The sequence below is a fragment of the Salvelinus fontinalis genome, chromosome 26 (assembly GCF_029448725.1).
Source record: "Salvelinus fontinalis isolate EN_2023a chromosome 26, ASM2944872v1, whole genome shotgun sequence".
Lineage (NCBI taxonomy): Eukaryota > Metazoa > Chordata > Actinopteri > Salmoniformes > Salmonidae > Salvelinus > Salvelinus fontinalis.
This window is the reverse complement of record NC_074690.1, coordinates 13,229,924-13,374,102: the sequence shown is the minus strand read 5'-3', so window position 1 is coordinate 13,374,102 and position 144,179 is coordinate 13,229,924. Positions and strand designations below refer to the sequence as shown.

The following is a 144,179-nucleotide window of genomic DNA, read 5'->3' as shown; positions in this document are numbered from 1 at the left end:
ACAGCATGGTAGCAACACAAGGTGACAACAACATGGTAGCAACACAACATGACAACAAAATGATAGCAACACAACATGGCAGCAGCACAATACAGGGTACAAACATTATTGGGCACAGACAACAGCACAAAGGGCAAGAAGGTAGAGACAACAACATATCACGCAAAGCAGCCACAACTGTCATTAAGAGTGTCCATGATTTGAGTCTTTGAATGAAGAGATAAAACTGTTCAGTTTGAGTGTTTGTTGCAGCTTGTTCCAGTCGCTAGCCGTCTAAATAAGTAATTTACTTAAGTTAAAATACAGCAGGGCTATGAGACGTCGCTGCTCTTAAGGAGTGGAATTGTGTGCCCCCTATATTATTAAACAGTAGGTGAAAAACATGATCAAATGGGACATAGTAACCCACGGCTAAGACTTGTGAGTGATAAGTGGCGTATCCAGGTCTTCAGAAAGCAGCAGCCATTTTAAGCAGCCTGTAGCTGTATGCAAATAGGGGTTATGCTTGACGTACAAATGTTATTCATCAAGCTTCCTCCATATCTGACCTTTAACCTTTGACCTGTAACCCCTTCTCATTTAATCCAGATTCAAATCAAATCAAATGTTATTGGTCACATACACGTGTTAAGCAGATGTTATTGCGGGTGTAGCGAAAATGCTTTGTGTTATTAGCTCCGACAGTGCAGTAATATCTAACAAGTAATATCTAACAATTTCACAATATATACCCAATACACACAAATCTAAGTAAAGGAATGTAATTAAGAATATATAAATAATTGGACGAGCAATGTCAGAGCGGCATAGACTAATATACAGTAGAATAGTATAGAATACAGTATATGACGAGTAATGAGATGTAAGATGAGTAAGATGAGTAATAAAAGATATGTAAACATTAAAGTGACTAGTGTTCCGTTTGTTAATTAAATTAGCCAGTGATTTCAAGTCTATGTATATTTAGGCAGCCTCTCTGTGCTAGTGAATGCTATTTAATTAACAGTCTGATGGCCTTGAGATAGAAGCTGTTTTTCAGTCTCTCGGTCCCAGCTTTGATGCACCTGTACTGACCTCGACCTTCTGGATGATAGCGTGGTAACAGGCAGTGGCTCGGGTGGTTGTTGTCCTTGATGATCTTTTTGGCCTTCTTGTGACATCGGGTGCCGTAGGTACCCGATGTCACGCTCCACCACATCAAGTTCTCGATAGCACCTTTGATGATGGGATGGTTCCTACAAGATTTATATGAAGTAGACGTTTGAATGACTAATTATGAAATGTACGTTGTTCCTGTTTATGTCACGAATGTGTGTCATTCTGTCATTCTGTCAGCAGTAATTGGGGAACAATAGCAGCTGTTATGTAGTTGCTAGACATGGTCTCAGGTATATGTCTAAATACATGGCTCTGGTTTCAGTGTAACTCTGGCATTAATTTTCTCATCTTGTCTCATTTGTTCACATTCTGTCTAGCTTGATAACTGATTGCAACACGGCCGGAGGTGGATACAGGCTTGATGACTGATTGCAACAAGGCGGGGGCTGGCAGAGGCCAAAGGATATTATCGCTGGCTACAATTGTTAAGACGGTTACTATGGGAACTCTTTGTCAGGCCCACTCATTAAGATTATTTTTCTTGGGGGGGGGGGGGGGGGTTAGCCCTTATTTTACCAGGTAAGTTGATTGAGAACACATTCTCATTTACAGCAACAACCTGGGGAATAGTTACAGGGGCGAGGAGATGAATGAGCCAATTGAAAGCTGGGGATGATTAGGTGACCGTGATGATATGTGGGCCGGAATGGGAATTTAGCCAGGACACCAGGGTTAACACCCTTACTCTTACGATAAGTGACATGGGATCTTTAGTGACCACAGAGAGTCAGGACAGCCGTTTAATGTCCCATCCGAAAGACAGAACCCTACACAGGGCAATGTCCCCAATCACTGCCCTGGGGCAGTGGGATATTTTTTTAGACCAGATGAAAGAGTGCCTCCTACTGGCCCTCCAACACAACTTCCAGCAGCATCTGGTCTCCCATCCAGGGACTGACCAGGACCAACCCTGCTTAGTTTCAGACAGAAGCCAGCAGTGGGATGCAGGATGGTATGCTGCAGGAATTTTAACGTCAGTGCCACTCATTCAGAAAACTCCCACTTACCCAAAAGTATCATTCAGAAACTCAGCATAACAGAGGCACACCATTCATAGACTCCCAGACATAACACTGTCAGACATCCACAAAGTAGACACTATGGAACAGTAATGTAACTTTGCCATTGACCCCAGGAAACACAAATGTACTATTCCGATGAATAGCCAAACTATCAGTATCACCTATTCATGGGCTCCTATTAAAGGTATTCAAGTTTCTTCACAAACTTCGCTTAACTAGACCTTTTCACTTCTTATTGGCTGTTATACCCTTATGTATCAGACCATGATAAGTAGACGAGCTGTTGCGTTAACGTCTGCTGTCTGCCATAAGAGAATTCAGCTCACGCTCAAAGAAGGAAGCAAAATGAACCGGGTCTTACTCTTTTCCATTCCTTTCCTTAGGAGACGGAGGCGTAATGTAGATGTCAACAAGGTCGACAGAAGAGGTCACGCCCACTCTCAATCACAAGCCTCCACCGCACCTTCCGGACTCCTCAAATCAAATCAAACTTTATTTGTTCCATGCTCCGAATACAACAGGTGTAGACCTTACAGTGAAATGCTTACTTACGAGCCCCTAACTCACAGTGCAGTTTTTAAAAATCCGGATAAGAATAAGAGATAAAAGTAACAAGTAATTAAAGAGGAGCAGTAAAAAAAATAACAATATATACAGGAGGGTGCCGGTACAGAGGCACCGGTTAGTTGAGGTAGGTTTTTTTTTACCTGGGAGGGTAGTGCGAACGGCCCAGTACACCACTGGGGCCAAGCTTCCTGCCATCCAGGACCTCTATACCAGTCGGTGTCAGAAGAAGGCCCTAAATATTGTCAAAGACTCCAGCCACCCTAGTCATAGACTGTTCTCTCTGCTACCACACGGCAAGCGGTACTGGAGAGCCAAGTCTAGGTCCAAGAGGCTTCTAAACCGCTTCTACCTCCAAGCCATAAGACACCCGAACATCTCGTCAAATGGCTACCCAGACTATTCACCTTTCCCCCCTCCCCTCTCCACACTACTCTGCCATCACGCAGCTGATAGGGCGAGTTTGTGTCTTTCCTTCATTGATCACGGCGAAAAAGACAACGTCATGCCCCGTAACTGGCAAAGGTTGTGCCAACGTATCGTCAAGAACTCATTTGGCCTTGAATGCTAGGGCTCGTTCAGCGCTGGAAGAGAAGCTGTCTTTATGTAGCTTCTACACTGTGTAGGATAGTAGACCCTTTGATAGCAACAAGCTGTCTTTATGTAGCTTCTACACTGTGTAGGATAGTAGACCCTTTGATAGCAACAAGCTGTCTTTATGTAGCTTCTACACTGTGTAGGATAGTAGACCCTTTGATAGCAACAAGCTGTCTTTATGTAGCTTCTACACTGTGTAGGATAGTAGACCCTTTGATAGCAACAAGCTGTCTTGAGAACAGAATACCTTTTTATCAGAAAGGGACCTTCAGGGTATATGCTTTGATCTAACTCAAACATTAGTGTAAATCATGCATTTGTTGTGGAGGTAATTCATAGACAGCTAAATAGGGTAAGGTAATAAATAACAGCTAATAAATAACAGCTAAATATAAACAGAACTGTCACGTTCCTGACCTGTTTTCCTTGTTTTTGTATTTGTTTAGTATGGTCAGGGCGTGAGTTGGGGTGGGCATTCTATGTTATGTGTTTCTATGTTTAGGTTTATTGTCTATTAGCCTGATATGGTTCTCAATCAGGGACAGGTGTTTTACGTTTCCTCTGATTGAGAACCATATTAAGGTAGGTTGTTCACACTGTTTGTTTGTGGGTGATTGTCTTCCGTGTCTGTATGTATGTTCGTACCACACGGGACTGTAGCGTTTGTTTGTAGTCTGTACCTGTTCGTGCGTTCTTCGTGTATTTGTAAGTTCTCATGTTTTAGGTCAGTCTACGTTCGTTTTGTTGTTTTGTAATTTTCAATAGTGTTTTTCGTGTTCGTCTTCGTCTGTAAATAAATCATCATGTATTCATCACCCGCTGCGCCTTGGTCCGCTCATTCACCACAAGACGACCTTACAAGAACAAGTTTTACTTGTCATGTTTTTGTCATTTTTAAATTGATTTTACATGGTGCCAAAGTCAAGGGACAGCATTTACCACTGCAATTCAAGAAGGACTCGGAGGTCCTTTATATAAAGAGTGGACTTGTGCAGTGGCATCCCATGAGCAAATTCCTAGTTTTTCAGTGAAAGTGTATTCATGGTTGAGTGCAGAGTGCAAGTAGATGAATATGGTTGAAACCCTTTCTTGGTTTGGGCTTTTACTGACAATAGAAGACTTTCACAAAAGTGTATGTAAGGTGCTTATTTTTCAAGTCAGAATTTGGCCTCAAAGTGTACTTGATTGACCTTGTTGAGTATAAAACTGGATGCTGCTACCATACTGTATTTTGTCCAAAGTTAGGTGACAATCAGAAACCCTTAGAACCAGTCAAACACTCCAGCTTGTGAAAATCACATTCTAAAGGTTTACAAAAGCTGTGATGCATACAGTACGTCCTGTTACCCTAGCTAACAAAATTACGTCCACTTACCCTAGCTAACAAAATGACGTCCACTTACCCTAGCTAATATAATTAATTAACCGGAATGTTCTATTGCTGTTGAGGTTTGTCACTGACTGTTGACCTAATAGGGTGGTTCCCTCTCTCTGTTTTACTATCTGTCTGTTATTCCCTTTATTTTTGTCTCCCTCATTCCCTCCCTCTGTCCCTGAGGACATGATTAAAAGTGTCAGTGGTCCCAGGTGGGAAATCACCCATGCCACTGCATGGTGCATCGGTGGTGGACAGTTTCTCCGGCTCACTGCGGGCTAAATTACTGTTCAGAATGGGGTGGAGGTGGAGGACGGATGCTAATTTAAAGAGCTCAAAATATAGAACTGCACTAAATGCTTAACATTTCTCCGTTCCATCTCTCCACCATGTCCCCCTCCAAGGAGATTTTGTATGCTGGAAATCCTTTTAACAGTGTTTCTAAATTTGAATTCCGTGAGGTCTTTGAGTGCATGTCTGTGAGCGCTGTAATACGTCGTGCCATAAGGGAAGTTGTGAAGCATATAAAGTGGGCCTGTTTATTAAGACCGATTAAAATGTTGCTCTTATCGCCAAATGCCTAAGAAACTGTAAAGACTAAGGCCGGGATTCAATCCAAACTGTGTTATAGCGCATACAGACACTTAAAGGTGATTTTAATTGAGCCGACAACTGCAGCATTCATCCTTGAATGTGATTTTCGACTGAGAATACGAGAACATCCCTGAGGAATGAATCCCTGCGTTAATGTTGTTACTAGCTCACTCACTAGCTCACTAACTCACAAGCAAGATATAGGGGGTGTCTAAAGCGCTCAAGGGAAATGATCAGCTTTAAGTACATTGTAATAAGCATAACGTCACTCATTCAGTTTAGGGTGTATAGTGCAGCAACAAAGCATGCACATTTGGCACAGAGTTAAGGGGAAAATACCAACTTGGGAAAGATTTCTTTGCTTTTACTCTGGCCTTTAATAAATCCTCTTAAGGATCCGCCCCTTTTTTTCAATTTTCGCCTAAAATGACAAACCCAAATCTAACTCCCTGTAGCTCAGGACCTGAGGCAAGGATATGCATATTCTTGGTACCATTTGAAAGGAAACAATTTGAAGTTTGTTGGCCTTGAAAAGGCCCAGTGTAGTTCCAAAAAATATGTTAATGTGTTGTATATATATTTCGACACTATAAGGTTGGAATAATACTGTGAAATTGTGAAAATGATGATAATTCCATTTTAGTGTGAAAGCTGTTGGAAAAGAGAGCCTGGAATTCCAGCCTGTTTTGGTGGGATGGAGTTTTGGCCTTTGATAGTGACATCATCATGCGATAAATTAGGTAATAGACCAATAATAAATTAAATCATCAAATCAAGCTTTATTTTTTCTGCACATTTCAGACATGGAATGCAACGCAATGTGCTTTACAGGAAAACATAAATTCAAATCAATGAAAAGAAAAAGCTGAAATATTTACTACACAACAAACATTAGATAAAAAACTCAATAATGACACAAACTGAACGACTAAAAAGCACCCTAAGGAAAAGCAAAGCTAAAGAGATGTGTTTAAACATCTCTTTTATAAATGTCCACAGTTTCAGCCCCCCTCAGGTTCTCTGGCAGGCTATTCCAGAGAGCAGGGGAGCATAGTAACTAAACGCTGCCTCTCCATGCCTTTTGGTCCTGGGCTTTGGGAAAGTTAAAAGGCCAGTGAGAGAGGACCTGAGGGACCTACTGTCTACATAACTTAAAAGCATGTCTGACATGAATTGGGGTGCACAATCATGGATTGATTTAAAAACCAATCAATATCAAAGAGACTTCCAAATCTCCCTGCCAATAACAGCTGGTTTTCAGTTTTCCCCTCCCGACTCAGACCACTCCCAGACAGTCCTATCAAAATTCTTGCTTGAGAAATAGTTTTTTTGCTAAGAATATTGTTTTGCCCATTTTAATGGAAATCTATTACAGTAAGGTACTTAATTGTTACCCAAAAATTATTTGATATTGATATAAAAATGGCTGCATTGGGCCTTTAATAATCAGGGTGTTTTGATGCTGGTGTTTATTTGTGTCCAGAACTCCCTTGAACTAACACACTTTACTTAAACATGATTTACTAGCTCTGACTTTGCTACTTTATTGAGGAAAAATGTACTTACTATGACTTTGATATGTGTTTGTGCCACCTAGCTATCTTAAGATGAATGCACTAACTGTAAGTCACTCTCGATAAGAGCGTCTGCTAAATGACTAAAATGTCAAATGTAATACATCACACCAGACCAGACTGCCACCCAACACAAAACAAAACTCCTCTTCCAAAGATTTATTCTCAGCGCCGGCCCTAGGCATAAGCAACCAAAACAAGTAGCATACAGTGACCTGACCGACCAGGTACAACTGTAAATCCATAACCACGGGAACCCTCCTAGATATCATCCTGACCAACTTGCCCTCTAAATACACCTCTGTTGTCTTCAACTAGGAAGTCAGCAATCACTACCTCATCTCCCCTCATCACTGTCAAACGCTCCCTAAAACACTTCAGTGATTAGGGCTTTCTAATCGACGTGGCCCGGGTATCCTGGAAAGATATTGACCTCATCCCGTCAGTAGAGGACGCCTGGTTGCTCTTTAAAAGTGCTTTCCTCACCATCTTAAAAAAGCATGCCCCATTCAAAAAAGGTTGAACTAAGAACAGGTATAGCCCTTGGTTCACCCCAGAGTTGACTGCCCTTGACTAGCACAAAAACATCCTGTGGCGTTCGTCATTAGCATCAACATCGAATAGTCCCCGCGATATGCAACTTTTCAGGGAAGTCAAGAACCAATATACTCAGTCAGTTAGGAAAGCTAAGGCTAGCTTCTTCAAACAGAAATTTGCATCCTGTAGCACTAATTTCAAAACGTTTTGGGACACTGTAAAGTCCATGGAGAATAAGAGCACCTCCTCCCAGCTGCCCACTGCACTGAGGATAGGAAACACTGTCACCACCGAAAAATCGACGATAATCGATCATTTCAATAAGCATTTTTTTACAGCTGGCCATGCTTTCCACCTGACTACCCCTACCCCGACCAACATCTCAGCACCCCCAGCAGCAACTTGCCCAAGCCCCCCCTGCTTCTCCTTAACCCAAATCCAGACAGCTGATGTTCTGAAAGAGCTGCAAAATCTGGATCCCTACAAATCAGCTGGGCTAGACAATCTGGACCCTTTCTTTCTAAAATGATCACCCGAAATTGTTGCAACCTCTGTTACTAGCCTATTCAACCCCTCTTTTGTATCGTCTGAGATCCCCAAAGATTGGAAAGCTGCCGCGGTCATGCCCCTCTTCAAAGTGGGTGACACTCTAGACCCAAACTGTTATAGATCTATATCTATCCTGCCCTGTCTTTCTAAAATCTTTGAAAGCCAAGTTAACAAACAGATCACTGACCATTTCGAATCCCACTGTACCTTCTCCACTATGCAATCTGGTTTCCGAGCTGGTTATGGGTGCACCTCAGCCACGCTCAAGGTCCTAAACGATATCATAACCGCCATTGATAAAAGACAGTACTGTGCAGCCGTCTTCATCGACCTGGCCAAGGCTTTCGACTCTGTCAATCACCGCGTTCTTATCGGCAGACTCAATAGCCTTGGCTTCTCAAATGACTGCCTCACCTGGTTCACCAACTACTTCTCAGATAGAGTTCAGTGTGCCAAATTGGAGGGCCTGTTTTCCGGACCTCTGGCAGTCTCTATGGGGGTGCCACAGGGTTCAATTCTCGGGCCGACTCTTTTCTCTGTATATATCAATGATGTCGCTCTTGCTGCTGGTGATTCTCTGATCCACCTCTACGCAGACGACACCATTCTGTATACATCTGGCCCTTCTTTGGACACTGTGCTAACAAACCTCCAAACAAGCTTCAATGCCATACAACACTCCTTCAGTGACCTCCAACTGCTTTTAAATGCTAGTAAAACTAAGTGCATGCTCTTCAACCGATTGCTGCCCGCACCCGCCCGCCCGACTAGCATCACTACTCTGGACGGTTCTGACATAGAATATGTGGACAACTACAAATACCTAGGTGTCTGGTTAGACTGTAAACTCTCCTTCCAGACTCACATTAAGCATCTCCAATCCAAAATTAAATTAGAATCGGCTTCCTATTTCGCAAAAAAAGCCTCCTTCACTCTTGCTGCCAAACATACCCTCGTAAAACTGACTATCATACTGATCTTTGACTTCGGCGATGTCATTTACAAAATAGACTCCAATCCTCTACTCAGCAAACTGGATGTAGTCTATCACAGTGCCATCCATTTTGTCACCAAAGCTCCATATACTACCCCACATACTACATATTCGTTGCCAAACCCACTGGCTCCAGGTCATCTATAAGTTTATGCTAGGTAAAGCCCCGCCTTATCTCAGCTCACTGGTCACCATAGCAACACCCACCCGTAGCACGCGCTCCAGCAGGTATATTTCACTGGTGATCCCCAAATCCAACACTTTCTTTGTCCGCCGTTCCTTCCAGTTCTCTGCAGCCAATGACTGGAACGAATTGCAAAAATCACTGAAGCTGGAGTAATATATCTCCCTCTCTAACTTATATCTCCCTCTCAGCTGTCAGAGCAGCTTATTGTACTGTACCTGTACACAGCCAATCTGTAAATAGCACACCCAACTACCTCATCCCCATATTGTTACTTATCCTCTTGCTCTTTTGCATCCCTGAAACTCTACTTGAACATCATCACCTGCACACCTATCACTCCAGTGTTAATGCTGAATTGTAATTATTGTGCCTCTATGGCCTATTTATTGCCTTACCTCCCTACTCTTCTACATTTGCACACACTGTACATAGATTTTTCTATTGTGTTATTGACTGTACGTTTGTTTATGTGTAACTCTGTGTTGTTGTTTTCGTCGCACTGCTTTGCTTTATCTTGGCCAGGTCGCAGTTGTAAATGAGAACTTGTTCTCAACTGGCCTACCTGGTTAAATAAAGGGGAAATAAAATTAAATAAAAACAGTAAAATACACAAAGTACAATTTTCGAAATGTGGTTGTGCATCATCAGTTTTTATTATGTCAGTTACAGACAGTCACTGATTTAGCCATGCAAGCGGGAAAAAAACGGATTGGTAATATAGTCTAGCCAGCTATCTAAACTCATAGTAATCATGGTTGAATTATCGATTGGGCAAGCAGGGCATGTGCTCAGGGGCCCTGACTTCCAGGGGGGCCCCATTCATTTTGTTAGTCACTCTCACTCAGATATTATATTAAGTCATGGTAAAATTTGTAGAATTGCATGAAATCAGTTATAAAATTGCCATTTGGGGGGGGGGGGGGCAGGAAAATATATCTTAGGGCCCCCAAAAGGCTAGGGCCGGCCCTGCTTCTTCTTGTTTATGTGCTTCTGAAATGGCATTGGCTCCCTGAGGGTAAAGTCAGAGCAGTTCCGTTAATTGCTACATATTGTTTTGCCTTCTCCGCTGTGGCTTTAACGCTGCATTGTTTCTAACTCCTCATTTTCCATTTTCTTTGACGAAGAGTAATGACTAACCGTTGGGAGGATGATGCTCGCCACTCACCGCTCATTTCAAACGGGCTCATATCGTATGACACATTTCAGGTGAAATGACCAAGTAAATAATTCTATGTCTATAGGTGACTCTTATGGGCTGTTACACACAGGACAGACTTGATCGTATACTCTGTATCGTGAAATTCTTGTTTTTACCAAATATCTGCTGGTACAGCAAAGGCACACACACACACACACACACACACACACACACACACACACACACACACACACACACACACACACACACACACACACACACACACACACACACACACACACACACACACACACACACACACACACACACACACACACACACACACAGTAATACAACAATGATAATAAATCTGTTTTTGTTGGACGCTTTGATGAGATGACACCATCAACAGAATAAATGTATCAGGACTTGAGACAATGCTGTACTTGGGTTTACAGTAGTATCCCACCATAATTTGATTATTAGTGTGATACGCAATAGTGACCTTGTTGAAAACCCTGGCAAAGTGATTCTTTGCAGTGGTACCCAATATATATTTCTGCTTGCTCAGCTTTGACAAGAGAAGCAATGACTATGGGTATTGAGCCTTGATTGCACATTGATTCCAATAACCTTAACTTCAGTTTCACTGGTGATGAGTGATGGCTTTAGTAGTTTACTTCCATAACAGAAGTATCCTTTGAGACATAAAATGGCTATCAATGCAGTGACCTTGTTGTAACAGACAGGTTTGTGTTCCTGGGCGGAATTCTGACTTGAGATTCATGTGCAGGGACAGAAATTGTTCTGTCAATCATGAATTGACACCCATGAATTACACCCGTTGTCACGTTCCTGACCTATTTTCCCTTGTATTTTGTCTTTGTTTAGTATGGTCAGGACGTGAGCTGGGTGGGCATTCTATGTTATTTGTTTCTTTGTTGGGTTCTTTTCAATTTGCCTGATATGGTTCTCAATCAGGGGCAGGTGTTTTACGTTTCCTCTGATTGAGAACCATATTAAGGTAGGCTGTTCACACCGTTTGTTTGTGGGTGATTGTTCCTGTGTTAGTGTTTATGCCACGCGGGACTGTTTCGTTTGTGAGTTTGTTCCTGTTCGTGCGTTCTTCGTTGTCTGTAAGTTCTCATGTTCAGGTCTGTTTACGTCGTTTGTTGTTTTGTAGTTTATTAAGTGTTTTTCGTCTTCGTTATTATTATTTAAATAAATCATTATGGATTCAACCTACGCTGCATATTGGTCCGATCCATGCTCCTCCTCAGACGAGGAGGAGAACGAACGTTACACACGTGTATTTGAAATCAGGAGTTTCGGCACATTTTTGTCAACACAGAGAAGACACACTGTCATTACCTCTTAGATATAAAGTCCTCTGTTTTAGGGACCTGCATGGTTCTTGTACCGGTTCCGACTGACATTTTGCGCTTATAAATTGATCTGTGGACATTATAGATCAAAAAGGCTTGCATTGAGCGGTAGCCCTGATTCTCACAGACCCAGGAGTGTGTCTCTTTTTGTAGCGCAGCAAGAGAGAGTGGTTTCATCACTGTAGCACATTCAGATCAATTTATAGCCATTAATCTAAAATAATTAATAGATTATTAACTAATTTGTTTATCATAGACGGACAAGATTAATATGAGATGAAAGGGGAGTTCCTAACGAGTTCAGGAAGCCAAGCTAGAGCTCTGTGAGACGTTCACAGATTAAAATGAGATGAAAGGTGAGTTCTTAACGAGTTCAGGAAGCCAAGCTAGAGCTCTGTGAGACGTTCACAGATTAAAATGAGATGAAAGGCGAGTTCCTAACGAGTTCAGGAAGCCATGCTAGAGCTCTGTGAGACGTTCACAGATTAAAATGAGATGAAAGGTGAGTTCTTAACGAGTTCAGGAAGCCAAGCTACAGCTCTGCGAGACGTTCACAGTGATGGAGTTAGACGTTTTGATCAAGAGAGACCGTTGGAAAATAAGCAAATGTTCTCTAACACTAAACACACAAATATGTATTTTGCAGTTATAAGGTAGACCAATATCTTATTTTAAGCCTTATTCATACAGTTTTATTGAATAGGAAGTACATCATAAAATATTGAATATTTTCATATTTGTATCATATTTGTACTGTGTATTTGAGCTTGTGTCCTCAAAAGTGACTGCATCTCAGCAATGTATAACTATTATTACCATGAAGGTGAGATTTTAATCTTTCTTGGAGAATGTAGCATTATTAGTTATTGTTTATGGCCCCTCTGATAAATAATAACTTTTGGTAATGACGTAGATTACATTTTCTATTACATTTAGATGACATATCATATTACATTTAGATTACATTTAGATTACATTTTCTATTACATTTAGATTACATTTCGTATTACATTTAGATTACAATCATCTGAAGCGATCTATCCCACATTTGTCGAAATGTTGGAACATCACAGGTTCAATCACAGACTTGAGACTAAGTTGAGCCTGGTGTTTCAAAATGTCGTACCTTCCAAATCCACTTTATTTCTGCCTTCACACTGCGGACTGAAAATGGGTTTCTAAATGACTGGTGAGACAGATGTTTAGATAATGACAAGTCATATATATATATATACTATTTTGATAGCAATGCCACTTGTTTTTGTTGTTAAAATGTCTGCCTCTGAGCTATGCCTAAGAGGCTATTTGTCCCAGGTACTGTATGACTATGCCAGGTACAGGGCCTATAGAAAGTCTACAGCCCCTTGAACTTCGTTACAAAGTTGAAATGAAATAGATTTAATTGTAATTTTTTGTCATTTAACTACTTCAAAAAATCCATAATGTCAAAGTGAAAATATATATATATATTTTTTTACAAATGAATAGAAATTAAATAACAAAAATATAGTTGTTGCATAAGTATTCACCCCCTTTGTTTAGGCAATCCTAAATTAGTTCAGGAGTAAAATTTGGCTTAACAAATAACATAAGTTCTATGGACTATGTCTGTGTGAAATAATAGGGGTTGGAATGACTAAACCTTCCTCTGTCCCCAATACATACAACATCTGTAAGGTCCCTCAGTCAAGTATTGAATTTCAAACACAGATTCAAATACAAAGACCAGGGGGCTTTTTCAAAACCTCATGAAGTTGGGCAGTGATTGGTAGATGGGTAACAATAACAAATTATACATGGGATATATCTTTAAGCATGGTCAAGTTAATAATAATTATGCTGTGGATGATGTATTAAACCACCAAGACACACCATAGATACAGTCGTCCTTCTGAACTGAGCTGCAAGACAGGAAGGAAACTGCTTAGTGATGTCACCATGAGGCCATTGGTGATTTTAAAACAGCTACAGAGTTCAATGGCTGTGATCGGAGAAAACTGAGGATGGATCAACAATATTGTATTGACTCCACAATAATTACCTAAATGACAGAAGAATAAAAATAAACAGAATATTCCAAAACATGCAACTTGTATGCAACAAGGCACTAAAGTAATACTGAAGAGAAAAAAAACACGGCAAAGGAATACACTGTTTTGGCCTAAATGCAAAGCCTTATGTTTGGTGCAAACGAAACACAACACATCACTGAGTAACTAACTGCCTCCTTATTTTCAATCATGGTGGTGGCTGCATCATGGTATGAGTATTCTTGACATCGGCAAAGACTGGGGAGTTTTTCAGGATGAAAATAAATGGGAGGGAGCTAAGCACAGGCAAAATCCTAGAGGAAAGTTTGCTTTCCACCAGACACTGGGAGATTAATTCACCTTTCAGCAGGACAATAACCTAAAACACAAGGCTAAATCTGCACTGGAGTTGCTTACCAAGAAGACAGTGAATGTTCATGAGTAAACGAGTTACAGTTTTTACTTAAATCAACTTGAAAATCTATGGCAACACCTGAGAATGGTTGTCTAGCAATGATCAACAACCAATTTGACAGATCTTGAAGAATTAAAAAAATATATATATCGGAAAATATTGCACAATCAAGGTGTGGAAAGCTCTTAGAGACTTACCCAGAAAGACTCACAGCTGTAATCACTGCCAAAGCTCCTTCTACATAGTATTCACTCAAGGGTGTGAATACTTATGTAAATTAGATATTTTTGTATTTAATTTGCAATACATTTGCAAACATTTCTAAAAACATGTCTTCACTTTGTTATAATGGGGTATTGTGTGTAGATGGATGAGAAAAATGAGCAATTTAATCAATTTTAAATTCAGGCTATAACACAACAAAAGGGGTATGAATACTTTCTGAAGGCACTGTAGATAAGAAATAGGGATCAATCCATGTTCCTTTCCCAAAATGACATTCAATCATCTGTTCGGTTATCAATCATCAACTCTATCAAAGTTGTAATATGTCAGACAGCTTCTACACTCGTAGAAATCCACAAGAACAGACATGCAGCCACTAGCACTTTTTCAACATTTCATTTCAACTGTCTAACACATGATTGCTTCCAGCGAAAATACTTCTAATACTCTATGTATTTCCCTTTGTTACTTTATATCCCAGCAATCAGCTGATATGTAGTCCTCTCAAGTGTTACTTGACAAACTGCACACCAAGCCTTTAATACATGAGCTCAGAAAAACACGAGTGTCCAGATAAACTGGGTGCTGTGTTGATCCCATTTACTAGGGGTGTTGACGTTAAATCTATATGCTCCGTGGCACTTTATCCGTGCGTTCTGGCCCCTGACCCCTAGTCCCTGAGGCAAATTAAGTTGCAGCTACTCGCTGGAGTGGTGATGATTTTTTCAACAGAGGGAATGAGGTGAGGAGGTCAGGCAAACTTATTGGAAATGGACTCTATTGTCTATCGGTCTATCTCCCCATTTAATGTTCATACACAGGATACGCTCTCTTTATACATGTTAGTCATTTAGCAGATGCTCCAGAGAAACCTACAGCAGCAATTAGGGTTAAGTGCCTTGTGCAAGGGCACATTGACAGCGCAAGGGCACATTGACAGTGCAAGGGCACATTGACAGCGCAAGGGCACATTGACAGCGCAAGGGCACATTGACAGCGCAAGGGCACATTGACAGGCTCAGGGATTTGAACCTTTCAGTTACTTGCCCAACGCTCTGAACCCCTAGGCTACTGTACCAGGCTACCATACCAGGCTACCATACCAGGTTACCATACCAGGCTACCGTACCAGGCTACCGTACCAGGCTACCATACCAGGCTACCGTACCAGGCTACCATACTAGGCCACCATACCAGGCTACCGTACCAGGCTACCATACCAGGCTACCGTACTAGGCTCCATACCAGACTACCATACCAGGCTACCGTACCAGGCTACCGTACTAGGCTACCGTACTAGGCTACCATACCAGGCTACAATACCAGGCTACCGTACCAGGCTACCATACCAGGCTACCATACCAGGCCACCATACCAGGCTACCGTACCAGGCTACCATACCAGGCCACCATGCCAGGCTACCGTACCAGGCTACCATACCAGGCTACCATACCAGGCTAACATACACACATTCATCTGTTCGTCCATGCAGTTGGACGGGTAATTGATAACGCACAATTATCTACATATACTTGCTTATATTCGGTAATGTGTAATGTATGTATTGCGTTGAGTGTATAATGTAATGTGTCTATTTTATATACAGCAGTACTGGGTGTCTAAGACAATTCTCTCCTTGGGTCCTTAAAGTTCATCCTATCCTACCATTATCACTGAGTTAATCCTATACTGCTGCTACTCGCTGTTTATTATCTATGCATAGTCACTTACATGTACAAATGACCTCAACTAACCTGTACCCCCGCACACTGACTTGGTACCGGTACCGGTACCCTGTGTGTATAGCCTCATTATTGTTATTTTATTGTGTTACTTTTTATTATTTTTTACTTTAGTTTATTTGGCAAATATTTTCTTAACTCTTTTTGAACTGCACTGTTGGTTAAGGGCTTGTAAAAGTAAGCATTTGACGGTAAGGTCTACAATTGTATTCGGCGCATGTGGCAAATAATGTTTGATTTGATTTGATTATACAACATTCCATGATCCTCCCCGAGCTGATACACACACAGCCATGTGAAGGCCTGGTTGCTGTGTGTTGTTAATGACTAACCTCTAGGTGTTCCCCTCTCTGTCACTCACAGACGCAATATCTCTGCCTATTGTACTCTTTACGTGTTCTCTCTCTCTTCTCTCCTGCTGTTTTTTTCCGCTGACCCTCTCACCTTGCCTCTGTTGTGACATGTTATTGTCTCTGACAATATGGCAACGGAATGCCCACATACATACTGAGATCCAGAGATTAATTTAAATGAAGTGCAACATCAACGGGTGACACTGTACCTTGAGTAGGCCTCTACTTCACAATGCAAGTACAAACATGCCACGGCTGCCACAATATTTTCCAGCCATGGCTAAAACAGAATGTTCATTATAATTAAGTAAATAAATGCTAAAGTAAGTAAAGTAAACCAGAAAAAGATTATTTTTTATTCAAACAACATGAGCTGCCCTGACTGATCATAAGAGGAATCATTTACATTTAAGTCATTTAGCAGACGCTCTTATCCAGAGTGACTTACAAGTACATACATTCATACTTTTTTTTTTTTTTTTGTACTGGTCCCCCGTGGGAATCGAACCCACAACCCTGGCGTTGCAAGCGCCATGCTCTACCAACTGAGCCACACAGGACCACGTGGAATCATAGCAATCACTTATTACGGTATCATGGCACCTAAATATAGCCTAGCAGTGTATTTTGTGGTGTTTTGGGGTTATGCTGCAAAGCATCATAGGGGTTCTATGTGTTAAGACTGAGCATAAATGGTTGAGCTGATTCCTGTCTGATTCCTGTCTCATGTGTCATTATTGAATTGATATTAAGACGTGGTTATGAAACCCACGAGACATAACAAAAGATTGGCGACCTGAACCTACAGGAACTATTTTTACAAGTATAAAAATGTTATTTTCCATGGTACAGTCGAGGCTAATGTTAGCACAGTGTATTGCTAGCTAAGAGAGAACGAGTTAGCATCGACATGGACGGCAGAAAAGGATTTGAGAAGGACGTTGGAGCGGGAAAACAACGTGATTAAAAAGGAAAGGACAGTTGTTCAACTTTGGAATTTAAAACTGCTAAATGAGCTTAAGGATGAAACAGTGACTGAAGTGAATGAAGATCACGTGACTGAGGAAAATATTGCCGTGGTGAGGACAATACTGAAGTGAATGAAGATCACGTGACTGAGGAAAATATTGCCGTGGTTGAGGACAATACTGAAGTGAATGAAGATCACGTGACTGAGGAAAATATTGCCGTGGTTGAGGACAATACTGAAGTGAATGAAGATCACGTGACTGAGGAACATATTGCTGTGGTTGAGGACAATACTGAAGTGAATGAAGATCACGTGACTGAGGAAAATATTGCCGTGGTTGAGGACAATACTGAAGTAATTGACAATCAGGAGCCTATTGAGAAACAAAAAATGTCTGGTAATGTTGGAAATATTGGACAGTTTGATTTATTGAGCAATGGAGCTCATATACAGAATGGTTTGAGTATTTTGTCCTTGACATTGATGAGGACAAAATTGCGGCTACATTTTTTTTTGGTGTTATTTTTATTTATTTTATTTATTTAACCTTTATTTAACCAGGTAGGAAAGTTGAGAACAAGTTCTCATTTACAATTGCGACCTGGCCAAGATAAAGTAAAGCAGTTCGACACATACAACAACACAGAGTTACACATGGAGTAAAACAAGCATACAGTCAATAATACAGTAGAAAATAAGTCTATATACAATGTGAGCAAATGAGGTGCGATAAGGGAGGTAAACGGTAAAAAAAAGGTCATGGTGGTGAAGTAAATACAATATAGAAAGTAAAACACTGGAATGGTAGATTTGCAGTGGAAGAATGTGCAAAGTAGAGATAGAAATAATGGGGTGCAAAGGAGCAAAATAAAAAAATAAAAAAATACAGTAGGGGGAGAGGTAGTTGTTTGGGCTAAATTATAAATTATAGATGGGCTATGTACAGGTGCAGTAATCTGTGAGCTGCTTTGACAGCTGGTGCTTAAGCTAGTGAGGGAGATAAGTGTTTCCAGTTTCAGAGATTTTTGTAGTTCATTCCAGTCATTGGCAGCAGAGAACTGGAAGGAGAGGCGGCCAAAGGAAGAATTGGTTTTGGGGGTGACCAGAAAGATATACCTGCTGGAGCGCGTGCTACAGGTGGGTGCTGCTATGGTGACCAGCAAGCTGAGATAAGGGGGGACTTTACCTAGCAGGGTCTTGTAGATGACCTGGAGCCAATGGGTTTGGCGACGAGTATGAAGCGAGGGCCAGCCAACGAGAGCGTACAGGTCACAGTGGTGGGTAGTATATGGGGCTTTGGTGACAAAACGGATGGCACTGTGATAAACTGCATTCAATTTATTGAGTAGGTTATTGGAGGCTATTTTGTAAATGACATCGCCAAAGTCGAGGATCGGTAGGATGGTCATTATGGGGCCAAATACATTTAATTTACTACACGGCCTGCTACAGCCAGACATGCCAGGTAATAAGACGTATGGGGATATTGTGGAAATACTGAAAGGACCCTTTTCACCAAAAACCACTAGTTATTGCTGAAACGTTCCACAGAAGAAAACAGGAAGAATGAGAATCAGTGACAATGTTTGCTGCTGCGTTCAACAAGCTATCAGAGTACTGTGAGTTTAATGATGTTCTAAATGACACACATTTTGATATATACTATTACATGGGCTACGGAGTGAAGCTACACAAGAGACTATTGACTGAAAGTAATATTACTTTGGCGAAAGGCCATTGAAGTCAGTGTGTCCACGGAACGAGCTGCTGAAGAGGCTCAGCAGTTGAGTTCATCAGGAAAAGTGTTGCAACTGAAAATCAGAGACAGGCAAATCAAGGCACAAGCTTCCACTGTGGCAAAGTGGGACATCAGGTATCTACATGCTGGTGTAAGGACATGGATGGCCCAGCCAGTGGTAAAGGACATGGATGGCCCAGCCAGTGGTAAAGGACATGTATGGCCCAGCCAGTGGTAAAGGACGTGGATGGCCCAGCCTGTGATAAAGGACATTAATGGCCCAGCCTGTGATAAAGGACATTAATGGCCCAGCCTGTGATAAAGGACATGTATGGCCCTGCCTGTGATAAAGGACATGGATAGCTCAGCCTGAGGTAAAGGACATGGATGGCCCAGCCTGTGATAAAAAGGGTCACATCGAACGAGCCTGCAGATGAAAAAAAAATCCTCAGAGGAAACGTCAAAGACTGAAAACAAGAAAAGAGTAATTCCAATGAAAGAAAAAGAGACACGTTCACGTTGTTGATCAGGAGAACAGAGGTGATTGGCTCATCAGACGAGGAAGTCACACTGAATATACTGACTGCTGCTGGGAGGCCACACTGCGACTATTTCTCTCCTTTACTAGAGGGGCAGTCGGTGCCTATGGAGATTGACACAGGGACAGGTGTATCTCTTGTGTCAGACACAGTCTACAAAAAGACACTGAAACACCTTTCACTTCAGCCAGCACACATCATGTTAAAGACTTACACAGGTGAATCTGTTGCCGTGAGAGGCATCACTGAGATCAGAGTTCAGTTCAACGGAAACAAATTGAAAAGCTGCCACTTTACATTGTGAAAGAAGACTATCCATCACTACTGGGACGTTCATGGTTGGAGAAAGTCACCCCTGGACTGGCCATCGGTGCGTACAATGATACATGGAGATACAGGTCTAACCTCCATCTTAAAGAAACATGGAGGAGTCTTTCTGTTGTTCTGCTCCTGAACAAGGCAGTTAACCCACTGTTCCTAGGCTGTCATTGAAAATAAGAATTTGTTCTTAACTTCTTATGGCTGCAGGGGCAGTATTGAGTAGCTTGGATGAAAAGGTGCCCAGAGGTGCCCAGAGTAAACTGCCTGCTCCTCAGTCCCAGTTGCAAATATATGCATATTATTGGTCTACTTGGATAGAAAACACTCTGAAGTTTCTAAAACAGTTTGAATGATGTATGTGAGTATAACAGAACTCATATGGCAGGCAAAAACCTGAGAAAAAAATCCAACCAGGAAGTGGGAAATCTGAGGTTTGTAGGTTTTCAACTCATCGCCTATCAAATACACAGTGGGATATGGTTAATTTTGCTCGGGTCCCGTGTGGCTCAGTTGGTAGAGCATGGCGCTTGCAACACCAGGGTTGTGGGTTCAATTCCCACTGGGGGACCAGGGTTCAATTCCCACGGGGGGACCAGGATGAATATTTATGAATTTTCCAATTTGTAAGTCACTCTGGATAAGAGCGTCTGCTAAATGACTTAAATGTAAATGCTCTTCCTACGGCTTCCACTAGATGTCAACAGTCTTTAGAACCTTGTCTGATGCTTCTACTGTGAAGTGGGGCTGAAGGAGAGGGGATTGAGTAAGGTCTGTCATGAGCTGACCATGCGTATTCATGTGAGAGTGAGCTCTTTTCTGAAGACAAAGGAATTCTGTGGTTGGAACATTATTGAAGATTTATGTTAAAAACATCCTAAAGATTGATTCAATACATCGTTTGACATGTTTCTACTGACTGTTACGGAACTTTTTGACATTTCGTCTGCTTTTAGTGAACGCGCTTCGTGACTTTGGATTTGTTTACCAAACGCGCTAACAAAAGTAGCTATTTGGACATAAATGATGGACATTACCGAACAAATCAAACATTTATTGTGGAACTGGGATTCCTGGGAGCGCATTCTGATGAAGATCATCAAAGGTAAGTGAATATTTATAATGTTATTTCTGACTTCTGTTGACTGCACAATATGGCGGGTACATGTATGGCTTGATTGGGCTCTGAGCGCCGACCTCAGATTATTGCATGGTTTTTGCTTTTTCCATAAAGCTTTTTTGAAATCTGACACAGCGGTTGCATTAAGAACAAGTTTATCTTTAATTCTATGTAAAACATGTATCTTTCATCAAAGTTTATGATGAGTATTTCTGTTATTTGATGTGGCTCTCTGCAATTTCTCCGAATATTTTGGAGGTATTTCTGAACATGGCGCCAATGTAAACAGAGGTTTTTGGATATAAATATGAACTTTATCGAACAAAACATATATGTATTGTGTAACATGAAGTCCTATGAGTGTCATCTGATGAAGATCATCAAAGGTTAGTGATTAATTTATCTCTATTTCTGCTTTTTGTGACTCCTGTCTTTGGCTGGAAAATGGCTGTGTTTTTCTGTGATTTGGCGGTGACCTGACATAATCGTTTGTAGTGCTTTCGCTGTAAAGCCTTTTTGAAATCGGACACTGTGGTGGGATTAACAAGAAGTGTATCTTTAAAAAAGTGTGAAATACTTGTATGTTGAGGAATTTTAATTGAGATTTCTGTTGTTTGAATTTGGCGACCCGCACTTTCACTGGCTGTTGTCATATCAATCTCGTTAACGGGATTGCAGCCCTAAGAATTAACTGACTTGCCTAGTTAAATAAAGGTAGAATTAAAAAGCCTGACAGCAAACCAACATTTTTGAAAAGCACAACCAGTACCTTATGCTATCAGAACGAAAGTTGAGAATGACTTGTACGCTTTACTCAAGAACAAAGTACCGGAGACGGTCAGTGTGAGTGAAGGGAAAACATCCATCATACCAGTCCTTACGAAGGATGGTGGAATCAGGATATGTAGACCCTGTGTTGTCCGCTGAGCAGCATCCGCTACCACGCATCAACAACCTTTTTGCGGGCTTAGCTGGGGGTCAAAAGTTCAACAAAATTGACCTCTGCCACGCCTACTTGCAAATGAACGTGGATGAAAAGTCAAAGGAGCTGCTGATCTTTGTCGTGACACACAAGATGCTCTTCAGGTACTGTCGTCTACCATTTGGAATCACAAGTGTGCACGCGCTGTTCCAGAGGGCGATGGAGCAGATCTTGAGTTGATGGCTAGGAGAACAATGCTATCTGGATGACATCCTTGTAACTGGAAAAGACAAAGAAAACCATCTTCGAAACTTGGATGCGACCTTACAGATGTGGAAGGACTACAAACTGTGAGGTCGTAAGGACAAATGTGCATTTGGGGCGCTAGTGGTTAGAGCGTTGGGCCAGTAACCGAAAGGTTGCTGGATCAAATCTGTCTCACTATAACGGATTCCTGTTTCCGGTCTCATCGTTATTGAATTGTTTGAAAGGCGAGGTTATGAAACCAACGAGACATAACAGTATTCAACAACTTACATCATGGGACTATACATGTTCTTTATGGTCCGTTTCTATATGTGGATACAGTTTACTTTCCATTTGTCATAACCTTCAACACAGCTTTTCTGGATAGACGGCTTTCATCCTTTCACTAGACAGGCACAGAACCTAGGAGAGAAAAGATATAATCAAGCAGAGTAAAGACAGCCTTGTGTTTTACAAGGTAAAAATCTGTTGTTCTGCCCCCGAACATTGCAGCTAACCCACTGTTCCCCGGTAGACCGTCATTGTAAATAAGAATTTATTCTTAACTGGCTTGCCTAGTTAAATAAAAGTTAAATAAAAAATTATTTCAATCAGCGGTTGAATACCTCGGACACGTCATTGACGCCACAGGCCTTCATAAGGCTATCTTGGATACCCCAAGTATCGCAAGTCAGAGTTGCACTGCAACAATGATGGACTTTCCAGGTTAACATTACCTGTGGTCAAATCAGAGTCACGTCAAGTTGACATCTTCTACTTCAGACAATTGGAAAACGCACCAGTCACTTCAACCCAAGTTCAAAGAAACACCAGAAACAACCTGGTTGTTATCTGAAGTGATGGACATTATCATTAAAAGTAAAGTTGTAGGAGATGCTCCGGAACTGAAACCTTACCTTTCCAGGAGAACTAAGCTGTCAGTACAGTTGTATGCTGTGGGCGAGGAGAGTTATCATTCCACCTTTGCTGAGGAAACCGGTGTTGCAACAGCTACACTCAGGTCATTGTGGAATGGTTTGCATGATGGAAATCGCATTAAGCTATTTCTGGTGGCCTGGATTGGATGGAAGCATTGAGGAGAAAGCGAAAACATGTTACTCATGTCAGAAGGTTTGCAATATACCTCAACTTGCACCTCTTCATCTGTTCGATTGGCCTGAAGAGGCGTGTCAATGTATACAGGCCCATACCACCCTGCATACCACTGCTGGCTTGCTTCTGAAGCTAAGCAGGGTTGGTCCTGGTCAGTCCCTGGATGGGAGACCAGATGCTGCTGGAAGTGGTGTTGGAGGGCCAGTAGGAGGCACTCTTTCCTCTGGTCTAAAAAATATCCCAATGCCCCAGGGCAGTGATTGGGGACACTGCCCTGTGTAGGGTGCCGTCTTTCGGATGGGACGTTAAACGGGTGTCCTGACTCTCTGAGGTCATTAAAGATCCCATGGCACTTATCGTAAGAGTTGTAAGTAACAAGAAAATTTCCCAGTATATAGACATATCTGATATTGTCAGAAAGCTTAAATTCTTGTTAATCTAACGGCACTGCCCAATTTACTGTAGCTATTACAGTGAAAGAATACCATGTTATTGTTTGAGGCGAGTGCACAATTTTGAACGTGAAAAGTTATTAATAAACAATTAGGCACATTTGGGCAGTCTTGATATTATTATTTTTTTTTTACAGATGTGCAATGGTTCATTGGATCAGTCTCAAACTTTGTACATAAACTCCTGCCATCTAGTGGCCAACATCTAAATTGCAACTGAGCTGGAATAATACATTATGGTCTTTTTCTTGCATTTCAAAGATGATGGCACAAAAAAAATACAAAAGAACGATTGGTTTTGTCTTTGTATTATCTTTTACCAGATCTAATATGTTATATTCTCCTACATTCCTTTCACATTTCCACAACCTTCAAAGTGTTTCCTTTCAAATCATACTAAGAATATGCATATCCTTGCTTCAGGTCCTGAGCTACAGGCAGTTAGATTTGGGTATGTCATTTTAGGTGAAAATTGAAAAAAAGGGTTGGATCCTTAAGAGGTTTTAAGTAGGGGGAGGAGATGTGATGTATTGGAGTTGTGTCGCAGAGCATCATGAGGGTTCTATGTACTAAGAATGAGCACGTTCTATATAAATGATGGAGCGGATTCCTGTTTCCAGTCTCATCGTTATTGAATTGTTTGAAAGACGAGGTTATGAAACCAACGAGACATAACAGTATTCAACAACTTACATCATGGGACTATACATGTTCTTTATGGTCCGTTTCTATATGTGGATACAGTCTACTTTCTATTTGTCATAACCTTCAACACAGCTTTTCTGGATAGACAGCTTTCATCCTTTCACTAGACAGGCACAGAACCTAGGAGAGAAAAGATATAATCAAGCAGAGTAAAGACAGCCTTGTGTTTTTTATGCAACCCACACAACTAGGCTCAGAGAATAGGTTCTTGAATAAACATTTACAATTATGAGACCATGTTCCAAGATTCCAGGAAATTGCCACGTAATCAGAAAACTGAAGATTGGGGACTCTAGTGTTTCTTCTATAATAACAGCTGGTTTTCAGATTACATATCCCTCCCATTTGGCCTCGCCACCGCTTTGGTGCCCTTCCCCTCCCCACTCAGACCATTCCCAGGCAGCCCTAGCAAAATTCTGTCTTGAGGAATAGTTTTTTTTGTCTAAAAAGCAAATTGTATTATTTATTTTTTTACCATTTTAATGGGAAACTATTACAGAAAGGTACTTAATTGTTACCCAGAAATGATTTGATACTGAGATAAATATGGCTACATTGGGGCCTTTAAAGATCTCACAACTTCATATAGGTAGTGATTTAAGAGGCATACAATACTATTTCTAGCCACAAGAATGTAATCTGACCAATTTGAATAGTTGGACTATTGTTTTTTTTTTGTGTGTGTGACTAATTATTTTCAATAAGGAACACAGGAGAAAAACACAGTAGGACATTATTCCACCAACTCCATGGGCCTTTTCTACAAGTTGGTTTACTGGTCTACAGTGGGTGTACATGAACATACTGTCAATGGTCACACTGATTAGACTAATAATAGCCTAAGGTTTTGTTATTTGGGTTCTCATTGGACTCACAGACATGACACTGATTAATGGAACCACCCAACATCCAGTTGAGAATGTCCTGGATAAAGGTTAAAGGTTAAGCCCAATAACCTTGTGACTTTAGTAAGGCCTTCTTGTACAATGATAGCTCTCGGAATTCTATCTACACTATTGACCTGAAAACCTTGTTGAAATACCACGGAAGGCCCACTGAGATTATTCAATGGAAATGATATTCAGCAGAGGACTTATAATGTCTTAATCCAACCCAATTAGAGCTGCATATTTGTCAGTTTAAATGTCGCCATGCTATTTTCAAGGGTAATTAAGCTTCTTTTTTATTTTTTTTTTAATAAATACAACGGAAGTGTGGATCCAAGGGAAAGTACTTCCTTAGTGCAGGGGTAAGAATATGAAATATTATGGCCATGCATGTGACGATAGAATAGTGTAACATTACATAACTCCCAAACCACTTAGCGTAGTCTGTAGGCTACATGTGCAACACCGATGCACGAAATCTACTGACATACATTATGCACATATATGCACGAAGGAGGAGAGGCCTGCCCGCAATGAATTTGTCTCATACTGGCGACATCTGGAAAGCGTCAATGCCATGTGATTCGGGAGTACTTATGTCATCATCAGCAGTTTCCAAGTTTATTAAGGAATATAATAGGTTCCTTTGAGTTTATGCAAAGAGCCACGGAAATGTCAGAATGTTGGCAAATAGAACTCACAGTTCTATTATATAAATATAGTGATGCATTCTAATTGTATGTGTTCTGCATGTTAGAGAGTGCTGTAGGTGCCATTCTAAATGCTGTGTTCTAAATGCTGTGTTCTATGCCTTCCGTCATAGGGCCCTTGGCGCTAAGTGTTACTTAATTAACACACCATTACATGCATATTCCTTATTTACTGTAGAATATCATCTTTTTTATGAGTGAGTTGTAAATTATGAAAATCATACATTAGTCATCAAGTTGCCCTTTCTGCAGTTTTTCCATTATGTCGTCAAATCAATAGGCTACTAGGGGCTATATTTAATCTGCATCGTGGAAGTTCAGTTTTACAGCATGCTTGAAATGTAAAGGATTTAGCGGAGACTGCATTCACAGTAAACGTTGCATATGTCGGCTCAATGGGAAATGACCTTACATTTCTATCGCGGAATCCGCTTCCACTTTACAGACTGAATAGAGCCCTAAGGCTGTTTTTTTATGTGTGTGATATATATATTTTTTATTATTGTAATGACCTGACTAGATCATAAAGGAACAATTGTCCAGAAAGAGGTTTGAGTTTACGCATTGACGGTTTATTAACACAACTTCACACAGGCTCCTGTTGACGGTAGCCCACGCCAAATAAATGAAGGATACCCTGTAAAACAACCGTGACCTTCTCTTGTGAAGACCAAACGTAAGAGAGAGAACAATGGCTAAACCTGGTCCCAATCCCATCCCCCTGCCAGATCCCCCACACGCCACTCCACCAACCACCAGGATACCCGGCATCAGAACATTCCAGGCATTCCCGTGATTGGCAGATAGCAGGTTGATTGGTATGGCGGACCCCACAAACACTGGGTACTGGTAAGAAGTACAACACAACCAACTAATAGTCTAACACATAACACACAGCTGTCTGGGTCGCTACATTATTAAACATATCAATAACAATAGGATTTAGACAGACAATAGGCAACATGCTTTTCAAATGTAAATACTGACAGGGATAATTCAAACAAATGCAAAGAAAGTAGCAAGGAATTCACAGCTCTCTCAGAACAGGTCAATTCTAACGGTCCATGACATGCGAGTCGTGCTTCGTGCTCCATGCAGGCTAGCGGGTAATCTTTCAAGAGAGGCCGTTTTTTTTCTTTTCTTCAATTCACAAGTCAGTTAGGGTGTCATGCGATTCCATTCAGAAATGCATTATGCCCATTTTAGCATCAGTGGCTTTGAGAGAAACAACAAGGAATCCAAAGGAACTGTTTAAAATCAAGCCTGAACCACCAAGTCTGCTCTGCCACTGTCTACAGTATATCTCATAAGCATCCTTACAACTCTACTTGTATGTCAAGTCTGCTCTGCCACTGTCTACAGTATATCTCATAAGCATCCTCACAACTCTACTTGTATGTCAAGTCTGCTCTGCCACTGTCTACAGTATATCTCATAAGCATCCTTACAACTCTACTTGTATGTCAAGTCTGCTCTGCCACTGTCTACAGTATATCTCATAAGCATCCTTACAACTCTACTTGTATGTCAAGTGAGAATGTATACAGAAACAATGGGATGCAACTTTGGAGAAATACAGCTCAAAATGGAAAACAAAAAGTTCGCAAATAATGTAATTGTGTGTCCGTGAGCTGTAAAACAGTACGCTGTTAAGACCTGGCTGTTAAGACCTGGTTGTTAAGACCTGGTTGTTAAGACCTGGTTATGAAGACCTGGTTGTTAAGACCTGGTTGTTAAGACCTGGCTGTTAAGAGCTGGTTGTTAAGACCTGGCTGTTAAGACCTGGTTGTTAAGACCTGGTTGTTAAGACCTGGTTGTTAAGACCTGGTTGTTAAGACCTGGTTGTACATTCGGAAAGTATTCAGACCCCTTGACTTTTTCCACATTTTGTTACATTAGTATTTTTCTAAAATGTATTAATAATTGTATTTCTTCATCAATCTACATACAATACCGCATAATGACAAAGCAAAAACAGTTTTTTTCAAAGTTTTGCAAATGTATTACAAATAAAAAACAGAAATACCTTATTTACATAAGTATTCAGACCCTTTGCTATGGAGACTCGATATTGAGCTCAGGTGCATCCTGTTTCCATTGATCATCCTTGAGATGTTTCTACAACTTGATTGGAGTCCACCTGTGGTAAATTCAATTGAATGGACATGATTTGGAAAGGCACACACCTGTCTCTATAAGGTCCCACAGTTGACAGTGCATGTCAGAGCAAAAACCAAGCCATGAGGTAGAAGGAATTGTCCGTAGAGCTCAGAGACAGCTCCGAACTACCAAGATTCTTCCAAGAGTTGGCCGCCCGGCCAAACTGAGCAATCGGGGGAGAAGGGCCTTGGTCAGGGAGGTGACCAAGAAGACGATGGTCACTCTGACAGAGTTCCAGAGTTCCTCTGTGGAGATGGGAGAACCTTCCAGAAGGACAACCATCTCTGCAGCTCTGCAGCACTGCAGCAGGCCTTTATGGTAGAGTGGCCAGACGGAAGCCACTCCTCAGTAAAAGGCACATGACAGCCCACTTGGAGTTTGCCAAAAGGCACCTAAAGGAATCTCAGACCATGAGAAACAAGATTCTATGGTCTGATGAAACCAAGATTGAACTCTTTGGCCTGAATGCCAAGTGTCACGTCTGGAGGAAACCAGGCACCACTCATCACCTGGCCAATACCATCCCTACGGTGAAGCGTGGTGGTGGCAGAATCATGCTGTGGGGATGTTTTTCAGCGGCAGGGACTGGAAGATTGGTGAGGATCGAGGGAAAGATTAACGGAGCAAAGTACAGAGAGATCCTTGATGAAAACCTGCTCCTGAGCCCTCAGGACCTCAGACTGGGGCGAAGGTTAACCTTCCAACAGGACAATGACCCTAAGCACTAAGCCAAGACAATGCAAGAGTGACTTCTGGACAAGTCTCTGAATGTCCATGAGTGGCCCAGCCAGAGCCCGGACTTGAACCTGATCTAACATCTCTGGAGACCTGAAAATAGCTGTGCAGCGACGCTCCCCATCCAACCTGACAGCGCTTGAGAGGATGTGCAGAGAAGAATGGGAGAAACTAACCAAATACAGGTGTGCCAAGCTTTTTATTTTATTTTTTTAAATAAAATGTATTTAACCTTTATTTAACTAGGCAAGTCAGTTAAGAACAAATTCTTATTTACAATGACGACCTACCAAAAGGCAAAAGGCCTCCTGCATGGACTGGGGTTGGGCTAAAAATATAAATAAATGAAATAAAAATATAGGACAAAACACATGTCACGAAAAGAGAGACAATACAACACTACATAAAGAGAAACCTAAGACAACAACATAGCATGGCAGGAACACATGACAACATAACATGGTAGCAACACAACATGACAACAACACAACATCGTAGCAGCACAAAACATCGTAGAAACGTTGTTGGGCACAGACAACAGCACAAAGGGCAAGAAGGTAGAGACAACAATATATCACGCAAAGCAGCCATCACTGTCAGTAAGAGTGTCCATGATTGAGTCTTTTAATGAAGAGATTGAGATAAAACTGTCCGGTTTGAGTGTTTGTTGAAGCTTGTTCCAGTCGCTAGCTGCAGCGAACTGAAAAGATGAGCAACCCAGGGATGTGTGTGCTTTGGGGACCTTTAACAGAATGTGACTGGCAGAACAGGTGTTGTATGTGGAGGATGAGAGGGGAGTGAGGTCTAAGAGGGTTTTATAAATAAGTATCAACCAGTGTGTCTTGCGACGGGTATACAGAGATGACCAGTTTACAGAGGAGTTTAGAGTGCAGTGATGTGGCCTACAGGGAGCATTGGTGGCAAATCTGATGGCCGAATGGTAAAGTACATCTAGCCGCTCGAGAGCACCCTTACCTGCCGCTCTATAAATTACGTCTCTGTAATCTAGCATGGGTAGGATGGTCATCTGAATCAGGGTTAGTTTGGCAGATGGTGTGAAAGAGGTGCGATTACGATAGAGGAAACCAAGTCTAGATTTAACTTTACATTTACATTTACATTTAAGTCATTTAGCAGACGCTCTTATCCATCCTGCAGCTTTGATATGTGCTGAGAGAAGGACAGTGTAACGTCTATCCATACTCCCAAGTACTTGTATGCGGTGACTACCTCAAGCTCTAAACCCTCAGAGGTAGTAATCACACCTGTGGGGAGAGGGGCATTCTTCTTACCAAACCACAAGACCATTGTTTTGGAGGTGTTCAGAACAAGGTCAAGGGCAGAGAAAGCCTGGTGTACACTAAGAAAGCTTTGTTGTAGAGCGTTTAACACAAAATAGCATCATACCCAAGAAGACTCGAGTCTGTAATCGCTTCCAAAGGTGCTTCAACAAAGTACTGAGTAAAGGGTCTGAATACTTAAGTAAATGTGATATTTCAGTTATTTGGTTTTTAAAACATTTGCAAAAAATTCGAAAAACCTGTTTTTGCTTTGTCATTATGGGTTATTGTGATGTCATTATGAGGTATGGTGATGTCATTATGGGTTATTTCGTGTAGATTGATGAGGAAAAAACAATGTAATCAATTTTAGAATAAGGCTGTAACGTAACAAAATGTGGAAAAAGTCCAGGGGTCTGAATTCTTTCCAAATGCACTGTATGTAAAATACTTGCAAATACTTGAGGTTAGTTTGGAGCTTGTCCAGTATACAATGGAACGATTGAAATAGTCTCAAAAAGTATGTGCTAGTGTTTGTGGCAATGTATTACTTTCACCTATCTATATCCTAAACCACACTGGCTCTGTTAACCTTTTAAGAAGTGATTAAGTGCTACCACTTAAAAGGCAAGTAAATCAATAGGAACAGTCTTGGCCTGATACAGAAGACTCTTCTCTCATGGGGATTCTCAAATGGTCCGCACCGTTGATTGTTGGCGATTTCGAGAACTTTGATGTCAAATTGGCAATGACTTCAGGACACACAGGCTGCAGGACCATGGACAGCGCCCGCATCCAACAGGAACGTGTGGCGATTACTACCGCACAGAATAACATGAACCTAACACTGAAACTATCACAGCACTGCACTTAGCCTAAATGTTGTTAGATTTTAGTCAAAAGAAATTGAGAGTCGGGCAGCATATGGAAGGTGTAGCCTACTGTAGCCCACTTGTCCTGTAATGTCCCAAGGATCCGGGATAGCATAGCACAGACCCTGTGAGGACGTGCTGTTCACTGGCGCAGACGTCAGCTGTGAAAGTGGTACAGCAATATAAACACTGACTGAGGGAGTTTAGTCCAGCCGTGTGTGTGGAAGTAGACTACCACACGGTGGAGCACAGCCCCATCAAACGTTGCTGGTTTAAACTCTGAATTGGAAAACAAAGTTAAAGATTCCCAACGAGCGCTTAGCCTTTTTTGATCCACTTTTGGAAAACAAATTCCTCAAAGCAACAAGTGACTCAGACATCAACTTTAATATATTGTTAGCCAACTCAGAAGCCCACATCTTTCAACTTTCCTGAAAATGCTAAGTACAAAGTAGCTCTTGTTCAATCCACTGCGCGCGCTTGTGTAGCGAAAACGGATTGCGATGATTGTGTCCAACGTGAGCTTCAGTGGCTGCACGAGGGCCAATAGCGCGCTGTGTACGGGTGCTGCAGAGAGGCACCTGGAACACAATTTATCCCGCACCACTCTCAGCCCGACCGGGAACCTGATAGTCTCAGTGTGTTTGGGCTTCATTGGCACCTTCGGATTCCTCAACAACCTCCTGGTTCTCGTCCTCTTCTGCCGTTACAAGGCGCTGCGCTCGCCTATCAACTTGCTACTGATTAACATTTCATTCAGTGATCTGCTGGTGTGTGTGGTGGGAACTCCGTTCAGTTTCGCGGCAAGTACACAGGGAAGATGGCTCATAGGAGAAAGTGGGTGTGTATGGTACGGCTTTGCCAATTCCCTATTAGGTAAGTGTACTGTAACCTTGCTTCATTAATGTTTGGTTATGTTTCAAAATGTGGTTTTAAAAGAGCTAGTCTACCCTAGATGTGGTGTGCACTTTTGGAATCTGGCCAGCACAATGCGTAAAGAGGGGATAGCCTATGCTTGGTAGTATTATTTTATAATTTCATTTGAATATTACAATTGCACGTCGATAGGCTTCTTACGGTGGTTTGCAGGTCGAGGTTAATGATGTGTCAGAAATCTTGTCGCAAAATCCCTTCTGAAGTCTGTCACTCATTTATTTGTGATAGCTAAAATATTAAAAATAAATGAAATACCATAAGTTGTCATACACATTTTTAAAACAGCCTAGTAAAAAAATATCTCTGGTCGATCAATCTGCATTATGTTGTTCATCATTGTAAGTATAGACTACAGTACATGAAAATAGAACTTCCGTCCACTGGCGTCCATATACATTAAAGGACTCATCATATTTGCAATAAGCGTGTAGACATTTTTTTTAGTCGTTATAACTGCGCCCCTCCGAACGTATCGTGAGTCATATACTGTATGTTATAGTCTGTTCTAATGGTTTTCAGGGACTGTCAGGAAGGCTACTATCAAAGTTGCCATGAAATATGTTGACTTCAAAAGGGTAACGAAAAGGCGTTTGAGGGCACCGGCAGGTCGCTGTCATGTACTCTCACCGACCTTGCATTTTTGTTGGGTGACTGTGCAAGACATATTGTAAAGTCTTACAATAGACTCACCATAGGCCTCCTCGCCAAGAATCATATATAACATTATAATGCTCAGAAGATACGGAAAGCTTCAGTCACAATCAGCTGTGTGTGTTATAACTGTCTATTTAAGCAATACGGACCGAGAGTGTGTGGTATATGGCCAATGCAAGTGCCTGGACACAGCCCTTAGCCATGGTATATTGGCCATATATTACAAATTCCAGAGGTGCCTTTATTGCTATTATGAAGTGATTACCAATGTAATTAGAGCTGTAAAAATACATGTTTTGTCATACCTGTGGTATACGGTCTGATATACCACATCTGTCAGCCAATCAGCATTCAGGGCTCCAACCACCCAGTTTATAATTACTGATACACCATGCTGTGTAATAGGTTCGCTGTCTACCAGATATTCAGGATACCCTTGATGTCATGTGATTTCAAGCGAGCTGAATTGTGCAATGTCATCAGTTCTGTGATACTGTTTCACTCCCTCACAAATGTCTGGAGTTTCCCTTGATTATTTGATTTAGATCTGTGCCATGCTGGCTTAGTCTCATGAGATAAATTGTCTGCTGATGTAAATAATCCAGTCTGTCTTATTCAGAGATATCAGTCGACCTCTTTGTGTTGTTGGTTTTTACAGTTGTTTTTGGAGTTGGGCATCCTCATAGCTCTCCCCATAGCCCAACTCTCTTGCTGCCTTGCACATTAAACTGTCCAAAGTGCATTAGTCCATCCAACCATGCCTCGATAGGCTGTACAGGAAGAATCATCTATAATCCTGCGATCTGTTTGCCGATATAAACACAAGTTTAATTCAACTGGCCGTATTTGGGGCTGCTCACGTTGTTCTAGATCAGAGCCTGTTCACCTTCTCTTTTCATAACATCTCAGGCTCTCTGGTATCTTAATACAACAGTATTGAGCAGCTATAGCTCTCCTTAATAGTCTCCGTAAAAAAAAAACACTAGCATACACGTTTTTATTTGTCCAGACCTGCATTGATATCAATTGGCACCATTTTGAATATAAATGTCATGTTTCAATCCAGTAGGGCACATCTAAACCAGTTTTTAGCTGCCCCAAATCACAGCCTTTCGTGATGACCAACGATAAGGGCTGTACTGTCAGCTCGACATGCTGTCACAAAGAGATATACGTGTTGGTTTTCCATCTGTCCCTTGTGATGAAGCGATGCAGGGCGGTGAAAAGACATTCAGGGGGGGGGGGGGGGGATGCTCAAAGTCTCAAAAATTGCACATTCAACTTTGTATCATGCATCCAGTTTTTGCCATCCAATTTAGATGAAATGTTCCATTAAATAAGTCTTCCACACTGGTTTGCCTAGAAATGCTTCACAGGTCGTGGCAGTGAACTACGGTGAACAACAGAATACAACCATCACTATTGGCCTGTTAAATATACAGATGTGTTTTTCATGAAAATTGTTTTGAGTGATACTCCAGAAGGCTGTAACTAATGTGTTATTGGGAAATGAGAAAGAAAGTTGAATATAGTTCGAAAAATTATGTTCTCCTGTTTTCAACAGCTTTCTTCTGACACTCGAAAAAAAAAGTGCTTTTCTGTGGCGTTGTGGGCAGTATCAGAACACATTTACAACTTTCTTTCTTTGATATAGGAACATTGTTAGTACATCCCTTCAGGCTACATTGGTGGTTTCTTTGTGACATTTTATGCCTCCAAATTGAAAGGAAGCTCACACATCATCATATCAGCTCCTCAGAGATGCATTAGTAATTTTGGATGGGATTTGGTATTTCATTGTGATCATTTCAGACACACTGATGCACGTCTCTTAGTCTCGCTTTATTGCTTTCTAGGTTACCAACTATATCTCAGAGATATTCGTGGTTTCGCATCGCTTAAATTAGTCTTTGAAATGGTATTTCAGGCAGCGTTTACACAATTCGGATATATTTTCTACAAATTGAGTTTTTGACCAATCACATCCGATCTTTTCACATAAGATATTTTTCAGATCTGATTGTTCCAATTAACAAATACCAATTAGTGAAACAAATATAAACACAGCCACAGTGCGATCCGCAAGGAGCCAATTTACTAAAACTCTTTGACAAGTATTTGACATCTGAATCTGAGGAATGGAGTGTGATGGCTAAGCACTGTTGCTACCAGACATCAACAAAGCTCCTTATTCCATTAGCTGTGGCTAAGGAATTACTGTACAAGTCACAGAGTCATTGCTGAAGTGATTATTTCTCTGTTTCAGTGTTATGGACTCAGGCTGGTCTTATGCAGGCTTGTCAGGAAAATACTAAGATAAGGAACAATGTGTCATACATCATCAGTATGTGTCATACATCATCAATAAGTGTCATACATCATCATTATGTGTCATACATCATGCTGATAAGAGAGAATCACTTTTGGGGACCAAAACAGAATGTATACACATAATGTACAACATTTTTTATATGTTAGGTATCAGGGATAAATATATTGACATGCACGATAGAGTGTGAAGCAAAAGTCTGCACTCGTTAGCACCCACACTGTTAGCTGTGTGACAGAAAATTATGACCAGGGATAACCTCTCACATCAGAGCCAATTTAGAGTTGAGTTAAGCGTGCAACACTCAGAATTTTGCGTAAATCATTAATTCATGTCAATGGGAGACTTCCGCAGAAATGTGTGTTGAGGCTAGAATCCTTAGTTGTTACATCAATTTTTGGACTTATAAATTAATTATAATATAGCCGTTGATTCTTCAAAAATATAACTTCTAAATGCCTCATGAGCTTAGTTCAACTGTCACACCCCATCAAAACCTAAAATATTAGCTTGTTTAACTCCAATGTTTGTAAACAATGTAAATGTAAACAAACACCATAGTAGCACCAAAAGATGGTTAAAGCTGCAATATGTCACTTTTTTGGGTGACCCGACCAAATTCACAGAGACATGTATAGTTCGGTCATTCTCATTGAAAGCAAGTCTAAGAAGCGGCAGATCTGTTTTATGTGCTCTATTTCTATGCTTCCCATGCTTTAGTTGTCACGACATCTGCCGAAGTCGAAGCCTCTCCTTGTTCGGGCGGTGCTCGGCGGTCGACGTCACCGGGCTTCTAGCCATCATTGATCCATTTTTCATTTTCCAATGGTTTTGTCTTGTCTTTATACACACCTGGTTTCAATCCCATTCATTACCTGTTGTGTATTTAACCCTCTGTTTCCCCACATGTCTTTGTCAGAGATTGTTTGTATGTCAGTGTTGTTTATCTTTTGTATTGGTGCGCGACGGGTCCTCGTACCCATTTAGTTATTTGTTACATTTAGTGTTTGGAGTATGTTTCGCTCATTATTATTAAATAACTCCATTACACTCAGTTTGATTCTCCTGCGCCTGACTTCCCTGCCACCTATACACACAATGCTGACAGAATCTCTGACCCCAAAAAATGAAGTCAGCAGGAGAAGATACCTCGGCCATGGAGGTGGAGGAACGCGTCATGGAACAAACGGAGATGATTGACAACCTGGGCGCCGCCATGGATCGTGTTGTCCAGAATATGGACCGCTGGGAGAGACAGGGAGTTTTTCCAGCGCCTCCACAAGCACAACCGGGGTCTCCCTTGAACGCTTTTCCCCCTCCTGAACTCAGCAGGATCCATTTATCCCTGCCTAAGGGGTACAACGGAGATACTGCCGGCTGCTCCATCGGACCGTGAGAAGAGTTACGCCCTCGTCTCGTGCCTCACCGCGAAAGCCCTGGAGTGGGCCAGCGCTGTGTGTGGAGAAGAGGATGCAGCGTTGGACCATTTTGAGGAGTTCACCTGCTATTTCAGGACAGTATTGGACCACCCACATGAAGGCAGAGAGGCGGGTGAGCGCCTCTACCATCTGAGGCAGGAGACGAGGAGTGCACAGGAGTTTGCTCTGGAGTTTAGGACCCTAGCTGCCGGCGCTGGATGGAGCGACAGGGCCCTGATCGACCATTACCGCTGTAGTCTACGCGAGGACGTCCGTCGGGAGCTGGCCTGTAGAGACACCACCCTCACCTTCGACCAGCTGGTGGACATGTCCATCAGGCTGGACAACATGCTGGCTACTCGTGGACGTCTAGATCGGGGTCTGGTTGTTCCATCCTCCCGCACCCTCTCTCCCGTACCCATGGAGTTAGGAGGGATGGTGCGCAGGGAGACCGGAGGGGGTTCCCGCTCGAGCACCATCTATGGTCGCAGAGGTCACACTGCTGGTCGGTGCCGGGTTGGTTTCTCTGGGAATAGAGGCAGCAGGCAGGGCACTCTGGCATCACCCCAGGTGAGTAGGCACCATTCTCATCCAGAGCCCTCTGTTGCACTTATGATTGTCTCTGTCACTTTTCCTGAATTTTCCCCGCATTCCCAGTATAAGGCGCTAGTAGATTCAGGCGCGGCTGGGAATTTCATTAATACAAGTTTAGCTCATAGTTTAGGGATCCCCATTGTTCCTGTGGATATGCCTTTCCCCGTTCATGCTTTAGATATTAGATAGTCGACCATTATGGTCAGGGTTTATCAGGGAGGTCACCGCTCCTTTGTGTATGGTAACGCAGGGGGGTCACAAGGAGAAGATTAGTCTTTTCCTTATTGATTCTCCTGCATATTCTGTGGTGCTAGGCCTACCCTGGTTAGCTTGTCATAACCCCACTGTTTCTTGGCCACAGAGGGCTCTTACGGGGTGGTCGCGAGAGTGCTCAGGTAGGTGTTTAGGGGTTTCCGTTGGTGCTACTACGGTGGAAAGTCCAGACCAGGTCTCCACCGTGCGCATTCCCCCTGAATATGCCGATTTGGCTCTCGCCTTCTGTAAAAAGAACGGCTACTCAATTACCTCCCCATCTACGATGGGATTGTGCGATAGATCTCCTGGTAGAAGCTGCATTTTCTAGGAGTCACGTGTATCCCCTGTCACAAGCGGAGACGGTGGCTATGGAGACATATGTCTCCGAATCCCTGCGTCAGGGGTACATTCAACCCTCCATTTCACCTGTCTCCTCGAGTTTCTTTTTTTTGAAGAAGAAGGATGGCAGTTTGCGGCCGTGCATTGATTATCGAGATCTCAATAAAATCACGGTGAGATAGTTACCCGCTACCTCTTATCACTACAGCAATTGAGTCAATGCATGGGGCGCGCTTCTTCACTAAACTGGATCTCAGGAGTGCGTACAATCTGGTGCGTATTCGGAAGGGAGATGAGTGGAAGACGGCATTTAGTACCACCTCAGGGCATTATGAGTACCTCGTCATGCCATATGGGTTGATGAATGCTCCATCAGTTTTCCAATCATTTGTAGACGAGATTTTTAGAGACCTGCACAGGCAGGGTGTAGTAGTGTATATTGATTACATTCTGATATACTCCGCTACACGCCCCGAGCATGTGTCCCTGGTGCGCAAAGTGCTTGGTCGCCTGTTGGAGCATGATCTATATGTCAAGGCTGAGAAATGCTTGTTCTTCCAACAATCCGTCTCCTTCCTAGGGCATCGGATTTCCACGTCAGGAGTGGAGATGGAGAGCGACCGCATTGCAGCCGTGCGTAATTGGCCGACTCCCACCACGGTAAAGGAGGTGCAGCGTTTTTTAGGGTTTGCCAACTACTACCGGAGGTTTATCCGGGGTTTTGGTCAGGTTGCTGCTCCCATTACCTGACTGCTAAAGGGGGGGCCGGTGCGCTTGCAGTGGGGAGGCGAACAGGGCTTTTAGGCACCTGAAGGCTCTGTTTACCTCGGTTCCTGTGTTGGCTCATCCGGATCCCTCTTTGCCATTCATAGTGGAGGTGGACACATCCGAAGCTGGGATAGGAGCAATGCCCGCTCAGCATTCGGGTATGCCACTGAAGCTCCGCACCTGTGCCTTGTTTTCGAAGAAGCTCAGCCCAGCGGAGCGAAACTATGATGTGGGGGACCGGGAGCTGTTAGCTGTCATAAAAGCCTTGAAGGCGTGGAGACATTGGCTTGAGGGGGCTAAACAGACTTTTCTCATCTGGACTGACCACGCAATCTGGAGTACATCCGGGAGGCGAGGAGACTGAATCCTCGTCCGGCAAAGTGGGCCATGTTTTTCACTCGTTTTGTGTTTACCCTCTCTTACAGACCAGGCTCCCAGAACATTAAGGCAGACGCATTGTCCCGGCTGTATGACACAGAGGAGCGGTCCATGAATCTCACTCCCATACTCCCAGCTTCTTGTTTGGTGGAGCCAGTAATGTGGGAGCTGGACGCGGACATTGAGCGGGCGTCACGTGCTGAGCCCTCTCCTCCTCAGTGTCCAGCTGGGCGTCTGTACGTTCCGTCTGCTGTCCGCGACCGATTGATTTATTGGACCCACACGTCACCCTCCTCTGGTCATCCTGTGATAGGTCGGACGATGCGCTGTGTTGATGGGAGATACTGGTGGCCCACTTTAGCTAAGGACGTGAGGATTTATGTTTCCTCCTGCTCAGTGTGCGCCCAGTGCAAGGCTCCTAGACACCTGCCCAGAGGTAAGTTTACAACCCTTACCCGTTCCACAACGGCCGTGGTCGCACCTGTCGGTGAATTTTTTTAACTGATCTTCCACCTTCACATGGTAACACCATGATCCTGGTCGTTGTGGATCGTTTTTCTAAGTCCTGTCGTCTCCTCCCTTTGCCCGGTCTCCCTACGGCCTTACAAACTGCGGAGGCCCTGTTTACACATGTTTTCCGCCACCCCGAGAGTAATGGGCAGGTGGAGAGAGTTAACCAGGATTTGGGTAGGTTTCTGCGGTCTTATAGCCAGGACCGGCCGGAGGAGTGGGCGAAGTTCGTGCACTGGGCAGAGATGGCCCAGAACTCGCTACGCCACTCCTCCACTAACCTTTCTCCCTTTCAATGTGTATTAGGGTATCAGCCGGTTCTGGCTCCTTGGCATCAGTCAGACCGAGGCTCCTGCAGTGGACAATTGCTTCCGGCGCGCGGAGGAAACCTGGGAGGCCGCCCACGTCCACCTTCAGCGCGCCATACTGCGCCAGAAAGTTGGCGCAGACCGTCACAGCAGTGAGGCCCCGGTGTTCGCAACAGGGGACAGGGTCTGGCTCTCGACCCGAAACCTGCCCCTCCGCCTGCCCTGCCGGAAGCTGGGTCCGCGGTTTGTGGGGCCGTTTAAAGTCCTGAGGAGAGTGAGCGAGGTATGTTATAGGTTACAGCTACACACTAATTACCATATTAACCCCTCGTTCCGTGTGTCTCTCCTCAGGCCGGTGGTGGCTGGCCCGCTTCAGGAGGCTGAAGTGTGGGATGCTCCTCCGCCCCCTCTGGACATCGAGGGGGTCCCGGCGTACCTCGTTCGATCCATCTTGGATTCGAGACGTCGGGCGAGGGGCCTTCAGTACCTCGTGGACTGGGAGGGGTACGGTCCGGAGGAGAGATGCTGGGTTCCGGGGGAGGACGTATTAGATCCTTCCATGCTGCGAAAATTCTACCGTCTCCATCCGGATCGCCCTGCACCTCGCCCTCCGGTTCGTCCCCGAGGCCGGTGTCGACGCGCGGCTCTGTCACGACTTCTTCCGAAGTCGAAGCCTCTCCTTGTTCGGGCGGTGCTCGGCGGTCGACGTCACCAGTCTTCTAGCCATCATTGATCCATTTTTCATTGGTTTTGTCTTGTCTTCATACACACCTGGTTTCAATCCCATTCATTACCTGTTGTGTATTTAACCCTCTGTTTCCCCTCATGTCTTTGTCAGAGATTGTTTGTATGTCAGTGTTGTTTATCTTTTGTATTGGTGCGCGACGGGTCCTCGTACCCATTTAGTTATTTGTTACATTTAGTGTTTGGAGTATGTTTCGCTCATTATTATTAAATAACTCCATTACACTCAGTTTGATTCTCCTGCGCCTGACTTCCCTGCCACCTATACACACGACTCTGACAGTAGTTTATTTTTTGAGTTTACTTTCGGGTTTTGTACACCAGCTTCAAGCAGCTGAAAATACAAGATTTTTGTTAATGGAAAATATATTTCACAGCATGTCTAGAGGGTACAATGATTCTCTACGTCATACTTGCTTGTTTTGTCACATAAACTGAAATTAGGCGAACTGTGGTATTAGAATTTTAGCAACCAGTAAAATGGCGGAGTGATTTCTGCATAGTTGTCATGATCGTCCTAATGAGTAGACCAAGGCGCAGCGTGCGTAGAGTTCCACATATTTGAATAAATTGAAACTCACCAAACAAAACAATAAAGCACAAGAACAAACGAAACGGGAAGCTACTGGTGTGCACACAGGCAACTATCTGTAGACAAGATCCCACGAAACACAAAGGGGAAATGGCTGCCTAAATATGATCCCCAATCAGAGACGACGATAAACAGCTGTCTCTGATTGGAAACCATACCAGGCCAACATAAATCATTAATCCCCTAGATCCACCCTAGTCACTATCACGCCCCAACCAACAGAGAATAAACAGCTCTCTATGGTCAGCGCGTGACAATAGTGCATCTTTAAAAACTATATTTTTTATATCATGGATGGTCAGTCCTTGCATCCATAGCTCTGTCTATGAATTTGAGAGTGCTTACATTTCTCCCGGCCTATCCCTCAGCTTTTTTATCAAAACTAGCACGACTCAGGAAATTACCCAGATGCAGTCACAGGAGGCGGATAGTCCAGTTCTCAGAATATTTATTATAATAGAGGGCAGGTTGAGGGCAGGGAGAGGTTCGTAATCCAAGGTAGAGTCAATAGGGGACAGAACGTCAGGCAGGCTCAAGGTCAGGACAGGCAGAAGGGTCGAAACCGGGAAGACTATAAAACAAGAACTTGAGAACTGGAGAAATGGGAAACACGCTGGTAAAGACCTGACAAAACAAGACGAACTGGCAACGGACAAACAGAAAACGCAGGTATAAATACACAGGGGATAATGGGGCAAAATAGGAGACACCTGGTGGAGAGTGGAGACAAGCACGAGACAGGTGAAACAGATCAGGGTGTGACAAAAACATAGGCGGGGTGCCGGCTTTATTATAGTTTCAAGTAGAGACTCCAGCTTTAAGCGTGCAGATCTCAAGTCTGAATACCGTCCTTTAGTTGACGTTGTGAGTTGCTCAGCTTTAAGCGTGCAGATCTCAAGTCTGAATACCGTCCTTTAGTTGACGTTGTGAGTTGCTCAGCTTTAAGCGTGCAGATCTCAAGTCTGAATACCGTCCTTTAGTTGACGTTGTGAGTTGCTCAGCTTTAAGCGTGCAGATCTCAAGTCTGAATGCCGTCCTTTAGTTGACGTTGTGAGTTGCTCAGCTTTAAGCGTACAGATCTCAAGTCTGAATACCGTCCTTTAGTTGACGTTGTGAGTTGCTCAGCTTTAAGCGTACAGATCTCAAGTCTGAATATCGTCCTTTAGTTGACGTTGTGAGTTGCTCAGCTTTAAGGGTTGGGGTCAATTCCATTTAATTTCCAGACAATTCAGGAAGTACACTGAAATTTCAATTCCAATTCTCTTTAATCCTTTTCAATTAGGAAGATGTTGAATTCGGTTTACTTTCTGAATTGACTGGAATTGAAATGGAATTGACCAACCCCTGCTATCCATAGTAAGATTATTACAATTATTTTTTAGAATCTGTTAAACAGTTGAATGTTGCATACAGCCGTCTTGCCCCTGGACCTAAGCTGCCATTATTGTAGAGAAGTGATGTCTGTAATGACTTTAGAACCTGCTGCCTCGACTTAATGGCCTGAGACCACAGCAGGTTAAAGACTGGAAAACATTATTATAGTCACATCTTTCCTGTGAGTTGCTTAGTTAGCAGCCTCGGCCTCCCATTTAGCCAGTCCAACTCTTCTCCTTTTGCTTAGTTAGCAGCCCCGGCCTCCCATTTAGCCAGTCCAACTCTTCTCCCCCTCCTTAGTTAGCAGGCTGGCCTCCCATGTAGCCAGTCCAACTCTTCTCCCCCTCCTTAGTTAGCAGGCTGGCCTCCCATTTAGCCAGTCGAACGTTTCTCTTGCTTAGTTAGCAGCCCCGGCCTCCCATTTAGCCAGTCCAACTCTTCTCCTTTTGCTTAGTTAGCAGCCCCGGCCTCCCATTTAGCCAGTCCAACTCTTCTCCTTTTGCTTAGTTAGCAGCCCCGGCCTTCCATTTAGCCAGTCCAACTCTTCTCTCTTTGCATTTTTATCCTTCTCTTTCAGAAAATTTGTCATCCTCCATTGTACTGGAAAATACTTTCTTCCTCTTTTTATTAAACGTTCTTACCTTCATCGGATATCACGTATGCATGATCACGAAGCATTGCTGAAGGTAGGAATGTCTAAAAAACATGTATTGACTCAGCGTGTTGAATACTTATTGAATCAAGATATATTAGTGTTCAATTTTTCATAAATTGTTTACAAATGTTAGAGTTTTTTGAGATTACAGAGTACTTTGTGTAGATCGTTACTAAAAAAATGACAATTAAAACAGTTTAAACTCAAAATTTGGCAAAAGTCAAGGGGTGTGAATACTTTCTGAAGGCACTGTGCATTTCAGTTCTATGTTCAAACCTTTAACAACGGGCCTCTATTTATTCTCTTGCTGATTATATTTTCCTTTTGGTACAAAAGATGCTGACGCTAGGTTACGTATTTTGTACAGCCTTAATCTTCAAATATGAACCCATACAGACTAGGGTTGAACTACAGATGTGTATGCATGAAAACCTTTTGCAAAACAGTTGTGGTGAGTATCTATTTGATAGGGAAACTTGTCTGAAAACATTGCACTGATTAAAGATCTCTAGATGTTTAGTTATTGGCCAAAATGGATATCAGAAATGACGGCAGTCAATTATTTGACAAATGTAGGTATCATTCCATATTGTATGGGACAAACCATAGAATACCAGAACATTTACTTTATGCATTTTTTTTGTGGGAAAAACAAACACATAATGCATGAGGGATTAAGCCAAGATGGGGGAACTGCTCAAATGAATTTAATCCTATTATTAAGTTAATTTAAATACATTTCAGATCACATTTATTTTGAGTTTATTAGATTTAGCTGGCCTCTCTGATTATACCGGAGTCCTAGTTTAAGAAGAAAAGACGTGAAGTCCTACAAGTTGGTGTCCCACTCCATCAGGCCCTATTTTGAATAATCAGTCCCGTGTCAATTACATGCTAGCGAGCTGTCCCAATCTTGGGCAGAGGCATCTGCTTTGCCAACCAACATAACCTATTTATAAAAAGTCCAAATGAACCTTAAATAAGATTTGCGTTATGCCCTGAGGGCCAAAGACAGATGCCGGGTTGGTTACTCCACATAATGACGGGAATATTAGATTTATATTCGCTGTCACTCTGTGTGAGTCATGGATAAAACAAATTATTTTACAGTAATTCTGTTTGATGCGAGTAATTTGATTGGCTGTATACAGTTCTCCATCAGCGGAGCATCAGTTTGATTAGATGGTTTGTAGGTTGATTAGATGGTTTGTAGTTTGATTAGATGGTTTGATTAGATGGTTTGTTGTCTGATTAGATTGTTTGTTGTTTGATTAGATGGTTTGTTATTTGATTAGATGGTTTAATTAGATGGTTTGATTAGATGGTTTGTTGTTTGATTAGATGGTTTGTTGTTTGATTAGATGGTTTGTAGTTTGATTAGATGGTTTGATTAGATGGTTTGTTGTCTGATTAGATGTTTTGGTGTCTGATTAGATGGTTTGTTGTTTGATTAGATGGTTTGTTATTTGATTAGATGGTTTGATTAGATGGTTTGTTTGTTTGATTAGATGGTTTGTTTTTTGATTAGATGGTTTGTTGTTTGATTAGATGGTTTGTTGTTTGATTAGATGGTTTGTTGTTTTAAAAGATGGTTTGTTGTTTGATTAGATGGTTTGTTGTTTGATTAGATGGTTTAATTAGATGGTTTGTTGTTTGATTAGATGGTTTGTTGTTTGATTAGATGGTTTAATTAGATGGTTTGTTGTTTTATTAGATGGTTTGTTTTTTGATTAGATGGTTTGTTGTTTGATTAGATGGTTTGTTGTTTGATTAGATGGTTTGTTGTTTTAAAAGATGGTTTGTTGTTTGATTAGATGGTTTGTTGTTTGATTAGATGGTTTAATTAGATGGTTCGTTGTTTGATTAGATGGTTTGTTGTTTGATTAGATGGTTTGTTGTTTAATTCGATGGTTTGTTGTTTGATTAGATGGTTTGTTGTTTGATTAGATGGTTTGTTGTCTGATTAGATGGTTGGTTGTTTGATTCGATGGTTTGTTGTCTGATTAGATGGTTTGTTGTTTGATTAGATGGTTTGTTGTCTGATTAGATGGTTTGTAGGTTGATTAGATGGTTTGTAGTTTGATTAGATGGTTTGATTAGATGGTTTGTTGTCTGATTAGATGGTTTGTTGTTTGATTAGATGGTTTGTTATTTGATTAGATGGTTTGATTAGATGGTTTGATTAGATGGTTTGTTGTTTGATTAGATGGTTTGTTGTTTGATTAGATGGTTTGTAGTTTGATTAGATGGTTTGATTAGATGGTTTGTCGTCTGATTAGATGTTTTGGTGTCTGATTAGATGGTTTGTTGTTTGATTAGATGGTTTGTTATTTGATTAGATGGTTTGATTAGATGGTTTGTTTGTTTGATTAGATGGTTTGTTGTCTGATTAGATGGTTTGTTGTTTGATTAGATGGTTTGTTGTTTGATTAGATGGTTTGTTGTTTTATTAGATGGTTTGTTGTTTGATTAGATGGTTTGTTGTTTGATTAGATGGTTTAATTAGATGGTTTGTTGTTTTATTAGATGGTTTGTTGTTTGATTAGATGGTTTGTAGTTTGATTAGATGGTTTGTTGTTTGATCAGATGCTTTGTAGTTTGATTAGATGGTTGGTTGTTTGATTAGATGGTTTGTTGTTTAATTCGATGATTTGTTGTTTGATTAGATGGTTTGTTGTTTGATTAGATGGTTTGTTGTCTGATTAGATGGTTTGTTGTCTGATTAGATGGTTTGTTGTTTGATTAGATGGTTTGATTAGATGGTTTGTTTGTTTGATTAGATGGTTTGTTGTCTGATTAGATGGTTTGTTGTTTGATTAGATGGTTTGTTGTTTGATTAGATGGTTTGTTGTTTTATTAGATGGTTTGTTGTTTGATTAGATGGTTTGTTGTTTGATTAGATGGTTTAATTAGATGGTTTGTTGTTTTATTAGATGGTTTGTTGTTTGATTAGATGGTTTGTAGTTTGATTAGATGGTTTGTTGTTTGATCAGATGCTTTGTAGTTTGATTAGATGGTTGGTTGTTTGATTAGATGGTTTGTTGTTTAATTCGATGGTTTGTTGTTTGATTAGATGGTTTGTTGTTTGATTAGATGGTTTGTTGTCTGATTAGATGGTTTGTTGTTTGATTAGATGGTTTGTTGTTTGATTAGATGGTTTGTTGTCTGATTAGATGGTTTGTTGTTTGATTAGATGGTTTGTTGTTTAATTAGATGGTTTGTTGTCTGATTAGATGGTTTGTTGTCCGATTAGATGGTTTGTTGTCTGTTTAGATGGTTTGTTGTTTGATTAGATGGTTTGTTGTCTGATTAGATGGTTTGTTGTTTGATTAGATGGTTTGTTGTCTGATTAGATGGTTTGTTGTTTAATTAGATGGTTTGTTGTCTGATTAGATTGTTTGTTGTCCGATTAGATGGTTTGTTGTCCGATTCGATGGATTGTTGTCTGATCAGATGGATGGTTGTTTGATTAGATGGTTTGTTGTTTAATTAGATGGTTTGTTGTCTGATTAGATGGTTTGTTGTCTGATTAGATGGTTTGTTGTCTGATTAGATGGTTTGTTGTTTGATTAGATGGTTTGTTGTTTAATTAGATGGTTTGTTGTCTGATTAGATGGTTTGTTGTCTGATTAGATGGTTTGTTGTCTGATTAGATGGTTTGTTGTTTAATTAGATGGTTTGTTGTCTGATTAGATGGTTTGTTGTCTGATTAGATGGTTTGTTGTCTGATTAGATGGTTGGTTGTTTGATTAGATGGTTTGTTGTTTAATTAGATGGTTTGTTGTCTGATTAGATGGTTTGTTGTCCGATTAGATGGTTTGTTGTCCGATTCGATGGTTTGTTGTCTGATCAGATGGATGGTTGTTTGATTAGATGGTTTGTTGTTTAATTAGATGGTTTGTTGTCTGATTAGATGGTTTGTTGTCTGATTAGATGGTTTGTTGTCTGATTAGATGGTTTGTTGTTTGATTAGATGGTTTGTTGTCCGATTCGATGGTTTTTTGTCTGATCAGATGGTTGGTTGGTTGATTAGATGGTTTGTTGTTTAATTAGATGGTTTGTTGTCTGATTAGATGGTTTGTTGTCTGATTAGATGGTTTGTTGTCCGATTAGATGGTTTGTTGTTTGATTAGATGGTTTGTTGTCTGATTAGATGGTTTGTTGTTTTATTAGATGGTTTGTTGTTTTATTAGATGGTTTGTTGTCTGATTCGATGGTTTGTTGTCTGATTAGATGGTTTGTTGTCTGATTAGATGGTTTGTTGTCTGATTAGATGGTTTGTTGTCCATTAGATGGTTTGTTGTTTGATTAGATGGTTTGTTGTCCGATTAGATGGTTTGTTGTTTAATTAGATGGTTTGTTGTCTGATTAGATGGTTTGTTGTCTGATTAGATGGTTTGTTGTCTGAGTAGATGGTTTGTTGTTTGATTAGATGGTTTGTTGTTTGATTAGATGGTTTGTTGTCTGATTAGATGGTTTCTTGTCTGATTAGATGGTTTGTTGTTTGATTAGATGGTTTGTTGTCTGATTAGAAGGTTTGTTGTCTGATTAGATGGTTTGTTGTCTGATTAGATAGTTTGTTGTTTGATTAGATGGTTTGATTAGATGGTTTGTTGTTTGATTAGATGGTTTGTTGTTTGATTAGATGGTTTGTTGTTTTATTAGATGGTTTGTTGTCTGATTAGATGGTTTGTAGTTTGATTAGATGGTTTGTTGTTTGATTAGATGGTTTGTTGTCCGATTAGATGGTTTGTTGTTTTATTAGATGGTTTGTTGTCTGATTAGATGGTTTGTAGTTTGATTAGATGGTTTGTTGTTTGATTAGATGGTTTGTTGTCTGATTAGATGGTTTCTTGTCCGATCAGATGGTTTGTAGTTTGATTAGATGGTTTGTTGTTTGATTAGATGGTTTGTTGTTTGATTAGATGGTTTGTTGTCTGATTAGATGGTTTGTTGTCCGATTAGATGGTTTCTTGTCCGATCAGATGGTTTGTAGTTTGATTACATGGTTTGTAGTTTGATTAGATGGTTGGTTGTTTGATTAGATGGTTTGTTGTCCGATTAGATGGTTTGTTGTCTGATTAGATGGTTGGTTGTTTGATTAGATGGTTTGTTCTCTGATTAGATGGTTTGTTGTCTGATTAGATGGTTTGTTGTCTGATTAGATGGTTTGTTGTCCGATTAGATGGTTTGTTTTTTGATTAGATGGTTAGTTGTTTGATTAGATGGTTTGTTGTCTGATTAGATGGTTTGTTGTCTGATTAGATGGTTTGTTGTCCGATTAGATGGTTTGTTGTTTGATTAGATGGTTTGTTGTTTAATTAGATGGTTTATTGTTTGATTAGATGGTTTGTTGTCTTAGATAGTTTGTTGTTTGATGAGATGGTTTGTAGTTTGATTAGATTGTTTGCTGTTTGATTAGATGGTTTGTTGTTTGATTAGATGGTTTGTTGTCCGATTAGATGGTTTGTTGTTTGATTAGATGGTTTGTTGTTTGATTAGATGGTTTGTTGTTTGATTAGATGGTTTGTTGTCTGATTAGATGGTTTGTTGTTTGATTAGATGGTTTGTAGTTTAATTAGATGGTTTGTAGTTTGATTAGAAGGGTTGTTGTTTAATTAGATGGTTTGTTGTTTGATGAGATAGTTTGTTGTTTGATTAGATGGTTGTTGTCTGATTAGATGGTTTGATTAGATGGTTTGTTGTTTGATTAGATGGTTTGTTGTCTGATTAGATGGTTTGTTGTCTGATTAGATTGTTTGTTGTTTGATGAGATGGTTTGTTGTTTGATTAGATGGTTTGTTGTTTCATTAGATGGTTTGTTGTTTGATTAGATGGTTTGTTGTTTAATTAGATGTCACTGGGGTCCTGGGGTCAGTGCACGGAGAAGATACTGGGCACTTTATTTTTAATGGTGTATCTGGATGTCTATGTATAGAAACCATGAGATACTGTCAGTATTTATTGGTGTCATTTAAAAAAAATATATGTATATATATTGCAATTTCATAACTCATAAATCCACAAATCTCACCAGCCCAGATGGGTCAAGAGTTAGTTTTCATTGATAACCTCATTGTAGCAAGTAAACCCACAATGTAGCAAGCAAACCCACAATGTAGCAAGCAAACCCACAATGTAGCAAGCAAACCCACAATGTAGCAAGGAAACCCACAATGTAGCAAGCAAACCCACAATGTAGCAGCCGTGATCGTACAGTATGAGGTAAAATCTCAGAGCTTTGCCTGCGGCTCAGATAGTGAACAGCTGTATATTACACATGTATTCAGGCATGAATGTAATTTATTAATACTGTGAACCAGCGTTAACAACCTGCGCTGCCACAGCCCAAGTATATTATCCCCCATTGCGTGTATAAGCTGAGGAGAACTATACAGCAAAAAAGGTCTGGTCCATATTTTTTAATTAGAGGACTGGTTGCGTCTGCTTCACTGCTATTGGAAATCAATGGCCATGAAGGACGTCCTCATGGATCATTTTCACTTCAAAGTAAATGACAAACAAGATAAAGAAGATGACGGGGGTCAGATTTCGGGGTGCAGTTGCAGGAAGTGTGTGCATTGACAGGTTTTGTGGCATCAATTTGGCGGCAGGTAGCCTAGTGGTTAGAGCGTTGGACCAGTAACCGAAAAGTTGCTGGATCGAATCACCGAGCTGACAAGGTAAAAATCTGTTGTTCTGCCCCTGAACAAGGCAGTTAAGCCACTGTTCCCCGGTAGGCGTCATTGTAAATAAGAATTTGTTCTTAATTGACTTGCCTAGTTAAATAAAATAGAATATAAATCATCACTGGTATAATGGGCCCTTCTGCATAATGTCTAAAAGCAGAATTTTGCCCCTTTACTACTGTATGTAGAGTGATCGACCTTACATTGGTACATTGGACTCTCTCTTTGCAAAGTAATAGCAACCTAAATGAATGCATTACAGTTGGAAGCCAGCATACACTCAAGCATTATATCGTCTATTATAAAATACAGTAGGTGGTTCGAGCCCTGAATGCTGATTGGCTGACAGACCGTATACCACGGTCTGTACAAAACATGTACTTTTTACTGCTCTAATTACGTTGGTAACCCGTTTATAATAGCAATAATTTACCTTAGGGGTTTGTGGTGAGATAAGAACAGGCCTTAGCCGTGGGGCGCCAGGTAGCCTAGTGGTTCGAGCATTGGGCCTGTAACCAAAAGGTTGCTGGATTTGAAATCCTGAGCTGACAAGGTAACAATATGTTGTTCTGCCCTTGAACAAGGCAGTTAACCCACTGTTCCTAGGCTGTCATTGTAAGTAAGAATTTGTTCTTAACTGACTTGCCTTGTTAAATAAATAAAATATACCACACCACCTTGTGCGTTATTACTTAAGTGTATAAGTACTCCCACTGTTTAGTCTGCCTTTTGTTCAAACCCCCCAAAGGTAAACATTTGTTTGAAGTCAGGAGTGTTGTCTGTGATGTTGTCTTGACCACCCTGTATGAACTCCTGTATTGGCCCTGTTCAACATATTCTGAGCGCGTGTCTGTGTTTTGGTTCCAAGGAATCGTGTCCCTCATCTCCCTGGCCGTGCTCTCCTACGAGCGTTACTCTACCATGATGGGTCCAACCGAGGCCGACTCCACCAACTACCGGAAGGTAGCCTTGGGCATCGCTTTCTCCTGGGTCTACTCACTGATGTGGACCCTGCCGCCGCTCTTCGGCTGGAGCCGCTACGGCCCCGAGGGGCCCGGCACCACCTGTTCCGTGGACTGGATGACCAAGAACGCCAACAATGTCTCGTACATCATCTCGCTCTTTGTTTTCTGCCTCATCGTCCCCTTCCTGGTCATAGTCTACTGCTATGCTAAACTGATGCATGCAATCAAACAGGTGAGTAGGACAACAACACTTGTTATCTTAATTAAATTCATGAATCAACTCATAAAACAGTGGCTATTGCACACATAACTGTGTTACAGTGCACACTCATAAATGCATGGACTATTTCTCAGCAGTGCTGAGTTGCAGATACAGAGACATACAGTATGTTATCACCATCGTGGCCCTTTCTAGACCACCCCCTCCTTACTTAGAACGATACACACTGCGGGGTATTTTTGCAGTGACTTTATTGTTGCAGGAACTTTACCACCTGCCTTAAAATGCCTTAAAAAATATTTTTCAACCAAGTTCAGCAGTTAAATACAGTATATGGAATTAACCAAAATTGTGTCTAGCCTGCAACCATTTACGTATGTTACGATACTTCCAACACACTAAATCATGATGAACTACAGCAAGTTCTGTTTTCACTTCCACACTCATCTCTGACCGGGGAAATATGAGCAGACAAGCTGTAAAGGCAGCGTTGTCGCTCCCGGGAGGTCTCTCTCTCTCTCAGTGTATCTCGCCCCGCTCTGATTTGTTCCCAGGAGTACAGCTCGTTCAACTGTCAGTGCATCATGTCTTAAAGTGATAAACACTCAGCGGCTCTTCAACAACCATAAGGAGTGACATGCAGCCGTGAATAATAACCACGTTCCATTATTTTAATAAGCAGATCCCTCCCTCGCTCCTTTCTTTTTAAAATGTTATTTCTTCTCAAAGTATTCCCTGTCAGGCAGGTATTTGACCAATAAAGCAGAGAAGCTGACAGCGTTAAATTCCCCAATCTAATAAAGTGCTTGTCTTTGGTTCGAGCCACACGAGGATAGCGAAATCGATTAATCTATTTTAAGCTGTGACAGGCTCCACCATCTCTACCTTATCAATGATAAATAGCCACTCACCGTAGGGGAGGTGAGGGAGGGACATTTGGAATGATGCAGCTTACCCATTGTCGGTATTATTGCCTTTTTCCCCCCGAACCTTTGGGTTCCACGTCGAACCCTTTCCACAGAGGGTTCTACATAGAACCCCAAATAGTTCTACCTGGAACCAAAAAGGGTTCTACTTGGAATCAAAAAAGGTTATCCTAATGGGACAGCCGGAGAATCCTTTTGGTAGTACCCTGAAACCTACACCAAGTCACTCCGTATCATCGATTTAAATCAAATCAAATGTTATTCAAATCAAATCTAATCAAATTTTATTTGTCACATGCGCCGAATTCAACAGGTGTAGGTAGACCTTACAGTGAAATGCTTACGGCCCTTCCTAACAATGCAGAAATAAGTCGATTGAAAAGCATGAGCGCTGCTTTGTTTTTTTGCGCAGACTGTACACACTTCATCAGTCTCTCATTCACAATTTGACAAGCACTTGATAATGCCTCGAATTTCATGGCGGCATCCCCTTTGTGTGGCCGAAAGGCGCCTTTGGCACGGAGTGCTGTGTTGTTCCCTTCTCCCTGAGTGCTGAGCACTCCGAAGCATCTCTCACTCACATGGCTCTCCATCACATGATATGGTCTTTCTCACAGGGTACAAGTGAAGACAGACACATCGAGGACGCAACTGCGAGTTTCCTTATCCAATTCCGAGGTGCATTTTGAAGATATTGGAAGAACTGTCCACATTTACTTTTCGTCAGCCAACAAGAGGAGTATGTCTAACAACAGCAAAAGCACTAGCCTATGTCAATTTACTATCCCCCATAGTACAAAAGTTGACCTATTCTATTCTGTACGAGAAATACATATTCCAAACACAGTCTGGGACAGTTGTGGGATGCGATAGATCCCAAATTAATACAACCACTAATATAAAAAAAAAACGTTTTCACGCAATGTGGCTGACGCAACAGATCTGAACGTTTAGCTTTAAATGTTGATAAACTATTAGGTTTTTTCTTCACATTTGAAGTGGAGCACTGCGCACATGGCAGTAGGCTATCAGCGTGAATGTTCCATTAGCGGGAAAACACCATTATCAAAAAGTGACCGCAAATGTGATTTATGCATGTAATGTTTTTATTATAAAGGTGCATTTTTATGATGAAAATGATCTTCACGCACTGCTTATGTGTACTAGTTAGGCTCAAACCCATTGTAAAGCGGATTAATGTGCTTCTTTTTAAGAAGTTATTTGGCTGCTTTAGTACAAACCCTCTCAAAACATATAGGCCTATGGACAAGGCTACATGAGGTGTGCGACTATGATTAGAAAAAGTCAACAACAAAAAAGGCATTGTTTCTTGCCTTATGCTGGGCATCGTTCACAAGTGATAATATATATTTTATAAGTGATAGGCTAATATTGTCACCCATCAGACTATTCTTGATTTAATATTGTCTTTACATATACTAAATAATATATGTGTGAAATGTACATGTCATCTCTGCACTTAAATAGTGAATGGAGGACGCTTTCCCCATGGTTCATTTTCATGCCAGCCATGTAGGCTATACTCCTGTTGTAAATATAAGCAATGTGCTTAATATTAGGAAAGTTGAGAAATAAATATAGTAGCTGTGTAACGGCGTTCCTCTCTCTCTTCATAAGAAGAGGTGGAGTAGTGATCGAGCCAAGGCGCAGCGGGTTGTGAATACATGATGAATTTATTAAATAAACAAAACAGACAAAGACGAAAACGAACTATACTTGATATAACTAACAAAATAACAAAACGATGTAGACAGACCTGAACAAACGAACTTACAAATACACGAAGCACGCTGACACAGGAACAGACTACATAAACGCACGAACAAACCGAAACAATCCCGTATGGTGTAACATCGACACAGACACAGGAGACAATCACCCACAAACAAACAGTGAGAACACCCTACCTAAATATGACTCTTAATTAGAGGAGAACGCAAAACACCTGCCTCTAATTAAGAGCCATACCAGGCAACCAAAACCAACATAGAAACAGATAACATAGACTGCCCACCCAAAACACATGCCCTGACCTAAACACATACAAAAACAACATAAAACAGGTCAGGACCGTTACAAGCTGATGGGAGCCTCCTCTTTTTAATAGAGGCCATCACTCGCGCAATTGCATAGCCTATGGAAATGTTGCCTATAGAAGTGTTGCACAACATGAGTTCATGGGCTCTCATGAAGTGTTTAATTAGATTTTTTGAATACTTTTGCATTGATGTCAGAGTGATTAGAGGGACAATAGAGTGCTGAGTACCAGGCAGTTAGCAAGTTTGATAGGCTGCTAATGACTATCAGCAGCATCAGAGCTTGGAGAAGCCTAATTGCCGTGACTAAACGGTCACTTGTAATTTGACCTCCTTCATGACTTGTGACCGCCGGTGTTGCGGTAATACAGTCACCGCAACAGCCCTAGTTGGAACCAAAATTATTTTAATAGCAAATAAAAAATCTCTCTCCCTATCTTCTTAATCAAGCTTTTAACGTAAGTACCGTAGTCTATGCTTTGGAGCAGCAGGTAGCCTAAAAGTTTTCTTTTGAGACCTGAAAAAAATGCCTGGAACGTAAAATAACATTATCAACCGGTTCCCATGCTTTTAAAATAACGGTTCTGTTCCGGAACAGTATGGAAAACTTTTGTTCCAGGTTCCGTTTCTGTTCCTTGAAAATGTTTCTTTCTCAGTTTTTGGTTCTGTTCCCTGAACCGGTTCCAACCCCTGCTCAAAGGGTTTTCCCACAGAGACAGCCGGACTTATCCAAAATGAACCTATATAACACACTGTCATTGTTAGAACCTTAATATCACAAACAGAATTTGTTTTGTAAGTAGTTTTAAGAGGACATGTTATTTTTTCCCCTCTGCCCGTCATTCACTGCCATGTCATTCACTGGCAAATAGCCTGCACAGCTGATGATGGTCCATCGAAACTACAACTAAACTATATCGAAAAAACATTTTCACACATATAATAATAGAGTTTAGCCTAAAGACAAGATTCAATTGACCATAGACTGATGGGTGAGAATATAATCAATTGTTAAATCATATATGAAGAATCTGATGGACAGCAGAGCTTGGAATTGACGCAGGGAAAAGAAACAGGTAAGACATTTTTATAGTATCAGAAAGAGTATATTCTGCAGTTTTCAAATCACCTTGCCAAACACCTCTTACAAATGACCCCTTGAGCTCTATTTCAAAATATTATTACTGCCATTACATAAGCTCACAACACTCAAAGCACAGCAACGTTTCTTAAGACATGCATGTAACAAATAATAATACATTATATTTGTAATGATGTGTATTTAATGGATTTGAATACTTGAATTGTGGTGTTTTAGAAATTTCTTTTTGCAGCTGTGTAGCATGAGAGAGAGAGAGACAGAAGGGAGCCAAGTCATGCAGGGATTTGTTGTTTGAGTAGAAGGATTTGAAAGTTGATCTGAATTTTGATTGGAAGCCAGTGGTGGAGGAGTGTGGGTGTAATGTGCTCTCAGGATTTAGGGCGGGCGAGGAGTCTCGCAGCTGAGTTCTTGATATATTTAAGCAATAGTCCATGTATGAGGTAATGAAGGAATGTATAAGGGTTTCAGCAGCTGAGTCTGTAAAGGAGGGGTGGAGTCTGGTGATGTTGTTGAGAAAGAAGGCAGATTTAGTGATGGTTTTAGTGTGGGCATCAAAGGAAAGATCCTTCACCTGAGAGGCAGGGCAGCAGTCGATGTTGAGGTCAAACTCCTCAACTCCTCTCCTTCTTCAGGAGAGATCTGGGTGCCAACAACATGGCCTCTGTCTTATTGCCGTTGAACTTCAGAAGGTTTGAGCTCATCCATGATTTTATTTATTTTAGGAGGTTGATGAGTGATGACGGGTGGAGGTCAGTGGTGGGTTTGGAGTGAAAATAGATTTCTGTGTCATCAGCGTAACAGTGCAATTGGAGACCGCGTTGGCGGATGATTTGGCCGAGGGGCAGGATGTAGATAATGAAAAGGAGAGGCCCTAGGACTGAGCCTTGGGGGGACAGGAGCAGACATGAGCATGGGTGGATTTGAAATGCCCCAGGGTCACAAACTGCTGCCGTTCTGACAGGTAGGACATGAACCAGGGCTGTTCCGGAAATTTCCAGAGTCTTTTCCATTATTCAAAGGAGGATAGAATGGTAAACAGTGTCAAAGGAAGCTTATTAGTTCAGTAGGATGAGAAAGCTAAGATTGCCAGATTCAGTCGCTAGTAATAGATTGTTGGCCACTTTGACCAGAGTTTCCCTGCTGTGATTGTGACCCTAAAGCCTGATTAAAGACCCTCAAATACGTGATGTGAAGTCTCCATTTGCTTTAGAGGGTGAGTCGTGTGTTCAATTTCAAATCTATCCTTTGCACCTACCACCGGACACTTCTTGTAGATCTGACAGGTATGAGCAATTATTAGGCTGGGTCCAAATGTCCCATCCAGACCTTTGTAAACCTTTGTGACAGCCAGTTGTGCAGACTGACGTCGATGTGACCAATGGTCAGGCAGAGGTAGACCAGAGATGCCACATGTGTCAGTTTTGTCTCTGACAGGTGCACACGACGACTGACATGCGCAGCCATTATCTGCTGCACCAGAACCAACCAAGCTCTCCACAAAGGCTTCTAGAGAAAAAAAACAGGGAAATTATCAGGAAGATTGTGGCTGTCTTGTTCTTTTTTTGTCCTTTGTAATTGGTTTATATCGCAGTTGTGTGGTTTGAGAAAGGGAGTGACAAAAGGCTGCAAGCTTTTTGATTTGATTAGATTTAATGTGATTTAGATTTACAGCTGTTATTAAAGTACTCTGCTGTTTCGCAACAGTGAGATGGAATGACGTTCCCAGTGGCCCCCTGCAATTGGGCCCCTTTCCACCCTCCATATTTTTTGACAGCATCACACTCACTTTGATTGTCTGAAATGCTGTAATTGGTCCCCCACTCACTTTGTGATACGTTGCTGAAGGGTTCGACCCCCTCCTCCACTTCCTCCTCCCTATTGGGTGCAGAGCTTCCAGTTGCTTGATAATATGGCTGTTATAACCAGAACGGGTCCCAGGACACGTGTGTGTGTGTGTGTGTGTGTGTGTGTGTGTGTGTGTGTGTGTGTGTGTGTGTGTGTGTGTGTGTGTGTGTGTGTGTGTGTGTGTCTGTCTCAGGGGACTAAACAAAAAGCAGTGAAGCAAAGAGTGTGTCTGTTTTGAAGGTGTGCAAGTGTATGAAATTGTACCTACTTTGGGGGATTGGGTGAAGTGAACCCTTTGGAGAGCTGTGTGTATGTTATTGGAAAATCAAACCTACTTTTGGACTATTTTGTATTAGATGAGGCATTAGTAGTGAGGAGATTCTTGATGCCTGATGCCATTTGCAAGCTATGAGAAGAACTATCCTAGTGAATGTAATTCATTACTGATGTGAAATGACACACACACGCACACGCACGCACACGCACACGTGCACACGCACACACACACACACACACACACACACACACACACACACACACACACACACACACACACACACACACACACACACACACACACACACACACACACACACACACAGTACTCATAAAAACAAATGACTACTTTTCCATGGCAAGGTGCCAGGCCATAATCATAGATGTCATTCCTTTCCATTCAGCCGTGGCCACTTGTGACTGACATCAACCACTGAAGATGAATCACTCGGCTATTAGGGATGTCTCTGATAATGTTCCTGAGTGTGGAACCGCCTAATATTTAATTGTCTGCATCGCCGACCTGACATCTTTCATTTCAATTTGGCTGCCCCCGCAACTTGAATTATTCTTTATCTTGGCTCTATATTTGCTCTGACGAAATTGCTAGAATAAAAAATTGACAGAGGCCATCGGTTCAGTAATTTTGTCAGAGGTATCTGATTGTTTTTGTGATTGTTTTTGTGAGGACATAAAAAGAGAGTTGAGGTTGTATCATCTGAAACCTTATACTGTATGTGTAATTCTGTGTTATAATGAATGAATTCATTAGGTGATGTATTTGTCTGGAGGTACTTTCATGGTCACCATGAAACGTTCCATTTCCCTTATAATCACGTAATATATAATCCATTTGTGTTTTGATCAATGGAACGTTGTATCTCCGTGACTTCCACTAGACTAAAGTCAGAACCACTCTAAAGCTTATAGTGCCACAAGTTTGACAACAAATTAGCTCGGATTCAATGAATAGTCCACATATTTGGATTGATATTTGCAATGTCCTGTTAGTTTATGAAATTTGATTTATTTGAAGCTGACCTAATAGATTGGGAGAAACTTCAGCGGCCAATTAGATTTAGGGAATGTGCTAATGATCTACCTTGGAGAAACCTTAAGTAGGTCTGATGATCGACATGAAGCTGCAGGTAAAGAACTAGGAACCATTTGATTATCAGACAGTCCATGGCTAGGTTCAAACAGTTAGAAAGCATGCTCAATACATCTACTCATACTCACTGTTAATGTGAGCGTTGGAACATAGCACATATTCCTGACCCGTAGGTTCTTTCTCTGCAATTCCCTTTTGCTATTTTTCTACTCTATGTTTGGTCATCGCTCTCTGTCTGACTCTCTGTCTGACTCTTTCTCTGTCTGACTCTCTGTCTGACTCTCTGTGTGACTCTTTCTCTGTCTGACTCTTTCATTGTCTGACTCTTTCTCTGTCTGACTCTTTCACTGTCTGACTCTTTCTCTGTCTGACTCTTTCATTGTCTGACTCTTTCTCTGTCTGACCCTCTCTGTCTGACCCTCTCTGTCTGACCCTCTCTGTTTGACCCTCTCTGTCTGATTCTTTCTCTGTCTGACTCTTTCTCTGTCTGACTCTTTCATTGTCTGACTCTTTCTCTGTCTGACCCTCTCTGTCTGACCCTCTCTGTTTGACCCTCTCTGTGTGATTCTTTCTCTGTCTGACTCTTTCTCTGTCTGACTCTTTCATTGTCTGACTCTTTCTCTGTCTGACTCTTTCTCTGTCTGACCCTCTCTGTCTGACCCTCTCTGTCTGACTCTTTCTCTGTCTGACCCTCTCTGTCTGACCCTCTCTGTCTGATTCTTTCTCTGTCTGACTCTTTCTCTGTCTGACTCTTTCATTGTCTGACTCTTTCTCTGTCTGACCCTCTCTGTTTGACCCTCTCTGTCTGACTCTTTCTCTGTCTGACTCTTTCATTGTCTGACTCTTTCTCTGTCTGACCCTCTCTGTCTGACCCTCTCTGTTTGACCCTCTCTGTCTGATTCTTTCTCTGTCTGATTCTTTCTCTGTCTGACTCTTTCTCTGTCTGACTCTTTCTCTGTCTGACTCTTTCTCTGTCTGACCCTCTCTGTCTGACTCTTTCTCTGTCTGACTCTTTCTCTGTCTGACTCTTTCTCTGTCTGACTCTTTCATTGTCTGACTCTTTCTCTGTCTGACCCTCTCTGTCTGACCCTCTCTGTTTGACCCTCTCTGTGTGATTCTTTCTCTGTCTGACTCTTTCTCTGTCTGACTCTTTCATTGTCTGACTCTTTCTCTGTCTGACTCTTTCTCTGTCTGACCCTCTCTGTCTGACCCTCTCTGTCTGACTCTTTCTCTGTCTGACCCTCTCTGTCTGACCCTCTCTGTCTGATTCTTTCTCTGTCTGACTCTTTCTCTGTCTGATTCTTTCTCTGTCTGACTCTTTCTCTGTCTGACTCTTTCTCTGTCTGACTCTTTCTCTGTCTGACTCTTTCTCTGTCTGACTCTTTCTCTGTCTGACTCTTTCTCTGTCTGACCCTCTCTGTCTGACCCTCTCTGTCTGACCCTCTCTGTCTGATTCTTTCTCTGTCTGATTCTTTCTCTGTCTGACTCTTTCTCTGTCTGACTCTTTCTCTGTCTGACTCTTTCTCTGTCCGACCCTTTGTCTGATTCTTTCTCTGTCTGTTTAATTCTCTGTTTGACTCTTTCAATATCCTTCATTCCCAATGGAAGCTTTTCTCCTCTCGGTAATTGCCATTCCACCATGTCTCTTCTCCGGTCCAATTCTTGATGATTTGGGCAGCCATTTTCTGTCAATAGGAAGGTGTGAGAGGGATTCACAGCTTTCAAGAAGATACCACACACCTGTTGCATTAAAATAGAGGAACATTAGGCATGGACAACAGAGTGTAGTCTTTCATTAGTTCAGACAAAAATTGCTATTTACCAGGCATGGCTTTGTAGTGAAAGTGCTTAGAAGTCTTTATTACAATGACACCTCTTAATTATACTCTTAAGGTGTCAATGTGCTGTCTGCGTATTTGGTGTATGTCAGTTTGAGTGTCTGTTTGTTTGTTACATGTCCACTGTGTACCGTCATTTGTCAAAGACTTTGGAAAATTACAGGAGTGGCAAGGAGTGGAATGTTAGGTAAGGAGACTGGTGCCCAGGCTACTACATTTGGTGATGGTCAAAGCTTTTTTAATAATACAATTAGCTGTAAAATGGATAAGAGCACCGATTTAGGAATAGAGTGACAGACATTTATCCCTTAACAGTGAATATCCGTTCAGATTTAGTCATTTTTCCTCAATCACTCAGCTTGAGGTGATTATCATCTCTGCTTTGACACATCTGTGATTTTCACTTTCGCGAGGTCAGCCACATCTGTGATTTTCACTTTCACGAGGTCAGCCACATCTGTGATTTTCACTTTCACGAGGTCAGCCACATCTGTGATTTTCACTTTCACGAGGTCAGTCACATCTGTGATTTTCACTTTCACGAGGTCAGTCACATCTGTGATTTTCACTTTCACGAGGTCAGTCACATCTGTGATTTTCACTTTCACGAGGTCAGCCACATCTGTGATTTTCACTTCGCGAGGTCAGCCACATCTGTGATTTTCACTTAGCGAGGTCTGCCACATGCCCGGGCCTCCCGGGTGGCGCAGTGGTCTAGAGCACTGCATCGCAGTACTAGCTGCGCCACCAGAGTCTCTGGGTTCACGCCCAGGCTCTGCCGCAGCCGGCCGCGACCGGGGGGTCCATGGGGCGACGCACAATTGGCTTAGCGTCGTCCGGGTTCGGGTTAGGGAGGGTTTGGCCGGTAGGGATATGTGGATATTGTAAAGTGTAAAGTGAATATTGTAAAGTGGTTGTTCCACTGGATATCATCATAAGGTGAATGCACCAATTTGTAAGTCGCTCTGGATAAGAGCGTCTGCTAAAATGACTTAAATGTAAATGTAAAAATCTGTGATTTTCACTTAGCGAGGTCAGCCACATCTGTGATTTTCACTTCGCGAGGTCAGCCACATCTGTGATTTTGAAAAGCGAGGTCTGCCACATCTGTGATTTTGAAAAGCGAGGTCTGCCACACCTGGCCCGACCCGTAGGGAATACTTCACACTTATTACCACGTGTTGCTTAGTTACCAAAGTGTTTTTGCTTTCATGCTCAGTGACAGAAGTCCCCCCCAAATGTTTTTTTAATGTTTTATTTTTATTTTCTTCCTTTTTGAAAAAGGTTGCAAGACAGGACCATTCACTGCATCATGGGTTGATATAATGTAATGGAGAAAAAATATGAACAAGCTACAGAACGCAAAGTATTGCTGTAGATTTTGTGGGTGTGCTTGTCAGTGCAACATCAAAACGAGGTCTCTCCAAATTCTAAGGATTTTTTTTAAAGCACTGAAAAAGCTCCACACGGTTTCTAAAGAACATTTAACGGGCTACATAGGACCACATTGAAGCATCTCAATTAGCTACCTACCCGTCACTGTAGAAATCGACAGAGAGCTAAGTTAGCTCTTCATAGTTGTAACGTGTACGCTGGGAGTCGGTTAAGCAAGTTCAGGGAGTGACTTTTAATTGATAAATAACACAAGGAATAAAACAAGAAGCACGGGTAGTGTACAAACATGAAACAACAGAACAGAAACAATAACTCTTAGGGAAGGAATAAATTGGGAGTGACAGATATAGGGAAGGTAATCGGGCAGGTGATTGAGTCCAGGTGAGTCTGATGATGCCCCAATGCATGTAACGATGGTGACAGGTGTGCGTAATAATGAGCAGCCTGATGATCTCGAGCGCCGGAGAGGGACAATAGTTTAGCATCAGGTCCAAACAAAAAGGGAAAAAGAGAAAGTTCAAAGAAGCTAAAAAGAAGCTAAAAAAAAAGCTCTTCATCATTTTGCAAACATTTATGGTCTGCCAAATTAGCTCTTCACCATTTCACACACCTTTGGTGGCAAAAGTCAAATAAACTCTTTGAGAGTGTACAACACAGCGTTGAGGAATATGTTAGCTTTGTTGCTAATATCTCCCTCCACCCAGTCCACTTCATACAAGCTGTCACCGTCCATCTGAGAGGGTTTCCAGTTACAGCACATTCAGTGGGTGTAGGTGTTATTTTAAATGTTTATTAATCATATTAATCTATGCATCAGATCATCCTCTGCAATTAACAGTTCCTAGAATGGGCGAGTTGATTCATGTTAATTCACTTAATTTCTTAGTGCAGCGGCTACAGCCTCTGACTCAATGACAACAAGATTGAGCATTGCCAAAACAAACTCATTTTACTTTCTGTCTTTAGCTACAGAAATATCAAATTTGGTGCCTCACACCAAAGCTCCTTCACCATCTGTCCATACAAAGTGTAGCAGCTCATCGAGTGCTGAGGCCCTGACATTCATTCAACTATTGTGAGTGATGAACGGTTTGCCCCTCTCGTAAATATCACTGTCATACTTTGGCATATTCAGGAAAGCCACTGTGAATCTTACTCCTGTCTCCACGTCTGCCTTGTAAGAGTAGACATCTTTATTTCCCAGAGAATTCTACATCGGAACACTGGCCTGGCTGATTATCAGATTTTTCTTGCCAACCTATTTCCATCTGTACACTAATTTGGGGTTTTAACCATGTTTTGAGGCTATGCAGCGTTTGTTTACAATTACTTTGTATACAAACAAAGGAAAAAACAAGGGGTTTCACAGGGATGCTGGCCCATGTTGACTTAGATGCTTCCCACAGTTGTGTCAAGTTGGCTAGATGTCCTTTGGGTGGTGGACCATTCTTGATACACCCAGCAGAGTTGCCCATCCACCCTCTGAATGGCACATATACACAATCCATGTTCCTTCTTTAACCTGTCTCCTCCCCTTCATCTGCACTGATGGAAGTGGATTTAACAAGTGACATCAATAAGGGATCATAGCTTTCACCTGGATTCACCTGGTCAGTCTATGTCATGGAAAGAGCAGATGTTCCTAATGTTTTGTATACTCCGTGTATAAGTTGTATTCTTCATGAATCAATGGGTATATATCATGAATTAAAAGTTTAAAAAAAAAAGCGGATGTAGCAATTTCAGATTGTCCCTTAAAATGTTCCATTTAAAAGTGAAGCCATGCCACTTGCTTGTTTCTGGTTTGGAAAACTGAGGGTCTTTGCTAAATCAAAGCAGAAGATTCTAGAAGGATTCTAGAAGGATTTCTAGAAGGATTCTAGAAAGATTCTAGAAGGATTTCTAGAAGGATTCTAGAAAGATTTTAGAAGGATTTCTACAACGATTTCTAGAAAGATTCTAGAAGGATTTCTAGAAAGATTCTAGAAAGATTCTAGAAGGATACTAGAAGGAAATACCTTTACAGATGTTAGGATGGCTCAGCCTCCGGGAGATTGTATTATTTTACAGTCTTCCTGTCCTGAGTCCACAGTGAATAAATAAAGTGTCATTAATTAAAATAACGATAGCATGAAACATTCCATGAAAACTAAATAAACATCTCTATGGACACAATCCTAAAGATGTGCATATCTCCCATAGACATCAGGCGACATCCACCTATATGGAAACGATGGACGGGATTCATTCGTACTGCACTACCAACAAAGCACCTTTTATTAAAGGCAATTTCCACAATGTTTGCAAAGATCGCTTTCATGGTAAACACAGTGGTAAACTGTGGAATGCGTGAATTATATTTAAAAGGCAAATGATAAAGCAGTGCACAAAATGTGGTAATTGTTCAATAGTTAAATATACTGTAGCTGCAAAGTGTGAAAGCCTCAATAACAACCCGAGATATTTAGATAGCTACAGATATTTTGTGTTCTGCAGCAATCCAATGTCTATGATAAATACAAGCCTTCCAAAAACAACTGACATCGCCAATCTATTATTTCGTTTGAAAAAAAACCCACAAATTGACAGATGTATAATTTCACACCTCTAATGGTTTGCTCTTTGTGTTATTTGAAATAAAATATTCATGAATATAAATAATTTGCTGTTGGAATGTAGCATCCCTACAATGCATTAAAACTGGAGCCATACTGGGACAATGAATAAGATTGATGGCATACTGAATGGGTTTAAAGCCCAAGGGAGGAGATTCTCCCTGTTCTGAGGTTGGGAGCTGTGTGTGTGTGTGTGTGTGTGTGTGTGTGTGTGTGTGTGTGTGTGTGTGTGTGTGTGTGTGTGTGTGTGTGTGTGTGTGTGTGTGTGTGTGTGTGTGTGTGTGTGTGTGTGTGTGTGTGTGTGTGTGTGCGTGTGCATGTGCATGTGCACATGTGTAAATTAATCTCTGTCTGTCTGTAGTGGGTGTCCTGGTGTTTGCTTAACCTGCCTATATTTAGTTTTTGCACCATGTTTGTCAAGAGTAAAATTATTATATTATACTATATATTATATATTATATTATATTATATTACTACAGTAAGAACTCCAATAGTTTTTTCCCCTCAACTTTATGTTTATTTAAGAAATAACAGAGCTCTACCCGGTGGTTAAGAAGTCCAAAGTCATAATAGCAATGCCATTTTACAATGGAAATTTGCATAGCATTTTTACTCATTTCAACAATAGTACAGTAGTAAGCATTGTTAAATAAGGACGGATAAATCAATTATGGTAATTTGTGTATGTCCAAATTTGAATAGTACATTTTACTGAACAAAAACATGTGAAATGTTGGTCCCATGTTTCATGAGCTGAAATAAAATATCTCAGAAATTATCCATATGCACAAAAACCTTATTTATCTCAAGTTTTGTGCACAAATTTGTTAACATCCCTGTTAGTGAGTATTTCTCCTTTGCCAAAATAATCCATACACCTGACAGGTGTGGAATATCAAGAAGCTGATTAAACAGTATGATAATTACACAGGTGCACCTTGTGCTGGGGAAAATAAAAGGCCACACTAAAATGTACCGCTTTGTCACACAACACAATGCCACAGATGACTTAAGTTTTGAGGGAGCATGCGATTGGCATGTTGACTGCAGGAATGTCCAGCAGTGCTGTTGCCAGAGAATTAAATGTTCCTTTCTCTACCATAAGCCACCTCCAATGTTGTTTTAGAGTGTTTGGTAGTACGTCCTACTGTCCTCACAACCACAGACCACATGTATAGCGTCATGTGGGCGAGCGGTTTGCTGATGTCAACGTTGAGAACAGAGTGCCCCATGGTTGCGGTGGTGTTATGGTATGGGCAGGCATAAGAACAACGAAAACAATTGCTATTTACCGATGACAGAGTTACCGTGATGAGATCCTTAGGCCCATTGTTGTGCCATTCATCCGTGGCCATCACCTCATGTTTCAGCATGATAATGCACGGGCCCCATGTTGCAAGGATCTGTACACAATTCCTGGAAGCTGAAAATGTCCCAGATCTTCCATGGCCTGCATACTCACCAAACATGTCACCCATTGAGCATGTTTGGGATGTTCTGGATTGACGTGTACGGCAGATTATTCCAGGTCCCGCCATTATCCAACAGCAGAGTGGGACAACATTCCACAGGCCACAATCAACAGCCTTATCAACTCTATGTGAAGGAGATGTGTTGCACTGCGTGAGGCAAATGGCGGTCACACCAGATACTGACTGTTTGTCTGATCCATGCCCCTACCTTTTTTTAAGGTTACTGTGACCAAAATATGCTTATTTATATTCCCAGTCATGTGAAATCCATAGATTAGTGCCTAATGAATTTATATCAGTTGACTGATTTCCTGCTATGAACTGTAACTCAGTAAAATCTTTGCAATTGTTGCATGTTTAGTTTATATCTTTGTTCAGTATACATTGAAATGAATGTGTTAATATTTTTCTTCAGTATACATTGAAATTAATGTAATTTTCAAGTGCTGAATAGTGCAATGTCCCTCTCTGTGGTTTTCTTAAAATTTCCATTGATCTAGTTTCTTCCACCGTGTTTACCACATGTTCAGACTAATCTTAAAGAGTATTACTATTATAGGCATACATTTATAGGCAACCTTAAGTCTGAATATCGATTGATGGGTCATGGGTCATGAAATGTGGTTTAACCAATTTATGATACCTAATATAGTTGCCTTCAACAATTAAATTAAATTTTTTCACCAAAATAAGTATTTTTAATACAAAATAAATCCACCATACTTTTTACTGACATATCAACCGCCTGGTTGAACAATTTCTTTCTCAAAGAATTCTTGCTTTTGAGCCTTTTTACATTGTAACTATTTGTTTTCAGTATTCCTACTCTTCAAGGTCTCTACTAATGGTGCAATATGAATCCCTCACCAACTGAATTCCTGCCTTTATCCCACATCTTTGGGGACTGATTTCGAGTTTTATTATAGCCTCTGAGTGGGTAAAGTTAGAGTGCCCCAACACTGAACTGCAAAAGGACACATATTATGGGGGGGGGGGGGGTGGTAGTTGACCATTCAAGATCTAGTGAAGATTTTTTAAATATCCACTTCTAAATCCATTGTCAAAACATGCTCTACCAGCCAGTTGAGAATAGGTTTAAAGGGTTAAGAAAGATCAAAAAGCCTCACGCTCGTGTTCACTGCAGCTCAAAACAACCACATGAGTAATATTGGTTAATTGAATACTAAGGTGTGTGACAGGCTTCTTGTCCTTGAATACAACAGCTGAAGCCTGTAGACTCTGACGCTCCTCAGGACCATTGTACTCGTGCATTATCTCAGTACATTTATCTAAATAGCTCATCTCCTTAACAACACAAGTAGTACCTAATTGGCCTTGACCACGAGTTCTTGTTCTTCAAACGTATTATTATGTTCCTGGTTGGAATGAAGGCATGCAGACAGGCAGACACTTTGGCTCTCTGGAAGCTCTCCAGACGGTTGGGTTTGGTGGCAGCAGTGTAGCTGACCCAATACGAACTCATCAACCAGGACAACACTCACGTATAGTTAAACAAGACCCTTTAAGGTTTCAAGGCAGTGCATGAAAGAGTTGGTGGAATCTAAAGATTTTCCTTTCCTTTTTTGTCTTTCCACGGGTGTTTGCTGGAGCGATCTCGGATGCTCCATGTGTTCAATATTTTATTTATTTAACTAGGTAAGTCAGTTAAGAACAAATTCTTATTTACAATGACAGCCTACCCTGGCCAAACGCTCCCCAAACCCGGACGATGCTGGGCCAATTGTGCGCCGCCATATGGGACTCCCAATCACGGCCGGTTGTGATACAGTCTGGAATCAAACCAGGGTCTGTAGTGACGCCTCAAGCACTGAGATACAGTGCCTTAGACTACTGTGCCACTCAGGAGCTCCAATATGTCACTTCTGCTTTTTCATTGTTTATATTTTTACTTGCATAGAGCTGGCGCTTATGGTGCCGGAATATATCTCAGCACTCCTCCAAGCCGGAATATATCTCAGCACTCCTCCAAGCCGGAATATATCTCAGCACTCCTCCAAGCCAGGATATGTCTCAGCACTCCTCCAAGCCTGAATATATCTCAGCACTCCTCCAAGCCTGAATATATCTCAGCACTCCTCCAAGCCTGAATATATCTCAGCACTCCTCCACGCCTGAGCAGGTTTTCATCCAGTTCTACAGAGACTTCTAAATCCATCATCAAGTGATAAAACCATCTCACATGTGACCTGTTTGCCTCAGCATAGAGCCTCTTTGAGATTCTGAAAGGTGAAACTAACCGTTGCGTTCTGATTTAAAATCACTGCACCCCCCTGAACTTCACCTCCAATTGACTCTAAACTTCTAACCTCAACCTGCTTTAATAACACCTGGTGTTGCTTTGCCTCAACATAATGCTATAATAACACCTGGTGTTGCTTTGCCTCAACCTGCTTTAATAACACCTGGTGTTGCTTTGCCTCAACCTGCTTTAATAACACCAGACGTTGCTTTGCCTCAGCATAATGCTATAATAACACCTGACGTTGCTTTGCCTCAACCTGCTTTAATAACACCAGACGTTGCTTTGCCTCAGCATAATGCTATAATAACACCTGACGTTGCTTTGCCTCAACATAATGCTATAATAACACCAGACGTTGCTTTGCCTCAGCATAATGCTTTAATAACACCTGGTGTTGCTTTGCCTCAACATAATGCTATAATAACACCTGGTGTTGCTTTGCCTCAACATAATGCTATAATAACACCTGGTGTTGCTTTGCCTCAACATAATGCTATAATAACACCTGGTGTTGCTTTGCCTCAACATAATGCTATAATAACACCTGGTGTTGCTTTGACTCAACATAATGCTTTAATAACACCTGGTGTTGCTTTGCCTCAACCTGCTATAATAACACCTGGTGTTGCTTTGCCTCAACATAATGCTATAATAACACCTGGTGGTGCTTTGCCTCAACATAATGCTATAATAACACCTGACGTTGCTTTGCCTCAACATAATGCTTTAATAACACCTGGTGTTGCTTTGCCTCAACCTGCTTTAATAACACCTGGTGCTGCTTTGCCTCAACCTGCTTTAATAACACCTGGTGTTGCTTTGCCTCAACATAATGCTTTAATAACACCTGGCGTTGCTTTGCCTCAACATAATGCTATAATAACACCTGACGTTGCTTTGCCTCAGCATAATGCTATAATAACACCTGACGTTGCTTTGCCTCAGCATAATGCTATAATAATAACTGTCTGTACTTTGCCTCAACGTAATGCTTTAGTTATAAGGAATGACGCTAGAGAATAGGAGCAGGTACTGGGAGTTGACATTTAATTAGGAATGGACAGGCAACAGGACAGAAACAGCTTTAGAACTGGGAAACACAAAGACAGATGACAAACAATGCAGCAGCAGGGAACAGAGCTGGGGAACTGACAAACATAGAGGAGGTAATAAACAGGGGATTGAGTGAGTCCAGGTGAGTCCAATATCGCTGAAGCGCGTGACAAGGGAAGGCAGGTGTGCGTAAATGATGGTGGCAGGAGTGCGTAATGCAGGGCAGCCTGGCGCCCTCAACCGCCAGGGGCAAGAGCAGGAGCAGGCGTGACATTAATAACACTTGGCGGTGCTTTGCCTCAACATAATGCTTTAATGACACCTGGCGGTGCTTTGCATCAACATAATGCTTTAAGAACACCTGGCGGTGCTTTGCCTCAATGTAATGCTTTAAAAACACAGTTTTTTATTTTTCCTTCAGTTAACCTCTAATTCCTCCCAATCCCGGATCCGGGAGCACCCCCATCAGTAAAAAAGCTGACTAGCATAGCCTAGCATAGCGTCACAAGTAAATACTAGCATCTAAATATCATTAAATCACAAGTCCAAGACACCAGATGAAAGATACACATCTTATGAATCCAGCCATAATTTCTGATTTTTAAAATGTTTTACAGGGAAGACACAATATGTAAATCTATTAGCTAACCACGTTAGCAAAAGACACCACTTTTTTTACTCCACCATTTTTTTCCTGCATAGGTAGCTATCACAAATTCGACCAAATAAAGATAAAATAGCCACTAACCAAGAAACAACTTCATCAGATGACAGTCTAATAACATATTTATTGTATAGCATATGTTTTGTTAGAAAAATGTGCATATTTCAGGTATAAATCATAGTTTACCATTGCAGCCACCATCACAACTCTCACCAAAGCGACTAGAATAACTACAGAGAGCAATGTGAATTACCTAAATACTCATCATGAAACATTTCTGAAAAATACACAGCGTACAGCAAATGAAAGACAAACATCGTGTGAATCCAGCCAATATTTCAGATTTTTTAAGTGTTTTACAGCGAAAACACAATATAGCATTATATTAGCTTACCACAATAGCAAACCACACAACAGCATTGATTCAAGCCAAAAATAGCGATAACGTATAACCCAGCAAAAGATATTAATTTTTTCACGGACCTGCTCAGAATTCTTCAGATGACAGTCCTATAACATCATATTACACAATACATATAGAGTTTGTTCAAAAATGTGCATATTTAGCGGCACAAATCGTGGTTATACAATGACAAAAGTAGCCAAGCTGCAAAGAAAATGTCAGGAGAAATCTTGGGAGAGGCACCTATTCTAATCGATAACTAATCATAAACTTGACTAAAAAATACAGGTTGGACAGCAAATGAAAGATACATTAGTTCTTAATGCAATCGCTGTGTCACATTTTTAAAATGAACGTTACTACGACATACAGCGTGCGTTAAAGCGAGACCGCACAGAAATTAATGGCGGAATATGCATTTTACATTTTTCAACAGAACAACGAATTAACAGCATAAATAGTTCTTACTTTTTGATGTGCTTGCATCAGAATCTTGGGAAAGTTGTCCTTTGTCCAAAAGAATCGTAGCTCGGTTGTAGAATGTAGTCTTCAACGTTGCAATTAGCAGTAAACATTAGCAATGTGAGCCAGAGATACCCAACTCCCTAGAACGCCACACAAATAAATACCCGAAAATCGCAATATACTGACATAAACTGATATAACTTGGTTTAAAATAACAACATTATGATGTCTTTAACGCCTATATCGAATAAAAACACAGCCGGATATATCTAAGAGCTATAACCGGAGCTTCTAGTACGATATGCCAAGGTCCTTCCTGCGTCAGAGCGAAGAGGGCAAAGACCGGACCTTTCCTTCCCAAGCCATTTATAACCTTTCAGATCTGCCTAGAGACTCCATTTCAAGTCTCACTATTCACTGGCATCCAGGGGAAGGCGTATGCAGTGCATCTCAACCAATAGAAGACAGGCAAATTAATAAACTGATCTGGGAACAGCTTGCAGAATTCTGCATTCTCACATCCACATAGGAAAATTGCTCTAAGTCCAGTTCTGTTTCACTCACAGATATAATTCAAACGGTTTTAGAAACTAGAGAGTGTTTTCTATCCAATTGTAATAATAATATGCATATTGTACGAGCAAGAATTGAGTACGAGGCAGTTTAATTTGGGAACGAAATTATTACAAAGTGCAAACAGCACCCCCTATTGAGAAGAAGTTTTAAAGCAATAATAATTCCCTGTGTCTGACCTCTCACACAGAAGGGAAACTCCTTGATGGTGTGACACAAAGGGAAGGAGGGTTTGGTGGGGTCCCGTGTGTCTCTGTTGGTAGAGCATGGCGCTTGCAATGACAGGGTTTTGGGTTAGATTCATCACGGGGGAACAATTACAGGGGTGGGGGGGGGGGGGGGGATATGAAAATGTATGCCCTCACTACTGTAAGTCTCTCTGGATAAGAGTGTCACCTAAAATGTCAAATGATTGTGAGCGTTTGTTGCTGGGCGCAGTTGAGTGTTTAGTCTTCTTACTGAGAGAGCCCTTAACAAGTGAGTCTCAGCAGGCCACTATAGCCTCGTGTAGCCTAATGTGGGAGACCCAAAGTGTACGATCTATCACATTTAACAGGCTACAGCAGGACTGGCAGGGACTCCAAGTGGACTCTGGAATTGTAATGCTGAAGCGAAACAGGCAGTCAAAAGTGCTGCGTGTGTGTCTTTCTGAGGCTGGTGTGTGTCTGGTGTGTGTTTTTATGGGGTTTGTGTGTTTCTTTCTGAGGTTGGTGTGTGTCTGGTGTGTGTCTTTCTAGGGTTGGTGTGTGTCTTTCTGAGCTTGGTGTGTGTCTTTCTGAGCTTGGTGTTTGTCTTTCTGAGCTTGGTGTGTGTCTTTCTGGGGTTGGTGTGTGTCTTTCTGGGGTTGGTGTGTGTCTTTCTGAGCTTGGTGTGTGTCTTTCTGGGGTTGGTGTGTGTCTTTCTGAGCTTGGTGTGTGTCTGGTGTGCGTCTTTCTGAGCTTGGTGTGTGTCTTTCTGGGGTTGGTGTGCGTCTTTCTGGGTTTGGTGTGTGTATATTTATCGGGTTGGTGTGTGTCTTTCTGGGCTTGGTGTGTGTCTGGTGTGTGTTTGGGAACATGTCATTGTGTGACTGTTTGAGTCTGATTTGAAATTTAACTTCTTCTTAGGAAAACAGACCTAAAGTTGTAAACAAACATCATTACTTGGTCATCCAAAGTCAAACATTTTTATTTTCCAATAGCACAAAATATTTTACATACAGCAGGTTTTTAAAGGACTATAATGAATGAACAGATACTGTTGTGTGTCAATCATTAGAACTTCAAGATGGCCTGATTGATTCCCTTATGATTCCCATCCACAGATTCTTCCTCATTATACAGAATTTTAGGAAAGGAAACCTATCCAGAGGTCAGAATAAGCATCGCTATAACACTTGATTGCGGCCTTGCCTTGGTTTTAGGCCTTGCCTTGGTTTCAGGCCTTGCCTTGATTTCAGGCCTTGCCTTGGTTTCATGCCTTGCCTTGATTTTAAAAGCCCCTGAGAAAAACTGGTGTGGTTCTGGTCTCAGGATTATGAAATCCAGTCTTCACTCAGAAAGTTTTTCATATTTTGTAAACCATTCCGTTCCTGCTCATCTCTCCCAAGATTGTGAGACGTAGACGATACATAATGGCAGACCTCTTTTGTTTGGCAGATGCTAACCCACATTGATCTGTCCTCTGCTTTATAAGAGTCTTCCGAGGGAAGCCATGCGGTGGTGCGGGTGGCAGGTTTGTGGGTTGTTGCTTGAGGCATGCAGCCCTAAAGGTGAAAGATGCCTGTTTGTCTTTCCTCGGCTAACAGTACACGGTCATTTTGCTTTCGCTTCACTGCCCAGTCGACATAGAGGCTCACCTATTCCAAGGCTGGCGAGCCACCGATGCTAATCACCTCCATCTAAAATATAGAGACGGTGGGGAAGGGGGCATATGAACATGTCATTTATCACCAAACTCCTCGGTGATACGACACACGCTGGAAATAGATTGGACATTACATGGGCATGAGAGGCCACAGGTTTCTTGCTCTCCCAGCACTTCCCGCACCTTAAGGGTAATTCATTACAGTAACCTGAGCATTACACTCAAATCAGAGGCCCCAGTTTTCACCTTCCACAAGGACATTCAAGCAACCTTCCACTAATCCAGTATAATTACCTGCAGGTCCATGTTGTCCCTGGCGCTGAAGGAAGCAGACAGCACGGGGGACGCGAGGTATCGACTCATTCCAGCATTAGGGGATTTTCACCGACCGGTGCAAAGTCGGCTGCACACGTTTAATCCATTTAGGTTGTCTACTGCTTTAAATTGACTGATTATGTGGATTAATTAAGCCCATTAAGGCACTCTAATTTGTGGGCTGGTGCCGGCGCTGTGTCTGCAAAGAAAGTGGCTTCTCGCAGTTGTTGGCTTGCTTTAAGGAGACACTGGTGTGGGGCAGTATAGACTTCCAGATTGATTGTTGGCCGGAGTTGAAAGGATGTCGCGTAGATGTACTGTAAACATTGCTAATGTTCAAATACATTTCAGGCAAAAAAAAAGTTGACCATATGGTATTCTCCCTTGCCTTTCACTGACATTACATTGTTTGACAGCTCATGTAATTCCAATTTAACACCCGGAACAACCTGCCATGTTCTGTTCACAGCACTATATGTAGTGTAGCTGGTCAGTCAGACTACTGAGACATGGCATGGAGACAGGGCTCTAGAATGACCCGTGGCTCTTAATACGTTTATGCAGGCCACAGTTTAAGTTAATTTTACATACAATTAAGCACGTATAGAAGTGCATTTGTGAGGTGGTATCCACCAGTGTTTCCCCTCGCCTACGTTTATACCACAAGTCCTCATAAACATAGTTTTTTTTGTTTTGTGTGTAGCTTGTGAGGGCAACGGAGGTAAAAGGCAATCACATTCAGACCGTCTGAGGGTCCGTCATAGTCTTAACACGGGCCATGCTGTTATTAAAATGAAACTTCCAATGTGACCAGATTTCAGACTGTTTTGTCCCCAGAGAGGGACACTCATTTGACACATGCTAATTATTCTAGTTCATTGCCATTACAGTGTCAGCCAGAGTAAACCTGGCACACAATGACACAGCACCTTTTTATTATATTTAATACCACAAAAAAAAATCTAAATCGAAAATCGAAAACAATTTTTTTGCGACTGCATAAAATAAATGGACTGCAGTAGCTGCCGAGGAAATCCAAAAGACAATGGGTTCTTTGTTCACACTACAGAGAGGTTGAATACTCATTGAAGGTTAGGGTTATGATGTGAAGTTACTAACTCAGTGGTCTTGTGGTACTTGTACATCAAGCTGTCTCAGCTACAGAAACAGGAGATGCTATTACTACTACTACTACTGATACTGCAACAGTTTAACTTTAGAGCGTCCCCTCGCCCCGACACAGGCGCGAACCAGGGACCCTCTGCACACATCAACAACAGTCGCCCACGAAGCATCGTTACCCATCGCTCCACAAAAGCCACGGCACTTGCAGAGCAAGGGGAACCACTACTTCAAGGTTTCAGAGCAAGTGACGTAACCAACTGAAAGGCTGCTAGCGCGCACCACCGCTAACTAGCTAGCCATTTCACATCCGTTACACTACTGCTGCTGCTATTACTACTGCTACTGCTACTACCACTACTACTACTACTACTGCTGCTACTACTACTACTGCTACTACTGTTACTGCTACTGCTACTGCTGCTGCTACTACTACTACTACTGCTACTACTGCTAGTACTACTACTGCTGCTACTACTGCTACTGCTACTGCTACTACTACTACTGCTGCTGCTGCTACTGCTGCTGCTACTACTACTACTACTACTACTACTGCTGCTGCTGCTGCTACTACTGCTGCTGCTGCTACTACTACTACTACTACTACTACTACTACTACTACTACTACTACTACTACTGCTGCTGCTACTACTGCTACTGCTATTACTACTACTGCTGCTGCTGCTGCTGCTGCTGCTGCTGCTGCTGCTACTACTACTGCTGCTACTACTACTGCTACTGCAGGTAGCCTAGTGGTTAGAGCGTTGGGCCAGTAACTGAACGGTTGCTGGATCAAATCCCCGAGCTGACAAGGTAAATCTGTCACTCTGCCCTTGAGCAAGGTAGTTAACCCATTGTTCCCCGTGTGCTGAAGATGCCGATTAAGGCAGCCCCCCTTACCTCTCTGATTCACATTTCAGTTGAAGGTATTCAGTTGTACAACTGACTAGGTATCCCCCTTTCCCTTACTGCTGCTTCTACTCTATGTAGTATTGTTTCACTGATCTCAGGCCACCAATACATCTTCCGTACTCCATATACAATGCCTTCAGAAAGAATCAATACACGAAGACAGGACAAAGATACAGGCATCCATCCTAACTCAGTTTCCGGAGAGGAAGGAAGCTGCTCAGGGATTTTAACACGAGGTCAATGTTGACTTTAAAACAGTTAAAGAGTGTAATGGCTGTGATCATGTTGTGGGTATGCTTGTAATCGATAAGGACTGGAGAATTTTTCAGGAAAAACAGAAAACTGAATGGATCTACACAGAATAGCTACACAAAATACCCCATAACGAAAACATGTTTTTAGAAATGTTAGCAACTTATTGAAAATTAAATTTACATAAGTATTCACACACCTGAGTCAATACTTGGAGAAGCTCATTTGGCTGTGATTACAGCTGTGAGTCTTTCTGGGTAAGTCTCTAAGAGCTTTCCACACCTGGATTGTGCAACATTTGCCCATTTTTATTTGTCAAAATTCTTCAAATTCTGCCAAATTGGTTGTTGATCATTGCTAGACACCCATTTTCAGGTCTTTCCATACATTTTTAAGTAGATTTAAGTCAAAATTGTAACTTTGCCACTCAGGAGCATTCACTGTATTATTGGTAAGAAATTCCAGTGTAGATTTGGCCTTGTGTTTTAGGTTATTGTCCTGCTAAAATGGGAATTCATCTCCCAGTGTCTGGTGAAAAGCAGAGTGAACCAGGTTTTCCTCTAGGATTTGTCCTGTGTTTAGCTCCATTCTGTTTCTTTTTTATCCTGAAAAACTCCCCAGTCCTTAACAATTACAAGCATACTCTCAACATGATGCAGCCACCACTATGCTTGAAAATATGGAGAGTGGCACTCAGTAATGTGTTGTATTGGATTTGCCCCAAACATAATCCTTTGTATTCATGGTAAAAAAGTGAATTGCTTTGACACATTTTTTGCAGTGTTACTTTAGCGCCTTGTTGTAAACAGGATGCATGTTTTGGAATATTTTTATTCTGTACAGGCTTCCTTCATTTCCCTCTGTCAATTAGGTTAGTATTGGGAAATATCTACAATGTTGTTGATCCATCCTCAGTTTTCTCCTATCACAGTCATTAAACTCTGTAACTGTTTTAAAGTCACCATTGGCCTCATGGTGAAATCCCTGAGTGGTTTCCTTCCTCTCCGGCAACTGAGTTAGGAAGGACGCCTGTATTTTTGTAGTGACTGGGTGTATTGATACACCATCCAAAGTGTAATTAATAACTTTACCATGCCCATGCTCATGCTCATTCAATGTCTGCTTTTTTAAAAACTCATCTATCAATAGGTGCCCTTGCAAGGCATTGGAAAATCTCCCTGGTATTTGTGGTTGAATCTGTGTTTGAAATTTACTGCTCAACTTAGGGATCTTACAGATAATTGTGGGGGGTACAGAGATGAAGTAGTCATTCAAAATCATGTTTAAACACTATTATTGCACACAGAGTGAGTCCATGCAACTTATTATGTGACTTGTTAAGCACATTTCTACTGCTGGATTTATTTAGACTCCTTGTCATAACAAAGGGATTGAATACTTAATGACTCAAGACATTTCAGCTTTTCATTTTTTATTCATTAGTACAAAATTCGAAAAACATCATTATACTTTGACATTATAGGGTATTGTGTCTAGGCTAAATTAATCAATTTAAAATTTTGTCTGTAACACAAAATGTGGAAAAGGTCAAGGGGTGTGAATACTTTTTGAAGGCACTGTGTAAGCACAGGCACAATCCTAGAGGAAAAGAGGTTCAGTCTGCATCGAGGGTTCAGTCTGCTTCGAGGGTTCAGTCTGCTTCGAAGTTCAGTCTGCTTCGAGGCTCAGTCTGCTTAGAGGTTCAGTCTGCTTCGAGGTTCAGTCTGCTTCGAGAGTTCAGTCTGCTTCGAGGATCAGTCTGCTTAGAGGTTCAGTCTGCTTAAAGGTTCAGTCTGCTTAGAAGGTCAGTCTGCTTCGAGGTTCCGTCTGCTTAGAGGTTCAGTCTGCTTCGAGGGTTCCGTCTGCTTCGAGGTTCAGTCTGCTTCGAGGTTCAGTCTGCTTCGAGGTTCAGTCTGCTTCGAGGTTCAGTCTGCTTCGAGGGTTCAGTCTGCTTCGAGAGATCAGTCTGCTTCGAAGATCAGTCTGCTTAGAGGTTCAGTCTGCTTAGAGGTTCAGTCTGCTTCGAGGTTCAGTCTGCTTCGAGGATCAGTCTGCTTAGAAGGTCAGTCTGCTTAAACGTTCCATCTGCTTAGAGGTTCAGTCTGCTTCGAGGGTTCCGTCTGCTTAGAAGGTCAGTCTGCTTTGAGGGTTCCGTCTGCTTAGAGGTTCCGTCTGCTTAGAAGGTCAGTCTGCTTAGATGTTCCGTCTGCTTAGAGGTTCAGTCTGCTTCGAGGGTTCCGTCTGCTTAGAAGGTCAATCTGCTTCGAGGGTTCCGTCTGCTTAGAGGATCCGTCTGCTTAGAAGGTCAGTCTGCTTAGAGGTTCCGTCTGCTTAGAGGTTCAGTCTGCTTCGAGGGTTCCGTCTGCTTCGAGGTTCAGTCTGCTTCGAGGTTTAGTCTGCTTAGAGGTTTAGTCTGCTTAGAGGTTCAGTCTGCTTAGAGGTTCCGTCTGCTTAGAAGGTCAGTCTGCTTAGAGGTTCCGTCTGCTTAGAGGTTCAGTCTGTTTAGAAGGTCAGTCTGCTTAGAGGTTCCGTCCGCTTAGAGGTTCAGTCTGCTTCGAGGGTTCTGTCTGCTTCGAGGTTCAGTCTGCTTAGAGGTTCAGTCTGCTTCGAGGTTCAGTCTGCTTTCCACCAGACACTGGGAGATTAATTCACCTTTCAGCACGACAATAACCTAAAACATGAGGCCAAATCTGCACAGGAATTTCTTACCAATAAGACAGTGAATGTTCCTGAGTGTCCGAGTTACCATTTTGACTTAAATCTTCTTGAAAATCTATTGCAAGACCTGAAAATGGGTGTCTAGCAATGATTTTAACAACCGATTTCACAGAGCTTAAAGAATTTTTTATTTAATAATGGGCAAATATTGTACAATCCAGGTGTGCAAAGCTCTCAAAGACTTACCCAGAAAGACTCACAGCTGTAATTAGGTAAATGAGCTATTTATGTTTCAATGTTCAATATATGTACAAAAATGTCTAAAAACATGTTTTCACTTTGTCATTATGAGTTGTGGTGTGTAAATGGTGAGATGTTTATTTATTTAATCCATTTTGAATTCATGCTGTAACACCACAACATTAAATTACTGAGCTATACTGTATGCAAAAAAACACCAAAAAACTTACTTTTGAGTCATTTAGCACAGTGGTTCCCAAACAGTTGGGTGAGGGGGTCAGCAAATAAACTCAGTCCGGCTTTCAACTTTGCACAAGGTGCATTTTCTAAATTGGGTAGTGCATCATCATTTCCTCTTGTCATGCCAGTCATTGCAGCCCTTAGAGAGCTATTTATAATTTGTCAGAAATGTCCAGATCAACATGTCAGCTGTTTTTTAGTTAGTTTTTTTTAGTCCATAGATTTTGTTTTAATGAATGAGTCACTCAAATATGACATGAATACACATTAGACCTGGCAAAGTGGATAGAATTGCAAGAAATAAGCTTTAAAACCTGTTCTCTCCGCAAATAAGAGGGGTGTAAACAGTTTGTGTCATGAACAGTGCTTTTGCCCATAGAAATAGACATGGCGCGTGGGGGGGGGGGGGGGGGGGGGTTGTGTTCCCCAATGCTGGAAGAGGGGCCTGTGTGAAAAAATTTGGGAACCCCTGACTTAGCAGACACTCTTATCCAGAACTACTTACAGTTAGTGCAGTCAGCTTAAGACAGATAGGTGGGTCGTCCACATATCACAGTCATAGTAAGTACATTTTCCCCCAATAAAGGAGCTATCAGCAAAGTCAGAGCTAGTGAGGTGGGGTGGGGGGGGGGGGGGGGGCTCCCCTGTTATTGGTAATAGTGAGAGGTTAGCATGTCTTGGGGTTATGATCTTTGACCCTCTGTAACTTTCTCACTCATACATTATTTACCATTATTTTCTCTTGGGCACAAAAATGATCTGAAACACAACCAAAACGAACTGCAAATGCATCTAGCAAGTTTGTAGAGTAATGTAGTCGATGTAGTCAAATCAAATCAAATCAAATGTATTTATATAGCCCTTCTTACATCAGCTGATATCTCAAAGTGCTGTACAGAAACCCAACCTAAAACCCCAAACAGCAAGCAATGCAGGTGTAGAAGCACGGTGGCTAGGAAAAACTCCCTAGAAAGGCCAAAACCTAGGAAGAAACCTAGAGAGAAACCAGGCTATGAGGGGTGGCCAGTCCTCTTCTGGCTGTGCCTGGTATAGTCATTGTGTGGTATGAATATGGGACCAAATACAAAACTATACATTACTTTATTTCTAAGAACCTTTAGGGATGTCAATAATGTTGACCTCTTCTTGGCTACAACACAATGCTCCTTGAGGGACATTTTCTTTTCTGTGTTTGTATCTCCTCTTACCAAGGCTTTTAAAGTCACTGAGCCAAGTCATGAATTACCCAATCGGTCTTTTAGTCGATTGTTTTGGGGGAAATCAAAGGACGCTTAATGGATTCAATCTAATGCTTTTTGAACCCATTTAGTCCCCTTTCCCCAGATGAACAGTTATTTTATGGCCCAAAGTGTTGTTTAGAGCCAAAATGGAGAGTGGATGAAAAACCTAGCATCTATCGAAGATTTGACATTTCCTCTCCAATTCGGACCTTTTCCTACTTAAAATGCTTTTGTTTAAATTGGTCTCTGCCTCTAGGCCAAACTGAAAAAAGTTGCTTATGACGCAGAGGCCTCAACAGCAGCATGAATAAAGAGTCCCAAGCAGTCCAAACTTTAACCAATTTACTGGTAATTCCCACTGTAAACATAATAATTATGGTAATGTTTGGATATAATTTATATCAAAATACTTTGAAATGTGATAATACTTCCTTGTTCGTTAGTGTCTAGTTAACCCTAACCCACAATACATAGGGGAGTGGGAAGAGACCTCCAACAGTTATCAAATCATCACAGGGTTGTCTTTGGCGAGACAAAGGCAGAGACGGATTGAGTGAATCTTGTTGTCATGATTAGCTGCCATGAGATTAGTGATTGATGGCTGAAACCTGGAAGTTGTTTGAGGCTTCAGTAATGTTTTTTTCTGATGTTGTTCGAGTGCGTCACGCTGGCATGAATGATTCGGGAGACAGGCGCAGGAATGAGTAATAGTTTTTTTTATTAAGCCTAAATGACGGCGTGCCGTGTAAAGGCACGGGGACGTAGACCAAACAAACACATAACAAAACACAGGGTAGAAACCCAAAACAAAAGAGCGAGGAGTACCTCGAATAAATAACACACTGGACGAGACCCATAATCATCTGCGCAATCCACAATGGCATGAAAGCCAAAATACACAGCACAGGTACTCACACGCACCAACAGACATTGTAACAATAATGGACAGCCCAATGGAAACCAAAGTGTTAAGAAGCAGTGCGGCTTGGTTGGGTTGTGTTTCGGAGGACGCATGGCTTTCGACCTTCGTCTCTCCCGAGCCCGTACGGGAGTTGTAGCGATGAGACAAGAGATTTACTAACAATTGGATACCACGAAATTGGGGAGAAAAGGGGGTAAAATTATAAATAAATAAAATAAAAACACTCCGATCCCCTAAATCATGTCAGCACTGAGGCCTTTTGAACCCGGGTTGCTGTCGGTGTGTCTGTCTCCGTGGAAACTTGTTTGTTTGGTCCACGTGTGATTCTTATATATTTTTTTTACTATTATTTATCTTTGAATTCAGAATATCTCTGAATTGTTGGGAAGGGCCGTAAGTATGCATTTCACTGTTAGTCTACACCTGTTTACGAAGCATGTGACAAATAACATTTGATTTGATATGATGGGCGGCCATTGGGAAACAATGCAGACAGTGAAAATAAAACAGCTCAAGTTTGTGCAGAGAAAGAAGTTCAGCGGGTACTGTGTGTGTGTGTGTTAATATAGTGTGTGTGTTTCTAGTGTGTGTGTGTGTGTTTCTATAGTGTGTGTGTTTCTAGTGTGTGTGTGTGTGTTTCTATAGTATGTGTGTGTGTGTTTCTATAGTGTGTGTGTTTCTATAGTGTCTGTGTGTTTCTAGTGTGTGTGTGTTTCTAGTGTGTGTGCTTCTAGTGTGTGTGTGTGTTTCTAGTGTGTGTGTGTGTTTCTATAGTGTCAGTGCATGAGTGTGTTCCTCAGAATCCAGCCATGTCAAGACATGTGACATGTATCCCTGATGTTGCATTGTGCCTAACAGAGGAGGCTGGTGGGAGGAGCTATAGGAGTACATCTCATTGTAATGTCTGGAATGGAATTAATAATGGAAGGAGTTTAACGTGGTTTCCATGGTTTCCATATGATGTGTTTGATGGAACGGGGCTCCCGAGTGATGCAGCGGTCTAAGGCACTGCATCTCGGTGGTAGAGGCGTCACTACAGACCCTGGTTAATTTCCAGGCTGTAACACAGTCGGCCGTGATTGGGAGTCCCGTGGGGCGGAGCACAATTGGCCCAACGTCGTCTGGGTTTGGCCGGGGTAGGAGGTCATTGTAAATAAGAATTTGTCCTTAACTGACTTGCCTAGTTAAATAAAGGTAATTCATGCCATTATAATGAGCCCGTCCTCCTATAGCTCCTCCCACCAGCCTCCTCTGGTGCCGACCAACTGTTTACAATTAGGGGAAAATCTATAAAATGAGGACTCCTAAACAGTAGCTAAGCACTTTCTGTTTGTTTGTCAGAACATGCCTGTCTGGGTATAAAGCCATTCCATCTCATTCCCTTCATTGTCTTTCTCTGATTCCCCTCTAATGCCATTGTGTTCCCCGTGTCTGACGAGCAAGAATGACATTCTAAAGGTTGTTCTCTCTCGCTTCCTGTCTGTCTATGCCCCCCCCCCCCTCTGTTACCTCTTTTTCCTTTGGTATCTTTCTCTTTCATCGACTGTCGTCTCTCCTTCCCTGCTTATTGCCTCGGGCAGGTTACCGCCATCAACACAGCTATGAGCAGGAAGAGGGAGCAGCGTGTTCTCGTCATGGTGGTCGTCATGGTGATGGTGTACCTGATGTGCTGGTTGCCATATGGGGTCATGGCCTTGCTGGCCACCTTCGGACGCCCGGGCCTGGTCACCCCCGAGGCCAGCATCGTCCCCGCGATCATGGCCAAGACCAGCACGGTCTTCAACCCTGTTATCTATATCTTCATGAACAAGCAGGTGAGATAGATAATCATGCTCATCACTGTTAGAATGGAATGGTCATACTTCCAAATTCTCAGGTTTTTCCAGAAATCAAGGTTGGAGGATTCTGGGAATTTCTGGAAAACCTGCGAATTAGGGGAAAGGTTACATCCTTTTGCAACCCTAGTAATACTGTGGTTTACATCCTGACATAATTGTAACACAACACCATGGGGTCACCTACATCTCCATAACGTAACATTACACCATGGGGTCACCTACATCTCCATAACATAGCATTACACCATGGGGTCATCTACATGACTGTCATAACGTAACATTACACCATGGGGTCACCTACATCTCCATAACATAGCATTACACCATGGGGTCATCTACATGACTGTCATAACGTAACATTACACCATGGGGTCACCTACATCTCCATAACGTAACATTACACCATGGGGTCACCTACATCTTCCTAACGTAACATTACACCATGGGGTCACCTACGCCTTCATAACGTAACATTACACCATGGGGTCACCTACATCTCCATAACGTAACATTACACCATGGGGTCACCTACATCTTCATAACGTAACATTACACCATGGGGTCACCTACATCTCCATAACGTAACATTACACCATGGGGTCACCTACATCTCCATAACATAACATTACACCATGGGGTCACCTACATCTTCATAACGTAACATTACACCATGGGGTCACCTACATCTCCATAACGTAACATTACACCATGGGGTCACCTACGCCTTCATAACGTAACATTACACCATGGGGTCACCTACATCTTCATAACGTAACATTACACCATGGGGTCACCTACATCTCCATAACGTAACATTACACCATGGAGTCATCTACATGATTGTCATAACATAACATTACACCACGGAGTCATCTACATCTTCATAACGTAACATTACACTATGGGGTCACCTACATCTTCATAACGTAACATTACACAATGGGGTCACCTACATCTTCATAACTAGTTGAGAGAGACACGCTCGTAATCATCCACATGAATACAAAGTGAAAGAAATCGGGTTATTAGTACTCCTTCAGTTGACCTTCAGTACACTTTCAGTACTCCTGCAGTACACCTTCAGTACACCTTCAGTAGACCTTCAGTATTCCTTCAGTACACCTTCAGTATTCCTTCAGTAGGCTTCAGTAGACCTTCCGTATTCATTCAGTACACCTTCAGTTGACCTTCAGTATTCCTTCAGTAGACCATTCAGTATTCCTTCAGTATTCATTCAGTACACCTTCAGTATTCCTTCAGTACACCTTCAGTATTCATTCAGTACACCTTCAGTAGACCTTCAGTATTCCTTCAGTAGACCTTCAGTATTCCTTCAGTAGACCTTCAGTATTCCTTCAGTATTCCTTCAGTAGACCTTCGGTACACCTTCAGTACACCTTCAGTACTCCTTCAGTAGACCTTCAGTACTCCTTCAGTAGACCTTCAGTATTCCTTCAGTACACCTTCAGTAGACCTTCAGTATTCCTTCAGTAGACCTTCAGTATTCCTTCAGTAGACCTTCAGTATTCCTTCAGTATTCCTTCAGTATTCCTTCAGTACACCCTCAGTATTCCTTCAGTACACCTTCAGTATTCATTCCGTACACCTTCAGTAGACCTTCAGTATTCCTTCAGTAGACCTTCAGTATTCCTTCAGTAGACCTTCAGTATTCCTTCAGTACACCTTCAGTATTCCTTCAGTAGACCTTCAGTATTCCTTCAGTACTCCTTCAGTAGACCTTCAGTATTCCTTCAGTACAACTTCAGTAGACCTTCAGTACACCTTCACCAGTAAACAGCTGTGAGACATGGTCGCTGAACAGCCCCATAATGTCAAAGATCCACCACCATATTTTACAGTAGGTGCCAAGTGCCTATGCCCGTTTAGCAAACTCTATGTGTTTACATTTCATTGGCCACCGACACCAGCGGTGGGTTTGGTGTCCAAATGAAGGTATCGAAAGGAGCACATGCTTCCTGTGACTTGTGACGTCAATTGCTTCAATTCCTGTGACTTCAATCGCATGCAGCTCAGATAATTTCTTTCGACAAAAATATAGTAGTTTTTTTTCAGACAGGTTTAAAAAGACAGCTTTGTGTGTGTGTGAATGTGTATGTGTGTGTGAGTGTCCGTGTGTGTGTGTGCGTGAGTGAGTGTGTGTGTGTGTGCGAGCGTGCATGCGTGCTTGTGTGTGTGAGTGTGTGTGTGAGAGCGTGCGTGCATGCGAGCGTGCGTGCTTGTGTGTGTGTGCGTGCGTGCGTGCGTGCGTGCTTGTGTGCTTGTGTGTGTGTGTGTGTGCAAGCGTGCGTGCGTGCGTGCGAGTGTGCATGCTTGTGTGTGTGTGTGTGTATGTGCGAGCGTGCTTGTGTGTGTGTGTGTGTGCGTGTGTGTGTGTGTGTGTGTGTGTGTGTGTGTGTGAGTGTGCGTGCGAGGGTGTGTGCTTGTGTGTGTGAGTGTGTGTGTGTGCAGCTCAGATCATTTCTTTCGACAAAAATATAGTAGTTTTTTTTCCAGACAGGTTTAAAAAGACAGCTTTGTGTGTGTGTGAATGTGTATGTGTATGTGAGTGTCCGTGTGTGTGAGTGTGTGTGTGAGAGCGTGCGTGCATGCGAGCGTGCGTGTGTGCTTGTGTGTGTGAGTGTGTGCGCGCGGACAAAGGATTTTGCTCCATCTGCAGCATCAGCTGTATAATATAATGCTTTGTTCTAGTGCTTCAATTGAAAACGGGTGTCAATCATTTTTACCCTTACATTTTTCAGAAAAACTACATTAAACAAAATCTCTCTAAGCATTTGTAATAGTATAAAATAATTTCTTATTTAAAAACATTTTTTTTATACAACATAGCTCAGTATTTAAATTATCTTTATCAAGGGTGTCAATCATTGTGGATCTCATTGTATATTCCCTGCGGATCCATTTTGTCTACGACATTCAGCCCTTCATCAGAGCCTAACACAGTCAGTTTCTGTATTTCCTCATAAGCAAACAACCAATCAATCGGAGACAATTAACGTAACTAAAAGTCATCAGTTGTAGTTTTGTCATTGAGACAGCATTATTCTCTCTCAATACGACCAACTGTCAAAACGGATTGGCTGATCTTGTGTGTTTAACAACTTGTGAAACATCCTTGTCACCCACTTCACTTTAAGTTATTTCTGATAAGATCGTTCTAATCGAATGTATTGTTACCACTTAGGCTATACATTCATGTGACGTTATCCGAGTGTTGTTCCCTAATCAGTCAGTAAAACGGACTGATGTTATCCTGGTGTTGTTCCCTAATCAGTCAGTAAAACGGACTGATGTTATCCTGGTGTTGTTCCCTAATCAGTCAGTAAAACGGACTGATGTTATCCTGGTGTTGTTCCCTAATCAGTCAGTAAAACGGACTGATGTTATCCTGGTGTTGTTCCCTAATCAGTCAGTAAAACGGACTGATGTTATCCTGGTGTTGTTCCTAATCAGTCAGTAAAATGGACTGATGTTATCCTGGTGTTGTTCCTTAATCCGTCAGTAAAACGGACTGACGTTATCCTAGTCTTGTTCCCTAATCAGTCAGTAAAACGGACTGATGTTCTCCTGGTGTTGTTCCCTAATCAGTCAGTAAAACGGACTGATGTTACCCTAGTGTTGTTCCCTAATCAGTCAGTAAAACGGACTGATGTTATCCTGGTGTTGTTCCCTAATCAGTCAGTAAAACGGACTGATGTTATCCTGGTGTTGTTCCCTAATCAGTCAGTAAAACAGACTGATGTTATCCTGGTGTTGTTCCCTAATCAGTCAGTAAAACGGACTGATGTTATCCTGGTGTTGTTCCCTAATCAGTCAGTAAAACGGACTGATGTTATCCTGGTGTTGTTCCCTAATCAGTCAGTAAAACGGACTGACGTTATCCTGGTGTTGATTAGGGAACAGTCAGTAAAACGGACTGACGTTATCCTAGTGTTGTTCCCTAATCAGTCAGTAAAACGGACTGATGTTATCCTAGTGTTGTTCCCTAATCATGTGGGCAGAGTGGATGACTATTACTCTGTATGCAGTTGTTGTTAGGGACATTTGATTTATTTACAGAAACATCAAGGCCGTGCCAACTAAGAGGCGGGAAATGTCTGTAACTCAATCGAAAGTACTGCCACATTGCAAGGGTTGGAACCAAAATGATTTCCCAATCGTTTCGGGTCTGAACGGAACCGTTATTTGTTTTGTTCCGTTCCACTATTCCCGACCAGCAAAATAAAGCCCTGAACCGGTTTGAACCCTAAACAAAAACTTACAGTTCAAATCGTTCCTTTCTGTTCCTTTTTAAACTTCTGAAATCAAATATATATTTTTTTAAACATTTAAATTGACATTAAATGACTTCACCAATGGATAGAGCAGCTTACTATGGAGCGTGTGTAACGGTGTTCCTCCTCCTCTTCAACCGAAGAGGAGGAGTAGTGATTCGACCAAGGCGCAGCGGGTTGTGAATACATAATTATTTATTTGCAAGACGAACTAAACACACGAAGAACACTTGATATATTACAAAACAACAAAACGATGTAGACAGACCTGGACGACGAACTTACATGAAACACGAAGAAATCACGAACAGGAAAAATGACTACACAAAATGACGAACGCACGAAACAGTCCCGTATGGTGTAACACAGACACAGACACAGGAGACAACCACCCACAACGAACACTGTGAAACAACCTACCTAAATATGACTCTCAATTAGAGGAAACGCCAAACACCTGCCTCTAATTGAGAGCCATACCAGGCAACCCTTAAACCAACATAGAAACGGAAAACATAGAATGCCCACCCAAACTCACGTCCTGACCAACTAACACATACAACAAACTAACAGAAATAGGTCAGGAACGTGACAGCGTGTCAGCTATGCATATGCATTAGACAGACAAGTGTAGTGTAGGGTGTGGCGTAGGACTGACATTTTGCGGGTAAGGGAGAGCGCTGGGCATGAAGCGCTAGGCATCTTGTTGTTATGACGTGCATTATCTGAATAAGGCCCACAGTATTATACCTACGGAGGAGCGGCTTCTATGGAGGAACTTTGATTGTCTTTGAACTTCAGAGAGTTGGCTTAACTAACGTTGGACCAGAGCTACCTATCGTTGGACCAGAGCTAGCCCCTGATCATGACTTTCAGTTGCATTACATTACACAGCCCATCTGTAAATAGCACATTCAACTACCTACCTCATCGCCATATTGTTTTATTTACTTTTTTGCTCTTTTGCACACCTGTATTTCCTGTATTTCTACTTGCACATCATCATCTGCACATCTATCACTCCAGTGTTAACTTGCTAAATTGTAATTACTTCGCTACTATGGCCTATTTATTGCCTTACCTCCTTACGCCATGTGCACATTTGTATATACACACACTGTATATAGACTTTTTCTATTGTGTTATTGACTGTAGCTTTGTTTATTCCATGTGTAACTCTGTGTTGTTGTTTGTGTCACACTGCTTTGCTTTATCTTGGCCAGGTCGCAGTTGTAAATGAGAACCTGTTCTCAACTAGCCTACCTGGTTAAATAAAGGTGAAATAAAAATCAAATCAAAAAAATGTACACATAGTGCCGCTTTGAGTTTTCAAGAGCTAGACCAGAGCTAGCACAAGCTGGCTAGCTAACAAGCTTGTGTGTACAGAGAGGAATTAAAATAAAAACACGTTATACCTTTTTTGTAGTTAATAAATCCAATGTGAAACGTGATAACTATAGTCTCCTTAACTAGCATTGATAAAGTGAATCCATTGTTCTCTAGTAAAAAAAAAATCTCTCTCCCTAATTTCTGAATCACGTCTGTAACGTCATTAACTACAGTAATATATGCATGCTTCGGGGGAGGGGGAGGAACAAGTAGCCTACACACACACTGACAAAGGCAGACAGACACTAGAATACGTTTCTGAGTGACACAGGGATTTGTGTAGATACTTTGTTATGTTTTTTGTTTGCTGTGAAACTGAAGGAAAAAAATCCCAGAACATTAAAGATCGTCATTAACTGATTCCCATGCTTTTAAAATAATGCTTCCCGGAAACAGTGTAGATCACTATCGTTCTCAGTTAGGGTTCTGTTCCATGAAGAATGTAGTTATTCTCTGGTTTTTGGTTCTGTTCCCTGAACCGGTTCCAACCCTTGTGTTGTGTGTGTTATTTTTGTTTATTATGCTCTTTGGACCAGTGAGTCAAATAAAGGGGGTTTGAACAGTGCTTATGCTCTTTGGACCAGTGAGTCAAATAAAGGGGGTTTGAACAGCGCTTATGCTCTTTGGACCAGTGAGTCAAATAAAGGGGGTTTGAACAGTGGTCAGGGCAAGGAAGTGAACTGTCATACAGAGAGTTGCTTATAGCTAAACTCCTGGAGTTGCCTCTAGGGGAGATCCCATTGTTGCATACCTATCAAAAAGGTGATAAATATCATATATATCAATAAATATCAATATCAATAAAATATCCACAAACACCCAAATAATTGATCAGTACAAATTCTGATATACTGTATCTTACCCCCCTGTTTTGTTATCAAATATATTCCACTCACGGACAAATAAAGCAGAGTGTATTTTTGTTGAGTTATTCTGTTAGGAGGTTTTATTTTTGAGGAATACGAGGAATAAATACACAGTGAATAATGAATAACAATGATGAGTAAAAATAAAATGGCTACTGTATATACAGGGAGTACCAGGTAATAACATGGCTATATACAGGGAGTACCAGGTAATAACATGGCTATATACAGGGAGTACCAGGTAATAACATGGGTATATACAGGGAGTACCAGGTAATAACATGGCTACTGTAAATACAGGGAGTACCAGGTAATAACATGGCTATATACAGGGAGTACCAGGTAATAACATGGCTATATACAGGGAGTACCAGGTAATAACATGGCTATATACAGGGAGTACCAGGTAATAACATGGCTACTGTATATACAGGGAGTACCAGGTAATAACATGGCTACTGTAAATACAGGGAGTACCAGGTAATAACATGGCTACTGTAAATACAGGGAATACCAGGTAATAACATGGCTACTGTAAATACAGGGAGTACCAGGTAATAACATGGCTACTGTATATACAGGGAGTACCAGGTAATAACATGGCTACTGTAGATACAGGGAGTACCAGGTAATAACATGGCTACTGTAAATACAGGGAGTACCAGGTAATAACATGGCTACTGTAAATACAGGGAGTACCTGGTAATAACATGGCTACTGTAAATACAGGGAGTACCAGGTAATAACATGGCTACTGTAAATACAGGGAGTACCAGGTAATAACATGGCTACTGTAAATACAGGGAGTACCAGGTAATAACATGGCTACTGTAAATACAGGGAGTACCAGGTAATAACATGGCTACTGTATATACAGGGAGTACCAGGTAATAACATGGCTACTGTATATACAGGGAGTACCAGGTAATAACATGGCTACTGTAAATACAGGGAGTACCAGGTAATAACATGGCTACTGTAAATACAGGGAGTACCAGGTAATAACATGGCTACTGTAAATACAGGGAGTACCAGGTAATAACATGGCTACTGTAAATACAGGGAGTACCAGCACCGAGTCGATGTGCCGGGGTATGAGGTAATTGAGGTAGTTATGTACATACAGCTCTAACATTTTCCTATGAGTCCAGCGTTGTGTGTATCAAGTGCAACTTTTACTCAACAGTGAAACACTGGTGTTCAAAGTTGAAAGCCCTCTATGTCTTAAATGTAGGTTTATTGCTCACAAGCTCGCTATTAATGATATAGTGCTACGTAATGACAGTATGAATACTACAATGTCTCATCGTGCCTCTTTCAAATCATTCATCCCACCCAATGGCTGACCTTACAGGAAGTTTTGAGCCCGCTAATCGGAGACCGGAATGTCCTGTATGTCATTTTCAGTCTTCAATTCCTCCCAGCCCGTAACAATGGAAACTGTGAGTTGAGGCGAGTTGAAGACTAAAAATGCTGTACAGATACAAGTAGCGGTATGTGTTTGTCTCACTGAAGACCGTCGAAGACAACAGTATGACACTGTGTATATGGTGAGTACAATTAGCTACTTCTCTCCCTCTTATTACAGTGAAGGTGGCTATGGATGTTGCAGATGGGGGATTGTTAAAATTGCTATAACAACGAGCATACAGATGCAGGATCTTCATTTGATCACCCTGTTTTTGCAGGAAATGTCCTGCACAGCAGATAATGCAAACGTGTAGTATATTTGGGGTTTAAAAAGACTTCTAAAGTTTGTAATTTCCACTTTAAAATGTCAGACTTCAATTGTCCTGACTAAACGATTATCAACTCCATACAAACATGTCCATTAATTATAGTCCAAACAATAATTCACATTTCCTGTTGCTTATGAGGTAAGGAAACAAATATCCAAATTATTTTGCTGAAATATAGCATTTTGTTTAGAGTTACTATCTTTATAAAGGCCCAGTAAAAGGTGCTGCCAAAAAAAGTGAAAATAGTCTGCGGTTAAAAGAATGAAGCGCTTGAAGCGTTTTAAAGGTTATACACCTGACATTTCTACTGGCAAATCAAACATGAAACATTTCTACCTACAATCACACATCAGTAGTAATGAAGGAGAAAAAACTGTTGTCCAGCTGTGTACATCTCCCTGCTTTATGATCAGTTCCTGTCAGCGAGGTCATTCACGTTACAACTATTGAGGGGTTTAGGTGAAATGCGAAAGACACATTTCAGTTGAAGGCAGTTAGTTGTACAACTGACTCGGTATCTCCCCCCCCCCCCCCCCCCCCTTCCCATTCCCTTTCTTCCTCAAGTCCTTTCAACAGTTGTTTCACAACAGTTTTTGTGAATAAAATCATCTATATACAATGGCTATACCAAACATTAGGATCACCGTTTTGCCTTAAGAACAGCCTCAATTTGTCTAGGCATGGACTCTACAAAGCGTTCCACAGGGATGCTGGCCCATGTTGACTCCAATGCTTCCCACAGTTGTGACAAATTAGCTGGATGTCCTTTGGTTGGTGAACCATTCTTGATACACACGGGAAACTGTTCTGTGAAAAACCCAGCAGCGTTGCAGGTCTTGACACAAACAGGTGTGCCTGGCACCTACTACCATACCCTGTTCAAAGGCACTTAAATATTTTGTCTTGCCCATTCACCCTCTGAATGGCACACATACACAATCCATGTCTCAATTGTCTCAAGGATTAAAAATCCTTCTTTAACCACCTGACTCCTCCCCTTCATCTACACTGATTGAAGTGGATTTAGCAAGTGACATCAATAAGGGATCATAGCTTTCACCTGGATTCACCTGGTCAGTCTATGTCATGGAAAGAGCAGGTGTTCTTAATGTTTTGTATACTCCGTGTATTTCCTTTAAAATTAGTGTGCAAAGCTGTCATCAAGGCAAAGTGTGACTACTTTGAAGAATATCAAATATACATTTATATTTTGATTTGTTTAACACTTTTTTGGTTACTATATGATTCCATATGTGTTATTTCATAGTTTTGATGTCTTCACTATTATTCTACAATGTAGACAATAGTAATAATGAAGAATGAGTAGGTGTGGCCAAAATTCTGACTGGTACTGTATATGTACCCATTGATGTAACTTATAAATGCCTCATGAACTTAGTTCAACTGTCGTATGCCATCAAAACCCATAATATAAGCTGTTTTACTCCAATGTTTGTAAACAATAAGTATAAAGAAACACTGTATAGCCTCAAAACATTACAAATATAACTTTGACATTATGGATGGTCAGTTGTTTTGGGGCAGCATGTAGCCTAGTGGTTAGAGTGTTGGGCCTGTAACTGAAAGGTTGCTGGATTGAATCCCTGAGCTGACAAGGTAAAAATCTGTCTTTCTGCCCCTGAACAAGGCACTGTTCCCCTGTAGTCCGTCACTGTAAAATAAGAATTTGTTCTTAACTGACTTGCCTGGTTAAATAAAAAAAAGTGGGAGTACGCTTTGTTATCGTTTCAACTACTGATTGCCGCTTTAAAAGGTCATTTTCAATTGAGCCGACGTCTGCAGCATTTACCTTGAATCTCCATTGTCAACTAGAAGGTTTGGATTGACTCCCGGCCTTTATATGAACTGACGTTTTTGCGGAGCTAACATTGGAGCTAACCAACTCCTCCACCCCTCTTCGTGACATTCCCCTCAGGTGTTTTTCATCCTGTGCCAATGAGACATCTAGATCTAGCTTCAGTGCACTGAACGAGACCAGAACAAAGTTCATTATAAACTTTCTCACAACTTCTCTCATTCCACCTACATATCTCAGTTCTTTCCATCCTGGTCTTAGACCCACTATTTGATGTATCCCCCTATATCACCCATACAGTATGTGGCTTTTTGCTGTCTCTTGCTCTGCTTTCCACCTCTCACTCATCTATCATATACCTCTCCCCAGTAGGGTTTGTGTTTTGACAGCTGACAAAAACCAGGGGATGCTCAACAACAAGATCATAGAGGTTCTATCCACCTCATGCCAGTCTCTAGCCTCTCCAATATGACATCATGAGATGGGGATTGTCTACTTTTGCCAATGTACTGTGGATCTGTGTTACTGTATCTTGCTTTTGTCTGGATTATCTTTTCTCTGTCTGTGTGTGTGTGTGTGTGTGTGTGTGTGTGTGTGTGTGTGTGTGTGTGTGTGTGTGTGTGTGTGTGTGTGTGTGTGTGTGTGTGTGTGTGTGTGTGTGGGGGGGGGGGGGGGTCTCTGTTTTAGTGTTTTCCATCTGAAGAGGCAACGGTGCCGTAGGGCTCTCTACTTTTTGACTTCTCTTGAGGAAATGTAGTAGACTATAAGTATACATGAAATATGCTGAGTATACTAAGTACACTACGTTTTCTCAAGGGAGGTGACGTCAGTGCCCTTAAGATGGCGGTACAGGACGGAAGGGTTGTGAAAGTTCAGCCTGGGCCTTAGGCTTTTTCTACTAAGGTCTCTGTCTCCATCTGTATGTATGCACGCCTGGAATCAAATCAAACCATTGGCCTAATTGTTATGCTTTTAAAACAGGATCTGGAGTTTTTTAATAATTAATAAATGAATGAAACGTGCGATAGATCATCTGTAGTTGCCTGATCACTTTGTGGATTTTAAATATAGATGGCGTGTTCATGCAGAATTCAATCTATTTCTCTTGATAGGCAGAAGCATATGCAGAAAAGTACCTTATACCTACGGTAAAATATGGTGGTGGATCTTTGATGTTATGGCTCTATATTTCTTCCACTCGTCCAGGCGCTCTTACTAAGGTCAACAGCAGCATGAACTTTACCCAGTACCAGGAGATTTTTGACAAAAACTTGGTTGTCTTTGTTAGGAGGCTGAAACTTGGCCGGAGGTGGATCTTCCAGCAAGACAATAACCCCAAGCACACATTCAAATCCACAAAGAAATGGTTAATTGACTACAAAATCAACATTTTGTAATGGCCATCTCAGTCTCCGGACTTGAACCCTATTGAAAACCTGTGGTTTGAATTAAAGAGGGCAGTTCATAAGCGCAGACGAAGGATATCAAGGATCTGGAAAGATTCTGTATGGATCAATGGTCTAAAATCCCTCCCAACATGTTTTCCAATGTCATAAGCCATTTTAGAATGAGGCTTAGTGTTGTTACCCTCGCAAGGGGAGCGTGCTGCAAACAGGGGTGCCAATCATTTTTACCCTTTTTTAAAATATATATATTTTTTAAAATTACTTGTTAAACAAAATCTCTTTCTCTGAGCAATATTTCCACATTTTTTGAGAATACAATATAGTTCAGTATTTGTATTAATTGTATTATTTATTGTATACAATCTTTTTTGCTAATCTTTATCAAGGGTGCTAATAATTATAGACCTGACTCCATCTAGTCACTTATTGTAATCATTGCTCATCTCTCTGGGATGGGACTATGATGTAGTGGTTAGGGTACGGTTGAGAAAATAAGTCTCTGTTGTCCTCTTACCTCAGCAGGCTTTTTCCATTTAAGGTTACCAGCACCTCACATTAGCAAACACTTATCCAATTGAAAAAGCTGAAATTGTTCCATTCTTGATTGAGAATGTAATTAATTCAGCATTTAATTCCATTTGGGAAATGCACAAATAATTAGTGTCTCTCAGCTTTGTTTCACATGAAAAGGGAAAAGGAGGTATCCAATCAGACGGCTCCGAATTGCTCGTAATTATCGACCATTGCACTTCTCAAGAGAAAGAGAGCGGGAGTCATGTGTCACGGAGCGAATTAATTTCCCTGGTGAGAAAGGCTCAACTTGTATGGACCCCTTGTTTGTCAGCAGGAAGTTGGAGAGTTCATGTGATTGTGCCTGTGGAGATGGGATTTTGTAGCTCAGTTGGTAGGGCATGGTGCTTGTAACCACAAGGTAGTGGGTTCGATTGCCGGGACCACCCATACGTAAAATGTATGCACGCATGACTGTATGCTAAATGGCATATATTAACCTCAAGCAGGTACACAAGTATCTCTAAGTAGTCTTTGTGGAGTTGGGGTAGGTAACAACTTGAAGTAGGTACATTAGTAAATGGTCCTTAAAGCTTAACACTGCTGTTTGCAATGAATAAAGGCTAACGATAGTACATACTCACATAATTTGTTTTCCCCATATTAAGAAAGGCCATGACTGTATGTGTTTTCTAGCCTGAACATTCCTTAGTGGATCAATCTGATAATACACAGCCAACAGATCTACTGTCTCTGCATCTTTCCTTCTGTTTGTCCGTCTGCATGTTGGGTGTGTGTTTGAACGTGGGCATGCGTGTGTGTGCACTGGCATGCCAGTTCCACAGGTGCTTCCGAGCGCTGCTGAGGTGCCAAGAGCCTCAGAGGGGTTCCAGCCTCAGGAACTCCTCCAAGGCACCGCCCAAAGCCGTCCGAGGCAGTGCCCGCAAAACCAACCACCACAACTTAACTTTCATGGTTGCCTCCCTTGGGCAGCCCACCAGCGACGTCCCCCAGCTGGGGAATGCAACCCTGGACTTAGCCTTCCCTGCTTACTCTGACATGGTCAGGCCTACCATTGTGTCGCTAGTGGCCCACTACAACGGCGGCCTGGGGCCGTCAGGGGTTACAACCCCTAGGAACCAATTACAGGGAGGGGAGGAGGATCCAGAGGGGCCGTCAAAGTGGATTTAGTGCTGCCAGGATGATGGACAGCAGGCTATAAAATCGGAATGCCTCCGGACTCTTTGGAAGTGGAGCCGTAGGAGCTGCTAGTGCATCTTGAGGAAGGACATCAACCTGTTTGGGTCTGCACAAGCTCATACATTCTGTCGTCGTTTACTAGCTCAAATACGCCTATGGACCGAGAGTGGGGAGAGAATGGTGCGAAGAACCCCTATTTAGTTTGTGCAATTTCTAATGTTTTGTAAAATATATTAGTTCCATGACATGTCAATGTGATTTCACCCTATGTCAGTGTACCTTTATAGTGCAAAAAAACAGAGAGAGATGAAGAGTGTATTTTTGTATTGAGCGGAGATTGGAGTCACAGTTTGAGGGAACTCATGCATTGTATTTCAAGTATTTTCAGGAGACACGTTTCAAAGGTGTGAAGATGACAAAGCGCTCAGAAAAAAAATAAAAACACAAAAGGTAACGAGGAAATTGAACTGTTAATGAATTTTGAGCATCGATCTATTGCTGAATTCCATTTTCTATCAAATATCACTCGACACTTAAAACGTACTCAACTGTAGCTAGTCACACGTTACTTGTTGTATATCATTTGTCATAAACACAGGTAGCATATCTGGCATGTATTTTTCTTCATTTTATGTAAATATGCAAAAAAGTACAAAAAACTACTTAAAACGTATCACCAGGTGATAAAATGTGGAGACTGGTGGTCGAGGGTACACCTTGAAAAAAGGGTTCCAAAAAGGTTCTTTGGCAGAACCCTTTTTGGTTCCAGGTAGAACCCTTTTGGTTTCTATGTTGAACCCTCTGTCTGAAATTTCAGGCTGTCTTTTCAAACAGCTCTTACACCAAACTTGGCATTATCATCAATTTCTCAGTATTATTCCAACCTCATAGTGTGAAAATCACGTTTTTCATTGCACTGGGCCTTTAAACAACTTTACAGCAATTATGATACAATAGTTTGTTCATTTTCATGTGAAATATGATTGCAGCTTTTATGATTTAGGCCTACGATTAGCTAGGTGTCGAGACAGAATGTGTCTTACTGTAGACAAGGTTAGATATCAACCCACTAAATTAGAATCGTTAACATGGGCGTTACTCGCCACCCATCATCTTGATTGGCGATCAGAAAGGACCCTTTTTATCACTACCACTGCATCCCTGGTTATTTTTTTTGCCAGTTTGTGTTACCCACATTTGGTCAAAACAGGGGACTTCCCGATTAAGCCTACAATGACGTGAAATGATTGTAGTACACTTCTGTCGCATTGATACAGTGATCATCTATGAATTACTGCTAGCCACTTGTACTGCTAGCTAGTTTGTTTACTTTGACTAATTGGTCTAATTTGAATATCAGTTAAGTACTTTGGGACATCAAACTATGAAAATAATCCCGTTTACATCATACCCAATTGGGTCTGAAGAATGTCAAAGGGCTTGTTATGCCATGACGGTACAAAGAGAAAGTAGAGAAGTCGTAAGTGATCATATGAGTTTGTATTACTGGCCTTGAGTCTTACATCATTTACTATAGGTGTTGGACTCCAACTTTTGAGGTTATACCCAGGGCTTCTGGTGGAAATGAAAAGGTGGATTGGCGCACCAGTAAGGAAGCCCAATGGCCCACTTCATGTATAGTGAGTGCTGTATGAACAAAACACACTTTCTGAATTATTTTCATTTTAACTGGAGCACATTGTTGTTCAAATCTGAAGAAAAAAAACCTGGTAAACATATATATATTTTTTATTTAACCTTTATTTAACTAGGGAAGTCAGTTATTTTATTTACAATGAGCTGACAGGAGTCATACATTTGCATATTGTATGAAATGTGTTTGTTTTCTTTGTGTTGAGGGTCATATTCAAATCAGAGTTGATGTTACATTATTTTTTATTAACAATAGAATGGTTACGTAGGAGTTACTAAATGCTTGAATTGACCACGGTGAATATGTGTAACCATTTGTAGTGTAATGTTATCTCACTGGGAAAAAATACATTCAACACTGTACATAGATGTGTCCTCAACTAACTGACCACAGAGACTGTTAACTATGGACAGACCAGTTACAGGTCGTAAATACTGTCACACCAAAGTGAGAGGAATTTCATACTGTTTTGACGGTTGCGGTTTAATAAATACTTTTTTTTTTAAACAATGTCTTCTGTTGTTGATGTTTTCTGTAGAGAGCTGCTGTACACACTGGGCCCATTGAAAGTACCAACAAGTATCTGGTAACTGTAGAATAAAGTGATATAGAGGAGTTACACAATATGCAGACCACTGATAATGAGGTTGCCTTATCTAAGCTGGAACGACCCGTAGGACAGAAGCCTATCTCTGTAGTGTGAGGTATCTTGATGAAATGTATACCCCCCTGGACAGATCTAGTCTATCCCTAGGCCTTACCCTTTATTTGAATAGCTTAAGGTAAGGGCTAGGTTACAGGCAATGAACAGTCTGGTTCTACGTATTTGCTGACCTTAGATCCACTTAACAGCCCTGCTCTACGTAGTTGCTGTCTTTGGGCCCAGTGAACAGCCCGGCTCTACGTAGTTGCTGACCTTGGACCCACTTAACAGTCCCCGGTTAGAGGAGGCTAAGGCAGCTCAAGAGTTAACACACACAGTCAACTTTATTTAAACACACTGAGGAAGACGAACATGGGCATGAAAAGTGGGAATGGTAGTGATATTGTAACAGAGGTAATGAATGAACACATACCCAATGAATACACCCGGGCACAAATGCACAGATACAGAATCTTACAGAATAAATGGCTGGGGAATAAATAGATTGCATATGCCACCTGCAGTGTATAACATCCCACAGTAAACTCAGAGGGACAACAGTAGTAACTAACTACGAAGAACAATATACTAATGTCACACAACTCCCTTTGGGCACGGAACACCATCCCGCCAGTCCAGAGATGTACACCTTCCTGATATTGAGTTGCACCCTCTTTCGCCCTCAGAACAGCCTCAATTCATCGGGGCATGGACTCCACAAGGTGTCGAAAGCCTTCCACAGGGATGCTGGTCCATGTTGACTCCTATGCTTCCCACAGTCGCATCAAGTTGGTTGGATGTCCTTTGGGTGACGGACCATTCTTGATACACATGGGAAACTGTCGAGTGTGGAAAAAAACAGCAGCATTTGCAGTTCATGACACATTCAAACCGGTGCGCCTGGCACCTACTACCATACTCTGTTCAAAGGCACCTCAATCTTTTGTCTTGCCCATTCACCCTCTGAATAGCATACATACACAATCCATGTCTCAATTGTTTCAAGGCTTAAAAGGCTTCTTTAACCTGTCTCCCGCCCTTCACCTACACTGCTTGAAGTGGATTTAACAAGTGACATCAATAAGGGATCGACGCTTTCACCTGGATTCACCTGGTATTTCTATATCATGGAAAGAGCAGGTGTCCTTAATATTTTGTACACTTAATGTAAATGAGTTTCGATGTTGATGGGCAGAGATAGAGATGTTGCTCTCTGCAACTGCTCGAGGGAGACAACAACACCTCACAATCATGAGCTGTGGAGTCAACAGTAAGGGCAGAACCCCTAGTAACCCTAGCAACCTATCAGGGCACAGGTCACGCAGGTCAGAGAGCGTTTGAGAGGCAGGTTTATGGTTCCTCCTAGACTCTCAGGTTCCGGTTGTGGTGAATGGGGAGTGGATCAAAAGCTCAGGGATGTGTGGTGCTGATAACAGTAGGGAATCCGTAACAAGCAATATAATGTACCCTATACGGCATATGGCCTTCAAAGCTTAAACCACGAGCTTAAACCACAAGCTTAAACCACAGGCTTAAACCACAGGCTTAAACCACACGCTTAAACCACGAGCTTAAAACACATGCTTAAACCACATGCATAAACCACATGCTTAAACCACACGCTTAAACCACAAGCTAAAACCACATGCTTAAACCACATGCTTAAACACGAGCTTAAACCACATGCTTAAACCACATGCTTAAACAACGAGCATAAACCACATATTTAACCACAAGCTTAAACAACATGCTTAAACAACGAGCTTAAACCACACGCTTAAACCACGAGCTTAAACCACAAGCTTAAACCACACGCTTCAACCACAAGCTTAAACCACAAGCTTAACCACAAGCTTAACCCACAAGCTTAACCCACAAGCTTAAACCACAAGCTCAAATCACAAGCTCAAATCACCAGCTCAAATCACAAGTTTAAACCACACGCTTAACCACAAGCCTTTCTGGCAAAATGTTACATATTGATGTAACCCTCAAGCTATCAACATACAGGTAACTGCCAAAATAAAGGAAACACCAACATATAGTGTCTTAATAGGGCGTTGGACCACAAGCCACCAGAACAGCTTCAATGCACCCTGGCATAGATTCTACAACTGTCTGGAACTCTATTGGAGGGATGCAGCACCATTCTTGGTGTTTTGTTGATGGTGGGTTGGTGTCGCTCCAGAACGTCTTCAATTGGGTTAAGATATGATGACTGAGACGGCATATGGTTTATATCGTTTTCATGTTCATCAAACCGTTCATTGACCACTTATACCCTGTGGATGGGGGCATTGTCATCCTCGAAAAGACACTCCCAACAGGATAGAAAGGATTCTTCATAGGTTGAAGGCGATCACTCAGAACGGCTGTGTATTTATTGGTATGTTTGTGTTTTCTTTCGGCTTGCATTTTGTATTTGTTTTTTTTCTGTGAGTATTTCTGTAATTTCTGTAATTCAGGTATCATCTGTAAAAGAAACTTTGGTCTCAGCATGACTCCCTACAATTAAAAAATATATATAATCTAGCCCCCATTAGATCTAATATAATCTAGCTCCCAGTAAATCTAATATAATATATTCCCCAGTAGATCTGATAGATTTGAACCCCCAGTAGATCTAATAGAATCTAGCCCCCAGTAGATCTGATAGAATCTAGCCCCCAGTAGATCTGATAGAATCTAGCCCCCAGTAGATCTGATAGAATCTAGCCCCCAGTAGATCTGATAGAATCTAGCTCCCAGTAGATCTAATAGAATCTAGCCCCCAGTAGATCTGATAGAATCTAGCCCCCAGTAGATCTGATAGAATCTAGCTCCCAGTAGATCTAATAGAATCTAGCCCCCAGTAGATCTGATAGAATCTAGCCCCCAGTATATCTGATAGAATCTAGCTCTCAGTAGATCTGATAGAATCTAGCTCCCAGTAGATCTGATAGAATCTAACCCCCAGTAGATCTAATAGAATCTAGCCCCCAGTAGATCTGATAGAATCTCACCCCCAGTAGATCTGATAGAATCTAGCCCCCAGTAGATCTAATAGAATCTAACCCCCTGTAAATTTGATAGAATCTAGCCCCCAGTAGATCTGATACAATGTAGCATGACTCCCTGATAAAATAAAGGTTAAATAAAACTGTATAAAAAAAATGTTACGTTAACAAAGGGAGGCAGAAGAGTATGCCAGCCAGACTCTTGAGAAGAGGGACTTATCCTCCTTGGGGCACTGTGGCCTGGGCCTCTGTAGATTGTACTCCTTGTAATATACCTTGGGGTTGATGGAATCAGGACCCAAACTGATGCTATCAGCCTTGAGTGAAGTAGACATTTGGAGTTTGCGGTGTGGGAGTATAATTTGGACACTAGTGTTCAGAGAGGCCTTAGCGGAGTAGAGATAAGAGCCACTTAAATAATCCACATGGCTGGCCCGCATTGTCTTAGGTCTTGTGATTTCCCCCAGAAGGCTGCAGGTACATGCTTATTAGCCTTGTGGACAGCCTGATGGTGTCCTCACATCCTGAATGGGCAAAGAAAATGATGCATTCAGTTGTTTTGATAAATAACTGCACTGTAATGACACAGGTCCTGCGTCATATCTTTACCTTCCCGCAGTTGTAGAACATCAAGGACCTCGATGTGGTTAAAGAAGAGGAAAACAGAGACAGGCGGGGGAAATGAAAAGCTGCTCTTGAACTTTGACCTGACAGAAAGTTGACTTCTTTTGAGTAACGAGGACGGTTTTACACTTAGTTATTTCCCCCTCCCCCACAATTTACTTGCCTTCATCATGTTGCCGTTCATTTTTACTTCACAGTTCACACAAGGTGTCACTACGAATAATTAGCATTGTTTTAAATCAATATTAGATTTTAGATTACTCTAATCAATTTAGATTACTCGAGTGTTAGTAAAAGTAATTGGTAACGGATTTTTATAATTATTCATAACTGTTTTTGTGATTTCGTTTTTTCCTTTTGGGGCAATTATCTGTCCAAAATGCATGTTCTTCTTATCCTTAACCACAGGTTAGACCACTGATAAATATTCTGTGAGATTTGAAATTGCATTTAAAACATAGCACATGGCTTGGAGGCTGTTGATGTTTTCTGTATTCTGCTCCTGTAAATGAATAGCGTCTGTGACACCTGTAGTGCTCCAAACCCAACAGGTGGAATTTATCTTCCACTCATGCCAAATAACACTCACTGCTATGGCGATTGGCTGTGTGCCCAGCTATCAGTGGATGGCCAGCAGCAAAAGGATGAACCACTGAGTAAATATACAGAGAGATGGGGCAGGAAGTTCAATAGCTAATTGAATCATTGTATGTATTATTACAAGAAATTGCTTCGTTTGGACTTTTTTCAAGACGATTATTCCATCTGACCGCCCAGGATGTGTTTGCAGCAGCTCTCACGTCCCCCCCTTAGATTACTCTTGAAATCAGTTCCAGAACACCTTATTGGTTGGCAATTCAAAGGAGTCCACCAATGTGGCAATCATTATTTTATTGCAGAAAGCACATGGGTAAGGGTTTGTCAATCGGGTTAAATTAACGTACTGCTTACTTCACCTTTCTCTTATCGGTTTTGTAGTGATACAGAATACATATGATGACATGATGGGTGCACACATCCAATTTCACCTTTAAGGGGTAGTCTGAACACAAGCAAATAGCCATGGTTATTGGTATCATTGTTGTGGTTATTTAATTAATAAGCTCATTGTTTTGGCATTGTCAAAATACAATTGTGTCCTATATCATGACACAAGGCGAGACCCAGACACAGGAGGCAGATGGTTGGAGTCTTACAATGTTTATTAATCCAAAGGGTTAGGCAAGAGAATGGTCGTGGACAGGCAAAATGGTCAAAACCAGTTCAGAGTCCAAACGGTACCGAAGGACAGGCAGAATCAAGGTCAGGGAAGGCAGGATGATGAGGCAGGCAGGAAAGTAGTCCAGAGTCAGGCAGGGGTCAAGACCGGGAAGACTATCAAAAAGAGAATAGCAAAAGGAGTACGGGGAAAAACACGCTGGTTGACTTGACTAACATACAAGATGAACTCACACAGAGAGACAGGAAACACAGGGATAAATACACTGGGGAAAATTAGCGACACCCGGAGGGGGTGGAGCCAATCACAGGAACAGGTGAAACAGATCAGGGTGTGACATATTATAAGAAATATATGTGATTATTTATTGACAAATTGAGTACAAAAAACTGTTGTATTTGTGAAATTGTATTATGTTTCTAATACAGAGTGTGTAGTGAGCAGCAAGAAATGGAAGCTAAATGTCACAGCAAAATGGCCCGATGTGTTTCCAGGGATGATTTCTGGTCCCAGTCCATCCATTTTGAAACCCCACACACTATTCCAGGCCTAAATTCAATCAATTCAAGCTTTAACACGTGATAGCCAACACCCGCAGACCTGTTTTTTTGGCAGTGTCGGCGATGTAACTGCGTTAGAGCTGTCAAATTGGTGAGAGGCTGTTCGTGTGGTCATTGCCACAGAGCCACACTCGTCCCACTCGCATTAGAACTTCAGAACAAGAAAGTGAAGGCTATATAGAAATAATGACACCCAAATGGAAAATCATTCAACAAAAATAATGAGTATTTCTATCAGCCTAATCGAGGTGTTGATAATCTCACATTCCAGTGTTCGAACTTGTTAACAAGGCTGTATGGGATTCCTACTAATGTGACTCCATGCAGCCAATGGCTATGTCCGCTTAGCAATGTCCTCTTAAGAGCGTTTGCTAAATGACTAAAATGTAAATGTACAATGCCGAGAGCCACTGGTGGATCTGACAGCTCTAACACAGTTCCGGCTCCAACACTGCCAAAACAACCGCTATGTGAGTGTCGGCTAGTAGATCTGATAGAATTGAACCCCCAGTAGATCTAATAGAATCTAGCCCCCAGTAGATCTAATAGAATCTAGCCCCCAGTAGATCTGATAGAATCTAGCCCCCAGTATATCTAATAGAATCTAGCTCCCAGTAGATCTGATAGAATCTAGCCCCCAGTATATCTAATAGAATCTAGCCCCCAGTAGATCTAATACAATCTAGCCCCAAGTAGATCTAATAGAAATCTAGCCCCCAGTAGATCTGATAGGATATAGCCCCCAATAGATCTGATGGGATATAGCCCCCAGTAGGTCTGATATAATCTAGCCCCCAGTAGATCTGATAGAATCTAGCCCCCAGTAGATCTAATAGAATCTAGCTCCCAGTAGATCTGATAGAATCTAGCCCCCAGTATATCTAATAGAATCTAGCCCCCAGTAGATATAATGGAAATCTAGCCCCCAGTAGATCTGATGGGATATAGCCCCCAATAGATCTGATGGGATATAGCCCCCAGTAGATATAATGGAATCTAGCCCCAAGTAGATCTAATAGAATCTAGCCCCCAGTAGATCTGATATAATCTAGCCCCCAGTAGATCTGATGGGATATAGCCCCCAGTAGGTCTGATATAATCTAGCCCCCAGTAGATCTGATAGAATCTAGCCCCCAGTAGGTCTGATATAATCTAGCCCCCAGTAGATCTGATGGGATATAGCCCCCAGTAGATCTGATAGAATCTAGCCCCAGTAGATCTGATGGGATATAGCCCCCAGTAGATCTGATAGAATCTAGCCCCCAGTAGGCTATGCAGCCTTTCTGTTAAAAGCAACATTGCAGACTTGAGCTCAGAACAAAAATGTATAAACAGCCCTGCTAGAAAACCTTCCAAAACCCTGGAGCCAATTACCACTGGAGTCTGGAGCAGATGTAAGCTTCCTCTCCCCCTATTCACGACTTCCTAAATTAGTACTGGAGATGAAGGCTCCCCACTGAGGATGATAATGAGAAAATTAAAAATAGATAAGCCTAGTTGCCCAATATCCTTGCTTTCAATCAATTAATTTTGGCTGGTTTTCATATATATCTTATTTTTTTCCGAATGCACTGGGAAGTATCCTATACAAACAGACAGACAAACTATTTCCTCTAGTTTTGTTATCAGTCCATGATTTTTTATTTAATTTTTTACCTTTATTTAATATTTAACTAGGCAAGTCGGTTAATTAAGAACAAATTCTCATTTACAATGACGGCCTAGTTGTTGTCGAGAGGGACTCAAACACTTGGGATCTTGTTTGACCCACTCATATAACTACTGTTGTTATGTTGACAGCACTGCAGACTACAGCCATACCTCCAATTTTGTACAGGCAGTTGAATGTTTTTTTCATCTTTCTTTAGCATAGCGTTAGCTAGCTACATCAGATTGCATGATGAGCACCAGAGTTTAGCAGACTTTAGGCTTTTGATGACGATAGGCGATAGATAATGGTAACATAGCCATCTAAAGCAGGGGTGTCAAACTCATTCCACGGAGGGCCTAGTGTCTGCAGGTTTTTGGTTTTTCCTTTCAATAAAGCCCTAGACAACCAGGTGTGGGGAGTTCCTAACTAATTAGTGATGTTAATTCATCAATCAAGTATAAGGGAGGAGCGAAAACCCGCAGACACTCGGCCCCCCGTGGAATGAGTTTGACACCTGTGATCTAAAGTAAACCTGACGACGTCATAATAATGACAAACGGATGATTTACTTGAGAAACGCCGTTCTAGTTCCAAGACACGTTCTGGCATCAGTCGGTTATCATAACAGGCATAACGTTGGAGTGACAGGCTGTGAAATCCATGACTAGAAAGCTCTACGGGGGGAGTGACAAACAGGGTCAGGATTAGAATTCCAGGTGAATTAACTCTGAAGTGCTGATCTAGGATCAGTTTAGCCTTTTAGATCACAGTAAATATGATTATATGGACACGGGGAGACCTGCTCCTAGATCAGCACTCCTCCTCCGAGACGCTTGTGAAAACAGGCTAAACATAATCCAAAACACAATCAAAACAAACTGCAAATGCATCTAACAAGTTTGTAGAGTCACAAGCTGTATGTAGTCATTGCTTACAAGGAATATCGGACCAATTACAAAACTTTTGACTATTTGATCTGTATACTAAAGTAAACCTAGTGAAATTGTCTTGACTACTTATGACTTCTTCAAATGAGGGGACTAGATGCCTAAAGTGCTTTTTTTCTCTCAAAACGGTTATGATATGTATGAAAATACACAAGAAAATGTGAGGTGACATTCTATACTCAAATCTAAGAGGGGAGTGTATGTAGAGTAATCTGTGCAAAAGTGTGAAAAAAAGTGACAAGTTTCTCAAAGATCTCAAAATAGTGGACACTAAAGAACTTATTAGCTAATAATGATCCATTAAGGATCCAATTCAACAACACAGATGAAGCGTCTTATGACTGACATGATCACGTAGCCTATTCCTATACTTTAACATCTCTACACACTGTGGGTCTGCCTTATCACCACAGAAGACAAAAAGTCTGTGTCGCAAATGGCACTCTATTATCTTCTGGTCTAAGGTAGTGGATTATAAAGGACGCGCACTAGGTCACGGTTGGAAGACGGAAGCCACGGTGACACAAAAGCTCGTACAATCATACAAGGCGGCCCGTCATTTTGACAGAGTGATTTATATTAAGGTCACACTTTGTCTCTGTAATGTTCCACAGTGCAGAGTGGGTTGATTATAGAATTGGATTACATAGACAGTGGTTGATGGGAATTAGCCGAATAATAGACAGAAAAGGGAGATTATTATGCACGGACATGTTTAATTGCCCCATCTAATATGATGAGACCCTCTCTCTAAACCAGGCCTGGGCATTTTCCAGTCCTTGGATTGGTGTTACACTTTTCCCCTTATCCCTAGCAAGCACACCTGATTTAAACTAATTGCATTCTAAACTGAAGATCATGATTAGTTGATTATTGGAGTGAGGTGTATTAACTGGGGCTGGGGCAAAAGTGTGACCACCAATCAGGCCTCCGATGAGTTTCCCAGGCCTGCAATAAACTCTAAATCTGAGGGAGGGACAAATTAAAACTGTAATTCTAAAGTGTTTGTCAGAGAAACATATGTATATATTTTTAGTTTGTTTATTGTTGTGGCATGATAGCTTTTTCAGATAGCAATGAGCTTTTCAGTGGTATCCCACTTTCAGGTAATGATTGATACAGAGAGAAGAGAAGGATGAAATAGCTATCTGTTTTTAAACTTCTTTGGGTTGGAGTCTGTCTGGTGGTGAAATGAGCTCAGTGTCTCGGTCAAGTGAATCAGAGTAGGAGGAGACTTGCACTAGAGGGTGAACAGAGGTTAGGAAGATGGGACATTAACAGAAGATATTTGGCAACACTTGAAGGTAAGTTCAATAAAAAGGTATATTTTGTATTATTTAAAACTATATATTTTATTAAACTTCCAATTTCCTTAGAGTGGCTGACCACCCTCTGTAAATCCAGTTTGTTACTCATGTCATGCACCTTGGTTGAACTGAGAGCTAGCAAACAGGGTTAGGCTTTGCCTGAAGAGGTCATGCCCCAAACTTAATATGGTCATCTTTACGGTTGGATTTATTATGGATATTTGAAAATATAAAAAATATATTTTAGAATGATATATGTATGTACGTTTTATATACATTTGTCTCTGATGCTTGTAAATGTTAGATATGAGCATTTCTGATGCTGCTGAATTTCAGAAAATGAGAGTGATTGATTGGTTGTGAGATCAAGTTGTTTTTGAAGGTTAGAAATGGTTACATAATCTAAATTCTAGCAGGCCATTAGTAAGCGTGCTGACATTCGCTTCTCGATCACAACTATCCTCACTAATTTGACTTGTAAAGCACAGGCAGGTAGATGGTATATGGACAGCTGCATTGCAAAACCACTTTAGCTGAAACAAGGGAGTGCATTGATGATTTTAGCAGCATTTAGTTTTAAATATCTATTTAGTCAATGTTAAAGGTACATCATTTTAATTCTAAATATTCATAACAGTGTACTTTCCTCAAACTATCACTGTTTGGATATTGACAATGCACCCCTTTTTAAGGCATTGCATAAGTTTATTATTAAAATGCACTTTTCTATTCACCTCATAGACAGAAACTTCGACTCAAATCATTCCAGTTGTCATACTATTAAATTCACTTCACACAACGTTGTGAATCTTTACAAAAGCACACAATTTAGAATAGAAACAAAACAATTTAATGCAGCACAAAATTTTATTTTGAAGTTTATGGGGGTTCAACAAAGTAACGTGTGTGTTGTCTTTTTTTGTCTTTCTATTTATCTTTTATTTATCCTTTATTTAACTAGGCAAGTCAGTTAAGGACAAATTCTTATTTACAATGACGGCCTACTCCGGCCAAACCCCGACGACGCTGGGCCAATTGTGCGCCGCCCTATGGGACTCTCAAACGAGGCAGGATGTGATACAACCTGGATGCAATGGTGTTAAGAAACAACGTGGGGACAATGTGGATATTTCCTTTTTCATAACTCAAAACACTTCTTCACAGTTCAATGCCAGTGTGAAAGAACTGGATTTACGTTTTGCTAACACAAAAAGTACCACAAAAAAAAAGCTGAAATGTTAGGGGGTCGGTAAACCATGGCAGATGTAGTTCTGTAAGTAGGTTTTAAGCGCAACATGCTTTGACATTATCTACCCCTGTCCTAACTCTGCTCATGATTTCATTTCTGTGATTGACCCTAACGCCATTACAAACACACTCTTCCTTTCTCTTCCACTGAGGAGAGGAAAAGGTCGAGAGCCGTGCGTCCTACGAAACACAACCCAACCAACTGCTTCTTGACACAATGCCCACTTAACCCGGAAGACAGCCGCATTACTGTGTTGGAGGAAACGCCATACACCTGGTGACCGTGTCAGCGTGCGCTGGGCCATTTGTGCATGGGTCTCCCTGTCGCGGCCGGCTGTGACAGAGCCTGGACCAAGAATCTATAGTGGCGCAGCTAGCACTGCGATGTAGTGCTTTAGACCACTGCACCATTTGGGAGGCAGCACATATCACATTTAACTGATTGTTGTCTTCATCGAGCCAATTTAGTTTCTATCCCATTCAGAGGAGGTTAGGATCTCTGCTCCTGATTCAGGCTTCTCTGTCTTGACGGGACAAATGCATGCAGACACTGCAGCTTTCCAAGGGCTGGGACTGCACAACTTCCGGGGTGAACCCGTTTCATCCATGTCAATAGTAAAATTACCGTAGTGAAATACCGGCACTTTTTAGCCGCCCACAGAAAGTATCGTTCAGGTCAAAAGGTCAACAAAGAGGTCATTAATCGCTCACTTGATTTTCATTGTTTAGCCTGCCAACATGGACTTGGCTTTCCAAAATCCTTGTCTATTCCATTTCCCCTTTTCTTCTGTAATAGCAACTGACTATATTGTCAATCAGTACAGTAGGATAATCTTCTTGGGCTCTACGCTCTACACTCTACACGCTTCTTGGCACAATTGCTCAATCATTGTCTCCTTTGTCTAAAATTAACAGTGTAATTTGTCAGCTTTTCCACTCAAGTGTTATAAGGGCTCCATCAATTATTTTAAACAAAAGTTATATAAAAGCAACAAAAAAAAAGTCTACTCATACCAACCAAAATGACAGAGGCAAATGATGGAAAATTATCCAAAGGATACATTTTGTCTACATTGTTTGTATGTTTCTGTATGTACAGTGCATTCGGAAAGTATTCAGACCCCTTGACTTTTTCCACATTTTGTTATGTTACAGCCTTATAATAAAATTGATTAAATGGTTAAATCTATACCCAATACCCCATAATGACAAATGAAAAAACGTTTTTTATAAATGCTTGCAAATGTGTTACAAATAAAACCTGATATCACATTTACATAAGTATTCAGACCCTTTACTCAGTACTTTGTTGAAGAAACTTTGGCAGCGATTACAGCTTTGAGTCTTCTTTGGTATGACACTACAAGCTTGGCACACCTGTACTTTGGTTGTTTCTCTCATTCTTCTCTGCAGATCCTCTCAAGCTCTGTCAGGTTGGATGGGGAGCGATGCTGCACAGCTATTTTCAGGTCTTTCCAGAGATGTTCGATCTGGTTCAAGTCAGGATCTGTCTGAGCCACTCAAGGACATTCAAAGACTTGTCCCGAAGCCACTCCTGCATTGTCTTGGGTGTGTGCTCAGGGTCGTTGTCCTGTTGGAAGGTGAACCTTCACCCCAGTCTGAGAACCTGCTCCAGAGCGCTCAGGACTTCATCAAGGATCTCTCTGTAATTTGCTCTGTTCCTCTTTGCCTCGATCCTGACTAGTCTCCCAGTCCTTGCCACCATGCTTCACCTTAGGGATGGTGCCAGGTTTCCTCCAGATGTGACACTTGGCATTCAGGTCAAAGAGTTCAATCTTGGTTTCATCAGACCAGAGAATCTTGTTTCTCATGGTCTGAGTCTTTAGGCGCCTTTTGGCAAATTCCAAGAAGGCTGTCTTGTGCCTTTTACTGAGAAGTCACTTCCGTCCAGCCACTCTACCATAAAGGTATGATTGGTGGAGTGCTGCAGGGATGGCTGTCCCTCTGGAAGGTTCTCCCATCTCCACAGAGGAACTCTGGACCTCTGTCAGTGACCATCGGGTTCTTTTTCACCTCCCTGACCAAGGCCCTTCTCCCCCTGTTAGCTCAGTTTGGAGGGGTGGTCAGCTCTAGGAAGAGTCTTGGTGCTTCCAAACTTCTTTCTTAAGAATGGTGCAGGCCCCTGTGTTATTGGGAAACTTCAATGCTGCAGAAATGTTTTAGTACCCTTCTCCAGATCTGTCTCTCGACTCAGCCCTGTCTCGCAGCTCTACGGACAATTGCTTCAACCTAATGGCTTAATTTTTGCTCTGACATGCACTGTCAACTGTGGGACCTTATATAGACAGGTGTGTGCCTTTCCAAATCATGTCCAATCAATTGAATTTACCACAGCTGGACTCCAATCCAATTGTAGAAAACGTGTCAAGGATGATCAATGGAAACAGAATGCAATTGATCTCAATATCGAGTCTCATAGCAACGGGTCTGAATAGTTATGCAAATAAGGTATTTCTGTTTAAAAAAATGTAATACATTTGCAAACATTTTCACTTTGTCATTATGGGGTATTGTGTGTAGATTTGATGGGGACATTGTTTTAAAATCCATTTTAGAATAAGGCTGTAACAATTTTTGGGCGGATAAAGTCGAGGGGTCTGAATACTTTCTGAATGCACTGTAACTGTAATGTATGCGTGTCTGCGTACATAATTTGTTTATGGAGCGTATATGTCTAAGTTGTTACGCCTGAGGGGAAAAAAATCACTTTTGGTGCTGTCTTGGTTGGACCAGGGCTCTCTTAAAATCTATTTTTCATCTCAATAAGACTAACCTGGATAAATAAAGATTAAAAAATACAAAAAGTATATACTTTGAGTTTTTCAAATGGTCTCTTGTTCGTTTTGTTACCACAATCTAACAATCTAATCCAGAGCCTTCATGGGTTTCCCCATCTGAAATTGGATTCCTATTGCAGAGATAAATGAAACCCCCTTTTGCCCCAGTTTGCTCATTTTAGTCACATATCTCTCCTTTAAAAAGTCCCTTTGGATTTTGCCAGTGACATTTACGATAACTAATTTCAGCATATTCTCCCTTGTGCCCCTTGACCACGACCCTGACACTAAGGTTTCATCAAGACTCTCTCTCTCTCCTCTATGGTCGTCATCCCCCCTCTTCCTTTCCTCTTTCCCCCCACACATTTGTCACTAAGCACCACTGCCGGGCTCCCAGGCCCAGCAAGTGGAATGGAATGGAATGATGGAACGATCTTAAATCATTCCGGGGCCTTGTAAGAGTGGAAAAAACTGGAACGAGTGAGAATATCCAAAAACTGGAACGAGTGAAAGTAGAAATCCAATAACGAGGAGGCACAACGGTAAGTTTAGGCTATTTAGTCCATGGTGCAGGCAATGAATATGAACGACGTGTCTGCAGGTGACTGTGAACTTTAACACCAATGGGTGCCCACTACAACTATATCCAAAACACTCCAACCCCCCTCCCTCGCCACCACCCAGTTCCCCCTTGACACAAAGTTCTTCCGACGAGACCAGTAGGGCCCAAACTGTCTGCTAGGAACCTCCCAGAGGCCCATCCATCCAGGATCCTTCAAGGTCAGTGCGGCTATCCTAGAAGCATGGAGAGGGCATCAGGCACCACCCCTCCAACAGCATTACTTCCCAGGGAGGTGGTGGCTCAGACACAGGTGTAGCGAGTGGCAGGAGACTAGCCAGCTGCTTTTGTTGGATGATAGCAGAGCTCATAGCTACGGGGTCCCAGTAGCAAGCTCTGACTTCATATGATGGAACAGGCCCAATAAGGGCTTGTGGTTGGTGTAGACCACAAAATGGCGACCTGACAAATACTGATGGAACTTCTTGACAGGAAAAAATGATCACCAGGGCTTCTTTTATCCAGCTGCGCATAGTTCTGTTCAGTGGCAGTTAGGGTCCTAGATGCGTAGCACACAGGTGCCTCCCGACCATTATATTCCACATGACTCAAGGCACAGAGACCATATGGAAACACATCACAGACCAGTAACAGGTGTTTTCTATCATCACAGTGGGCTAGCAGCATCCTCTTAGCCTCTTTTATAGGCTTCCTGTTCCAGTAGGCCAGGGTTTCACAAACTAGCCCCCCCCCCCCCCCCCCAGGCACAATGGATGTAACCCACGTAGAGTGCTTCAATGGTTTGAAAACCCCTGAGCCAGCAGTGTATCCAGAGCCTCATCTACCTTCAGCTGGAGAGTGAAGGATACTGGGTGACCTTTAAGGACTTAGGGGGCTACTTAGGGTTGATAGCTATGGACAAAAGGGGCCCCTCTGCAAAGCCCAAGCCTCTGGAAAGCTTCTTCATGCTGCTTGATAATCCAATCCAGAGTTTTGAATGTGATTAAACCCCCGTGACCTCGATGGTCAAAGGTACAAACCAATCGCAGCCCAGTTTTCTGGCTCCAGTGGCCTGAATGAGGATCAGGGGTAGCCTGCTGTGGTCCGTTCGATAGCTTACGTCCACAACATCTTACCGGGAACTCTAACTGGGCCTGGGACCATTGCCTTGTAAGAGCTCTGTGTACACAACACATGGAAAGTTTCCTCGCTAATCAGTGAACATCCAGAGCCTGAGTCAACTTCCGGTTCTGTATGGCTCAGTTGATAGAACATGGTGCTTGCAACACCAGGGTTATAGGTTTGGTTCCCAGGTCACCCATAAGGGAAATTGTATTGACTGTAAGTCACTGGATAAAATCGTCTGCTAAATTGCATTTACTGTATATATTTCCACAACATGCTTTTGGCCATTTTGCAGCACTGTGGCCATACAGGCTTTCTTCCTCTCGGGCTGTGGCTCTCCCATGAGTACTATAGACAACCTACTCCTCAGAGTCTGGTTCACAGTTTATCAAATGTGTCTGTGTGGCCCTAGTGGGCATGGGTCAGCTGCCAGAGACTGGGACTTTTTCAAACATACTCGAGCTATATGTCCCCTGCGTTTACGATAGTGACAGGTTGCAGCACTAAACCTACAGCTGTTGGAATTATGGCCACCCCCCCCACATCTGAAACAGGCCCCCCTCCGCATGCACAAACCGACTACGTACAGTGAGATGAATGTCAGTGTCGGAGAATCTTGTCTCTGTGTAAAGCAGTCAGCATTATTTGCAGCAGTCTAAGCCGCCAAGGATTTTTTTCCCTCAGCCACTCTAAATGTCAGATTTGGTTTAGCCAATAGGTGCTCTCCGTTGGAGAGACTCATCTGATACCCCACAAACAATTCTGTCACGCAACATCGGCTCCAGCTGATCTCCAAAGTTACAGTGCACCGAAAACCTACGCAGACCAGCAAGGAAACTGGAGACATTTTGATTTGCCTTGTGTTTACAGTTATGCAAATGAAATCTCTGCACAATTTCTGACGGAGCTGGTCTGAAATGCCACTTCACATGCCACTGTATCATCATAACCCTTTGCAGAAAGCAGGGTTGGAGACGAGCAGAGAATGTCATGTAGAATACGTCACCCCCCACCCTGCACAAACTCAGCCACACAGCGCAATTCTTTTCGGCATTATCAATGTCATTAGCAATGAAAAAACATTAGGGCTCTTCAACGTACTCCTCCCAGGAGCCATCCTTTTTCATCATGAACCCAATGAACATGAACTGATTGCCAAAATCCTGAAGTATCCCTTGAACCACTATACTTAATACACAACAGTTTCATTTCAACAGAACAATTCTATGTGATGTTTAATAGTCAACATGGAAAACTGATTGGATTTGCAAAAAGTCATCACCCACTGCACACATACTGGTTGAATAAACGTTGCATCCACGTCATTTGCAATTAAATTACATTGAGCCAATGTGGAATAGACGTTGAATTGATGTCTGTGCTAATGGGCAACGTAAGGACATTTCATATTTCAACTTTTAACCTAAATCCAATGATATGGCAAAATATTTTGTTGAATTCACGTTATTGCAAACTCAACCAAATGTAAATCAAAACTAGAAAGTAAACTAACATCTGTGCCCAGTGGGTTGGGCCGGAGGGGAAAAACTGGAGATAGAGTGAGAATATCAGGAGTTGAATCACTCAGGCCAGAGGAGAACATTTCCAGGGAAAACCAATAGTGTTCCATTCTCCATTATCTCTCACTGGCTGACGGCTGGTCTAAATTGTTGAAGCAGAGGCAGTGATTTACCTTCCTCCTACTCCTCTCCTCCACTGCTCCCTTGACCTTCATCAGTCTCACCCTACCCCCATCTCCCTGTATAGACGCACCCATCAACACGTGATTACACCCCTCACGTTATGGATTAAGAGTTGCCATGAGTTTTGGGGGACCCCCTGAACCCAAGCCCCTTAATCATCCATCAGTGGAATAATCCATTGACCTGGGAAGGAATCAAGTCTGGACCATAGTGGTGTGTATTCATCTATCATGGGGAACAAGACATTGTCCTACAATATCAATCCGGACATGTTTCTTATATACACTGAGTGTACAAAACATTATGAACACCTGCTCTTTCCAAGACCTGGACTGACCTGGTGAATCCAGGCGAAAGCGATCACCCCTTATTGATGTCGTCAAATCCACTTCAATCAGTGTAGATTTAAGAGGAGGAGACAGGTTAATCAAAGAAGGATTTTTAAGCCTTAAAACAATTGAGATCATGGATTGTGTATGTGTGCCATTCAGAGGGTGAATGGGCAAGACAAAATATGTATGTGCCTTTGAACAGTAATGTATGTGCCTTTGAACAGTAATGTATGTGCCTTTGGAAAAGTACGTAATTGTCATACTTCAATAAAAGTAAAGATATCTTAATAGAAAATGACTCAGACACTTTTAATTATCTTGTTTTTTTCTGTATTTACGGATTGCCAGGGGAACACTCCACATAATTTACACGTAAAGCATGTGTGTTTAGTGAGTATACCAGATCAGAGGCAATAGGATGACCAGGGATGTTCTCATAAGTGTGTGAATTGGACCATTTTAATGTCCTGTCAAGCATTTTAAATGTGACCAGTACTTTTGGGTGTCAGGGAAAATGTATGGAGTAGAAAATACATTATTTTCTTTAGGAATGTAGTGAAGTAAAAGTTGTAAAAAAATATAAATAGTAAAGCAATGTACAAATACTCCAAAAAATGACTTACGTAGTACTTTAAACTATTTTTACTTAAATATTTTACATCACCGCCTTTGAAAGGGGTATGGTAGAAGGTGCCAGGTATGGTAGTAGGTGCCAATTAATATATCTGTGCCCCACACATGCAATCATCTGTAAGGACCCTCAGTTGAGCAGTGAATTTCAAACACAGATTCAAACACAAATACCGAGGAGGTTTTTTCAATACCTCACAAAGAACGGCACCTATTCGTAGATGGTTAAAAATGTAAAAAGCAGACATTGAATATCCCTTTGAGCATGGTGAAGTTATTAATTACACTTTGGATAGTTTATCAGTACACCCAGTCATTACAAAAATACAGGCGTCGTTCCTAACTCAGCTGCCGCAAAGGAAGGAAACTGCTCAGGGATTTCACCATGAGGTCAATTGCGACTTTAAAACAGTTAGAGTTTAATGGCTATTATAGGAGAAAACTGAGGATGAATCAACAACATTGTAGTTACTCCACAATACTAACCTAATTGACAGAGTGAAAAGATGGAATTTTGTAAAGAACACAAATATTCAAATACATGCATCCTGTTTGCAAAAAGGCACTAAAGTAATACTGCAAAAAATATGGCAAAGCCGTTAACTTTTTGTCCTGAATACAAAACGTTATGTTTGGGGCAAAACAAATATGACATATTACTGAGTACCACTCTCCATATTTTCAAGCATTCTGATGACTGCATCATGTTATGGGTATGCTTGTAATCGTTAAGGACTGGGGAGTTTTTCAGGATAAAAAATAAATGGAATGGAGCTAAGCACAGGCAACATCCTAGAGGAAAACCTGGTTCAGTCTGCTTTCCATCAGACACTGGGAGATTAATTCACCTTTCAGCAGGACAATAACCTGAAACACAAGGCCAAATATACACTGGAGTTACTTACCAAGAACACAGAGAATGTTCTGGAGTGGCTGAGTTAGTTTTCACTTAAATCTACTTGAAAATCCATGACAAGAAAATAGTTGTCTAGCAATGATCATGAACCAGTATGACAGAGCTTGAACATTTTTGAAAAGGATAAAAGGCCGGTGTTGCGAAATCCAGGATTGTGGAAAGCTCTTAGACTTGCCCAGGAAGATTCACAGCTGTAATCGCTGCCAAAGATGCTTCTACAAAGTATTGACTCAGGGAAGTATGAATACTTACAGTACCAGTCAAAAGTTTGGACACACCTACTCATTCAAAGGTTTTTCTTTATTTTTACTGTTTTCTACATTTTAGAATAATAGTGAAGACATCAAAACTATGAAATAACACCTATGGAATCATGTAGTAACCAAAAAAAAAGTGTTAAACAAATCTAAATATATTTGACACAGTCTGGAGGTGTGCTGGGTCATTGTCCTGTTGAAAAGGAGAGGCAAAGGTCAAGAGCCGTACGTCATCCAAAACACGACCCCTCCAAGCCGCACTGCTTCTTGACACACTGCTTGCTTTACCAGGAAGCCAGCTGCATCAATGTGTCGTAGGAAACACCGTACAGCTGGCGACAGAAGTCAGCGTACATGCACCCAGCCTGCACAAAGAGTCGCTAGAGCGCGATGGGACAAGGACATCCCGGCTCGGGACAAACTCTCCCCTAACCCAGACGACACTGCGTCAATTGTGCACCGCCCCATGCGTCTCTTAGTCACGGCCGTCTGTGACACAGCCCGGGCTCTAACCTGGATCTGTCGTGACGCCTCTAGCTTAGACTGCTGCACTACTTGGGAGTCCCCGACCTGAACTTCTTGACACACCTGTCAATGCCATGAATCCCAAGGCATCATCTTTCATACTGGAACAATGTCATTTGTCACAGACATTGTTATTCATGTAAGTTTAGGGTTAGACATTTGGATTAGCAGTGTGGTTAAGGTTCCCGAGTGGCCCAGCGGTCTAAGGCACTGCATCTCAGTGCAAGAGGTGTCATTACAGTCCCTGGTTTGAATCCAGGCTGTATCACATCCAGCTGCCCCATAGGGCGGCGCACAATTGACCCAGCGTCGGACGGTTTTGGCTGGGGTAGGCCGTCATTGTAAATAAGAATTTGTTCTTAACTGACTTGCCTAGTTGAGGGAAAAAAAAAAAAAAAAGGTTAAGGGTAGGGGTAGGTTTAAAATCAGATTGTATAACTTTGTGGCTGTGCCAGCTAGTGACCACTCTGCAGAGCTGCCTCCATAATGGGATTCCTGCCAAAAAACGCTAACCTGCTTTTAATCAGTACTTTTGCAATTCTGGCTGTAAGGGCAGCACACCTAGGGTTTGAGAAAAAGAATAACTATTATTCTCTCCATCATTGGCTGACAAAGCCTTGACGTCTTTAATGGTGGCTTGCTCCCTCAGACTAGCCACTGTGACGTATTTGTATATTTACGTATTTCTCTAAAGTACAGCTAGAAGAACAGCAGGCAAGGCAAGATGGATTTTTTAAAATAAAATAAAAAAAATATATATATTTTTTTTTTGTTGAGCTATGAGTCGAGAAATTGAAATATTCCCAGTATAAATATGTGTAAGGACTCTTTACCGTTAATTAAAAACACAGTACCAATATATTTATTTCACAAAAATTATTAACAGTTAATCACTATTCTGATCAACTGAATATTTTTGTTGTGGTTTTCGCATCAGACAAACCCACATGAAGTCCTTCCTATACTGCAGCCTATTACAAGTAAGCTACGCAGCAAGACAGCATCTTAATTGCGGCCACTACAGGAGTCCTTCTTTTGTTGGGTGTCCTTCCTCCATGAGCCAGGGAAAAAACAATTAAAAAATAGGGAGGGTATGCCTAGGGAACGGCGCTGTGGGTCATTGAAGGGCCTTCACTGACAGTGACTGTTTGTGTGTTCCCTCCTATCCGCCCTCCTATCCACCCTCGTACTCTTCCCTCTCTCTCTATCCCACCCCCTCAAGCTAAAAAAACTTCCCCTGGAAGACATGGCTTGAGAAAATTAGACAGCGGGGAAATCAATGTGTCGTCCCTGGGGCCTGAGGGAAAAGGACAGTTGCTGGGGCGAGTTGGGAGAAAGAGAGCCTGTCATTTTCCGTCGTTTAATTAATTTTCTGGGTCCCTGAGGCTGAAGGCTAGAGGGAGGGAGGGGAAAGACTGATAACAGAATGAGAGTTAAAGTGCGAAGGTGAAGTGAGTTATAGTGGTTTATATGGTTTGTTGCTTCTTGCTACAAATATGATTATACAACAGCAATTTAAAAAATCCCAAATACATTTTCACAGCTGAGAAACTATTTGCATAACTGTCTGTATTTCCAACTGAAAGCTAACTTAAGTGTAATTATTAAAGTTTTGTAAGTGCACCTTATAGAAATTCATGGGTTCAAAATGTTATGCTTCCACCCGTCCTTCCGGTTGTTAAACTTCTGAATGTTAGAGATCTCTCCTCCTGAACTAGGGAGTGATCTGCCATTGGTTTACTTTAACCAATTACATTCTACGTTCTGTGTCTATCACCATAAAATGACAGGACATTCTGGAAATTCTGGTTTTGGAAGGAAGCAGTCTAGCTGACGTTGTACAGATCAACTGAAAGTACTATAACGTGCTATACCAATCGAGAAATCGTGCAATAAAGATGTCCATTACAGTATCCATACCATCAAATAATCACCACTCTTAGGCTGTTGTGCATTGCTTTAGACAAGCTGGTCCTCTAATACAGGGGAAGGCCAACCTGGTCTTTGGAGAGCCCCAAGTACAGGGTTGTGTTCAGTAGGCACGAAAATGAAGAAAACAGTCCAAAACAGAGTGAAACGAGAAGTTGCTATCTGAACAGGTCCACTAAAAAAACAGTAATTTCTATTTTCCATTGTGTTGTGCCCTAATGAACACGACATTACCCTCTTTGCCTTAGACCTGAGAGATCAGATGGGTGGAATTCAGCTAATCATTGAGATGGATAAATATGTTAAGTTGGTGTGATAGGTCAATTAGTTAAGTTAGTGTGGTGATTAGCAGTCAGGAGTGGTTGCCTGGTTGGAACTGAACTCTGCACTATATCACTGAAACTGCAGGACCACAATGTGTTACTTTAGAATCAATTGACGTAAGACTGCCCACAACTCTCAATTCAATTCCGTGGGCTTTATTGGCATGGGGAAATATATGTTTACATTGCCAAAGAAAATGGAATAGACAATAAACAAAATATTCCCTCTGTGAACGTCTCAAGAGCTTCTGCAATTCCTTTGTGTGAGATACCTTTTGCTATGATAATTGGTAATTGGAGGTCTCTCTTATCTGCAGAGATGTTCCGAAAGCTTCGTTTGTGAGATTTTATTGGACGTCAAACTTAATTTCTCTCAGTGAGATAATGTAATGAGTATTTTTATTTATTTTTCTAAGGGAGACAATTCTGATCTCCGGTGCACTACTGGAATGTGAGATGAATGCTGGAACCCTTCTCTAGTTACCCAGTTCCCCCTCTATTTACCCAGTTCCCCCTCTATTTACCCAGTTCCCTCTTCATGATAGCTCTAAAGAGGATCGTATATGCTACAACGGGCTAGTTATAAGACCTTATCAAAGGGATGCATCATTTTATTTATTGGCCCAAGATACTCTAACTCGTGTGCATAACCCCAACTCTAGAACCAAATGACTCTGCAGTGTTAACTTGATTTAGCTGTAAAACATTTTAATTGACTTGGTGTAAGGTCTTCCTTTCATAGGCTGTACCATTTTGATAGTCAGTTTAGTCACCAAAAGGTAATTATTTTAAGCAAGTAGCAGAGAGTACCAGTTGTAACATCTAATTTCTGAGAAAAGAATGCATCTGTCTTGGGACAGATCATGCTCTTCAATGGCGAAATCATAGGGCCATCTCAGTATGACCCTATTTTCACTGCATTTCATAGCGTTCCAACTGACCTTTGCACTTTGTTGTACTGGTCTTTTTTTTATCACAGTGCATGGATGTTGACTAGTCTTGTTTGGGAAAATTACCTCCCCTAAACCAGGTTAAAGATATTATTTATTTATTTTACCATTTATTTTATCAGGGAGTCATACTGAGACCAAGGTCTCTTCTTAATAGATGAGCCCTAAATGACAGAAAATACACGTCAATATAAATCCAAAATGCAAGTAGAAAAAAAAACACAGTCATAAAAAACAAACACATTCATCAGTAATAAGGTCCTCAACCAGCTTTCTGAATTACCTTAAAGGAGGTATTCCCAACCTAGGGTATGCGTACCCCTGCCTTCAGGGGGTACGCCAAATAAAAGGTGATTCATTATTTATTTTTTAAATGTCCCCAAAAAATTCGAACACTTTTTTCCCCTTAATTTTCAAACAGTCCATTTGTATTTTTCAAATGGCTATACATTTGGGTGTGTTTAACTTCTTGAAACTATAGGGGGTGCTATTTTGCATTAGCATAATTAACTCTACAGATTAAACTGCCTAGTACTCAATTCTTGCTCGTACAATATGCATATTATTGTTATTATTGGATAGAAAACACTCTCTAGTTTCTATAGTCGTTTGAATTATGTCTCTGAGTGAAACAGAACTCATTCTACAGCACTTTTCCTCCCAGTGTGTGAGATTTAGACATCTTGGCCTCTGGTTCCAGATCAGTTTTTAAAGTCTCTGTTAATCCTATGAGATACAAACACTGCCCACGCCTTCCACTAGATGTCAGTAAGTGATGACAATTTGAATGGAGTCTATTGCGCAATCACAGGCTCTATAAATGACCAAGGACCGGAAGTAGGATTCCTTTGGAGTCTGCGCTCAACGCAAGAAGGATATCTGACTGGCCTTTTTCCAAGTCTTGGTTTAGCCAGTAATATAGCGTCGGTCATGTTTTTACTCGTTATAGGTGTTAGAAACATCATAATGTAGTTAATTTAAACCGTTTTATAGCAATTTATATCCGTTTAGTGCGATTTTGAGGCATTGCTTTGTAATAGACTTTGAAGCTCCGGGCACGTTTCGGGGTCCCGGTCGTACGTTAGTGAGCATTTCAACGGACAAGTGGACATCTTTCGACCAAAAGAAGATTAGACCCAAGAAAGGATTCATTGCCCAAGAATCTGATGGAAGATCGCCTCATAGTAAGAAATATTTAAGATGATAAATCGTTGTTCTGTAGAATAATGTCAAACGCACGTTCTGCCATTTTGTTAGATGTAGCTTTGCTTGGCGCAACCTGTATTGAAAAGTAAGGATAATTTAAAAAATGTAATTCCGCGATTGTATTAAGAATTAAATTGTCTATCAATCGCTGTCCACCCTATATTTTTTAGTCAAGTTTATGAGTATTTATGTATAAGACTAGATCACTGTCTAATATGGTGCACGACATTTTCTGACCAGCTGTGCTACTTTTGTCATTGTCTAACCATGATTTTGGTGGCTACATATGCACATTTTCGAACAAACTGTATATGTATGTTGTAATATGATGTTACAGGAGTGTCATCTGAAGAATTCTGAGAAGGTTAGTGAAAAAATTAATATATTTTGGCGATGATACGATATCGCTCTCTTTGGCTAGAATCAGTGCTCGGGTAACGTTTGCGTATGTGGTATGCTAATATAACGATTTATTGTGTTTTCGCTGTAAGACACTTAGAAAATCTGAAATATTGTCTGTATTCACAGGATCTGTGTCTTTCGATTAGTGTATGCTGTGTATTTTTACGAATGTTTGATGATTAGTAATTAGGTAATACACGCTGCTCTATGTATTTATTCTAGTCCATTTGTGACAGTGGGTGCAATTGTAAACTATGATATCTACCTGAAATATGCACATTTTTCTAACAAAACCTATCCTATACCATAAATATGTTATCAGACTGTCATCTGAGGAGGTTTTTTCTTGGTTAGTGGCTATCAATATCTTAGTTTAGCCGAATTGGTGATAGCTACTGGTGTTGAGAGAAAATGGTGGACAAAGAAAAATGGTGATTTTTGCTAACGTGTTTAGCTAATAGATTTACATATTGTGTCTTCCCTGTAAAACATTTTAAAAATCTGAAATGGTGGCTTTATTCACAAGATCTGTATCTTTCATTAGGTGTCTTGGACTTGTGATTTAATGATATTTAGATGCTACTATTTAATTGTGACGCTATGCTAGCGATGCTAATCAGTGAGGGGGGGGGGGGGGGGGGGCTCCCGGATCCGGGGTAGAGGCTCGTTAGAGGTTAAAAAAAAAAAATCTCTCGCCTGAGTAGCCTCGTTTCACTGCCAAAAATAACATTAACCCATCTAGTGTTCAGCGAATTAACAACACAATGTCAAATACAGGTAGCCTAGTCAAATAATTAACATCCAACCACATCAACCGTTACTCTCTAGTGGGAATTCCACTAACGGTCCGTATGTAGCCAAATGTAGCTGCTGCTTATTTTGCTATCTGTACTGATGGCGCAAAAGCCATGACAGGGAGACATAGTGGAGTGGTAACGCGTGTGCAAGCAGTTGCTCCCGACGCCACTTGGATACACTGCAACATCCACAAAGAGGCTCTTGCTGCCAAGGGAATGCCTGACAGCTTGAAAGACGTTTTGGACACTACAGTGAAAATGGTTAACTTTGTTAAAGCAAGGCACCTGAACTCTCGTGTATTTTTTGCACTATGCAATGATATGAGCAGCGACCATGTAACACTTTTACAACATACAGAAGTGCGCTGGTTATCAAGGGGCAAAGTATTGACAAGTTTTTTGGAATTGAGAGACAAGCTTAAAGTTTTCTTTACTGACCATATTTTTCACGTGTCTGACCACTTGCATGATGATGAATTTCTCACACGACTTGCCTATCTGGGTGAGGTTTCTTCTCGCCATAATGATCTGAATCTACGATTACAGGGACTCTCCGCAACTATATTCAATGTGCAGGACAAAATTGAGGCTATGATTTAAGAAGTTGGAGCTCTTCTGTGTCTGCATTAACAAGGACAACACACAGGTCTTTCCATCATTGTATGATTTTTTGTTGTTGTGTGTAAATGAACTCAAGCTTATGTACAATGTCAAATGTTATATAGCAAAGTACCTGAGTGAGTTGGGTGCGCAATTAAGCAGGTACTGTCCCGAAATGGATGACACAGACAACTGGATTCGTTATCCCTTTCATGCCCTGCCTCCAGTTCACTTACTGATATCTGAACAAGGGAGCCTCAACGAAATGGCTATATGCGGTTCTGTGAAAATTTAATTTAACCAGACGTCTCTGCCAGATTTCTGGATTGGGCTGCGCTCAGAGTATCCTGCCTTTGTCACGTTCCTGACCTGTTTTCTCTTGTTTTGTATGTGTTTATTGGTCAGGGCGTGAGCTGGGTGGGCATTTCTATGTGTTGTGTTTCTATGTTGGGTTAAAGGGTTGCCTGGTATGGCTCTCAATTAGAGGCAGGTGTTTGGCATTTCCTCTGATTGAGAGTCATATTAAGGTAGGTTGTTCTCACTGTTGGTTTGTGGGTGATTGTCTCCTGTGTTTTCCATGTCTGTGCACCACACGGGACTGTTTTGGTTGTTCGGTTTGTTTATTGTAGTCGGTGCCTGTTCGTGAGTTCTGCGTGTTTTATGTAAGTTCAATGATCAGGTCTGTCTACGTTGTTTGTTTGTTATTTTGTATAAGCCAAGTATAGTTCGTGTCAGTCTTCGTTTTTTTCAATAAATTCATTATGTCAACATACCTCGCTGCGTATTGGTCCACCGATCCTTCTCTCCTCTCCTCGTCCGAGGAAGAGGAAGAAGACGACAGCCGTAACAGCTTTGGCAAATCGTGCTGTTAAGACACTAATGCCCTTTGCAACCACGTACCTATGTGAGAGTGGATTCACGGTCCTCACTAGCATGAAAACTAAATACAGACACAGACTGTGTGTGGGAAACGATTTAAGACTGAGGCTCTCTCCAATACAACCCCCTTTCAAGCACACCCTTCTCATTAACCTGTGGTGAGTTATTCACAATTTCGATGAACAAATAAGGTTTTATATGTAAGATGGTTTAATAAAAAAAGATTGACTATTATTATATTATTATTTGTGCCCTGGTCCTATAAGAGCACATTGTCACAACCCGGCTCGTGATATTGTCACCCGTAATAAAGCGCAGTGCGCTATGATAAACAGCATCTAAAATATTTTAGGTACAGTGGGATGTCCTAAAGTTTAGTGAAGATTTTAGGTACAGTGGGACTTTTTGTAGAAGGGTTTTATAAATGAAAACATAGCAATGTATCAACCTACGTGACATCGAAGAGGGCCAACCAACTTTCTGGTAGAGAATGCAGTGCTGAGTCCTAATATTGTCACCCGTAATAAAGCGCAGTGCGCTATGATAAACAGCATCTAACGGCTTCAATGAAGTGGCAGTTGTGTTCATATAGATGATGTTGCCATAGTCTAGGACCGATAGGAACAGCGACGTTCCTAATCTGGTTTCTACTATTTATTGAGGCAAGACCTATTTCTTTAGAAGAAGCACATTTTTATTCTCAGCTTCTTAACTAAACTCATCAATATGCTTTTTTAAAAGACAGCTTTTCATCTATCCAGATGCCCAGAAATTTGTATGCAGGGACACGGTCAATATGGACACCATCACACATATGTTTAAATCAGAGTTATTTTTAAGCGCTCTAGAGAACAACATATACTTAGTCTTACCTGCGTTCAATACTAATTTCAGGTCAATAAAGTTTCTGTAATACAATGAAGGCAGACTATAGTTAGAGCCTGGTCAACCGTGGGGGCAATAGCATACACAATAATATCGGCATACAAGTGCAGGTTAGAGTATTTTTTACAGACAAGTCGATATTGCTCATGTTAACAGTAAAAAGTACAGGACCCAGAATCAACCCCTGCGGGTCACCTTTCGTAATATCCAGGAAACCTGATTTAACACCATCAGTAGATACACATTGAGTTCTATCTGTCAAGTCATTTTTAAACCAGTTACATGCAGCCTGGTCTAGGCCAGTTGAAGAAAGCCTCTGAATTAGCAGTGAGCAACAGTATCGAAAGTGCTATGACCTAGTCTAAAACACGACTGATGTACATTTAGAATAAATTTCAAAGATAAGAAAGATCTTAGCTGAGAATTAATCAAGGATTCTAATATTTTAGCTAGTCAAAAAGTTTAGAATTAGGCCGATTTAAAAAAAACTTTTATTTTATTTTAATTTTAATTTAGGTCACAAGGATCACCACCTTTGTGAAGGGGGAGTACATGGGCCGCCTTCCAAACCTTGGGGATAGTACCAGCTATTATTGTCAGGTTGAAAATATGGGTTAATGATTCATCAATCAGGGAGGAAAAGAGCTGCAGCAAAAATAGATCAACCATATTAGCCCCAGTGGATTTATTTTTACATCAATCTTAAGCAAGGCATCTAGCACATCACAGTAAATTGTTGAAATGAAAACAAAGATTCACTAGACGGATTAACCGTTGAGTCAGCTAGAGGCTGGCAGAGGGAGGAGCAGTCGATTGACTGACCAGGATCAATTAAACCACTGTTTCTCTCAAATAAAAAGCCTGCCGAGATAAAATGATGATAAAAGCATCACTTATCCCGTTCTTCACAGTTATGATATCAGTCAGACAGAACTTGCTTAGGCAGGGAAGAAGAGGAATTTGTCCACTTCAGTGCATTTTGATCTGTTTCACCTGTCTTGTGCTTGTCTGCACCAAGTTTCTTCTATTTTCCCCGTCATCCCCTATGTATTTATACCTACGTTTTCTGTCTGTTGCCAGTTCGTCTCGTCAAGTTGTTTTTCCTTCTCTCTAGTTTGTGTTCTAGTCTTCCCGGTTCAGACATGTTTTTGCCTGACCTGACCCTGAGCCTGCCTGCCGCTCTACGCCTACTTGACTCCTTCTTAGGATTACTAATCTCTGCCTGTCCTGGACCTGCCATTTTTCCTACCCCTTGTATATATTACATCTCAGACTCTAACCATCTGCCTCCTGTGTCTGCATCTGGGTCTCATCCTGTGTCGCTATAGTGCGAACTGGTCATGACTGACCCAGCAGACTCGGACCAGCTCTGCAATGCTGTCTGCCCGCAAGGAGCCACTTCTGAACCTTATGGTAGTACTTCATACCTTGGCAGAACGCCTTGACCAGGGTTTCAACTCATTACTGGAGCAATCCCGCGGACTATCTATCAGGCAGCAAGCCACAACGGAAACCTCCCGGATTCTCAGCTACCAGTGGTGCTTTTTCCCAGCCTACCCCGGCTTCCTGAGAACCCTGCTTACCTCCCTGGAGCACTATGTTGGGAATCCTCATCGATCCTTACGGTCAAAGGGTCAAGGCTATGATGGAGTCAAAATCCATGGATAATTCCCGAGCTGCGAGCTCATCTTTAATTTCCTCCGATAATCCATGAAGGAAGGTGTCAACCAGGGACTCCGGGTTCCAGGCATTCAGATTTGTCAGATTTCAAAAAAGCTTTACGGAAAAAGCACACCATGCAATAATCTGAGTACAGCGCTCAGACACCAAAACAAGCCATACAGATACCCGCCATGTTGTGGAGTCAACAGAAGTCAGAAATAGCATTATCAATATTCACTTACCTTTGATCTTCATCAGAATGCATTCCCATGAATCCCAGTTCCACAATACATGTTTGCTTTGTTTGATAAAGTCAATTTATATCCAAATACCTCCTTTTTGTTTGCGCGTTTAGTTCACAAATCCAAGTTCATGAGGCACAGGCCAGACAAAGTCAAAAAAGTTATTAGAGTTCGAAGAAACATGTCAAACGATGTATAGAATCAATCTTTAGGATATTTTTATCATACATTTTCAATAATGTTTCAACCGGACAATTCCTTTGAAAAGGAACGCAGCTAGCTCTCACGGCCGTGTGCATGACTTAGCTCATGGCATTCTGCCAGACCTTTTAGTCAAACAGCTCTTATTCTCTCCCCCTTCACAGTAGAAGCCTGAAACAAGGTTCCAAAGACTGTTGGCATCTAGTGGAAGCCTTGGGAAGTGCAATCGGACCAAGTTTACACTGAGTTCTGTTATACTCACAGACATCATTCAAACAGTTTTAGAAACTTCAGGGTGTTTTCTATGCTAATCTACCGATAATATGCTTATCTTAGCTTCTGGGCCTGAGTAGCAGGCAGTTAACACTGGGCACGCTTTTCATCCGAACGTGGAAATAGCGCCTCTCATCCATAAGAAGTTAAGGTCCAGGGCAGAACATTGGGACAGGACAGCCCCCACTCCGACATCCAAAGCATTGGCCTCCACCACGAACTGATGGGAAGGGTCAGGATGAACCAGGATAGGAGCAGTGGTGAAGCGGTGTTTAAGGCCCCGGAACACCCGGGCCAGCGGCAGAGGACCACGTGAATGGGACCTTGGTATTTTTTTATTTAACCAGGTAGGCTAGTTGAGAACAAGTTCTCTTTTGCAACTGTGGCCTGGCCAAGATAAAGCATAGCAATTCGACACATACAACAACACAGAGTTACACATGGAATAAACAAAACATAGTCAATAATACAGTACTAGTGAGGGAGATATGAGTCTCCAGCTTCAGAGATTTTTGCAGTTCGTTCCAGTCATTGGCAGCAGAGAACTGGAAGGAAAGATGACCAAAGGAGGAATTGGCTTTGGGGGTGACCAGTGAGATATACCTGCTGGAGCGCGTGCTGCTATGGTGATCAGTGAGCTGAGATAAGGAGAGGTGAGTGCAGACAGGCGGGAGGCCAGGGTGCTGTAAACCCGGATAAAGTGGCGAATAAAAGTTGGCATACCCCAGGAAGCATTGCAGCTGCACCCTGGACGTAGGCTGGGGCCAATCCACCACCGCTGTCACCTTCTCAGGATCCATCTGGACACTCCCAGCAGAGATGATGTAGCCCAGAAAGGGAATGGTGGAGCGATGGAACTTGCACTTTTCCGCCTTAACAAACAACTGGTTCTCCAGAAGGCACTGATGAACCTGTTGGACGTGGAGCATGTGTTCTTGGGGGGAGCTGGAGAAGACGATGATGTCATCAATGTTGACGAAGACGAACCAGTTCAACAATTTGCGGAGAACATCATTCACCAGAGCCTGGAACACGGCAGGGGTGTCGGTGAGGCCAAAGGGCATGACCAGATATTTGCAGTGGCCTATGGCCGTGTTGAAGGCGATCTTCCACTCCTCCTCCTCTCGTATCCGCACCCGGTGGTAGGTGTTTCATAGATCCAGCTTGGAGAAAACAGTGGCCCCCTGGAGCAGCTCGAAGACTGAGGAAATGATTGGTAGCGGATAACGGTCCTTCACAGTAATGTCATTCAGGCCACGGTTGTCAATGCATGGGCACAGGGTCTTGTCCTTTTTCTCCACGAAGAAGAACCCTGCGCCAGTGGAAGAGGAATGGATAAATCCTGCAGCTAGGGAGTCCCCAATGTAGGTCTCCATAGCCTTGGTCTCTGGTCCCGACAGATAGTACAGACGTCCCTGGGGCGGCGTGGTGCTAGTGAGAAGGTCAATCCCGCAGTCATAGGTTCGGTGGAAGGAAAGTGGCACGGGACTTGCTGAACACCTCCTAAAGGTCCTGGTACTCAGTGGGAATGGAGGGGAGGTCTGGAGCAACTTCCAAGGTGCCAGGAAGACAACCCAGGGCAGGTTACGTCGACTTCAGACAATGGGCTTGGCAGAACGGACTCCAGCCCATGATAGCACCCGTAGACCAGTTGATGAGGATTTGTGTCACTGGAGCCAGGAGAATCACAAAACCACAGCAATCTGGGGAGACTTGATGAACAGGAATTGAATGGTCTTGCTGTAATTCCCTGACACACATAGGTTGATGGGAGTGGTGTTATGAGGTACCCAACATATAGAGCACCCATCCATTGCTCTAACATACATGGGAATAGAGAGGGGCTGAGTGGGGATGTTCAGCTCGGAAGCCAGTGTGGCATCCAAAAAAGCTCTCATCGGCCCCAGAGTCAATGAGGACCCAAAGAGATTTGGGCTGGTTTCCCCACAACAGAATGACATGAAAAGGGGTGTGAGTAAGGGAAGCAGAAAAGTTCTCCATATGGACCACCAGAGTACTTGTTCCTACTGGTGAGCCTGGTCTTTTACCGGGCAAGAGGACACAAAATTACCAAAAGTCCCGCAATACAAACAGCTCCTTGTGTTGATTCTGTGTTGCGTTCCGCTGGCGACAGCCCAGCTCTACCTAGTTGCGTAGGCTCGGGAAATGGTGCCTCGGCTGCCTTAGGTGACACTCGGGAACCCTCGGGTGCTCTCGGCAACGGGACAGTCGGGGACTTCCGGGATGACTCGGAAGCGAGGTGGAATCCCTGGATGTGCAAGGGAAATCGAATTTCCTCTCCATCCGTCGTTTCTGCAATTGTCCATCGATGTGGATGGTCAAATTGATGAGGGAGTCAAGATCCGTGGGTAACTCCCGAGCAGCAAGCTTAAAGACCTCCGAAACGCAGTGCAGGAACATGTCAAAAAGTGCTTCCTGGTTCCACACACTCTCCGCTGCCAACGTGCGGAAATCTCCCGCATAGTCAACCCCTCTGCCGGGGCTGGATTAGCTTCCGGGCAGCTTCTCTCCCAGAGAACGGGGTATGAAAAACCTTCCTCACCTCTCCCACAAACCCCTCCAGACTGACGCAAATGGCTGGCTGTTGTTTCCAAACGGTGGTAGCCCAGGTGAGAGCCCTCCCAGACATCAGCGTGATGAGGTAGGCTATCTTGGAGTGATCCGAGGGGAAAGAGGAGGGCTGAAGCTCAAAAATGAGGGCACACTGAGCTAAAAACGCCCGACAGGTGCTCTGCTCGCCATTAAAGCGTTCCTGGTGGAGGTAAATGGGGCTCCTGAGAAAGTGGAGTGGCCGGTTTAAAAGCGCTGCTAACCGCCGATTTACTGAGTGGCGGTGGGGTTACCACCATGGCAGACTGCCCCCCCCAGGCAACCCGCGGAATTTTTCCAGCAGCATGTCCAACGCTCAACCAACGTTTGCTGGGACAGTCGGGCCAGTTCGTACTATCAGGTAGGAAGGTAAGACCCAGATGCAGACAACGTTGAATTAACAATGGCTTAATAATCCAACAGGGGCAGGCAATAGACAGGTCAAGGCAGGCAGGGGTCAGTAAACTGGAGGTGGGGCAACGGCACCGGATGCCAGGCAGGCTCAGAGTAGGCAGAGGTCAATTATACAGAGGTGGGGCAAAGATACATGTTGGCAGGCAGGGTCAGGGGCAAGCAGAGTGGTCAGGCAGGCGGGCTCAGAGTCAGGACAGGCAAGGGTCAAAACCAGGAGGGTGAGAAAAAAAGAGAGACTGGGAAAAACAGGAGCTGAGAAACTGGTTGACTTGAAAAACTGCAACAGACAAACAGAGAACACAGGTATAAATACATAGGGGATAATGGGGAAGATGGGCGACACCTGGAGGGGGGGGGGGACAATCACAAAGACAGGTGAAACAAATCAGGGTGTGACAGATTGCCAGTCTACTACAGAGTCAGTTTTTCTTGCTTTGGGCCAGGCCTGATTTCTCATCTGAATGAGCTCAGATATCTCAGAAGAAATACAATTCTAACCCTTGGTTTTCTGCCAGGAATAAATATGGAGGAGAAATGTTCTAGAGCCAACTCATGTCATGTAAAAAACCCTTGAGGAGAAAGATTTTTACATTTTCTCTTTTTTAATTAAACGAGGATGCTGTTTCGTATCTCTACGTACTATGGGACAATGATCACTGAGATCATATGCAAATACTCCACTCGACAAATATTTATGGGGGTTGTTAGTAAGAATTTAATTAATCAATGAGGAGTTAAAAGGGTTTTTCCACATTTAGCCATGTGGAAATCAATGCATATACTCCTAAACTGATTTTAGGCCAGGGATAGCCAATCCAGATTAAAATCCCATAAAATGACCAGAACTCCGAGAACAAAAAAGGTGTTAAACCCTCGGATAGAGCACCAATAGCATCCGCCACGGCAGCAGGGGGGCGGTAAATCCCAGCAACAAATAAACAAAAATGTATTGGGAACAGAAATATTTAAAGATTGGGACGCCATGAAATTTGATTTTAAATATATGTCCACTCCTCCCCCCCATGTGAAATATGTAATATGTAAATATATGTAATATTTCACATCTAAATACATTATAATCATTTACTTCAATGTCTTTATCAGATACAGAACCATTGAACCATGTTTCCGAGACAACCAGCATGTCAGGACATGAGTCCTGTACCCAAATGTCAATTGTGTCCATTTTTTAATAACGACTGCACGTTTAGGTGCATTAGCCCAAGCCCCCTACAAGATTTAAAGTCAGAGAGGGTGTTCAGCTCATTCACATAAGAGCTAACAGGCACAGGGTCATCTGCAGCTATTTGTTGAGTGAGCTGAGACTTTGCCAAGGCCCCTGGTCAACCATGTGAGAGCAGAGTAGACTGAGCATTTGACAGACTTCCCTCAAATCGCTGGATGCTGGGGCGGGAACTGGAAGAGCAGTGTTGGCAGAGCTCAGTCCACCTTGATGAAGCTCCAGCCAAAGGAGTGGAGCGGCTGCAGGGGATCGGAGTGGCTGCCAATGCTCCATACTGGGTGTGCACAGGAGGCCTTGGTGTGGCTCCTTTTGCAGGGTTGGAGTTTCCCAGGCCTGTCCAGGGAATGGGAGTAGGGAGGGTAACCAAAACTAGAGGGAGGTTGTGGGGGGAATTGAGGAGGGTGGTGTGGAGGGCAGTGTGGCTGGCGAAGCTCCAAAAGCTCAGCATATGAGGGTTGATGATGTGAATGATACATGGTGTTTACTGCATCATGTGGTTCATTACCGTCGTTGGGCCATAGCACACAGTCCTGAGAGAGGCTGGCATTTACCCTCTGGATGGTGTCGGGGCGGAAGTCTCTAAGTGTGAATGATGATATGGCTGGAGACTACATATTGGGGAACAGAGGGAGTGGAGACTGTAGTAGATAGTGACAGTGGAGAGGTTTTAAGTTCAGCAACAAGAGGTAATACTTGGTCGAAGTAGTGGACAAATTGATCCAGACTGGCCTCCGAACCTTGAACCATCAGTGTCGTTATTATAAATATTCATGTTAAATATGGTGGTGGAACCAATGTACAGTTGCCTCATTGTTCTGTTTTCAGACATTTTTAAGTTAACTGTTGGTCTTATGGAGAAGCATTAGGATCATCCATGAAGAACAGAAGGACTCCTTTTATTCCCTTGTTCGCTTTTACAGCAGGATGAATTATTTTTATTTTTTTTCCTGACTCACTTGTAACATTTTCAGGATACGCGATGTCAAGGTCTCTGAAACAATGCTTAAAGACTGCATCTGTCTTCATCTCCATGGCGACCTCTTTAAACAATGCACTCTGTTCTGTTATGATGTACATGTGCCTCTTGATTAAAGCACTTGTTTAAATAATGCATCTATAGATAAATGCACTTTTTAAACAATGCACTTTTATGAATAATACAAATAAAGATATTAAAGGTGCATTCGTAAATTCGCTCTGGCTATCTAATCCGATTTCAGAGCATTCTTGTCTGAGTGTTTAATTTTTTAAAATTTTATTTAACCTTTTTAATTTATTTAACCAGGTAGGCTAGCTGAGAACATGTTCTCATTTACCACTGCTACCCGGCCAAGATAAAGCAAAGCAAACAACATAGAGATACACATGGAATAAACAAGTGTACAGTCAATAACACTAACCAAGGGTTAGAATAGAGAGAAAAAAAGTCTATATACAGTGTGTGCAAATGAGGTAAGATAGTGTGCCAGAGTGGATCTGCCCTAACACAGGAATAGTGTCACCAGTGTATGAAGAAAGGCGGATGGACGCTGGCTGAAGAGGGCAGTCTTTCAGTTTTTCTTTGTAGAGTCTCTCTGGAACCAGAGATACAGACGCTCCGGTGTCCAGCTGCATTTTTACCGGTTTTCCCGCTAACTCCATGTTGAGATAGATTCCATCTTTTTGTTGTTGAGCTGTGTACACAGTGGACAGTTCCAATACTGTTTCAGTAGTACCTTCCTCTTCTTGTGCTGCGTCTGACACTTTGTGCGCTCTTGCTGTGCGTTTTGAGGCTTTACACACTTTCTGTAAATGTCCAACCTTTCCACAATTGTGGCACTTTACATTTTAGAATCGACATTCACTGTGCTGATGATTATCTCCCCCACATCTGTAGCAACTTGGCTTAGACCTTTGAGATGTGGCCTGCTTTGTTCTTGTGTAACCTTGAGGACGGGACTGAGAAAAGTGTGACTTTTGTGAGCCTTTTTCACCACGTGCATCACTGACCTTGTGAACACCTTTCTGACGTTCTGCATATCCCGATAGCTCAATAGTATCCCTGTGGGCAAGCTCGAGTCCAAGTGTGATATCACAGGCTTTCCGAAAGGTCAGGTCCTTCTCTGACAGAAGCCTTCTGTGATATGCTTCACCTGTGAGACCACATACAAACTTGTCTCGATGAGCATCATCAAGAAATTGTGCAAACTCACATGTACTTGCCAGCCTTTTCAAAGCAAGGATGTAGTCAGCCACGGTTTCCCCTTGACTCTGGTGACGTTGGTAAAATCTGAAACGTTCTGCAATGAGATTTGGCTTAGGCTTGAAATGCCTTGAAAGATTTTCAGTCAGTTCTGCATAGTTCAACTCCACTGCTTTTATTGGTTCAATGAGACCTTTCAGCAATCCATACTCAGTTGGACCCAAAACACTGAGAAATACGTCTGCTTTCTTTTCATCTTTGATTTCATTTCCAGCCAGCCAACGCTCAAAACGCTCCAAATAGGAATCAAAATCCTCTTTTGTAGCCTCAAACTCTGGTACTCGACCAATGGTTGCCATTTTCACAGTTAATTGTTCAGTTTCCTTATTCCTTGTATTCCTTAATTTTCATCTAATTCTTCACTTCAGAAGATTCTGCAATTACGTCGTTCACTGCACTCATCTGTAATAATGTACACAACGTGTTACATTCCTTCTTCCTTTTTTTTCTTCTTCTTGACAATATTTCTCCACTGAGATCGCCTAATTTCAATGGGTTCAATGACAGTTTTTTTTATTTAACCACCAGAGGGCAGTGTCGCTATTCTGGACTCCAGTAGTCTTGCTACTTGGCAGCTCCTGAACACTGTACCTGCTAGCAGTGCTTAGCCTTTTTTTACTGGCGAAAGAAAATAAAAAATAACTGACGAATTACGTAACTATTTTGAGTTTCATTACTCACGCAACATTCTTCCCTTCAATTAATGTCCGTTAAAGAAGTTTAATCACCTCGTCGCCACTGTAATATTTGTGTTGTGGAGAAATGACCAGGCAGGAGACGGGAGTACAGTTAGTTTTCGTTTAGTCAAAACCTCTCGTGCTCTACAGTTCCCGGGCAGACTAGTGCGCATGTGCATTTCCTATTAGGTGTAGTAACGTAACACTGTCGTAATACATCACCGCTTAGTAACAGCATAGCAACTAATATAAACAGATATAGATCCCAGACACTACAGAGGGTCCGTCATGGTCTGGGGCGGTGTGTCACAGCATCATCGGACTGAGCTTGTTGTCATTGTAGGCAATCTCAACGCTGTGCGTTACAGGGAAGACATCCTCCTCCCTCATGTGGTACCCTTCCTGCAGGCTCATCCTTTCATGACCCTCCAGCATAACAATGCCACCAGCCATACTGCTCGTTCTGTGCATGATTTCCTGCCAGACAGGAATGTCAGTGTTTTGCCATGGCCAGCGAAGAGCCCGGATCTCAATCCCATTGAGCACATCTGGGACCTGTTGGATCAGAGGGTGAGGGCTAGGGCCATTCCCCCCAGAAATGTCTGGGAACTTGCTGGTGCGTTGGTAGAAGAGTGGGGTAACATCTCACAGCAATAACTGGCAAATCTGGTGCAGTCCATGAGGAGGAGATGCACTGCAATATTAATGCAGCAGGTGGTCACACCAGATACTGGCTGTTACTTTTGATTTTGACCCCCCCTTTGTTCAGGTACACATTATTCCATGTCTGTTAGCCACATGTCTGTAGAACTTGTTCAGCTTATGTCTCAGTTGTTGAATCTTGTTATGTTCATACAAATATTTACACATGTTAACTTTGCTTAAAATAAACGCAGTTGACAGTGAGTTGTCCTAATTCTTCTTGTTGGGTCCAATTCCTTCCTGGTTTTGCCTGATGATTCAGCAAGATGAGTCTTGTAAGAACCAAGTCGGGCAATGTCTTAAAATCTCTCCACAAAAGAAAGGTATCTTATAATTCCTCCAGATGGACAGAACACAGCAATGCACTAAAACAACAAAATTGTTCACTTATATTTATATTTTTTTTCAACAAAAATTGCAATTTAAGGAGGAGCTCTTCTTAAGTTCTGCTGATGCAAAACATGTCATAATAGGATTTTTTTATATATTTTTTAAATGTTAATATTCTGTTAATTCATACCCAAAGATGTTGACTTGTTCTATACTGTGGCCAAAGCTTGGAGAAAAAAACACTTTAAAAACCCCACCTCAAACAGACCGTTTTCAAAAATGCTATTTCCTCAATGCACATGATTGTAATTGTAGAAAACCCTCTCTCTGGCCCAGCAGAGAGTAGCATCTCCTAATTCACATCACAAGTCCTGGCCACTCTGTTGCTAGGGGCTTTTCTCACACTGTGGGGTCAGCCAATCACAGGCCTTACCTGGGGGTTTTCAAACCACCACTTCTGTCTCTTAACTCAGTCTGCGGCAGGCAGTGGGCAGAGGGAGGAGCTCTCTCATTAACCTCTGCCCAGTACATCACACAGCTGGACTGCTCACCAACTGGACCTTTCCCTTCTCCACATGAACAAGCCTTCCCTGGACTTTCCTTCAACCTTTTGTTAGTGCGTCACTGAACTTTGTTGAACTTAATAGGATAGGGCACCTTCAATTGTCTATGTTATACACTGAGTGTACAAAACATTAGGAACACCTTCTCTTTCCATGACAAATCAAATCAAACTTTATTTGCCACATGCGCCGAATATAAGTGTAGACTTTACCATAAAGTGCTTACTTACAAGCACTTAACCAACAGTGCAGTTCAAGAAGAACAAAATATTTACCAAGTAGGCTAAAATAAAAAGTAGTAATAAAAAGTAACACAAGAATAATAATAACGAGGCTATATACAGGGGACACCGGTTCCGGGTACAGGCTAGTTGAGGTAATCTGTACATGTAGGTGGGGGCGAAGTGACTATGCATAGGTAACAAACAAACAGTGAGTAGCAGCAGTGTACAAGGGGGGTGAGGTCAATGTAAATTGTCCATTGGCGATTTTTATGAATTGTTCAGCAGTCTAATGGCTTGGGGGTAGAAGCTGTTGAGGAGCATTTTGGTGCTAGACTTGGCGCTTCGGTACCGCTTGCCGTGCGATAGCAGAGAAAACAGTCTATAACTTGGGTGACTGGAGTCGCTGACAATTTTATGGGCTTTCCTCTGACACGCCTAATTATATAGGTCCTGGATGACAGGAAGCTTGGTCCCAGTGATGTACTGGGCCATTCGCACTACCCTCTGTAGCGCCTTATGGTCAGATGCCGAGCAGTTGCCATACCAGGCGGTGATGCAACCGGTCAGGATGCTCTCGATGGTGCAGCTGTAGAACCTTTTGAGGATCTGTGGGCCCATTCCAAATCTTTTCAGTCTCCTGAGTGGTAAACGTTTTTGTCGTGCCCTCTTCACGACTGTCTTGGTATGTTTGGATCATGATAGTTTGTTGGTGATATGGACACCAAGGAACTTGAAACTCTCAACCCGCTCCACGAGTACAGCCCCATCAATGTTAATGGGGGAATGTTCATCCCACCATTTCCTGTAGTCCACGATCAGCTCCTTTGTCTTGCTCACATTGAGAGAGAGGTTGTTGTCCTGGCACCACACTGCCAGTTTTCTGACCTCCTCTCTATAGGCCATCTCATCGTTGTTGGTGATCAGGCTGTTATGTCGTCAGAACTTAATGATGGTGTTGGAGTCGTGTTTGGCCAAGCAGTCGTGGGTGAACAGGGAACACAGGAGGGGACTAAGTACACACCACTGAGAGGCCCCAGCGTTAAGGATCAGCGTGGCAGACGTATTGTTGCCTACTCTTACCACCTAGGGGCAGCTTGTCAGGAAGTCCAGGATCCAGTTAAAGAGGGAGGTGTTTAGTCCCAGTCCTTAGCTTAGTGATGAGCTTCGTGGGCACTATGGTGTTGAGCTGTAGTCGATGAACAGCATTCTCACTTAGGTGTTCCTTTTGTACAGGTGAGAAAGGGCGGTGTGCAGTGCGATTGAGATTGCGTCATCTGTGGATCTGTTGGGGCGGTATGCGAATTGGAGTGGGAGGATGCTGGTGTCCGGGAGGATGCTGTTGATGTGAGCCATGACAAGCCTTTCAAAGCACTTCATGGCTACCGACGTGAGTGCCACGGGGTGGTAATCATTTAGGCAGGACATAGACGGACCAGGCGAATCCAGCTGAAAGCTATGGTCTCTTATTGATGTCACTTGTTAAATCCACTTCAATCAGTGTAGATGAAGGGGAGGAGACAGGTTAAATAAGGATTTTTATGCCTTCAGACAATAGAGACATGGATTATGTGTTTGTGTGGCATTCAGAGGGTGAATTGGCAAGACAAAAGATTGAAGTGCCTTTGAATGTGGTATGGTAGTAGGTGCCAGGCGCACCGGTTTGAGTATGTCAAGAACTGCAACGCTGCTGGGTTTTTCACGCTGGGTTTTTCAGTTTCAGTTTCACGCTCAACAGTGGACCAAGAATGGTCTATCCAGCCAACTTGACACAACTGTGGACCATTGGACATGGGCCAGCATCCCTGTGGGACGCTTTCGACACCTTGTAGAGTCCCATGCCCCTACGAATTGAGGCTGTTCTGTACTCTCAGTGTAGATGTCTAGTCTTCTGCTATCTTGCTACTATGTAACCAACTGCTTCTACATGTTAGTATGCTGTTACTACATGCCTGTGTACTACTACTTACTGTGTTTATATGGTCCCTTTGGCATACATTTTGTGCAGGGTTGGGGAGTAAAGGATTCTGAAAAATCCCGATACTTTAAAAAAACAACTCTTACTGTAATCCTGATACTTTAAAAAAAACTCTTACTCTAATCCAGATACTTTAAAAAAAACTAGATGATTACTGCTAGCGTTACTTTTGAATTCAGAAAGGATGTTTCTGAAGATTTTTTTTTCTTCTCAATGACACTCAAATTAGCATTGACAAAAGGCACAAGTTTACATTTGTTACACCTGAGTGGGCCTAATGGAGGCCTAATGGACACGTGCTGAAACTCGTACACTTTTAATTTACTTAAACAGCTGCAAATTATGGAGCTATCGAAGTGTCACCCCCCCCCTCCCCCCCCAAAAAAGGCCTTTAGCAAATGCAGAATATGGAATACATTTTTAAAATGTCAATAGCACGATCAAGGAGTATTACATTAATTGGAATGACTGGAAATCTGACAGACTTCGTTTAAAAAAAATGTATGTAAAGATATAGCTTAATTGTATTATTACATTTAGAAAGTAACCTACCCAACCCTGGTTATTTGTGCTTCACCATTCTGGCCATGTGGTACACGCTTCCCCATGACTTATTATGGGCCAAGATGGCTGTCAGTCAGTCATTGTTCAAACTCACCCAAGATGGTCAGTCTCTGATGTCACCATGTCTAGGCCTCTACCAAAATGGCCATTTGTTGCTAGCATCAGTAGCTACTCCTAGCCATTAACTGCTTATCCCTTGTATACAGTCCCTTATGCTGGCCTTTAGCCTGAGGCCTGCTAGCCAGTAACCTAGCATGCTAACCCACTGTATTGTTTATACTGTATGCTACTTTCCACTGTATAGTCTAGCATGCTAGCTTCCATTGTTTACATTGAGTGCTACATTTAACCTATTAGCCTGGGTTGCTTTTAGCTGCTGTACAAGCCGTTTCCGTACTGTCTATGTTTTGCTAGCCTCATCACCGTTGCTACTGCTGTGTGCTATGTTAGCTTACCACTATTAGCTACCTAGTCTGGTACTACTGCTATGTACTACTGCTCTGTAATACTGCTGTGTAATACTGCTCTGTATTTCTCTCTGTTCTTCTTAACCACTGTCACCTTCACTGGTCCACTTCCTGTTTGCTGTGTTTGTGTGTGCCAGTGTTCTGTACACCTGTCTCCTACTAGTCATCTGATCTAAACCGGCACCTGATCTAAACCGACACCTGATCTGAAACCGGCACCTGTTCTAAACCGGCACCTGATCTAAACCGGCACCTGATCTAAACCGGCACCTGATCTAAACCGGCACCTGATCTAAACCGGCACCCGATCTAAACCGGCACCCGATCTAAACCGGCACCTTTTCGAGACCACCATGACATGGTGGCGCTCTTTTTCAGTCATGTTAGCTCATTGGATGAGCTATCCAATCAGAAGTCTACTCACCTTAATATTTTTAATGACCGGTATATGCCCACACCATGCTGTGGAAATGCTGCTTTTTAACATGCTTAATTAAAATGTGTTGGAAGGAAAACTATTTTGCTCATATTGTAATTAATTAAAGGTCATATTTCATAGAACTATGGAAACACTGGACAGTTACTGTATTGACCACATAGTATATTAATATTGCCAGTAATGTCATGCACTGGTGCTTTAAAGGGATTTATTCGAGGGACCTATAAAAGAAGGTTAAATGGATGTTGAGCGGTGCACCTTAAGTGTGTTTAATTCATGTACTAATCAGAGTAATGGCTTTATCATCAAGCTGCTGAAATCAAGTAAAGCAATGGTCCTCTCCACAGCTCCTGGAAGAGGGATTAATCAAAGCTGAGCTCCAATGATTCAAGGAGTGTGTGTGTGACGAAGAGAGAGAGAGATTTTGTGTTTGTGTGAGTGTATTTCAGTGTGTGTGTGTGTGTGTCTTAGGCGTGGGTGGAGGGTGCTGAGAGATGCAATCACACAAATTAGCTATCCGAAATACACCCACAAAGCATTTATTTTATTTTAGTAATTTTTTAACCCCTCCACCACCCCCCTTTTCAGAGGACAAATATATATATATTTATTTTACAGCTTTTCTGCTACATATACATACATTTTGCATACACATTTTACATACATGGTACTTTTATATAAAGCAGTCACATAACAATAATACATTACCAAACATAAACTCTTTAATCCCAACCCTCAGCCACTCTCAGCCCATCCCAACTATCACCATAGACCACCCTCATTTGGTTTCCATGTGCCATATATTTTTTAATAGATGTTTTACACCATTTTTTTTGCTTTTCTAATCATATAGTATCCACAGATTGTGTGCTAAAGATAACCTTTCCTACGAGTATTATTATTATATTATTTATTGACTGACTATGGCTTTCCAAATTGCCCAATACTGCAATTTGGAAGGTTAATTTGAAGTGTATGTTGTGATTTTTTTTAACAATTCCTGAACCTTTGACCAGAAATAAGATACATAGGAGCAATACCAGAATAAATAATCTATTGATTCTGTCTCTTCGCAGCAAAATCTACAGAGTGGAGATTGTTGTGTGCCCCATTCTGTTGGTGGCAAGAATTGTATATAATCATTTCAATTGAAAAACTCTTAAGTGTTGATTCAAGTGTAGTTTTTTGTACCAGTTCATAAACCATGTGCCATGGAATTGGTACATCGAAAATCTCCTCCCATTTATTTTGCAACCTGTATGGTGCAGCTGTCAACATTTTTGTCCTCAATTGAAACTGGTATATTTTTCTATTTTTACCAGTTCCTTTCAACTAATTTCTATCTTTAATATATAGCAGGCTAACATGTTCCCTACCTCCTCCCTTCTCCACTTGCCTCCTCCATTTTTGTGGTAGTGCTGCAATCAGTTGGTTGTACATTTGGATTGGATTCTCATAATTAGGTTTAAATCCATAGAGGCTAGAAAAGTGATAAAGATCTTCAGTGAGACTATGCAGGGATCCAGATTGTGGACTTAAGAAAAAACTAGAGTCATCGGCATACATTGACACTTTTTATCCCCTGGATTTCTAACCTCTTGATGTTCTTGTTGGATGTAATTTTAATAGCTAGGATTTCAATGGCCATAATAAATAGATATGGAGACAACGGACAGCCTTGTTTTACTCCTCTTAAAAGCTCCATACTTTCTGAGAAGTAATCATTATTTACTATTTTACATCTGGGGTTACTGTACAATGGGTTAAAGTTATGTATTAGAGATTCACCAACATTTAATGATGAGTATTGTATTGAATGACCTCTAAAAGTATATTTAAAAGTGTCCCATACAATAAGGGAATCTGCCGTACCTATGTTGTGCCAAAAAAATTAAATTATGAATTATTTTGTCTTAGTTAACTTCTCTGGGATATGTGGGAAAGTAGCATTCCACTTGGCCAAAAGCCAGAAAAAATGTAGAGCGCCAAATTCAAATATATTACTAAAAAATCAATCTTTCATGAAATCACACATGAAAGACACCAAATTAAAGCTACACATGTTGTGAATCCAGCCAACATGTCTGATTTCGAAAAGCATTTACGGCGAAAGCACACCACACGATTATGTAGCTCAGTACATAACCACAGAAAAACACAGCCATTTTCCCAGCAAAAGATAGTAGTCACAAAAAGTAGAAATAGAGATAAAATTAATCACTAACGTTTGATGATCTTCATCAGATGACACTCATAGGACATCATGTTACACAATACAATTATGTTTTGTTTGATAATGTGCATATTTATATCCACAAATGTCAGTTTACATTGGCGCCATGTTCAGAAATGCCTCCAAAATATCCAGAGAAATTGCAGAGAGCCACGTCAAATAACAGAAATACTCATCACAAACTTTGATGAAAGATACATGTTTTACATATAATTAAAGATACACTTGTTCTTAATGCAACCGCTGTGTCAGATTTAAAAAAAGAACTTTACGTAAAAAGCACACCATGCAATAATCTGAGACGGTGCTAAAAAATAACAACATTGGAGTCAACAGAAATACGAAATTACATCATAAATATTCCCTTACCTTTGATCATCTTCATCAGAATGCACTCCCAGGAATCCTAGTTCCACAATAAATCATTGTTTTGTTCGATAATGTCCATTACTTATGTCTAAGTAGCTACTTTTGCTAGCATGTTTAGTGCACATGTCCAAACGCTCGCGCAGATGCAGGTGAACTCGGACGAAAACTTCAAAAACTTATATAACAGGTGTCGTGGAAAATCACTTCAAATATAACTCTTACAAGAACTTTTGTGAACTCAAATAAATGTTTTTATTACAATTGTATTGCAATCTGGAATGTCCGCGGAACACACACACTCCCAGAGCACTCGTTCGCTCTTTATACACAAATAGCATATGAGTCCACCCCATATGCAAATAAGCATACTTCCCCTATTCTTTGTGCCATCATTATCTTTTTAGTTCAGGCTTCCTGCTTGTTCACGCATACTAACGGCCATCATCTGCTTTCAGTTAAATTATAATAGTGGTCAGACCCTCTGTCTTAGTGTGTCAACATACTCTGTGTCCCCTCCCTTCACCACTAAATCAATGCACTCTTTGTGCCCCCCCATCTCTAGGGCATCCAATTGCTTATAGGCGTCTATGTGTCTGGTCAGTTTCCCTCAAATGGAATCAACAGACTATGTGTTTCTTGTTCATTAGTGTCCAGCCACCCCAGGCATATTTCTCTGGTATGTATGCTTTTCTAGTGGAATGGGTAGACTATAAATCTAGTGTGTCAAAGCGCCCAGTAGGTGCCCGTATGTCTGGTCAATCTGTCAGCAAAATGGAGAATATACAAGGGTCAGAGGGCCAGAACGTCCCCCAGTAGACCTCCATCACCACGGTCCCATGACCCCTGCCAACATGTGGTTTGTCACTCCAATGCTCAGCCATCCTTCATCTCCACATGTTATCCATGTATCTTATGTTACCACCACACCACTACACAGGTCGAATAAAATGGTCAAACTAAGTAGAGAATCAATCTTCAGGATGTTGTTATCATAACTATCCAATAACGTTCCAACCGGAGAATTCCTTTGTGTCTGTAGAAGTTATGGAACGCAAGGCGATATCATGAATGCGGACCAGGAACTGGCATTCTGCCAGACCAATGACTGGAGGTGCAAGTAGATCCATATCTTACAGGGAATTGAATAGGCGATCAGTTGAACATTGACCAGTCTCAGAATTCTCACTTCCTGCCATATGAGTTCTGTTATACTCACAGACATCATTCAAACAGTTTCAGAAACGTCAGAGTGTTTTATATCCAATAGTAATAATAATATGCATATAGTA

The 144,179-nt window shown here is 41.8% G+C and overlaps 1 protein-coding gene across 1 annotated transcript; it reads left to right on the top strand.

Annotated features, from left to right (window-relative positions):
- The first annotated feature begins 31,433 nt into the window (after nucleotides 1–31,433).
- Nucleotides 31,434–97,953, top strand: LOC129823662 (pinopsin-like). Its single transcript, XM_055882551.1, has 4 exons — nucleotides 31,434–32,082; nucleotides 50,618–50,946; nucleotides 82,320–82,553; nucleotides 95,433–97,953. Exons 1-4 carry the CDS (start codon nucleotides 31,710–31,712, stop codon nucleotides 95,784–95,786), a joined length of 1,290 nt encoding a protein of 429 aa, XP_055738526.1. The 5' UTR covers nucleotides 31,434–31,709; the 3' UTR covers nucleotides 95,787–97,953.
- The last annotated feature ends 46,226 nt before the right edge of the window (nucleotides 97,954–144,179 follow it).

What these genes read in the sequence shown, in the direction of transcription:
- LOC129823662 (XM_055882551.1), top strand. Translation starts at nt 31,710, where the DNA reads ATGATTGTGTCCAACGTGAGCTTCAGTGGCTGCACGAGGGCCAATAGC. An exon ending in TGATGCATGCAATCAAACAG is followed by an intron (nt 50,947 to 82,319) that starts GTGAGTAGGACA and finishes TGCCTCGGGCAG; the next exon opens with GTTACCGCCATCAACACAGC. An exon ending in ATATCTTCATGAACAAGCAG is followed by an intron (nt 82,554 to 95,432) that starts GTGAGATAGATA and finishes CTGGCATGCCAG; the next exon opens with TTCCACAGGTGCTTCCGAGC.